This window comes from Erpetoichthys calabaricus, chromosome 1 (genome assembly GCF_900747795.2).
Source record: "Erpetoichthys calabaricus chromosome 1, fErpCal1.3, whole genome shotgun sequence".
In the NCBI taxonomy this organism is placed as follows: Eukaryota; Metazoa; Chordata; class Cladistia; order Polypteriformes; family Polypteridae; genus Erpetoichthys; species Erpetoichthys calabaricus.
Window position 1 is genome coordinate 331,363,695 of NC_041394.2, and position 126,071 is coordinate 331,489,765.

Genomic DNA, 126,071 nt, shown 5'->3' on the forward strand with positions numbered 1-126,071 from the left:
ACCAGGCTGTCAAATAAATGAACTACACACTGTTGTGCAATGTAAAAAGGCTCTGATGCTGACATCTGAGGTTCGATCCCCAAAAGGGGTGCATTGAGTGTGTAAGCCTGATGAGCCCAAATAAGGGCGAAACACATGTCGCATACTCTTTGCATTAAATGACAGTAAACTATGCAACATATATAGATATATCCTACGGTGGCCAAGAAGGGCAAAAGATAGATAGATACTTTATTAATCTCCAAGGGGAAATTCACAGTTACACCTATGCTACAACCTAGCATGTTGCACCTCCTTTGACTTTCAGCACATCATCGATTCTACAGGATGTTTGCAAATGTTTTAAATTATTGATGTACCATGTGCAAAGTATTGTATTGTGTGGTTGCTACAAAGTGGATGGCTGCACAGTCTTGCTGTAAACAGCTCTTTCCACACCATCCCAAAGATGCTGTGTCAACCACCTAAGTAATAAAAACTCGTTGCCATACTTTGGAACCATTCAGTGACAATACCTACCTTAATGACATGTTGCATTATCATGCTGAAAATTTCCATCCCGTGTTTGGATAAACTGTAAACATGAAGTGATGAGCTTGGTCACCAACAATGTGGGCATACAATTTGCCATCCGGACATTCTACAGTTGGTATCAGGTGCTGCAATCAGAACATTTAATATGTCACTGTCCTCTGTACAAATATATTTTATAAATCTACTTTTCTTTCTACTCACATGCACACAGCCAGATTTAGCACAGGGGCTCATCATATAGAACTGCTAGGCAAGCATTAGAAGACAAGAAAGGGACAACTGTGAAATGGGCATTGTACTATTTTTGTGTGTCAGAGTCATCACGAAACTGTATCCTCTTTTGCCTTGTATGAAATGACATGATTCACCTAAGTGGGGGCCTGCACATGAAGAAAGAGTACAAAGCCTTGGAACATTGCCCGGCACATCTTTGAAGCCGACAGACGGATGTGAGATTCCATTATCTGATCCTGAAAATCATTCCAATGCAGCGGCGAAAATGGCAGACTCTACACATTGGGCCCCAACTCCCAAACTGGGTTCTTGCCATTGGCTTCCTTCTACTGTTATGCAGTGTAAGCTGTCATTAAAGAATTTTCTCTTACGTGATTTCTTACCGCCGTATGACTAAGGGAGGGGTATCGCCTTTTAATATCATATCTATATAGATTCGGGTTATGTAACACACCACAATTACAAAAGACTCATTCTAACAGGGGAGCTAATGCCCCCTGCTGGATACACGTGGCCTAATGTGTGTCACACTAATACACTGTCACCATTCTGGCCTGTACTGTTGACACCAGGCAGAACGGCTTATGTTGCTTGGGCCGAACCCTGATCCTTCCATTAATATGACATGAAAGGTACTTGTAGCTGGTCTGACTAAGCAACTTTTTCTGCTGCTCAGTGTTCCAGTTTTCAGGCTTCTGTACCCACTAGAGACACACATGCTTGTTTTTCATTGACATCTAACAATTTATCCCACCTGAGACAGAGTTCAATAAATGGTGTGTTCTAATGTTTAATTTGTATGTGATTTACTTATTTTGCTTATACACTTCTCCCTGTTCCTCTTAAACCCCTCTGGACCATAAGCTTTTTTTGTCCACAGACCAACTAACACTGGAAGCATTTCAGTTTTCTCTGTAAACCCTTGAAATGGTTCTGTGTGAAAAGCTCACAATGACAGACATTTGAACCGATACGCCTAGCGTCAATTATCATGTCACTGTCCAAGTCACTAAGGTCACTCCTTTCGTACCTTCCATTGACTGATGCTATAAACAATCAGCTGTCCAGTTTATGTATATTTTTTCTAGTAAAAGCTGTAAGGAAAAATAGCACAAAGTATATGAAATAAATACATCAGCATGATTTTATTCAGTTTTTGCATGACTGTAAATGTATGTTTTACTTTAACTAGGTTGAAATTTATATATTTAAACAGAATGTCAACCTTTGGAAAAAGTACTTTGTGAAAACATTGTTATTGAGCATGTTAATGTTGTTAAAGAACACAGTGAGTATATCTTTAATAACTATGTATTTTTAAAAGACATCCCAAAAGGTTGTGGAGGTCAGACTGGTCTGGCCTAATAACACAGGGGAACTATAGAAGAAATGGCAGAGCAGACACTGTTTCCTTAGGAGACCTTTAACATGCGTAGTGACATCTGTGGTGATTATGGTATATTATTACAGTTATTTCTAAAAGCTAAGACATTTTTATGTCAGGTTAATCAAAAGGCATGCATGAGACACACACTGGTCTTAAGATCAACTTTCTGGACTCTTAGACACAAGCTCATTTTGAAAAGGTCACAAGCTGGAACCCTTGTATTACAAGGCCCACTTCTGAACAGCTGCAGGAGGAGGGGTCTTGCAAAAACCACAAGCAATCTGAGGCGTAGAGTTAGCAGACACAGGTAGTGGCAAAAGCAGAAGAGGGAGATCTGCAGAAGGTCAGAGAGTGGGTGGGACATAGACCCTCGAGAGAGGGGGAGGCAGACAGATACAAGGTTAGTCACCTGAGAGAGCGGAAGAGAGACTGAAATCACCGGTTATGATGGACTGATGCTCCTAATATCACAGTACCATGGGAGCTCAGGTTGTGTAACATAATTTGTCACACTCATTTGCTTCCGCTTTGTTATAATACTGTATACGCTATGTTTGGACAAATAACTTAAAAACATCTGCTTTTCTGTCCTACGTATTGCTTTATCCATCAGGGAAGAAGGGTTTAGGGGCAGATGTCCATTATGAGATGCAGGATCACTTGATCTCAGTCAATTAGGTGTAAGCTCATAGTTCCAGAAGTAGGGTGTATTACTGCCATGAGTCAAGTGGCCCCCTACCACAGAGAAGGAATCCAGTAGCAGTAAGAAGAGAATCACAGTAGCAGCCTTAGGACTGGCCATCAGACCCAGGAAGAACGCTAACAGGTTCAGGTTGTGACAATTCGGGCTCTATTCCAGAGGAACAGGGCTGTGTACAGTAGGCAGTAAGGGACATAAGGGTGGAGTATCCATAAAAAGAACCTTCTTGCACGGAGAAGGGGATAATCTTTTAGGAGGAAGGGCACCTCCCATCTTTCACAACAAAACAACATCCTATACATGGTCTACAAGATTGTGATAGCCACTGTGTATGGAAGAATATTTCAGAAAAAATAAATATGCAAATAAAAAGTACTGTGAAATGTGACAATAAATAATAACAACAGGAGTATAAATAATAAAATGTGTCACAAAATATATATTTTTGTTGCTCTTCATATATTTATTTAATTATCCATCTTAATTAATTTATTTCAATGATATCGCACACAACATGACATAAGCCCCAAAATGAAAACCGTCACTTTCGCGTGTCATAGTTGAGAGGTTGGGCTGTGGAAAATACTACTTTTTTTTGATTGGTAAATCGTCTGCAGAGTGGACAAATGTGGTTTATTTGACTTAAGAATCCTGTGGCTCATGCGCACGCTCAGAGTTATCACTGTACATGTCGGACACAAGAACAAAAAATGTTGCCCAGAATTACTGTGTGAAGCAGCTACTTTAATTCAAGTAACTCATCATTAAGAGTCTGCATCTAAAGTGTCTGTGCTAAAATGAGGTACATGATGTCCTAGGTTTATGTCCACTGTACAGCTGATTCACCAATCAAAAAAAAAAAAAACTTGCTAGAACCTTTCATCTCAGCTTTAACAAGTGAAAGTGACAGTTTTCATTTCGGTGTATCTTGTTGCATGCGTGTCACCGAAATAAATGAAGGAATAATTAAGGTAAATACCAACAAAAAATAAATAAAAAATATATATATATTGTGTGACACATTTAATTGTACATGCTCACATGTCATATTATTATTTGTTCATTGTTACATTTCACAGTACTTTTATTTATCGTTGTACAGTATTTATTTATTTAATTTTGTTCAAAATATTCCTCATTAATTGTGATGTGCATGGAATCACATCACTTCAAGAGTTGCTCATCAAATCAGCCAGTGAATTAATAGGGCAGGTTTAGAGGCTCAGCTATACTCTGGAACCTCTTGAAGGTTGTAGTGGAGTAGAGAATGAAGACAAAACTGAGTGCCATCATGAATAATGCTGCTTATCCTCTCTGACACACCAATACAGAGGACTTTCAGCCAATTAATTATTCAGCAGAAGTGTGTCAAGAAACACAATGGGGCTCCTACATACATATGGTAGTATGCATTTAAATGCCTCACTGTCACTGCTCTATTATCATTAGCCAGTTCAGATTTTTTTCTTTTTTTGCAAGTGTTGTGTGTTTTTGAGGTTATTGCTATTTGTTATAATATTTCTCAAACTTCTGTAAAAGCATAATTTCTCCTTGGGACAAATAAAGCAAAACATGTTTTAAATTAGCCTTCTATGCAGGTTTGAAGCTTTGTTTAACGATATGTGAATAAAAGCATTAATAGAAAAAAAATTGCAATATTTTTAGATCCCGTCTGTCACTGTACTGGATTAATCAGTTAAAAATGAAAGACTGGGTTTTATTAATTTGCTGGTCTAAATGTTTAGTCTCATGTCAATAAAATACTTGAAAAAGCGAACACGAATCATCATTTAAAACAGGGGTTCTCAACATTGGTCCTGGGGACCCCCTGTGCTGCAGGTTTTTGTTCCAACCCGCTTCTGTTTTTAATTGGACTCCTTGGCTAATTAAGTGATGTGTTATTTCCCCAAGTTCTGTGTTTTGAGAACAATATAGAAATTAGAAAACTAAGTTTGGTAAAAAAAAAAAAAAGTAAAATAAAAAAATAAAATGTACTAAGCAGTTATATGGGAATAATGTTTTTTTTTCTTTTTAACAATATTTTCATCTTGAGGTTTATTCTACTCTTCCAGGTGCTCTAATTGTTAATTAATCCAATGTTTTCTAATTATTGGGTCTGACACTAAAGTAGTTGCAGCCTTTCATGATTCAGTGTTGTTTGCCTGGGTGTCTGATCCGTTTGTTTTTAATTGTCATTATTAAGATGCAATGAAGGGGGAATACTGCACAGAGAAAGGGCAAAACATAATGAAATCAACAAAAGTTGGTATCAGGTGCTGCAATCAGAACATTATTTAATATGTCACTGTCCTCTGTACAAATATATTTTATAAATCTACTTTTCTTTCTACTCGCATGCACAGAGCCAGATTTAGCACAGGGGCTCATCATATAGACTGCTAGGCAAGCATTAGAAGACAAGAAAGGGACAACTGTGAAATGGGCATTGTAGTATTTCTGTGTGTCAGAGTCATTATATACATACACACTCTCACTGGTCATGTTGTCTGTTCACAGCAAAATCTTCCACATGCAAGCACCACACCTCAAATCAACTCCAGGCCTTTTATCTGCTTAATTGATAATGACATAACGATGGACTTGCCCACACCTGCCCATGAAATAACCTTTGAGTCAAATGTCCAATTACTTTTGAGATCCTGAAATTAAGGGATTGTGTTAAAAAATGCTTTAGTTGCCTCACATTTTTATGCAATCGTTTTGTTCACGCCACTGAATTAAAGCTGAAAGTCTGCACTTCAACTGCATCTGAGTTGTTTCATTTAAAATTCATTGTGGTAATGTACAGAACCAAAATTAGAAAACAGTTGTCTCTGTCTAAATATTTATGGACCTAACTGTATACTGTATATATATATATGTATGGAAGAGAAGGTCTGTGATACGGTTTGCATATTTGGAGTTGGAGATCCACAAAGGGAGAAAAAACGAATCACGTATCATAAAATAGTTTTATTCCTGAGCTTTCAACCCCTATCAGGGGTCTTCATCAGAGGATAATGCTTAGACTTACAAGAATCAAAGGCAATATATAGCAGCACATTCAGGGGGGGGTGGGTGGAGGTGACTAAGTCCGTATGATCAAAAAGGGGGGGGGGGGGGTTATCGTTAAATTAAAGTGCATATGTCTTTCTTAAGTTGGCATATGCTGGGTTTATGTCCAAGTGTCTGTTGATGGCATTTTCATCTGATAGCCAAGACTCGGCCAACTCTCTGGCGCTTTTTGTACTGGCCTTAAATTTTACTTTCACGTTGTCCTAGCTGAATGTGTGTCCTGTCGATTTAGTATGTGCATATATCAAAGATAGTGCGTCCTTTCTTCTGACAGCGTTGCGATGTTCCTGTACACGTGTTGAAATTCTTTTTGACGTTTGTCCTATGTATACAGCTGAGCAAGAATTGCATGGAATACTATAAACTGCGTTTCGTGTTTCGGCTGTCGATTTCTTGTTTTTAGCATTAACCAGGACCATGCGCAGATTGTTGGTGGGTTTATGTGCTATTTTGATGCCCCACTTGGTCAGGGTGCGTGCCGTGCCTTCTGACACATTATGGTAGTATGGGAGTGAATGCCAGGTGGAGTGGGGGTTCTGATGTACGTCGCTTGTATGCTGATTCCTTTGGCGCCTGCTGTGTAGACTCCGATTAATGAATGATTTTGAGTATCCGTTCAAGGTGAAAAGTTGAAACAGATAGCGTCTCTCATTAATTTTTGTTTCCTTGGTATTACAATGCGTGTGGACTCGTTTAAATAGGGTTTTCACGCAGCTCCGTTTATGAGATACCGGGTGATTGCTGGCAAAGTGTAGAATCTTGTCTGCGTGGCATTGTTTGCGGTAAACACTTGTGGTCAGGGTGGCGTCACTATTTCTTTTGATGTAAATGTCCAGGAAATTGATGTGTCGATTATTTTCTTTTTCCATTGTGAACTGGATTGCAGGGAATATTGTGTTAATATGATTGAAGAATTCATTCAGCTGGCTCTTTCTTAATATGACGAATGTGTCGTCTACATAGCGTATCCAAATTTTGGGTGTAATCTGGGATAAAGCTATGTTTTCAAATCGTTGCATTACCAGTTCAGCTAGGAGTCCCGATAACGGTGATCCCATCGGCATGCCTTCTTTCTGTGTGTAATACTTGCCGTTGGACCATCATACAACTTGTCAAAAAGACTTTTCCAACTACTTAAACATTTAACGGACGACTCGGATTATTCTGTCAACAGCGCGGAGTCGGCATTACAGCGCTTGAATGACGTATCCATCGCCGAGGACGAGATCATGGTCTCGTTTGATGTTATATCGCTATACACCATGATCCCGACCCAACTGGCCACAGAAACATTATTAATGAAACTGGATAGTGACCCCACCATAGAGACAAGAACCAAACTGTCCATCAAAGACTTAATGCACCTAATATCACTTTGCCAAAAAACGCACTTTCATTTCAACGGCAAGTATTACACACAGAAAGAAGGCATGCCGATGGGATCACCGTTATCGGGACTCCTAGCTGAACTGGTAATGCAATGATTTGAAAACATAGCTTTATCCCAGATTACACCCAAAATTTGGATACGCTATGTAGACGACACATTCGTCATATTAAGAAAGAGCCAGCTGAATGAATTCTTCAATCATATTAACACAATATTCCCTGCAATCCAGTTCACAATGGAAAAAGAAAATAATCGACACATCAATTTCCTGGACATTTACATCAAAAGAAATAGTGACGCCACCCTGACCACAAGTGTTTACCGCAAACAATGCCACGCAGACAAGATTCTACACTTTGCCAGCAATCACCCGGTATCTCATAAACGGAGCTGCGTGAAAACCCTATTTAAACGAGTCCACACGCATTGTAATACCAAGGAAACAAAAATTAATGAGAGACGCTATCTGTTTCAACTTTTCACCTCGAACGGATACTCAAAATCATTCATTAATCGGAGTCTACACAGCAGGCGCCAAAGGAATCAGCATACAAGCGACGTACATCAGAACCCCCACTCCACCTGGCATTCACTCCCATACCACCATAATGTGTCAGAAGGCACGGCACGCACCCTGACCAAGTGGGGCATCAAAATAGCACATAAACCCACCAACAATCTGCGCATGGTCCTGGTTAATGCTAAAAACAAGAAATCGACAGCCGAAACACGAAACGCAGTTTATAGTATTCCATGCAATTCTTGCTCAGCTGTATACATAGGACAAACGTCAAAAAGAATTTCAACACGTGTACAGGAACATCGCAACGCTGTCAGAAGAAAGGACGCACTATCTTTGATATATGCACATACTAAATCGACAGGACACACATTCAACTGGGACAACGTGAAAGTAAAATTTAAGGCCAGTACAAAAAGCGCCAGAGAGTTGGCCGAGTCTTAGCTATCAGATGAAAATGCCATCAACAGACACTTGGACATAAACCCAGCATATGCCAACTTAAGAAGGACATATGCACTTTAATTTAACGATAACCCCCCCCCCCTTTTTGATCATACGGACTTAGTCACCTCCACCCACCCCCCCCCCCTGAATGTGCTGCTATATATTGCCTTTGATTCTTGTAAGTCTAAGCATTATCCTCTGATGAAGACCCCTGATAGGGGTTGAAAGCTCAGGAATAAAACTATTTTATGATACGTGATTCGTTTTTTCTCCCTTTGTGGATCTCCAACTGCAAATATATATATATATATATATACATATATATATATATACATATATATATATATATATACACAAACATACTGTATATACATATATATTATATATATACATATATAAATACATAATTTTATTTTTCTTCAGCTGGAGGGCACGTCTTCCTCGTGAACCCCCCAGCCACAACACAGTCCCAAAAAAGCACTTAGCTCCAAACAACAAACACGCTTCCTTTGGCACCACCACTCCTCCAAGGTGACCTCGTCCTCTTCCTCCCGATTCTGGTTCCTGAATGGTGGATGCTGGCCCTTTCTATAGCCCACCCGGAAGTGCTCCAGGTGCTTGATCAGCTGTTTCTAATTGCACTTCCAGGCGGGGCTGTATATTTGCCCGGGCCGCCTCAGGGACCCATGCAGCAACCCCTGGCGGCCACCCCAAATTGCAACATGGGTTTGTAGAGAACTCCATCTCCCACGGAGCCTTGCGGGAAACTGAGCCATTAACGTCAGCCAGGAAGGCTGCCACCAATCATCCCAGGGGAGGTACTGAGAAGCCCATGGTTGCTCCCCCAGAATATATGTAGAAGGGGCATCCCGGCCGGGCATGGGCCGCGCCCCCCCACCACAATATAAATATATAAAACACACACACATACAAAGTTGGTAGCTAAGCAAGGTACACGCCCCGAGGCTGGCGCATGAGTGAAGAGGGCCCCGTCCCCCTTGGCCTGCTGCATCTTTCTCATTTGCACAAATAAAATCGGTACCACACGCGAACTATGATACTTAGTGCGATGAGAGAAGTCGCAAAATCAACCAGAATGTTCAAGCAAATTGTCGAAAAAACTCCAATCTAAATCTGTTAAGTAGTTCTCTCATGACAAGCGGACAGACATACAGAGAGACATTGGATTTTATATATACAGCGATATCCAGGAGCCAAAGAGGAGCCATTGGAGCAGTACAATCATTATCCAGTTCTTCAGTGGGGAATGCTGATTATTGTATGTGCGGTTTAGGAAAGTGAAGAAGGTTTTCTTCTTTTGCAGATGGCTTCTGGCATCTAGAAGGTAACTCACCATTATAAACACTCACCCATTGTACATATTGAGTGAGCTTTTTATGAAACTTTCCGGGTGGGCTACAGTATGTTATATAGGGACTGTGCTCTTCCAAGACCCAAATAGCAATTTTTGCCTATCTGTGCACAGTGCACCTGTTCTAATCACTCATAGCATCTGCCTGAAAGTGACGGGTCAGACCCCCCCATGTGCATTCAGGCCAATCAGGGTGTTAGGTGTGGTCATTGGTGTAGACAGAGAAAAGGAGAGGAGACGGAACACAGCCCCAAGAGCACTGTCTGTCATCCGTTTCTTAGAAAATCTGAGATCCAGGGACATGCAGCACAGTCCACATTTCTACAGAGCATACTGTATAACCCCCATTTTCTTAATACCTCAATATTATCATTTACAGGTATTAATGTAAAAATGCAATTACATTCATTTGCACAGTATGAGTCTGCTGAATTGGCACATTTACAATATTATTTTTTTAGAAAATGTGCTATAATTCTGTGTTCCATTTCAACTGTCGATTTTCTTGTGAAATCGTCATATTTGAAAATGATCATTTGAGTAGCAAAGTTAGTCCAGACTTCACTGAGGCTTTTATTTTGATACATTTCTTTCTTTCTATTTTTTTTTTACCTCAAGAACTCCTGAAGAGGGCGATGACGTTAGCCAGTGCGACTGAAACAGATGTGTGATGGTGGCGCGTGTCCTTACGGCGCGACCGTTCAACTCTCTCAGACTGAGGGCGTTCGGGAGGCTCGTGAGGAGAAGCTGATCTGCGGAAAGTAAAGGTATATACCCCCCCAGCCCTCCCATAGAATGTGAAGAACGGAAATGACACAACAGCGGCACCGGAATTCGCTGAAATCTGGCACACGGTTTGTAGTTACCGAGCAACAACGCTAAGGTTTCTTCTTGTGTTTATTGTATCTTGCAGGCTCTGCTGAAGTCTCAAAGGGGTGGCCCTTTAGGTTGACAGGTTCTTGCCGATTATATCCACAACTCACTTAAAATAGCAAACTGTCGTATTTACTTTTAGATGTAGTCCCCCACACCAATAATTAATTCCAATGTTTTCAATATTTTCTGAATGCTTCACTAGCTGCGGAGTTCTAAACCGAACATGTTTATTGATTTCTAATTTTCTTTGTCTTTCGTGCTCAGATGGCCGCGGCTTAGCTGTTCACTGTTTTCCGCACCTCAGTGAAGGGAAACGTCGTGTGTAGCTTTAAATTGGAATTACTTGAGAATAATCCAGCGGCACGTAAAGGCTGACCCCGATTTTTTTTAATATGCACTGAGCAAGTGTAAACCAAGTAACCCCATGGGCTACTTTGTCCCTAAAGGTTATGTCAAGTGTCAATTATATTTTAAAGGATCCCGACAGCCGCCGTTGTGCATTAATTTTCATTCCCCGCCTCCACAGTCAATCAAGTGTCTTTTTGGCATCGCAAACAAGAGGGTCTCCTCATGAAAATACAAGATTAATAAAACGACGTGTCGAGTCCTGGTCATCTCAACTGAACAGATTTTCATGTTAACGGCGGATTTGATGAACACAATTTGTTACACGTTTAATTCAAATCATGGAGATGATGACTGGGTTTTGGTACTGGAGCGAAAGATGCCCACTTTGTAATCGTTAATACTATGGCGACGTATGTATTAGTGATATAAATAAGAAATGTTTAAAAATTAATATAAATGAGAAATGTTTAAAAATAAATATATGGTGTAGGCCTGAAGTGTATAGGGAATTAAATTCATTTACTAAAGCATTGTTTAATGAATGAATTGTGTCATCCGTGTTTATGTGTGAAGAGCTTCCAGTTCCAAAGTACCAGGGCTCAATTTTGTAATGCTAAAAAGTTACACTTTTTAAGAATTCTACTGGAGCTACAGCATATTCCAAAGGTATTCCGTTTTTGAAGAGTGGGACAGTGAGTTTTATAACTAAGTTTTACTTGTTTAGTTTTGGACTCACAAATTTAACTAACGCTACATTCACCTGCTGGTGGAGAGATTGAACTTGAAATTTGTAGCACCCTGCCTCTCCCCTGGGGCCTCATGTATAACGCCGTGCATAGAACTCACACTATAACATGGTGTAAGCACAAAAGCGGGAATGTGCGTACGCACAGAAAAATCCAGATGCAAGAATCTGTGCTTACGCAAACTTTCACGTTCTTCCACTACATAAATCCCGATCAGCGTGAAAAGTAACGCACGTGCACGCGCCTTCAGTCCCGCCCCAATTCCTCCCAGAATTACGCCTCTTTGAATATGCAAATCAATATAAATAGCCTTCTGTGAAAAGACAATGGGAAAAGCATGGGGGAAAATATAAGAATTTCAGCGAATACCAAGTGGAGGCAAAGGAAAAACGTACTATTTTTTGGTTTAAACAGTGGTATAATCAACAAAAGCAAGTTGATCGAGTGACATAGCGTGTCGGAGAAACTCAAAAGCTCAAGTTCACAAAGTCGCACAGTGCCCGAAATAAAAAAGAAGTCACATATCAAAGTCGGCGTGAAAAGGCGAGTCGTAGCCCACCGTCTGAGTGTCATATGAAAGCTTATTAGGGTACAGACAAAAAAAATAGGCACACAGTGGGAAAAAAAGCACGAAATGTCAACTTTAATCACGAAATTTCCACTTTAATCACGTAGTTTATTTTGCCATTAAAGTAGAACATCATACACTTCATCTTAAAATCGTTTAATTTACTAGTTTCTCAAATCCCATTGTAACTAAAGTAGCACGTTAAATGCTTTGTTCTGTATTTGATCTTCTTTGTGCTCTGTGTGTGTGAATCACTACCTGCTTCTTAAACAGGCTTTCTCTTTCTCCGACAGGACACATAATCCATTACATTTGTGATATTACAGCTCTCTGAATAATTAAAATACTGAGATGTATACGTGATATCTTTTTCATGATGATAGGAATGAAAGCATGTTCTTAAACATGGGAACACGGTGGCGCAGTGAATGGTCGTGTCTCACGCAAGAGGCTTGCTGCGTCATGCGCGACCTTCGATGAAATAATTTATTACAGAAGTACTGTCTCTTTCAAACGTACTAACCTCCAATTCCTGCCCTTCCTTTTCTTTCTCCAAATACCCAGTTGCCACACAATCAGCTCTGTAATAGACGTTAAGCCATCTGTAAGCTTAGAACGCCGATTCTTCAAAACTTTTAAGGAACATTGAAATATCTTCGTAGTACATGTTTAATTATTCTATCCGTCTATCCTTCCAGTGTTGCGTCAGCACCAGCAAGAATACAACGCAATGCAGGAACAATCCCTGAACTAGCTAGCGCTGCGGCACCGTGTCCTCACATGTTTAATTATTAACAATATAGATTATTTAAATGAAGTTAAAGTTTTATCTGTATAATATAATCAACATATTTTGCTGCATTTCATCTTAAAAATGATATCGTCATCATATGTAAATACGCGCTTTATAAAGTGGCGCAGGTTGTGCAATATTATAACTGTAGTGCAAGTTTACAGTGAGGTGATTGTACTTATAAGTACAAACAGTTCTACAAGGAGCACTTGATGGACTGATGTGCGTTTAGAGTTCTTGGGATGAAACCGCAAAGTCCGTACAGGAAAGTCTCTGAAGCATTTTGCCATGGCTGAGGCAGCATCTGCTTCATGCTGTATACCGATAATTCTCTTTCCAATCAGCTGCTGCTGTGATTCCCCACTCAGATACAGTGATATAAATACTCCAAGTGGTGCAGTGAGAGTAATATGGAAAAAGATGATCTGCTGTGGCAACCCTTAACGGGAGCAGCTGAAAGAAGATGCAGTGAGAGTAACAACGCTAAAGCAGTTATGGTATTTGGAATACTATGGCTATTCCCTGGACCATTATATTGCTGCAGGTTAATTACAATCAGATTTATACTAATAAACAATATGCAGTTAGTTTGTGTATTTATAAAGCCACGTCAGGAATGTGGATCTAAGAAAGAAAGGGTGACCACACAGGAACAGTAGCACTGCTTTGACGCTGGGTGCTGCCAGTCTGCAAAACCGAGCGGAGAAATTGCGTACGCCAGGGTATGAGGTACCGTGGAAATGTACGTGGCTTTACGCCAAGTTTAGGTTTTATACATCGCGATTTGAGTGTGGAAACGTTCGTACACAACATTTCTGTGTGGTACGCACCATTTATACATGAGGCCTCTGGTGTGTGATTAATGCTAGAATCGGGTTTGGCATTTATTTACATCAGTGTCCTTGCTGAAACTTATAAAATTATACACCTGTCTTTAAAAGCTGATGGGATTCATCAATGTTTTTTTAGTTTTCAAAGTAGGAACGTTATGAAGGTTTGAAACAATAAATTCATTTTATTTTGGTCAGTGGTGTAACAATGGATTGTGCAGATTGTGCAAAGTACAAGGGCCCACTTGGGACTGTATAGATTTTTTTTTTTTTATTCTTAATAACTAAAACGGGGGTTTCACAGTCTCGATGCAGTGGCTTCAACATTCAGTGCCTTGTTACCATCAACTCTGACCTCGATGGCTGATGACGATTGCATGGCTTAAATGTTACTGCTGACTATACCAGTGACTGCTGTGTGAACCCGCTGTGGCAACCCCTAATGGGAGCACCCGAAAGAAGAAGAAGTGATATTTTAAGTAATATGATTTGTGACTTGCCAATCAGTTCCATTTCTGTAAGCTTTAACAGTTTAGCATATCTGTAATCCATTTTGTGTGGCTTACTGTGCATTAGTGTCACTACTGTGAGGATTTGTGAGCGTGACCACTTTATGATGTCCATTTTCTCAGAACCTGTGTAAAACAGGTCGATTGTGTAGTAGTATCCTATTAGCCAGTGTTGTTGTTTTAATTTGTTACAAATTGAAATGGTTTCATTTTATAGCACAGAACAGTTTCTACTTTCTAGCTTATGTTACATTTTAATCATCTTCTTTCACAAAGTAGTCTTGGAAAAGTAAGCGGGTTCACATTTTACATATTTATGTACTAGTACTACTACCCACACCTCCCACATGCCATTCTCACAATTTATTTTATTTTTGCTAAATTACAGCTGGTGTAATAATAAAGCGATTTAAAAAGTTATTACAAATTTCCGGTTTCTTTGTCACCAGTGTGATGCCAATGCCCAGCCAGCCCCTAGGATTTAGTTGCAAATAAATGACTAAGTTATGCTAGACGGGAGGGCCCACCTGAGGGCGCTGCACAGGGGCCTTCACCAAGCTAGCTACGCCAGTGATTTTGGTGTTAGCAAATGGAGCAGCTCATTTAATTGCTGGTGTAGACAAGCCCACTTTAACTGAAACTTGCTCATTTTTTTTTTACTTGTTGTTAGCACTATCAGTGTCCAGTTTCCTCCCACATCACGCAGTCTTAAGATGCATAATTATGGATGCGAATGAGGTTCCCCTCACAACACCGAACTGTATATGCCGGTTAGAAAATGAATGGATACCTGGAAGGCCATTTGTAGATTACAATTAGGGAATAAATGCAAAGACGCAGTTTCATTATTGGGATAGTGTAAGCCTCTGTTTTAAAAAGGAATTAATCTTGTCGTAATTTCATCTCCTTGTATGAATTTGTGATACTGCAAGTTAAATGTTTAGAACTCCTTACTTCATTGTGCCCTTAAAGGATGCAGAAATCGATTTCTGAACTAACTCCACAATGAGATAAATGTGGCAATAACAAACGTCTGTATGTGTTTATTTTTTTAATGTATTAATAATAAGCACAATTCCTTCAATCGCGCATTGAAGTTCTCCAGCCTTGAATTCCAAATAGCTTTCTGCTATTTTTGTTTTTTAAACTTCACTTGAAATGGTGCTGTATCATCACTGCTGTCAGCCCTGTAGTTTTTACTCAAGCTTTTCTCCAAGTGTTTTTGTGGCTTACAACGTTATTTGGCTCCCTCCAGGTACAGACGAGTATTGTAATGGCATTCATTTAATACTGGGGAAAAAAAAAAAAAGAAAAAAGTTGTATCACTATTTATTCAGAATTGTTGTGTCAACTTGGATCCGGAGTACTGGGTCTGGTGGCATCTGCATTTAAGGGTCTGCATTAGTCGACTGCACTGTTTGAAAACCATATTTTTAAATCTCTCTATTACATAAAAAAAATCGAGACGTTTTCAGAGAGATAATTTCACGTCCCGCGAGACGAGACTTTGTGCCAAGAGATGAATTGAAAGCCTAACAGGTTCAAGAGAGAGTGGAAATAAAGACAAACAGTAGAAGAATAAAAGACAAAGAGTAGAAAACAAAGTAGAATGCCATAAAGAGGTTCAAAAACGTTGGCGTGATACACATACAGAACAGGTTAGAGATTACGAAAGTACTAAAATTCGAAAGTTTCAAAAAACTAATCGCATTAGCGCTAACAAACAGAAATTATTACTCGGTGAAATAACAGAACAGTGAAAAGTGATCAAATATATGGACGAAAGTGATATGACAGAGGTACTACAAGTTTAATTTCAAAGAAATCACAATTTGGTCAGGTTTATATTTATGATCACTGAGAAGCAATACAACATAGAATCGAAAGAGTTAAACAATTGGACACATTAGAAATTCTACAGCCAATAATGGATACAAATCCATGTCTAAAGGTATCTATCGCACTTTACACAAAATGCATCTGCAAAACACGGACAAAAGTTTTCTTGGATTTCTATATGAATCCGAAAGATTACGCTTGCATGTATAATAAACCAACATGTGACGAATTGTCAGCAATAATAGTTTCGAAAGACGGAGATATCAAAGACAGAGTTGATATTCGTGTTTATCCAAAAGCGCAGCAAGATTCATTGTAAGCGGCAGATCCGGGAAATGACTAGTGCGTAGGGCTCGCACAGGGGTTAGCGAGCTAAGCGAGCAGGAGGCAGAGCCCCCTAGTATGGATTAAAGATATTTTTAATGCTGCCCTCTAGAATTTGTCTTAAAAGTGACTGTTTAGCCACATGTCCCAATGTGCTGTATCAGCGCCTGCTCCTAACCTAACCTTGGGTTCTACCCCTCACCAAATTGAATTGAGGGAGTCTGTGAATGTTATATTAACATTTCAGGTCTTGACTGATTTGACTAATAGCATACAGCTAATTCGCCATATTTTAAACAGCTGGACTAGGAGCTCTCTTGTATGAATTCTGTCTTTATCGCTATTACGAAAGTCTTCATCCACACTGCCTGTGTGTTCATTTGAGGACTGTACAACTAGAGTGCCAGCTTATGATGCCAGAACAAATCCTCTCTTTTGACAGTGTTTTCATTCGGACTCCTGGTATCACTTTAATTAGAGTTTTATGAGAGGCGAGTCTGAATTTTTGTTTGCATAAGTACATGAATATGTGCATGCATTATGGATTGGCAGAAAGTTCATGGGGTCTTTTTGATCTGGTGACTGCCTGCTGTACACATTTTCTTCTAAGTACACTTGTCACATTGCATTTGGACATTTCTGCTTTTTTGTTAGATCATGCTTACAGGTGGCACAGAATCTGCAGAGGTTTCAGGTATGCATTCATGTCTGTAATGGTTGTCCTGTTGTGTGACTCAGAGGTTAACTAAGCCTGGAATAGCCATGGGATGCTGCTGCTTTTTGTTGTGATATTTTATATGGAAGTAAATGACCTTTTTGGGGGTGTGGGGGTAGGATTGTCCCATTAAAAGAATACTCCACCCAAAAATATTTTTTTAATATTTATCCTATGTGATTTGAAGTGGTGGCCGAGAAAAACTTATAATCTCATGTTTTCATTAAGGATGGAGATAACAATATTCCTGATACAGTGGACTTCAGTGGGGGTCCTACATTGAGAAAGAGTAAACAATATCAAAACAGCCATTTAGGAAATCTCAGATTACTCCAGTTGCATAATTATATGTCACATATTCAGTCATATGCCCCTAACACCCCTAAGACATGTATTTTGGCTAAAATATCATCAAATAAACCACTACCGAAATATATAATTTGCTGTTGTTCAGCTTTGGTCACATACCCATTATATCATTGTGCACAACAGTGAATTTTGTTCACTCAGGGTCAAGCTTTTAAATTTAAGTCCCATCTCCCCCTCATTCCTTGGTCCTCAAGATATTACTTTTGCAGTACTTTTTTATTCTTCATGACAACACAAGATTAAAAGTTTTCCTTGTTCACCGTTCCAAACAACGTGGTGAGAGTAACAGATTTAAAAAATTATCTTTGTGTTTATTCCTTTATCATTCAGGAAAATTTAATTATGAAGTGCTTCATGTAGAAGATGAGCCTCTTAGTGAGGAGATTTGGGTATGAATAAATAGAGGCCAGACCTTCAGTGTTTTTCCACAGACTCTCATACAGTAAATAGTGTCAGTAAATTGGATGAATAACTGAATATGAAAGAAAAAGTCACTTTAAAAACAACTCCAAGTGAAATAACTCCAGTATTAACTACAGAACTTCATGTTGTTATTGATACAAAAGTCATTTCTAAAAGTTCTTTCAGTGGTTTCTTTCATTTCTTTCTCCAGACAAATAAATTAGTGTGTGAAGTGACAATTCTTAATCTGCTGTGTGCAAGTGGGCACTGTGGTGGACTGGTTCTCTGTTAAGGCCTGTTTCCTTCCTTGTGACCAGTACTGCCAGGATAGTTTCTAGTCCAGGCCCATGAACTACATTCAACAGGTCTAAGAATAATATGGTATGGTAGTTATTAAAGGCAATGTATGTCCCACCGTTATCGGGGGGTTTGGGTGATGCTTGGATGTTTTAAGAACAAATATATTTAGCAATTGTTTAAACTTTAGATGACACTGAATAGGGAAGATTACAGCCTCCAGGGTATCTGTTAAAATCTCTTCAGATGGATATGGACAAAATTCTGATTTTGATTGGTACTGTTCAGATAAATTTAAATGTGAAGTCTTACCTTTTGAAATTCCAGAAGTTTTAAAATCTAGTTACACAATGATGGGTTTAAGGCTTTTAAAGCTTTCACCTTGTTAGGTAGAATCTATACAGTGTTCAGATGTAGCTGAAATGTTAGCTTGCATAGCAACCATGCTGTGGGAAGTACAAACCAACAAGAGGTTTTGAAAAAGGTAGCATCTGGAAATGTGTGTGCAGTTTGGTTCTCCATATTATGCAGAGTGACTAGGAAAACTCCAGAAAGAGCAACTGCTACGAAGAATGGCTGAAGGCATTAACTAAAGTGTGTTCTGTGCTTTTTTTAATTCAGTTTTGAGTTTATTCTGTTGTGTTCTGCTTACAGGTTGGTAAAAGGAGGCTGGCTTAACACATGAACAAATGGAGCAGATGTGCCCAGCTGTCAAGGAGACTGCAGAGATGAGCCATAAATGTGATGAGGTGACTTTTAAAGAACACAGAAATGATGAGAAAAAGGAAAATCTCTTGCTACACAGGGACCTCATTTTCGCTGTTACCACAGATCAAAGAAGTGTGGACATTAAGAAAGAAGATTGTGAATGGGAATCCATTCACCTGGAGAGTCATGGAATTAAGGAGGAGGAGGAGAATAGTGAGTGGGTGTCAGTAAGCATTAAAGAAGAATCCGAGCCAAGATCGATTAGCTCAGACATGCTGGAAAATGAAATTGTAAGCAGCATAAAGGAAGAAGTCATCAAATCAGAGCCTTTCTTTCAGTATGTGTGTCCAGGTGAAGAGGTGCCTCAAATAGGCTTTACATCAAGCAGTCACCATACCCTAGAGTATCAATCTGTTCATCTGAAGTCCGAATCTTTGGAGCCGGACATAAAGATTGAGGAAGCATCATGTTCTAGTCATTCTAGAGAAGGTAGGTTCTAAAATAAAAATGTTAGGCTTGGAGCCGATATTGTATAACATTAACTGAAAAATACCCTTTTGATCTTTAATCAAACTTATAAATGCAAGATTGTTATTTATAAAATTTGTGCTGGAAATTAAGATTTTTAGAATTGCTGAACAATATTTGCATTTTTTTAATTCAACAAGTCATTTCTCTCTTCTGAAATGAGGATGTTAAGTGATTGAAGAGGCAATACAGGTTAGTCAGAAATGCACTCCACTCAGAAGGTCATTCTACCCTCTATGTTGCCCCCTTTTTAAATTTAAAATCTTGCATATAGACTTGCATTTATAGTTTTCTTATTAACTAGCCATTCCCCCACCCACCTTGAGACAGGTGTACATTGTACATTTTGTTGAGATAAAACGGAGTAAAACAAATGAAGTATTTTGTCAATCTTATAAAACTTAAAAAAAAATTATATAGTTAGTAACAAAAAATATAATACTGCAGTATATAGATTTTCCTTACCTCTTGTGGATGGTTAAAGGACTGGATGACAATGGTGAGTAAGACCCAAGACCAAAAGGCAAGTTTATTCCTAAAACTTCATGCAGTACTTCTGATGAGGACTTGCCAGGACATTACAAAGCTTAAACATAACCTCCTTTGGCTTTACATTTCCAATTCTGGGACACAGTGCACCTTTACCTAGCACCTATGCGTCCAACTGTGTCCCACCTGTCTTTACTTCTTTGGTCTGGAGTTACCTCCTGTGCCACATTAGGGGTGCTTTCCACATTGAACACCTATGCCAGGTCTGCTAATTGTCTATTACAACTTAGGCCAGGCATCTGCTCCTCCAGTTCAGGGACCCTGAGCTTGATGTGCTTGATTAGCTGTCATCTTCTGCAGGCATAGCCTTCAAGGAGAGCAGACTTGTCCAAGCCACTCTCCAAAAACTCCAAACACAAAAAGTACTTGGAATTTTTTGGCCTCATTTTTAAAATTTGGTTAGGATTAACAACATGCTTGACCTGTTCTAATTAAAATTAACATTAACCTGCTAGCCCCTGTAATACTCTCACACTTCAACTGCCTACTGTGCATCTTTCTTTGGAGTTACTAAACTTTACATTTCCCTTCTTTACTTCTTTAGCTGATTGTTTTCTTAACTGTATGCCTCTCATGTTGCTTCTTTATTTTCAAGCTCTGTGTCCCTGCCTACACTGCTTGTACATAAATAGCATCCCTTTCTATTAATGAGCACTTATGCCCTTGCCCTCTAGCTACCAATATCTTTCTCTGATGTGAATCTTTGTAGTGCATTTTATACCCCAATTCCTTTTTGCTAAAAACACTTGCTTTCTGAATACTCGCCACCAGTACAATGCTGGTTATTTTCTTATTCATTTGCTGGTTTCTACCTCTGCTTGCTCTGTTCCCTGGTCTCTCACTAGATGACCACTTTCCTAATGTGAAGCCCCTCTTTTACTTTCTGTATATTAAAGTCCGACTTATCATCTATGCTATTATTAAAATAAATTACTTTCTTCCTTATACTCTCACTCTCTACTATTACTAACCCTTAGCAGTATAAGCGCTACATACTGCTCTCTCCAGTTACTCTTTTTACACCTTGTTTTCTTCTAAAATGCTGGTTATTACTTACTATCTTGTTGGCTTCTATAGCCACTTTTGGTTTTCTACTCCTCACCCACACTAAAAGTTTAAACACAAGTGCCTTTTCAAATACTCGGCTACCTTTGCTACTGTACAGGCACAAAAAAAAAAAAAAAAAAATACTGTTTTAAATCTTAAGTCACTCTACTGTCCTTCCTTGACTTTTCCAAATTGCTGCACTGCAGATGTCACTGCTGTTGTAACAGATAACATAATTGATTACATTTTTCTTTCTTTTCTTACACAAAAGACTGTCAGTAGCAATGCCATTGATTGTTGGAACTCAAGTTTTAATCACCGTCTTCCTCGCTTCTGGCATGTACTTGATAGCATTTGCTTATTCATTAGACACGTAACGAAGAAAAAATTAAAATCTGAAAATTGTCAGTGTTCTAGTTATTTCAGTTGGGTAAAAAACAGCTATGGACTTGCCCGAAATGGCATTGCAGTGTTTTTAAACACACTGTATCAACTTATAAAGTCTTTAGTCAACATGGATTTGATGTGGGAAACAGAGAATATGTGAAGTGACACATAGTGGACAGTCAATGTGTCTGTTAGTGAAAAGAGCTGTGGTGAATGGCAGCTCACTCACAAAGCTTTCAGGCAATGTGGACTGACAATGAATGCAAATGAAAGAATAAATGGTGGTTTTTCATGTAATAATGGAAAGACTGATGCAACATGTTACTTGACCGTAAATGAGGCACCTTTTACATTGATTTCAGAACACCAGTATTGAAATGTTGGTGCACGTATTGAATTACAGTTCACACAATTGCAAGTACTGTGGTTGGAGGATTCTTCCTTTTTGGGATTATTTTGATAGGCATAAACTGTTGTACACTAACTGATTGACTTATCTGCTCACCATCTAAACTTGTATTTACATAAAATTCTGCATTTGCATGTATTTCTGCAGATTTACAGGGGAGTGGCTTTGCCTCACCATCGTCAGTTATTCAGAACTCTCTTCAGCGCAAACCACAGCAGATAGTGCATGATGGAAATATGAAGATACTGAAGTCTGGATCAGAAATTTTAATTATAGACACATTACAGGATAACTCTACCCCCATTGTAAAACTAATAAGGTCTGATACAACAAACATTAAAGAACAGGTGCAAAATTCAAATGGAGAAGATTTGCATGTCTGTGAATATTTGAGGGAAACTATTAAATGCAGAGATGAATGTAAAGATGATCAGAAGAGTTGTAAAAGTCGGGAGTCATATTGCTGTTCTGTTTGTGGAAAACAATTCTTCAAGAATTGCCATCTTCAGACCCACATAAGAATTCACACTGGCGAGAAACCGTACTGCTGTTCTGAATGTGGAAAACAATTTTCAGTGAATAGCCATCTGCAGACTCACAAAAGAATTCACAGTGGAGAGAAGCCATATTGCTGTTCTGAATGTGGAAAGCAATTCTCCAGCAGCACCAATCTTCAGATCCACAGAAGGATTCATACTGGAGAGAAGCCATATTGTTGTCCTGAGTGTGGCAAACAATATTTGCAAAAAGGCCATCTTCAGCACCATTTAAGAATTCACACTGGTGAAAAGCCGTATTGTTGTTCTGAATGTGGTAAACGATTCACCAGGAATAGCAGTCTTCAAATTCATCAAAGAAACCACAATGGTGAGAGTCCATATTGTTGTTCTGAATGTGGCAAGCGATTCACCACCAACAGCAATCTTAAAACCCATACAAGAATCCATACGAAGGAGAAGCCACATCAGTGTTCTGAATGTGGGAAACAATTTTGTAGCAGTAGTAATCTCAAGATCCACACAAGAAATCATACTGGGGAGAAGCCGTATTGCTGTTCTCAGTGTGGAAAACGATTTGCCAGAAATAGCCGTCTTCATATGCATGAAAAAAGGCACAATGGTGAGAACCCGTATTGCTGTTCAGATTGTGGCAAACGATTCAGCACCAATGGAAATCTACAGGTACACAAAAGAATTCACACAGGAGAGAAACCATACTGCTGTGATGACTGTGGCAAGCAATTCATCACTAGTAGTCATCTTCAGAGGCACAGAAGAGTTCACACTGGAGAGAAGCAAAACATCACTTCAAAAAACCACTTCATGACTCAAGAGTGAAGTTCACTGCTGTATTAAAAGTATGCAAACTAAACCATTGTTGAGAAATTAACCCCAATATGCATCAGATGTGGAATAAAACAGTTGAAATTGTGCCAGTGTTGCACAACAGGTCTTTTCCAAAAACAAACAAAAAAAAATGTTTTAAGGTTCATCTGGATGCCCTACTAATTATTACCACATACAAACTACAGCAGGAAGCACTATTACAGACCACAGAAGTACTACATTGAGCCCTTTCTGCAAATTGTATGGGAGTAACAGCATGAGCAATAGAACATTACTCCTGTTTGGAAAGGTAGAAAATAACTGGGGAAAAATATCCCCAAGCAGTTTTCCTATTCTGTGGACAAAAATGCACAATTAGTAGCAGTCTTCAGTGCAGGTGTTACACCGATCCCTCGCTGCAAATTTAAGGTGCTGAGGTACAGTAGTACTACAGAAACATTATGACTAAAGAGTAACTTTCACTCCTGTCTTGTAAGCACACCACAAAAATTTGGAGAAATTAACTACAATATACAGTAAAGCATATTGCTGAGATGACTGTTGGAAACGATGCTCTGGAAGAAGCAGCTTTCAAACACAAAAAAATGAACACTAGAAAGACACAAATCCACCTCTATTATGAAGTTTGGTCAGATGTTTTGTAAAACTTCCAAATCTTGTGCACAGATAGAGGCAGTAGAGTTTGCTAGGAATGAAGGCTTGCATATTGTAATCTTTTTAGTTAGCCAATAAAAGGTGTCATTTTGCTTGGCTTTTCTCTACATTCATAATGGCTAACACGGTACAACACCCTAGTACTAGGAATGAAGAAAATGGACCACTAAAAAGACAGAAAAAAAAAACAACTTGCAAGGATACAAATATTGTGGTAAATATGCTGATTTCCTGCTCTAAGCCCATGCAGATAAGGTAAAGATTGCTTACTACAGACAAATGATCAAAAGAGGTTTCCTAATCATAGCTGTACAAGATAGTTCAATGCATCAACAGAAAAAAAAATGGAGAAATGGATAAGAAAGTTAGAGAAATTAACTTACTTGGTTGTGGGGTTCTGGTGAATGAGGGCAATGAAGTTGCCAGTCTGAGAGCTCTACAAGAAACAGATTACTGCACTCACTAGACCACCACTCGATAGACGCTGAGCACACATCCTAAACAAAATAATGAAAAAATAACGTGCTGCTAGTAATGGGGAAAACACAGTCCATCTAAGAGAAAAATTGATGCCAGGAAATCAAACCTTAACCTTGGATGAAGAATTTTCAGTCCCAGGAGACTACTAATTTCTGAGAATGGAGAGGCAAAAAAAAAACAAAAAAACACTGGACTTGAATTTCACTTGCGATAGAGTGGTTTGGGAGAGGACTGTACTGATCTTCGGTTTATGAAGAACTGTATGATCATCATGAATTATGTTGTTCATCTTACCATGTGCACATACTGAATTTCACAAACATTTTCTCTCCAGTAAGTGAAACTATGAGGGACATTCAAAACGTTTCTGCACTTTTATATTTCCGATGGAAATGGTGAAGGCGGGAGGAGTAGTAACTGGGCATTAAAAAGTTGGTACTTCGCTGGGAAAATTGCATTACAAATGAAGGTGACTATCTAGAAAAATGATGTAATTTGTATTGGAAATTCTTATTAAATAGAGTTTAAAAAGTGCGGAAGCTTTTTGAACGTCACTCTTACATACTGCTTAAAATCGATTCCCAAAATAAAAATTCAAATATTGTTATATTATTGTCACATGAATTACTGAATACCAAGACAATTCAGAATTCAAGAGGTTTAATTTTACACAAGCTTTTCACATTTACACATATGCTTTTCATGCTACATTTGGTTGAAAAATCACTTTGTCAGGTTTGTAATGTCCTGTTGTGAAATTTATGTTTACCTCTGTATATAGAGAAGATATTAAGTAGTTAATAACACTTGTGAAGTCAAATTCATTCAAATGTGATATATTACACACCTGATGCTTCAATTTCCTTCCTTTTTAGATTTGTCTTAATTTTAAGGCTACTTTTCAAAAAATCAGACTTGTCAATTTAAGATTATAATTTCAGAGATCATATTAAACAAACAGTCTTTGTTCTCGTGTTTTCAAGTTGCCTTGATCAGAATTTACTATTGCTTATGCCTATGTGTTAAAGCAGAATTAGCCTTTAAATTTAACTGACTGCAAGTGTAGAAATTAGTCGCAAATGGAGACCACTTTTACTCCAGTGCCATTCAAATATGTGCTTTAGTCAAATTTTAGTTATTATACTAACACACATTGCTTTGGAATTAGTTTCAATTGAACCACTAATTATATCTTTGAAATGATGCACTTTTTCTTACTATAATGTATGTCATGTGATTAGAAAGAAATGCCTTATGTTTCAAAACAAGGCAATTTTTAAATGATGTTTGGTTAATGAGTGAGGTGCACTGCTGTCTTGGGTTTACACACAACAAACCGTTCTGGAGAAATTAAATATCGAATGAAGCCATATTACCTTTCTGAATGTGGCAAACAACTCGCCCATGTTGGCAATATTCAGACCCTCCTTTTCTAAATGGATCATCATAATACTAAGAACACTGAAATCTCTGTTTTAAGATTGATTGTTAATTTACAAAACCCATTGCAGAATAAGACGTAAAACTCCAAACTTGAGGCAGCAAGTCAGTTCATAGTGCAAATTTCTGTGAAGCAAGCTAGGATGGATCCTGCAACTCGTTGGTCTACTTTGAGGCTATCTTGTATTGGCCAACTGAAACCAACTGTTTCTAGGCATGCTCTGCAGGCTTGTAAAGCTTTTAAAGATGTGAGGTTAGGGGTTTTTAAACTAAAGGGAACAGCATGTTTGTGTGAAGGGGTATAGGTGCAGGACATGTTGTGGGCTAACTTGGGATAGCAGCTGTGTACAGAGACTTAGGGAGGAGCAAGAGCAAAACCCTTGGGCACATTTTGGAAATATAAAGTCTATACTAAAACAATTTCTTGGACAATAATGTAATTGTCTGTGTATCTGGTAATTCTGGTTTTTATAGTAGCCATTCTTTGGAATGAATATTATTGAGCTACCGCAAAAATGTTCATACTAAACAGTTTATTCTTACTTTTCAAGGCATCAAAAGGTAACTTTTTTTAATCTAAAAAGCTGGTCTCTAACTAAAAAGAAATAAAAACTGTATAATAATAAATATATAAGCTTACAAAATGTAAAGCAAATTGTTACATACCCTACAGAATAGTATGCAAAGGAAATAACATTTCTTTTTGTTTTATGTTCATTGTTTAAGCAGTTTCTTGATTTAAAACAAAATTCTACTCGTAAACGTGTGTTTGACTATGTCAATAACTTTAGATTTATGTATGACAGGGGTGGCCAACTCTGATCCTGGGGAGCCGCGGTGGATGCAGGTTTTTGTTCCAACCCAGTTGCTTAATTAGAAGGCAATCTTCACCAAGAACAGATCTTCTTCAATGTCATGGCTTGTGTGGTAGAAGCGCTTGGTTGGTGGCGAACCGACACAGACAGGCACCGGAGGCACAGGTGAAAAATCAACAAAAATATTTATTTGTTCTTCGTCTGTGGCATACGCCTTCCTTGTACCCACAGACACAACAGAAAACCTAAAAACAAGGCAAAAATCACTCCACTCCTCCCAGGCCGCTTTGTCCATGCCTCCCGACTCTGACGCCCTGAGTAGTGGCCGCAGGCTCCCTTTATAGCCCACCTGGAAGTGCTTCAGGTGGCAATTAACCTAAATTAGGCTGCACTTCCAGGTGTGGCTGCGTTGCCGCCCACACGGGCTCATGAAGCCTTGCAACTCCCCCTGGTGGTGGCCACGGAGCCCAACAGGGATGAGCTCCAGTGTTCCAGGATAGTGGCCCTAATGCAGCCCAGGGGGGCTGCCACCAAGTGTTCCGGGGGACGTAGCGTGGATCCCATGGCTGCTCCCCCAGATCTAGTGTCAAAAGGGCATCCTGGCCGGACATGGGTCTTGGCCGTCCACCATACTTGTTAATATTTTAACTCTACCAAGTTAGTTCATTCTAAAAATCATAGATTGTTTTTCTTTTGTAATGATACATGTATTATCCAAGTAATTTGATTTTCTAAAATGGATGAGTAATTTTCAGTTCTTCACTTCCTCTTCATTTTCCTTCTGCATACTTAATTAAACCAAATATTAAATGATGAATACACACGAGTGGAAATGGAGACAAACTAGAAGGAGAACTGCTGCTTCCTTTGTCATTTGCATCTTACTGCTAATAAGGAGCAGTTAAAACAATGAATACAACTGTTTAAAGACTACATTAAGCAATTAAGGGTTTAAAATCATAATAAGTGACGCAGCTAAATGAAGCAGAAAAATGTCACACTTCAGCAATAAGTGCTTCACCAGCAATGAATGATTTCTCGTGAAGCAGTTTGGTTGGAACAAAAACCTGAAGCCACTGTTGCCCTACAAGACGGACATTGCTCAGCCCTGATTTAAAGAATCTGAATCTTAAATAGCCATGAAGTTAATTAGTAGCAAAAGCTAGTCACTACTTAAGAAAACAGAATGAAAGCTTATAGCCACTGTGGCTCTCCAGGATCGGAGTTGGCCACCCCGGTCTATGATAAGGTCTTTGTCAGTAGATAGAAAGAGGAAGATTGTCAGAAAGCCTCTCCTCAACAAAGCTATTGCGCAGTTTTGATTTCACCAATTTCAGGATTTAAAATGAGTCCTGACTGAGGCTGTTTTGACAGGCACTGTTCCATCAGTTTTAATACTCAAACAGGGAAAGACCACTTCAACATCATTGTACTTTAAAGTTATCAGCAGGGTTTGTCCATTATTCTTGGATAAGGCAAATGAGAAGTGGAACACTCTGAGCTCAGCCAGTAATCACTCCTCATCTATACTGTGGAAATCAGTCTTATGGCTGTCTGGATTTACTTGGTCCAGTTTCAAAACACAGTGAGTGCATGTCAGTTATTATGATGTACAGAGGGGTTGTTTTTAGTGATTAAGGTGTGTTTATTTAGTTTGATGAAGATAATTTGAACTTTGTGGTGTTGCAAGGTTTTCCTTTCTGTTGAGCACTTGGTTACTTTAATTATTTTCACCTGGTTTTGTAATTCTTGGTCTATTTAACTGAGTAGATGTTTTTCATGTGTTCTGTGTAATTGTTTGCACTATTTAACTGGGTGGGGATTGGACTAAGCCATACAGTCAAGGAAACAACCCTAACCCTTGAAGCAGATTGGTGAGTGAAAGGTTGCTGGAGCTAGTTTGAGTAAAAAGACAATAAATGGTCGTAGGATGCGATGAAAGAATCTGGAGTGGCTACAGGAGAACTAACAATGTGAACTTGACTTCCATAGATTTGTACCGGGACCACAAGCTGCAGTCAGTGTTGTTTTTTTTCTATGAAGCTAAGTTTTATTGAAGCTAGGGGCTGAGAAACTGATAGCCGTAAATTGGCACCTCACTCGAATGGGTAATTGATGGCCTTAATTTAGCTGTTTAGATGCCTCCTGTTATTTTTGTGTTGCAGCTTTCATCTTTGCAAAGATGACGTTCCAAAATGAACTAACTGCATTTAACTTGAAATCTTAACCTTTATCCTCCCTCTCGTCGCTTGACTTACTGTGGATGTTCTGCAGTTAATGATAAAGATCTTTAAGGTGCTTTTTGGAGGTCTTTTAATTATTCTTTCCTTTCTTGGCATCCTGTTGAAAAGGACTAACCTGCAATTAATGCCAACTTTTTATTTTTCCTTTTTCTGCTTGAAGGTTGTGACCATCGGTGCAAGTGAATTTATGCTGTAAACATGAAACAGAAGTAACAATTTGGTGTGAAAGTAGTAAAGCTTCCTCTTTATTAGCCACAGTTAATGAAATCTATTCTTGCTGTACACTTAGAAAACGGTAGCTACGGGTTCATAGAGTTTTAGAAATTTAATAGTCAAACTGTTGTTCTGCTTTTAGCATTTTTCACTACTTTCATGAGAAGTATTAAGACCATCATAAAGCAATAGTTTTTGGGTTATTTAGTTTATTACATTTCTCTAAATACATGTCTTAAAAGTAGTTAAAAGTATGGATTGTATTTGCTGAAAATAAGTTATTTAATGTAAACGGTTAACTTTGCACTAGAAACACCTGAATAATTCTTTTTACCTTCTCCTGTTCAAAATCTGTCTCTGTTAATAAGTACCTTTTATCAAATTGATTAAATTCAGTGTTGTCAGGATGCACGTATTACCCGCACCATCCAATCAAATTCAGTCCATTGGTGCGGAAACTGTCCTAATCTAACAATATTCACGTATTATTGGTTTAGCTGTGTGTGCACTGTCTGGCCCTTATCCTTCCTTTCTTTTACAAAATTGACAGAAGTAATGAAGTTGCAATAACACAAGATAAAAATAATCTGCACGGTCAGCAGTAAAATAGGAAAATATCTCTCTAGTATAATAAAAAAATCTTGGGTCGATACGTGATCTTCTCGGAAGACACTTTAATGTCCCACGAGAGACACTTCAACATCACGCGAGACAAGGCAGTGTGAGAAAAGGACAGCTGCTGCACAGGCTTTTAAATGATCAACGCACAGTGCAACAAGCAGAACACGCAGCTCAGCAGCAGCAGAAAGCCAGCAGCTGATCCGTCCACATCTCCTTAGTGTGCGTTCAGCCTCTCCCCTTCACAACGCGAGCGGCAGAGACACAAAGTGGCTGGATGTATTTATGTATGTATGTATTTATTTATTTATGTATTAAATAAACTACAGTATATTATTTAACTATAATTGTGTATAAAAAACAAAAGTCTCACAGATCACAACAACACATTGACAAGAAGTCATTTGTATGTCTCTGAGCACAAGTCTACATATTTAAGATGTCTGATGCCTTTTTTTTTTTCTTTCTAAAACGCTCCTCTTTTTTTGGGTTTTGCTTTCCTGCTGGTTACCTGTTGGTAACATGGACTTCATTTTGTTTTTTTTTTTCCTTTTAAAGAAGGTACATGAGCCTTGTCTGGGGTGCGTGTCAGAATGTCTATTGTCCTGGGATAAGCAAAGGTAAAATGCCCAGAGGATGGATTTATAAAGCTTGTGTGAAAACAAAGTGATGCCTGAGATAGTTGTACATAACATTCCGTACAACTGTAGCGATTTATGAAAGAAAACTTGACAGGAGAGCTTGTGTATCTTTACGGCAACTCTGACCCATCCATACTCAACATTTCAAATAAACTGGGAAATGACAACACCCTTGATCAAGTAAGGAAATGCAGCCTAACCAGATAAATAACAGCTTGCATGTGTAATTAATTATTCATATCCCTAAGCCATTATTATAACGTGTGTTGACGTGACAAACATTAAACCTCAAAAGTGATGAATGACGTACAGATACTATAGTGGTTGCCTTTTAAAGCGGCCTATGGTTCATATTTGTACTGAACAGCTTACTTAGGTTTTCTGTCCTTTTATAATGGCTACCTGTTGTCACTTCTAAGGATTAGAAATCAATCACTTGTTGTAAGTATCTGCATTAAGTAAAAAGATAGCTTTCTGTATGTGGGGAGGAAATCACACCTATAAAGCTCATGCCCTACAGACCTACAGTATTTATAGCCTAATAGTTTAACACAACATGGCCTATTTGACACTACTTGATAAGTATGCGAATGGTCAAAGGACCTATTCTGTCTATGATGATGACTGGCTTATGAACCAATTTAGGCTCCCATGAGCTATTCTCTTATAGAATATGTGCTGCATTGCCTGCAGTATTAGAAAGATAGACTGCCTGAAATCAGGCTACATCTGTTCATATGCAAGTTTTAACATCAGTTGGCTTTCTGGCAACAGAAAGTGGATGCGAATGGGTCAGGAATATCTAAGCGAAGCTTTAGCTCCATCTTGCCTGCTGTGCTGGAGGCCAGTTTTCTTATAGTGTGGGTGTACAGGAAAGTGAAAACTGTATGCAACACTGTATGGTTTTCCTAGCATAATCAGGGAAATGACTGTATGGTTTTCCTAGCATAATCAGGGAAATGACTGCACTTATATTGAAATAAGGGTACCTAGCAAGAAAGAAGCTGCTTTTGTTAATCATAGGCAGTTTCATCCCAGTAACATACAAGTTATCAGACTGACAAATGATGGGACTACTTTGGCATAACGCTGTATTTATTGGCATCTCGGATTACAGAGGCCATTTGCAGATCAGAATCGGAGAGCATATATACTCAAGACAAGTGATCTGCTTCATCGCCTAAGGTGGGACTTTTTTTAAAATTATTATTTCAGACATGGTGCAGCTGCTAGATTTGACCATATTTATGGCAGCAATAACATCTTGGTATTCAATATATTTGTGCTTGTTGGTGACACCCCCATTTAGGCCACCAAATAAAGGTTAGTTGCTCTAATTTGAGACAAGAATGTTTATCTCAAACTACTTGATGTGTCCGGTAAGAGGCTGCTCTACCAGCCAATCAATGACTGCAGCATTGTGACTGCATTTGTATGAGGTTGATTAGCATATTCTATATGTGATTGTTTCAATGTTGCAGCTGCATAGGGTTCAAGGCACATTTATGTACACACATTTACAAGGTGATTGTGTTTTTATAAAGGGTTAATTTTTCAGAAATACGGGCATGCAGGGTTTTATAAAGATTTTTTTTTTTTTTTTGGGACATACACATTTTCTTGTTTTTTGGTGTACGCATACTTTCGGGTTTGAATCCACGCAAATTTTCAAAACTGAGACCCCACCTGACTTATTGAGACCCTGCCACATGCATTCAAGAGTTACCTTACCAACAAATCATCCATTACGTACAGCACCATTGTGTGTGCCAAAGCTACTTTGTCTCAAATAAATAAAACATAGTTTGACCCAGGCCACTGAGCCATATTGTTTGTCAGTCTCATTTTGACATCACAGGTGACTTGTACATTAATGGAATGTAACTGCTTATGGTTAAAAAAGGCACCTTCATTTTTGCTAGGTGCCCTTATTGCAAAATAACTGCAGTAAAGAATGATTACAGTAGAAGAACTGGACACCACTGCAAATTACCTTTTTATGTTGGAGCAAAAAAAAGAAATTGTGTATGTATTCTCTCAGTATACGGAAACTGGTTATAGCGCCTCTTTGGTTGTAGTGAAGCTTAGCTTAGATATTCCTGACCTGATGCTCAGGTTCCTGGTAAATATAAACTGATGGAAAGTCAGAAAAGTCTTCAGTGTAAATATGCAGCTCTTGACCTATAAAAGGGAACTAAAGTAGAGTTCGTACATCATATTTAACACTTTTGAGGTGTAACATTTGTCATGTCAACACACGTTACAGCAACGGCTCGATGATACGATTTATTATGCACGAGAGTCATCATTTTGCTGGTTTGGCTGAATTTCACTATTTGATCAAGGATGTCATTATATCCCAGTTTCTGTAAAAATGTTGTATACGGATAGGTTAAAATTGCCATACATATATGCATGTGCCCCATTCAAGTTTTCTTTTATAAATCCCAGTGTTTGTGAGGAAAGCCACATATGCACATTGTAAGAGAGTGAACATCAGTGCCACTTCTTTACCCAACAGACAGATGTTCTGGACACAGGTTAAAACACTAAGAAGTTGTTTAATTTTCTACTTCCTTTTTGTTAGAGTGTCCAGAGCACCTCCACCACAATAAACAAACAGACAATAAATCAATAATACTAAAATCAATCACAATTATAAACACTATTCTCTCCTCCACTTCTCCCAGCAAGCTCTGTCCTACACCTCCCGACTCTGGCTTGCTTGCTGGGTCTCCAGCAGTCCTTTATATAGTCCTCGACCCGGATGTGCTTCTCCTCTTCTGTTCAAGTGACTTGCTAGCACTTCCGGGTCAGATGGAGAACTCAATTCTTTGATCAGCCCGGAAGTATGGCTCCCCAGGTTCTTTCACAGCTCCCCCTGGCGGCACCTAACAGGGCGGAGAAACCGGACTCCAAGCCACAGGATGCCCTGCGGGAATCCTGGGCACCGCTACACCCCAAGGAGCTGCCATCTAGCATTTTGGGGAAGGCAGTGTCCTGGAAAAGCTGCCATCCCCCATCCTTCCATCTCATGGGTGTCCTTGCAGGGTTGAGCTGCCGGCCATCCACAACAACATTTTGAGTCACTTTTGTGCCTACCTGTTTTAAAAGTCTGACTCCAGATCTGTAAAAGTCTAGCACTGGCGACAGACAGACCCATTGTGAGAAGGTAAAGAAAAGTGACAGTTCTAGTTGGCATGCCAGTAAATATGTAATGCTGCCTCCAAACACATTCCTGATCCCAGATTGTCTGCTGGCTGAAAGGTCTGGTAAATAGGGAATTATCATAGTGGGCTAGGAAAACTGGCTCCCCAAAAGGTTTAAAAATAAAAGTTACAAGACACTCCAAGAATAAACCTTAGGTCTTGGATTAAAATTTAGATCAATCTCATCACCATGGACAAATTTGTTGATACCCTTACAGCTCATTGAAAAAGTGCTGTATGCCTCCTTAAAAGTGATTAAATGAAAAGAAGTTATCTCCTATATCCCTGCCTGCCTTTGACACATCATCAAGGAAAGCAAAGCAAGTGTGAAAAGAGATTAAGTATTCCTTATTCTACAACGATATTTGGCCCGGTCACATTGTTGGTACCCCTAGAAAAGATCATAAATGCTGTAATTGGATTAGAATGATTTTTCATTGTGGTGCAGTTGTTCAGCCTTTTTAAATGGAGAACAACAGTTACTCTGCTGTTTGGCATCATCGTGTTTCCCACACTGAATATGGGCCAGTGAAAATCAATGGAGAGAGAGTTGTCTGGGGACAATAGAAAAAAAATTGCAGTCAAGCATGTTAAAGACAAAGGTTAGTAGACCATCTCCCAGCAGCTTGATGTTCATGTGACAACAGTTGTAAATATTAAGAAGTTTAAGGTCCATGGGACTGTAGCCAATCTCCCTGGATGCAGCCGCAAGAGGAAAATCAATAATGGACAGAACAAGAGAGAATGCCAGGCAAATAGCCATGGACATCTTCCAAAGAGATGCAAGCTGAACTTCAACATTAAGGTCCACCAGTGTCCGATTGCACCATCCATTGCTTTTTGAGTGACAGTGGGCTCAATGAAAGAAGACCTATGAGGATTCCACTGCTGAAAGAAAAATAAAGAAACTAGACTGGAATTTGCTAAAATGAATATTGACATGCCACAATGCTTCTGGGAAAATGTCCTTTGGACAGATGAGACAAGTCACATCAGCTGTGTCAGGTCAGGTTGGGGAGCATTCACTGATACAGCGAGTTACCACACCCACCACACAACAAAACAGCTCTGGATCCTAGCTGGCAACCTCCCAGGTAGAAAAGCGGTCCAGTCCCACCTTCTGGAAATGACCATCTATCTGCTGCAGCCAGGTGTTACATGAGCGTCCACTTGCACTGGCCCAGCCACTCAGGTCCTCAACAGTGAGGATCCTGTGAGCCAGATCACCTTCGAGGAATCGCGCTACATGGCTGTAGTGGTTTAACTGACACTCCCTCACAATGCAGGTAATGTGCCTCATTCGGGACTCCGTGAGTAACCGCTCATTCGACACAAAGTCAAACTAGCGGTACCGAAGGATTTTTTGAATAGGCATAGTACTGAAGGAGTCCAGTCTTCATCTCAGGTCACTGGATAATGTCCATGTGTCGCAACCATATAACAAGCTGTATGTCCACAGACAAAAAATTAAGCTTTCAAAGAAAACACCACCATACCTACTGTGAAAGATGGAAGAGGCTTAGTGATGTTTTAGGGCTGCTTTGCTGTATCTGGCATGAGGTGCCTTGGGTCTGTGCAGGGAACAGTGAAATCTATCACTATCACTGATAGTGAAGACTATCAGACATTCTGAATTGAAATGTGCTGCCCAATGTCAGAAAGCTCGTCGTCAGTTACAGATCATGGGTCCTCCAACAGAATAATGACCCAGAAGCACTCAAGAATGGCTAAGAACAAAACCTTGGACTATTCTGAAGTGACCTATGAGCCCTGATTTGAATCCTATCAAACATCTATGGAAAGAACTGAAATATGCAATAAGGAAAAGGCATCCTTCAAACCCAACACTGTTAGAGCAGTTTGCTCAGTAAGAGTCAGCCAAACTTCTTGTTGACAGATGCAGATGTCTCATTGAGAGCTGCAGAAATCACTTGTTTGCAGTGATTGCTTCTAAAGGTTGTACAACAAAATATTATGTTAAGGGTCCCATTATCTTTGTTCATGCTATTTTCTTTTGTGTTATTATTTGAAATATTCTGTTGAATCAAAACTCTAAAGCAAAGTTTGAGTTTTGTTAAATATGGAATAAACAGTGATGGGTGCCAAATACCTTTGTTAATTTCAAGTTATTTCAGAAACAATTGTGGGTTGTTTCTTGTTCAGTGGAAGGGTACCAACAAATTTGCCCATATCTGTAAGCACAGTCTGCTTCTCTCAGGCTAGAAATGACTAGGTTGTTGTTATGAAAAAAAGTAAAATCTTTGAAAGTGTCTAGAATACTGGACCCAAAGTCATCAAGCTGGATAAATATCAGATCTATCTGGGGCAGAAAGTTAATTGCCTTTAAAAAATTTTATAAGTCAACTAATGAAAAGTGGTTCCCTAGGTGCAGAGGTGGGTAGAGTAGCCAAAAATTGTACTCAAGTAAGAGTAGCATTACTTCAAAATAATATTACTCAAGTAGAAGTAAAAAGTAGTCATCCAAAAAATTACTCAAGTACTGAGTAACTGTTTGATCACAATAAATTACTTATTTTTTTTAGAAATGTTATAATAAGACAGACAAAAATATAAAATAATGTGCAAATTCTGCTGTTTCCAAATAATAAAATAAAAAATGATTAAAAATAAATAACATCTTTACAAAATAAAGATGCACAAATAACACAAAGTTCCAAATCTCAGTTTTTCACAACAAAGCTTTTGAAGCCAATACCTACAGTAGGTAACGTGTGTTTGAACAGTGCAAACTACTTACTGTGACAAGATATGCTTTACACTGACCGTATAATACTGCATATTCACTTGCCCGCCAAATAGCACAGCTGATAGAAAATAACATTAGAACAAGGCAGCTTGTGCACGTACAAGAAGTCTCACTTTACCTTGACTGTCTGTGTCTGTGCATGTTTGGTTAAAACGTGCTTGTTCTTCACTCAGTGAAGTGATGGTTAAGCTTCAGCAGGAGTTGGCTCTCATTTTTCATGTACAGTGGAACCTTGGATTGCGAGTAACTTGGTTTGCGAGTGTTTTGCAAGATGAGCTAAAATTTTTAAATAAATTTTGACTTGATAAACGAGCGAGGTCTTGCAATATGAGTAGTCCTTATACGTTTTGTCTGCCGAGCGTCACGTGATCACAACTGAGCTGATGGTTCTTCTCTCTCTCGCTGCGAGATTGTGGGCAATTGTCAGTCGGCGTGCCTCACTCATATAGTCATCATCCGTACGAGCATATATGGTTTACTACAGCATTGTGACCACGTGTGTGCTGTGACGTGAGTCCCCGTCTTACACCCCAAAACACGAAGCTGAGTCTCAATACTTTAACGACACCATCTTTATTCAGCTTGAAACAGGAACAAAGCAGTTATTTGTGCAGTTATTTGGGATCTGCCACTCTCCTATACACAGACACAGCAGACAGGCAGGGTCATACCCAAGTTAGTGGACAAGTAATACTGTGCCCTGCGCATTTATAATGTTCCTTGCCTCACCCATCAACAGCAGGTGCTTATAGCATGACCGCAATCTTTTCAGATTCGCTTTTACGGCGAACTGCTACAGCGCTGGGTGCCTGCAGATGTTTCGGGACGCTCTTCCGCATGTCATCCCGTTGGGTGAAATCCCACAAGAGTTTAGAAACTCACTCACACCAGCCATGATTCTTTTCAAAGGCTAATTTGTTTTATATATTTTTACTTCATATTTTGTATTAATAATTTTTATATGAATAGTTTTGGGTTGTGGAACAAATCATCTGAGTTTCCATTATTTCTTATGGGGAAATTCGCTTTGATATACGAGTGCTTTGGATTGCGAGCACGTTTCCGGAATGAATTACAGTGGTGTGAAAAACTATTTGCCCCCTTCCTGATTTCTTATTCTTTTGCATGTTTGTCACACAAAATGTTTCTGATCATCAAACACATTTAACCATTAGTCAAATATAACACAAGTAAACACAAAATGCAGTTTGTAAATGATGGTTTTTATTATTTAGGGAGAAAAAAAATCCAAACCTACATGGCCCTGTGTGAAAAAGTAATTGCCCCCTTGTTAAAAAATAACCTAACTGTGGTGTATCACACCTGAGTTCAATTTCCGTAGCCACCCCCAGGCCTGATTACTGCCACACCTGTTTCAATCAAGAAATCACTTAAATAGGAGCTGCCTGACACAGAGAAGTAGACCAAAAGCACCTCAAAAGCTAGACATCATGCCAAGATCCAAAGAAATTCAGGAACAAATGAGAACAGAAGTAATTGAGATCTATCAGTCTGGTAAAGGTTATAAAGCCATTTCTAAAGCTTTGGGACTCCAGCGAACCACAGTGAGAGCCATTATCCACAAATGGCAAAAACATGGAACAGTGGTGAACCTTCCCAGGAGTGGCCGGCCGACCAAAATTACCCCAAGAGCGCAGAGACGACTCATCCGAGAGGTCACAAAAGACCCCAGGACAACGTCTAAAGAACTGCAGGCCTCACTTGCCTCAATTAAGGTCAGTGTTCACGACTCCACCATAAGAAAGAGACTGGGCAAAAACGGCCTGCATGGCAGATTTCCAAGACGCAAACCACTGTTAAGCAAAAAGAACATTAGGGCTCGTCTCAATTTTGCTAAGAAACATCTCAATGATTGCCAAGACTTTTGGGAAAATACCTTGTGGACTGATGAGACAAAAGTTGAACTTTTTGGAAGGCAAATGTCCCATTACATCTGGCGTAAAAGGAACACAGCATTTCAGAAAAAGAACATCATACCAACAGTAAAATATGGTGGTGGTAGTGTGATGGTCTGGGGTTGTTTTGCTGCTTCAGGACCTGGAAGGCTTGCTGTGATAGATGGAACCATGAATTCTACTGTCTACCAAAAAATCCTGAAGGAGAATGTCCGGCCATCTGTTCGTCAACTCAAGCTGAAGCGATCTTGGGTGCTGCAACAGGACAATGACCCAAAACACACCAGCAAATCCACCTCTGAATGGCTGAAGAAAAACAAAATGAAGACTTTGGAGTGGCCTAGTCAAAGTCCTGACCTGAATCCAATTGAGATGCTATGGCATGACCTTAAAAAGGCGGTTCATGCTAGAAAACCCTCAAATAAAGCTGAATTACAACAATTTTGCAAAGATGAGTGGGCCAAAATTCCTCCAGAGCGCTGTAAAAGACTCATTGCAAGTTATCGCAAACGCTTGATTGCAGTTATTGCTGCTAAGGGTGGCCCAACCAGTTATTAGGTTCAGGGGGCAATTACTTTTTCACACAGGGCCATGTAGGTTTGGATTTTTTTTTCTCCCTAAATAATAAAAACCACCATTTACAAACTGCATTTTGTGTTTACTTGTGTTATATTTGACTAATGGTTAAATGTGTTTGATGATCAGAAACATTTTGTGTGACAAACATGCAAAAGAATAAGAAATCAGGAAGGGGGCAAATAGTTTTTCACACCACTGTATGCTCGCAAACCGAGGTTCCACTTGTATTCTTTCTTTCCCTGTCCGCCATCTATGAGGAGTTTGTTCCGCTATGCCGCCACAGTTTGTGTGTGGTCTTGTGACTGCATAGCTACGTCTGATTTGTGAAATGGAGCCATGTGATTAATATTGCTACGTCTGATTGGTGAAACAGTCATGCAGTAGATCCCCTGGCGGCTTCTCTCTGGCAAAAATATAGCGTGTCTAATGGGGAAAAAAGTAACGATTTGAGTGTTGCCCAATGTAGCAGAGTAAGAGTAGCGTTTCTTCTTCACAAATGTACTCAAGTAAAAGTAAAAAGTATGGTGCAGTAAAACTACTCTTTGAAGTACAATTTTTTTTAAAAAAGTTACTCAAGTAAATGTAACGGAGTAAATGTAACTCGTTACTACTCGCCTCTGCCTAGGTGGGTTATCAAATTGCAAGCAATGGGTTTTTTTGAAATAGAATAAATTAACTGAAAGGCATGAGCACAGTGTCAAAGCAAGTGGGGAAGCACAGGGGCAAAGTCAAAAGGTACAAAGATATGTCAAAACAGGTGACACAACAATGTGTGCATTCTAACTAAATGGAAGGATGCAACAATGTCTGAGCACAGTTCGGATGTTGACAATTTTATTCCATTTTCATCATCCGTTTTTGCAGAACATCCTCTATTGGTGTACCCATGATCTAGGGAAAGTCAACAAGAGGGACACTTGTCCTCTCCAGTCTTGATTCCTATTGCCCCGCCCCACCCCTCCTTGAGGTGACCGTTCCTGACAAAGGAGGTATAGAAGATATTTAAAAAAAAAAAAAAAGTGAAACCGGGTCAAATTGGTACCAGACTTTTTTTATGCTATATGTGATAACGTTTGGGATGAATATCGTAGGTGATGCAATATGCAATAACTTGGAGGCAATTAACGAACAATTTTATTTATTTATTTATTTATTTATTTTTAAATCAAGACTTGGCTTGACAAATCGTTATACTCTTATAGTACACATACACCTGTCCTGGAAATCAATATTGAGATAGGCCTGCTGTAAGATGGACATTGTTCACTGTTTTCAGCAATATCTTCAGTAAAAGTCCTGGGACGGGACCTCCTCTGTAAATGGGGTGTCAACTGTAGTGTACCCCCAAAGGAGTAATTCTCTAAGCATCTAAGGGCCAGATCTTCATGGTTCATTTTGCTCTAGTTTTTTTTTAGGAATGATTACTTACCATATATACTCGTGTGTAAGTTCTCCTGCAGATAAGTCGTGGCTTGATTTTATAGTATAATTTATGGTATTTTATAATGTCAGTCGTATAAGTCGAATGCAGAAAACTCACACTATTGGTCCAAGAGATTATGATATGCTAATGCCCACCTAAGATAGTAATCATGCAGCACACTGCCCCCCCCCCATATATTGTGCGCATGTGACCACAAGGTAATACCCGAACTATTCCGCAAGCGACAATTGCACTTATTTGTGTTTTTCGTATCTCACACCCTCATACACCTTTATCGTAAGAGCATCCCTTATCTACAATGGAGCATTTTATCAGAAAATATGAAGCTGGATTTAAATTAAAAGCCATTGAAATGGCGAAAGAAATTGGTAACTGCGCTTCTGAAACAAAATTTGATGCGTCTGAGAAACTGGTGCGAGATTGGAGGAAGCAAGAAGATGTAAAATAAATAAATAAATAAATAAAATTAAGTGTCGTATTTTTGAAGGGGCGTATAAGTTGGGGTCTGATTTTATGATAGATTTTTTGGGTTTCAAGACCAGACTTATATGTGAGTATAATACAGTAAGTGTGAGATATTTTCTGTTGAGCAATGTGATGCACTAGATGGCATTTTTTTCCTACCTTTCTCACAACCACACTGAGCGGAGGGCATTACCAAAGTCACATGTCACTGCCAATATGTGTATTTGGTCATTTGACCCTTGCCCAGTTTCTGTGTATATGCTGCTGCTTATTCAGCCTTTCTAGTCTGACCAGACTTTTACTCTTTCACACCCAACAACATTTCCAGTGCCTCACTCTGTAGTTGCCCTTTACATTCGCTATACCACTCAGCATTTCAATGTGTTACACTGGTCCATATACGAAATTATCCTTTTAAGGGCTCTCTCTCTCTCTCTCTATTCAATATCAACCATCAGTCAGCCCCACCATTGTGAACAGTTTATTTCAACCATACAACCTCCCTGTTCAGTGACTTCTTCTCTCACTTGGATTTAGATGATGAACTTCTCCCTAACCAGATCTTGCATTTATGGTGGATGGTTCCTCCCTTTCCACTGGGGCCATATCAGCTGGCTATCCCATCTGTACTTCATTTTTTTCTTGCCTAGACGTTGCTTCTCCACCTTCTGCCCAAGCTGCTGAATTATATGCTGCCACCCAAACTGGTATATGCGCTGACTGTCATGCCACTATATAGTTAGTGTAAGTCTGCATCTGCAAAGGAAAAAAGGATTAAAGGTAATTTCAATGCTGAAATGAAAGAAGGTAAAAGATGTTGGCTGTGCAAGCTGTTTATCTTTTTATTACCATGACAAAAACTCTGGTCTACCTTCACTATGTCGGTCACTTTATCTGGTCTGGCTGTCACCCCCTTCTAAACACACTCACCTCGATCGGCTTCAACTGGCTTCATTTTACTTTTATTTGGATGATGTATTTAAACTGTTGTATTTCCTGATGGCCACAAGGAAATACCCTCAGTCTCTTCTGCCATGACATCCATTACTACCCTTGGAAGGTGCCATGTTTCTCACGCAGGAATGTCAATGTTTGCTTTATTCAGTCAATCAACATTGTTTACACCAGGGCTCATCACAACAGTTTTGTTAACTAGATACAATATTTTTAAAACAAGTGCCTGCCACTGCTTTTCCTAAACCAGGGGGATTATCTGTATACGTGAAAATAGATTTTGACAAAGTACTTAACCAAATGCAGTAGTACTGTCAGTGTGAGTATGTCCTGTGGATTGTAAGCATACAGAAACTACCAATGTTTTGTGACCCCTTGTACACGAACTAAGGAACCAAGGTACATTTAGTAAAATCTTTCAGGGTGTGTGCAAGGGACTACAAATCTATAACCTTCACTATGCCCAATACTGGTATGGTAGAATAAACAAGGAGGGGGGTCAAAAACAAATTCTCCAATGAAACAGGACAGGATAACAACTACCTGAAAGACCAGGATATCACCTCATAAGACTCTGGTGGAGTGACGAAATGGCGCAACCACACTCAGCCCTATTTATGGGAATGATGTATGAGAGTCTGCGCTTACAGAAAACAGCTCACTGGATGCCTTTTTGACTATGCAAAGGCACCTGCTTCTGGTCAGTGTACACAACTTAACATAACTGCGATGTGACTTTTTTTTTTCTTCTTCAGACTAACAACATGAACATTAAGTTTTAAACCTCTTATAATGTATATCTGTGTATTTTAGGTCAGGGACTTAATTCATATACAACGCACGATAAAACGTTTAAAGCAATGCCAAAATAAATAGTAAGGTTCATTTATTAGATTACAACTAAATTACCTGTTTTATTCTAAGGTCCACTTGATTGTGATTATTGACTCAAAAGGGTGTGCTACAAAACATTAGGTTTGACATCTTAAAGGCAACGTGTCTGCCCTGTGGAATATGTAATAAAGAATATTAATTACTAGTTACTTGTCAGTTTCAACTTAATTCATGGAAAAAAGATTAGGTTATCAAAAGTTGAAAAATAAATTTACAGGTGCATCTCAATAAATTAGAATATGATCGAAAAGTTAATTTATTTCAGTAATTCAATTCAAAAAGTTTCACACAGTGATATATTTCAAGCGTTTCTTTTCATTTTTTCTGATCATGGCTTACAGGTAACACAAAATTCAGTATCTCAGCAAATGAGATTGCATAAGACCAAAAAAAAATTATTTTTAATACAGAAATATTGGCCTACTGAAAAGTTTGTCTATGTACACACTCAATACTTGGTCAGGGCTCCTTTTGCATGAATTACTGCATCAATGTGGTGTGGCATGGAGGCAATCAGCCTGTGGCACTGCTGAGGTGTTATGGAAGCCCAGGATGCTTTGACAGCGACGTTCAGCTCGGCTGCATTGTTGGGCCTGGTGTCTCATCTTCCTCTTCACAATATCCCAAAGATTCTCTATGGGGTTTAGGTCATGCGAGTTTGCTGGCCAATCAAGCGCAGTGATACCATGGTCATTAAATCAGGTATTGGTAGTTTTGGCAGTGTGGGCAGCTGCCAAGTCCTGCTGGAAAATTAAATCAGCATCTCCATAAAGCTTGTCAGCAGAGGGAAGCATGAAGTGCTCTAAAATTTCCTGGTAGACGTCTGTGCTGACTTTGGTCTTGATAAAACACAGTGGAGCAACACCAGCAGATGACATAGCTTCCTAAATCATCACTGACTGTGGAAACGTCACACTGGACCTCAAGCAACTTGGATTCTGTGCCTCTCCACTCTTCCTCTGGACTCTGGGACCTCAATTTCCAAATGAAATGCAAAATTTACTTTCATCTGAAAAGAGGACTTTGGACCACTGAGCAACAGTCCAGTCAGTTTTCTCCTTAGCCCAGGTAAGACGCTTCTGACATCGTCTCTGGTTCAGGAGTGGCTTGACAAGGAATGTGACAGTTGTAGCCCACGTCCCAGATACACATGTCTGTGTGTGGTGGCTCTTGAAGCACTGACTCAAGCCGCAGTCCACTCCTTGGGAATCTCCCCCAAATTCTCAAATGGGCTGTGTTTCACAATCCTCTCAAGGCTGCCGTTATCCCTGTTGCTTGTGCACCTTTTTCTGCTGTCACATTTTTTCTTTCCATTAATATGCTTGGATACAAAACTCTGAATAGCCAGCTTCTTTAACAATGACCTTTTGTGACTTACCCTCCTTGTGTGGCCTACTGAGTCAGACTGAGAGACCATTTCAAGGCTCAGGACACGTTTGCCGGTGTTTTGGGTTAATTAGCTGAGTGGAATGGGACACCAGGAGTCTATAAAATTGAACTTTTTCACAATATTCTAATTTTCCGAGATACTGAATTTTGGGTTTTCATTAGCTTTAAGCCATAATCAGGAAAATGAAAAGAAATAAAACGCTTGAAATATATCACTCTGTGTGTAACGAATCTATATGAGTTTCACTTTTTGAATTGAGTTACTAAAATAAATTAACTTTGATGATATTTTCATTTATTGAGATGCAATAATTTTCAGGGTTATACAAAAAGGCATTTTTCAGGGAGCAATTAATGTATTAACAACTTAGAGTCTGTTTAAACCTTTTACTTAACCTGCTGGGCCAGAATAGTGTTGCCACACCCTCTGAAGGATTATTTATTGGACATTGAACTGTATATTACTGTGGTAATGGCAATAAAAAGGAAGCCATGCAGACCACTATACCCTTAAAATTGGAGTTCTTTCTTTTATAGAATCTGCAAAGAAAACCAAGGTGTCAGTGAGTACAACTTCCTGCACCATTAAAAAGGAAAATGGAAACTGGAGGAGACTGAGAGGAACAGGTCTGGAAGACCTAAAGCCACAACAGAATTTAAAAGACAAGTTTCCGAGAGTGAACAACTTGCATGATCAGCACCTCACAGGACAAGTAAAATAAGTAAAATTTATTTATAAAGCGCCTTATAAAGTGCTGTACAACAACAAAACTTTAAAAAGTGAATCAGCAAAGAACAAAAACTTAAGCACTGCTTAACAGCTCTGCAGTATCCATATGTCCAATTGTTTATTTGTTTTATTCTTTAATTTCAGAGTACATTGAGACTCGTGGCAGTTCTTGGCCCAGGCAAGCCTCTTTTGTTCTTATTTTGCAATTTCAGCAAAGTCTTTCTTACTGCCACTTGACCTGTCAAAACTGCAGCTCATAGTCTTCTCTTCACCGTTGAAGGTGTTATGTGCTTACTTCAAGCACTGTTACGCTGTGAGGTGCTGATCACACAAGCTGTTGACTTTCAGAACCTTGTCTTCTGATTTTTTGGTGATGTTGGGTCTGCCAGACCTGTTCCTCTTTGTTCTTTTTGATGGTGTAGAAAGTTATATATTCACCGACACCTTGGTTTTCTAGCAAGGAGAAAGTAAGGACAGCTATGAAGAGGATGAAAAATGGAAAGGCCGTTGGTCCAGATGACATACCAATGGAAGGATGGAGGTGTTTAGGAGAGATGGCAGTGGAGTTTTTAACCAGATTGTTTAATGGAATCTTGGAAAGTGAGAGAATGCCTGAGGAGTGTAAAAGTGTACTGGTACCGATTTTTAAGAATAAGGGGAATGTGCAGGACTGTAATAACTACAAGGGGATAAAATTGATGAGCCACAGCATGAAGTTATGATAAAGAGTAGTGGAAGCTCGGTTAAGAAGTGAAGTGATGATTAGTGAGCAGCAGTATGGTTTCATGCCAGGAAAGAGCACCACAGATGTGATGTTTGCTCTGAGGATGTTGATGGAGAAGTTTAGAGAAGGCCAGAAGGAGTTACATTGCATCTCTGTGGACCTGGAGAAAGCATATGACAGGGTACCTCGAGAAGAGCTGTGGTATTGTATACGGAAATCGGGAGTGGCAGAGAAGTATGTAAGAGTTGTACAGGACATGTACGAGGGAATTGTGACAGTGGTGAGGTCTGTGGTAGGAGTGACAGATGCATTCAACGTGGAGGTGGGATTACATCAGGGATCGACTCTGAGCCCTTTCTTATTTGCAATGGTAATGGACAGGTTGACAGACGAGATTAGACAGGAGTCTCCGTGGACTATGATGTTTGCTGATGACATTGTGATCTTTAGCGATAGTAGAGAGCAGGTTGAGGAGACCCTGGAGAGGTGGAGATATGCTCTAGAGAGGAGAGGAATGAAGGTCAGTAGGAACAAGACAGAATACATGTGTGTAAATGAGAGGGAGGTCAGTGGAATGGTGAGGATGCAGGGAGTTAAGTCAGCTGCACAGACTTACAGTGGTTAGAAGGACTGTCAAAATACCACAAATTCAAACTTCAATATGATACTAGGAAAAGTATTAAAACTCAATACCGTACATACTATAACTCATTAAAATGTATTTATATAAATTGTAGTTCTGCATGCATTAAAATCTTAATATTGATGGAACAAATATGAATTTTAGTCATTAAATGCAAATACTTCAAGTAGTGGAGTCTTTTTGTAAAAGGTAAGAGTAAAATTTTGTAAACAGTAAAAAGTAAAGAAGTTTAACTTTGGTCAATAGTTTTTTCCCCCCATTGAAGTAAACAAATGAAGTTACTGAGGTAGTACAATGAAATGTTATAAATGTCATTAAATGTTAATTAAATAAGTACTGCAATCTTTTGTAATTGAATAAGTATTTTAATCTTTTTGTAATTAGTGCACATATTAATAAACGTTAAATAAACATTCAAGTATAAAGAACTTTAATGTGGTCTTCTGTAAACAATTATTCAGAAAAGCAATACAGAGTAAAAAGAGTGGAAGGCAGCCATGCATAGAATTCACTTGAGCTCCATATGAGCAAAGCATTCATTTATTCAACTTAAAATCTTTTATTGGGCACATCTATCTCGTTTTAACAATGTCCAAAATGTTTCCAGGGCAAGATCCAACCTGTGAACGTTGCAGTCGAGCTCCAGCTTCACTGGGCCATATTTTTGGAGTGTACCAAATTAACATAATTTTGGACAAAATTTTTTTAAACGCCTACAAAGACAGCCTTGGTGTTCCAGTCCCTCCTAATCCACTAACAGCTGTGTTTGGTGTACCTCCAGAAGGGCTTAAAGTGGAGAAGGACAAACAAACTAATTGCCTTTACTACTCAATTGGAAGAATCCCAGCCCACTTCTTTTAAATCAGAGGGTAACTGATGTTATATACTAATTGCAATTGGAAAAATATTCTCACTTAGGGGATCTGTTCAAAACTTTTTTTTTTTTTTTTTTTTAATCTGGCAGGATCTAACCAGTATTTTAGAATAAGCTTTTACATTGGGGAGAAGGACTTTTTTTCCCTCTTTATGACTCTCAAAGTTTTACTCTCATTGTTGGCCTTCCTGTCTTTCCAACGTGTTGAGATGAATTTAGTTTTGTTAAGTTTGACTTGATTGTGTGGAACATTACATGCTTTTAATAAATTCAATAAAAGATTAGAAAAAAAAAGCAATACACAACCAGACCCATAACACATTTAAATGCTTTGTATAAATGCAGAGCACATTGCATTTTTGTGTAAATAAACTGCAATGTCTTTTTAACTTCCCAAGTTTTTTCAAGACTAGCATATCAATCTACTTTTCCACGAGGCTGCTGCTTACTTCTGTTGATCTACAAATGAGCCTTGACATGCTAAATACACATTCTGAAACACAGCTGGAAGTATATGAGCACATGGAGTAGTGATACGGTTGATGCAGCCGAGTACTGAAAAGCTATAGTGCCTTAAATTACTTTAGTAAACATGATGAAATATAATTTTAGAATCGTGTGTAATGAAGTAAAGTATCATGCTACAGTAGCAGACTTCACGATGAGGGTTTAAGCGCAATCAGCCCCAATGCCCAACTTGCCGCTGAATGAACCTCACAGAATAAAAATGGCCTGCAGGTAAAAATAATTAAAGACCACTATCTGGATGTGTTAAATATTTAACTGGTTCCAACCTCTTTTAACCTGTATATTAAAAAAAAAAAAAAAAAAAAAAAAAAAAAAACCACAAATGTCACATCCTTACTTCAAACTAACCAGTTTACAGGTTAATGCTTATTAATGTTTCTGTAATGTAGAAATAAAGAGTACAGTCTAAATTTTTTTGTATTGACCCTCTTGCAATTCTTGGATACAGGCTTGCATGTGTCTTGTGGTATTCCATCCCCTTTTGCCACAAAGCCAGAGTATTTCCAGATGTCAGTTTGGTTGCCCCCTCTGTCAGTTAAGTTTGCTGGTGAAGGCTCTGAAGTTACCATCTTATTAACACCTGTGTGTGGATGGAAAAGGTGCTGCAACTCGAGCCACAGTGAATTGGAATTGCATTAATGTAGGCTGTAAAATCGACACCATGAAAAATGAGCACTGAATTATTTTTAAAATGTAAAAATCAATACTTACTAACATTTTGATAATTTTGGCAACCCTTAGTGATTAGATAGACAGATAGCAGTTTATACACACACAGTATATATGACCTTGCCAGCAATATCCATTCAAATACCAGGGGAGGAATCAGTAAATAAAGAAGTTGTCCTAACTCTTGCAATTCCCTTGTGCATTCCTAACCCATCTTACAGTTACATAAGCACAATCGCAATCGGCATCAGCGACACATTTAATGTTTCCCCTGCATCTTTAACAATCATGCTGCTCAAAACAGGTAACTGCTGTAACTTTTCATTAATTTTAATTAAATAGCAGCATTGAAAATAAAAAAGGAATATTTGAGAAGAGACTGAGCATCATGATGAGGGTGATGTCTCACATTGCTACACCACTTACTGCATTAGTAACATATTAAGAATTTTGTCAAAATGGCAAGATATAACCTTTTTCAAACAATTTATGCAGGTTAAAACATTTAAAAATTAAAAATATAATATCAAATTGGGCATTGTTTAAATTATTGTAGAGACAAGGGGTGGGCACCTTAAAATCCCGGAAGATTTAGAAGCCACTCTGGATTTTCTTTTTTGAAACAATATCACATTAAGAAAGAAGTCTGCATAAACACTACTTGATAGAATTTACACAAGAAAGTCCATTATATAAAAACTAATAACCAGTTAGCATAGTTACGCACCACACATACTTCACTTCTTCTCTCAGGATTCATTTCTCAAGAACAGTACGTGTGCACTTACTATCAGGACAGTGAACATCGTGCTCAAGTCATGAAGTTGTTTTGTACTGCTACTGTTGATAGCCTCATAAATTTACTGCCAGAGCTCAACATAGCACCTGCATTGTTCTTCATAGTACTTTTTGTAAGTCATACAGTGATTGGCAGGGTGTTTGGGTGATCTGGTGATGCCGCAGCTAGTGTTCATGCCTGGAAGTTTTTAATGAGTCATGTTGATCCCAGCACCACTAGCACTACTTCAGTGGTTTTGTTGGGTTTGGGTTATTTCCAATTGCATTTGTTGATAAGTATTTTTGTCTGCTCCTTTTTAGGTATTTACAAGTTTCTTCTGGTTTTAGATCTCTGGTGACACATTGTTCATCAAGAATGACATTTGCACTAGATGTCCATTTTCTGTTGATGAAGATTGCTTTGTCATGCTTATCATGTCCAAATGTTCTCACTTGTCTCTGGTGTGAATTTTTGTGTGTTTCCGAAGACTGCGGTTGTTAGTGAATCGCTTACCGCATTCAGAACAGCAGTATGGCTTCTCCCCTCTGTGAGCTCTTGTGTGTAAATGAAAGTTTGAACTATCGGAAAATTGTTTACCACAGTAAGAACAGCTATATGGCTTCTCTCCACTGTGAATTCTTGTGTGCTTGTGAAGACTGCTGCTAGTGGAGAATTGTTTGCCACATTCGGTACAGCAATATGGCTTCTCTCCAGTGTGCACTCTTCTGTGGTACTGAAGACTGCCACTGGTAGCAAATTGCTTACTACAGTCAGTGCAGCAATACGGTTTCTCTCCAGTGTGAACTCTTATGTGAATTTGAAGTTGGGTAGCTGTGGGGAATTGCTTGCCACAATCTTCACAGCAATAGGGTTTCTCTCCAGTGTGAATTCTTGTGTGGATTTTCAGGTGTGCATTTGTGGAGAATCCTTTGCCACATTCAGAACAACAATATGGTTTCTCTCCAGTGTGAACCCTTGAATGGACCAGAAGATTGCTGCTGGTGTAGAATTGCTTGCCACAGTGAGAACAACAATACCGTTTCTCTCCACTGTGAATTCTTGTGTGTTTGCAAAATTTGCTGCTAGTAGAAAATGTTTTGCCACATTGAGAACAGCAATATGTCCTCTGTGTCATTGGACTCCACTTACATTTTTGTTTAGATTTACGTTTAAAATATTTTTCCCTCTCTTGGCAGTCCTTCAAAATCATTGAATTTGCATTGTCCACCTGTTCTCTATTCATTTTGTTTCTCTTTTTTAATGTCACAACAGGCTGGGAACAATACTGTAAAGTGTCCAGTATCAAAACCCCTGATCCAGACGTTATCTTCATATTTTCAATCTCCTGAAGTTCGTACTGACAAATTGAAGACAAAGAGGCATTGATGCTCTCTTCTACATCTGCAGAAATACATAAATGTACAATTTTATATAAACACAATTTTGTAAGATATTTACAAAAGGAAATGTATTACTGTAGGATATTCTTGCTTAACATGCCGTTTAGATTGCTACCCAAACATGCCAAAGAAAAGTTGAACTTTCAAAACATTAAAACACAGACGCTTTAATGTCACTCAAAAAAAAAAAAAAAACTACTGTATTTCACAAAAGTTTTGCTTTTTTTTTTTTTTTTTTTTTTTTTTTTTCATTTTCCCACAAGCTATTGCCTGGTGTGGTCAGTATCCTCATGCACATGCATGTTCCAGAAGTCCTATGACATTTAGCAAGGGACAGGTTAAGGATGTGCATATGTGCAATCAAATCACAAGAACTGAACAAAAGACATAGGTGTACATTTAATCATGCATGTCCTCAGAGCTAAATTTGCTCCACAGTTTAGGGAGTGTAAGGTGGAAGCAAGTGCCTGCTGCCTGTAACATTGTGCATGTGTATAGAGAGAGAGGTGATGAAAGCACATAGCTTGCAATCAAATAATACCTGAGCAAAAGTTACTTATATTTAATTTTAAACATATTAAAGTTTACCAAGGATTTTTTTTTTTTTTTTTTTTTTTTTTTTTTTTTTTTTAAACAGAGGCATAGTGGTAGTGCAGCGCAAGCATTCCAAACTCATGCCACCAATCTGCATGGGTGTAAGGCAAGAAACAAATGTGGTGAATGATACACCTGTTATTTACACGGCACAATCTCACAGTTAAGCAGAAAGTATGTGCTGTGTGCAATCCACCAACAACAACTTATAAATAAAATCAGTGAGGTTTTCAAAGTGGATTTCGCAGCACTTATTAATGCCATGAAGGAGAGGACACTGGCTGCATTAAACTTAATTTCAAGTCCCTTACCTCTGGCTAGAGGATCAGAGGAATACTACAATCATATGTTGGCATTAAACAACTGGTTGAAAGGCTTCTGTAAGGGACAAAACATCAGGTTCGTGGACAACTGGAATCTCTTCTGGGAGAGGCCATGTTTCTTCAGGTGAAATATCTCAATCCTAATAGATTTGGTACCCGGTTTTCTCTGAAAATGTCTGCAAGGTAATTTGTCTCTCCTGACTATAGTATAATTCTCATCCAAATTCTTTTCATAATGCCTTGGTAGGATATGACAACTTTGTAGCGAACTCTTCTTCAAATGTACACTGCATTAACACTACGTATAATAACCAACATCAGTCCAAGTAAAAAAACCTGGACAATGCAGCATAAATGCAAATAATGTTATTACCATTTCAGCTCTAGCTCTAGAAAACTATAACAGTTTACAGATTAAATAAGAATATGCACAAAGCAGCATCAACACGAATAACTTAATTACCATTTCGAGCAGCAGTAACACTCTGCCAGTTCAGCACTGTTCTTCTAAATATGGCCTTATTAAATGCTAGGAGTGTTAGCCAACAAGACATTTTTACATCAACGATCTTACTAGTGATAGGAAAACTGATTTTCTTACATTAAGTGAAACGTGGCTCACCTCTGATGGTGCGGCTGTTTTAATTGAATCTGCACGTTTGAATTACAACTTATTCATGCAGGTCATCAAATATTTATTCGAGCCAGTCAGATGTCAGCTATGGTACATTCACGTCTTTTGAGTATCTTGCTGTCGTTATTCAAGGAGTTTCTCAGTCTCTAGTATTGTCCTTGTATAGACCTAGAATTCTCAGGAGTTCTCAGACTTGGTGTCAATTATAATAACTAACTATGACAGGTTCCGATTTGTTGGCGACTTTAATTTTCATATCGATGAACAGTGTGTCCCGAAAGCAAACGAATTCATGAACCTCCTGCACTCTTTTGATCGGAACCAGCACATTAGCAAACCCACACATAAGTGAGGTCATACACTGGATTTAGTGATTACTAAAGGATTAAAAGTTGATGTGAGGCAGATCGTGGATATCGTTTTACCCGACCATTTTTTCATATTATTTAATGTAGAAATATGGATAGCTACAGCTAATGAGAAGCATATTGTTAAAACACAGTATTTTGATACATCTGCAGCTTCAAATTTTGCTAACATTCTAAACAACCATTGTAGTGCTTACTACAAAAGTGATAATAATGTAAATAGTAATGTGGAAAATTTGAATGCTAAAATGATAGTTGCCACTGACATAGTCGTTCCTGAAAAGATAGTGTTGGAGGGTTTTTTTTTTTTTGTTTTTTTTTTTTTAAACTATTATACCACGGAAGACCTAAAGAGAATCTGACTTAAAGTAAACATGCAGGAGAGCTGAACTTAAAATGGAGAAAAACTAAATTGATAGTTCACTATGAAATATTGAAGGCTAAAATAACGGAATATAACATAGTCCATCTGGAGAGGTGGTAATACTTCTCTAAAATTATAAATAATAATGCTGGTAATCCAAAAGTCTTATTCTCTATTATTGATTGTTTGGAATTCCTCCAAAAACCTACCAGTGAAAGCTGAGGCTTTTGCTGTATTTTTTAAAAACAAAAATTATATTAGAAATAATTCAGTACATACCCCCAAAGCTGATCCTATTAAATCCCGGTGTTCCTTTATAAGCAAACTAAATTTGTTCACCAGGATAGATTCACTCGATCTATGAAGAAAAATCTCTCAACTGAAGCCCTCCACTTGCATCCTTGACCCAATACCAACAAGCTTTTTCAAAGAAGTATCTGATGTGCTAATTGATAGTGTGCTTAACATAGTAAACTTTTCATTAGATACAGGGATCTTCCTAGACTGTGTTAAGTCGGCTGTTGTTAAACCCCTGCTCAACAAAAATAATCTTGACTCTTTTGTTTTTGACTATTTTAGACCAACTTCTAACCTGCCTTTCTTAAGTAAAATTCTAGGGAAGGCAGTCATTATGCAGCTAAATAATCACTTGAATAAAAATGCTATTCTTGACAAGTTGCAGTCAGGTTTTTGTACAAATCACAGTACAGAAACTGCACTGGTAAAAGTAGTGAATGACTTGTAGGTAAATGCGGACAGAGGCCGTTTATCTGTTCTCATCCTTTTAGATCAGAGTGTAGCATTTGATACCATTGATCACAATATTCTTACAAATCACCTTAGTCAGTGGGTGGGCCTCTCTATCTCTCTCTGTCTCTGTGTCTTAAATTGGTTTGAGTCTTACTTAACATGTAGAAAATTCTTTGTTAGCTGTGGTAATTATACTTCGAAGACACAGGATATTCTATATGGTGTTCCACAAGGATCTATGTTGAGTCCACTGCTCTTTTTGATCCCCATGCTCCCATTACATCAGATTATCTCAAGGCATAGCGTGAGCTACCACTGCTATGCTCATGATATACAACTATATTTCTCAATAGAGCCTGAAGACCCAAACTCTCTTCTTTGTGTTTCTGAATGGATAAGTAGTAACTTTCTCAAACTAAATAAGGAGAAAACAGAAATATTAATTATTGGAAAAAACAGATATAGTGAGGGTATTAGAAATAAACTTGATCCATTAGGCTTAAAAGCCAAGATGGAGGTAAAGAATTTAGTGGTAATTAATTTTTAAAATCACATATTAATCTGATTACCAGGACAGCATTTTTTTCACTTAAGGAATATACATACACCTGTTGCTACTATGATAGGTTCTACCCTCTAACCCCATTCCTGAACAACAGTAAGGTGGTTCAATAGTTGATTAAAGAATGCTGTTCGAATTAAACTAATTATATCAGAATATAAGCAAGCATAAAAACCTTCACTGTACTGACAAAATGAGATTGAGGACAGTGAACTTTTGAGAAATGTCAGGTCCCAACATCACCCTTCACTTGTGCAGACATTGCCATCTTTATGATGTATCTGGCTTAGACTTAATCCTGCCATACTTCAAAAATATGATTCTCTATCCAACAGGAGGCACATGTTCCCTGAGAATGTGTTCTATTAGAATTGCTGCTCATAACTGAACCTATACAATTCCTTCCCAGTAACTATGATGAGAGATGTTAAGGCAATAGAAACAGGATGCAAAAAGAAAGGACATACAATGCCCCCCATAATGTTTAGGACAAAGACACATTTTTCCTTGATCTACCCCTCTGCTCCACAGTTTAAAATTATAAATCAAACAATTCAGACGTGATTAACGTGCACATTGCAGACTTTAACTTAAGGCTATTTGCATACATTTTGGTCACACCATGTAAAAATTACAACACTTTTCTACCTGGTCCCCCTTCTATTTCAGGGCACCACAATGTTTGAGACAACTGGCATTAAAGGTGTTTGATTACTCAGGTGTGTTTCATTGTTTCATTAGTGCAGTAATAAGATACCTAGGCTTGGTTCTACCCTTTATTGTCTGTAGTTGTCACTGTTCATGAAGGGCACTGCATTTAACATGCAGCTTTCACTCCTACCATGCATTGCAATATTTGCACGTATATACAGTACATACAATCAAACTCAAAGTATTTGAACAATAAAATTGTCCAACAGTTTGTGAGTAGGGTCTCTGACAATTAAATGCCCATCTTTGAAGATGACTTAAGCATTTTCTTAGGCACAGATTTCTTTCATCTCTACAAGGGGATTCCTGCGTCAATGAAGCTATGACAGTGCATCCGGAAAGTATTCATAGCGCATCACTTTTTCCACATTTTGTTATGTTACAGCCTTATTCCAAAATGGATTAAATTCATTTACTTGAGGTTTTTGCAAATTTATTAAAAATAAAAAAATTGAGAAAGCACATGTACATAAGTATTCACAGCCTTTGCCGTGAAGCTCGAAATTGAGCTCAGGTGCATCCTGTTTCCCCTGATCATCCTTGAGATGCTTCTGCAGCTTAATTGGAGTCCACCTGTGGTATATTCAGTTGACTGGACATGATTTGGAAAGGCACACACCTGTCTATATAAGGTCCCACAGTTGACAGTTCATGTCAGAGCACAAACCAAGCATGAAGTCAAAGGAATTGTCTGTAGACCTCCGAGACAGGATTGTCTCGAGTCACAAATCTGGGGAAGGTTACAGAAATATTTCTGCTTCTTTGAAGGTCCCAATGAGCACAGTGGCCTCCATCATCCGTAAGTGGAAGAAGGTCAAAACCACCAGGACTCTTCCTAGAGCTGGCCGGCCATCTAAACTGAGCGATCGGGGGAGAAGGGCCTTAGTCAGGGAGGTGACCAAGAACCTGATGGTCACTCTGTCAGAGCTCCAGAGGTCCTCTGTGGAGAGAGGAGAACCTTCCAGAAGGACAACCATCTCTGCAGCAATCCACCAATCAGGCCTGTATGGTACAGTGGCCAGACGGAAGCCACTCCTTGGTAAAAGGCACATGGCAGCCCGCCTGGAGTTTGCCAAAAGGCACCTGAAGGACTCTCAGACCATGAGAAAGAAAATTCTCTGGTCTGATGAGACAAAGATTGAACTCTTTGGTGTGAATGCCAGGCATCACGTTTGGAGGAAACCTGGCACAATCCCTACAGTGAAGCATGGTGGTGGCAGCATCATGCTGTGGGGATGTTTTTCAGCGGCAGGAACTGGGAGACTAGTCAGGATAAAGGGAAAGATGACTGCAGCAATGTACAGAGACATCCTGAATGAAAACCTGCTCCAGAGCGCTCTTGACCTCAGACTGGGGCGACAGTTCATCTTTCAGCAGGACAACGACCCTAAGTACACAGCCAAGATATCAAAGGAGTGGCTTCAGGACAACTCTGTGAATGTCCTTGAGTGGCCCAGCCAAAGCCCAGACTTGAAGCCGATTGAACATCTCTGGAGAGATCTTAAAATGGCTGTGCACTGACGCTTCCCATCCAACCTGATGGAGCTTGAGAGGTGCTGCAAAGAGGAATGGGCGAAACTGGCCAAGGATAGGTGTGCCAAGCTTGTGGCATCATATTCAAAAAGACTTGAGGCTGTAATTGCTGCCAAAGATGCATCGACAAAGTATTGAGGAAAGGCTGTGAATACTTATGTACATGTGATTTCTCAGTTTTTTTATTTTTAATAAATTTGCAAAAACCTCAAGTAAACTTTTTTCACGTTGTCATTATGGGGTGTTGTGTGCGGAATTCTGAGGAAAAAAATGAATTTAATCCATTTTGGAATAAGGCTGTAACATAACAAAATGTGGAAAAAGTGATGCGCTATGAATACTTTCTGGATGCACTGTATATGCTCATGGCACTCCTTGGTCCTAAAATAGCTTTTTAACCGTCTCACTTTCAGCAGGCAGACCACCCTGGTGTTGCTCTCTCAATATACTCACAACTATGTCAGAAGACTGTCAGGATCAATAACAGTAATTGGTCTCATTACCTACAGAAATGACAGCTTACTGAGAAGAGGTTCAACTTCTTACGAAATGGTATGACAACAGCAGTATGTCCCTCTGGGTCAATAAAACAAACTAGATGACTGTGTATTTCAGCAGGCTTGGAGGGTGTTTTATTTTGAAAAAAAAAAGTGTTTACAAAAAACAGTTCAACCTATAAGGTTCTTTTTATATTGGTGGACAAGTTAATACTGGAAATGCTTAAATTGTTACCCTCAATTCAGATGTATGTGCTACAATACTTGTCTTATCTTAACATAATCAGCACAGACAACCTTAAATACAAAGCAAAAATACCTTGACAGCTTTGACGCCTTACCAGGCGCATAGAAGCGTCTCACTCACTAGGAATCGCTACTGCGATTCGCAGACATGTCAGTCTGTCTTCCAATTGCTTCTCCTGAAAGACTTACACTCCAGAATACCCTAGAAAAAAAACAAGAGCTGCCCCAAAGGCTGCTCTTGCAGACTTTTTCGCTCTGAGATAGACTGTGTAGCCAGATTCAAATCACTACTTCTGAAAGAACTTACCATCAACAAACACAGCTTTATGTTAACACTCATCAGTTACTGGTAAGTGTTAGTAAACATTCAGACAACATCAGTGAATCAACACCCAGACTTTTATTCTAATCATGTCTATATTTATATATAAAAAAGTCAATGCATGTGTGTGTGTGTGTGTGTGTGTGTGTGTGTGTGTGTATATACAGTATGTATGTTACAGCATCACGTCTGAATGGCTGGTACGATTTTCATGAAACTTGCTACATGTTTCTCATTGGCTGACTAAGAATACTGTAGGGTGAACTCAACCCTAACCCACCCCCTTCTGGGTAGGGTGGGGGGTAATCTTGCAGTCTTGTATGCATGTGATCATCAAGTTGACACTCAGAACGACCACCAGAGGGCGAACTGGAGGTAACTACCAGCATTCTTTATGTCTGAGTACCACAGCGCCCCTGTTGCTTTTGAAATAAAACAGAGTTGGCTGGTTCCAAGCGTCAGCTGGACAATAACATACATACAAGACCGCAAGACAAGCATGTTAGTGAGTCTTCATTGTTTATTTATTTTTAAAGTTGTGGTTTTTTTAAATTATATTTTTCTCAAACAATTTAAAAAAAAAAAAAAAAAAAAAAAAAAAACACTTTATTTTCCTCCCGGGCAACACCGGGTATTTCAGCTAATTACTTATATTTGTAGAAAAACCAGGCATAAATGTTAGATATGAAGACAAACAAATTAAATATTACAAGTCATATTTAGCATACTATAATTTTCCAACAGCATTATAGAGGGGATATTATGCACATATTAACATCAATGCTGTAGCTGTGGAAAACTAACAGATTTTGGTAAATGGGGATACACATCAGCGGGGATCTCCAATGGTCCCACAACACCTTTCGACATTTGAAAACACTTTGTAATATCAGATGGTCCTCTTGGATCCCACAGATACATCATTGTAAACATATTAACCAGCTGAGTAACTGCTTGGTATGGTATCAGTGCTGTCACAGGCTCCAAGGCCGGTTACAATGACCCAGTTTATTACTTTAAAGTCCACAATGGAAAGGAGTGCCATCAATGACGAGAGATGCTTGAAGATAACACTTTCTGCCACCTCAGACTGTTTTTATCATTGTGCCTTTACACTTTCAACTTGCATACATTCATCTGTCTGACATGTTAACACCTGCTCTACCAGTCACAAGACTGTTCTGTAAGTTGATCACTTGAATTGTCAACCTATTACTTGCTCCGTTTGATCCGTGTTGTACATTTATATCCAATATTTACAGCTGATACACCTGCAGATTTACTGTTTGCAGTTACTGGCATCACTTTGCTTACCGAGTCTGCTTTACTCTGTTGATGCATCAGTTACTGCACGGTCACTACATTTCATCCATTTATGTATGAAGCAGAATAGCAACAGTTTCTCATTATTGTACTGGAGGATTTAATAATTCTAGCACACTAAATTAAATGTACATTGTTCTCAAGAAGAAAGGGAAGTCAGAAAAAGGCATTATAAGAAAGAAAAAACCTGCATTTTAAAACAAATTCATATATGTAAATACAGACATTAACTCAGGAAATAATGGAAAAGGCAGTATCAGTGGACTACCACAAAATGTCTTGTGATACACTTTATGGCAATATATTACCTACATGACTTATCAGACCTGGATTGTTATAGGTTCCTTGAAAACTATAACAATCCATATATATTTCACCAGTGGATCACTGATGAAATCAATAATTTAATGAATTTGCAATACTGCATTTTAAAATGACATGGAAATGTACTAGAAATGCAGATACAAACAAGGAAAAGCAAATCAGTCTTGTTAAATGTCGGTACGGGAGTGAGCTAAAGACAGAATTTTAGAGCTATGACAAATCAGGCAGACTTGGCTAGAGATTAGGGATATTAAATGACCACAATGTAAAATTAAATCCAATCACATCTGCACTTTCTCTCCCTGATATACTTATTGCCTTCTGTGCTTGCTTTTATTATAACAAACTGCTGCTATTAGATTGCCTGAAGCAACACATACTTCATTATGTCATGTATAGAAACGGAAGAAAGAGGACTTTTAAATGAGTTAAAGTTCTTTATGTATGAAACAGAAGAAAGCAAAATCTGTTGTGAACAAACCACAAACTGCTGGCTTTCAGTTACAGATTGGATTACATGCTTGTACGTCTTACTTCTAGTTAGAATCATATGTCGCAGTTTGAATTGTTGGGTAGCCACCAAATGATACGCATAGGTTACGGTTACCCCTGAAAATGAAGAAATTCTATGGGCTCGCTCTTAAATAAAAATTGACTCACAAACTGGGATCTATAAAACCTGAAATTAACGTGAAAACCTTCTTACATGTATGCACGTCTACAAACATTACTTTGTATGTGTGCACCAGTAGGCTTCTGGTCTCTCATGCTTCCACCCCAACGAATACTGGCCACCATTATAACCAAGTAATATTTTTTGATTTACTGTGGCTCCAGCAATCAGAGTACCAAAATAATTGCTCTGACCTCCACCTGTGTTCATTCTATCAAGGATTTTAAGTCTTGTGACCTTGCCTTTAACATTCCTACCAAAAAAGTGAGTGATGTGATATTTCCCAAAGGATATCATAAGTGTTTAAACAGCCTGCAGTGAGTGGATGAACTCTACATTACAAGAGTGAAACAGAAGGAAAGAATAAGTCTGCAAGTGGAGTGCATTTTGTGAATAGTTCATTTTAACCCTCACACATTACCCCCTGACAACAGATTATTCCATTGGTAATACTGAAGTGCCCTTCATTTCCACTTAGATGACTGTAGCTAAGATCAATCTATCTTTGTATATCACATTCTTGCATGAACAACTTCCTTTTGGTAGCTATTAAAATCCCAATTAGACCTCAGTCTTGGCATTTTAACTAGGTATATACAGGTAAAAGGAACTTTATTTACAGTTTACTGAAATAAACATTTATGTCAGGACTAGCTGTGTGTGGTCTTCGGGACAAAAAACAACCTCAAGACTCCCTAGCAGTTTTATTATATTTGTGAACTTGCAGAGGCATCAGCTAAGTGGCCCATGACAGGTCATATCTTGTCCAAGACAGACATATAGTCAAGTGCAAGTGTGGCACACATTGAGTTGCAAACTCAACTCATGCAAACGTATTGTGGCTCATTGTGTGAATGTACAACATGCATATACCACAAAACTAAGTTTGTCTGCTTGGGATGAATGAGAAAAAAAATTTAAAATGCATGCATGCGCCATCTCATCAAGTGCAAATCACACTTGTACAAGCTTCTACATCTTCCATGGAATTCACACCAAATCCCATGGCTGTGGTTGAGCATGGGCAGCGTGGACTGCTTTATATACACACACACACACGCACACACACGTCTTTCAGAGTGAGAACTGAAGTACATCCATTTTGTCATCTAGTGGCTGTGGTTGAGTGTGAGCAAAGCAGAGAGCTCCATCCACACACTCACACATACGTCTTTCATTTATATGTCTAATACATGACTTGTAAAACTTCTACAAAACTTATGCTTATGCTTGAAAATGTTTTAATTTTTCAATAGAAAACTTCTAGACTAAAACATTCTGCACTCTAAAGCAAAGAAAACCAAAAGTTTTCTTCAAGTAAATCATGTCAGCCCTAAGCCATACTATTTACTTTAGTACCTACCTTTTCCACTGTGGCTCAGACATGTTGCTTTCTCAGACCTCTTTATGTCACACTCCAAAGATTCCAACTTCACATGGAGAGAATCATTCTGGTGGGGGCTCTGTCTACTATGTGTGACACCTAATCTAGGTCCATCTCCATGTGCACAGAAATTCTGAGATGCACTCTCCAATTTAATATTTTCTTCCTTGATACAATTGATAATTTCACTTTTCTGCATGCCACTGCTATCAGATGTTGGTTCAGGGTATTCTTTCATGCTTTTTGTTGCAGATTCACAATCCTCCTTTATTTTAGATGCATTCCACTGATGCTGCAACCATTCCCACTCACACTTCTCTTCCTTAATGTCCACACTTTTCTCCATAGCATTTAATAAATGTAGATCCTAGTGTAGTGAAGGATTCTCCCGTTCTTTATTACTGCTCATCTCTTACAATCCCTATTTACAATAATGTCCTATCCATTTCAGTTCCAGATCAGCACGGTATCTCTCTCCATTGGAGTTAGTAATAGGCTGCATCGGCATGGACCTGCAAAGGGAGGGAGGAGGTAAAGGTTATTCCCACACTGAAAAGAAAGAGACACAACATTAACTGTATTGAGTCGATTAGACTATATTATAATCTCCCCACTGTCTCGCATTTTTGGAAACAGCATCACCACAAAAACCAACCCCTCTTAAAGGAGTTGAAAGCTTTCAAAAATTAACCAAACATTGGTGGACATATTTATGTCAGCTCTTTCAATGTTTCTTCTTAGCTCATTGCCTTCTGCCCTTTAGATAGTTTAGTTGCCATTTTATGGACTTTCCCCATGGGGCAATTGTGCTACTTCAAATATAAAGACAAAAACAGCATAAACCATTTCTAGGAGTGGCTTAACATGTGTACTACACAACTTAAACAAATCCTCTCTGGACTTGCAGTCTATCAAAGTCATTAGGCTTTGTATTACTTCTGTAGAAGATCTAAAGTCCTTAAGGACCCATTGTTATCCACAATCAAATTCCATTTTATAATATTACTTTTACAGCTTCAAAATTCCAGTTGTAAGCTTATATTGTATGCTTTTGCTTCCTTTGTGTGAAACCACCTCACACTCCACCTGCTACATACTGTATCGGCCTTACACTTCAATTTTGGGGATTTTACCAACTTTAGGGGACATGTTCATAAAACTAAATTAAGTGCCACATGTATAATTTAACTAAGCTGTTAGGGGTGTATTGTAATTTATTTTAACATAGAAAGTGAAAACAAAGTACTCCACACAATCCACCTCAATTAACCAAGGAATATTTTTCCCCACTCCTAGAAATCTTTTTTGTGCTAAACTATTTCAACGCCCTATTCACTACACCCATTAAAATAATTTTAATTATTGAGCTAAATAACATTGTACACTCTTCAATAACTACATTTTTTCCTGATGAAACTGAAATTAATAATGTGGAAACTCCACACCTAAAGTCATTTTTCAACACAACAGCTTTAAGTCTTCTATAACTCTGCCATTACTTAACTTCAGCATTTATTAATCTAAAAGGCCTAGACTTCCATAACAGCATGGCATTTCCCAGCTGCACTCATTATCCATTTGTGTACATCTTGCCTGAAGAAGGGGTCTGAGTTGCCTCCAAAGCTTGCATATTGTAATCTTTTTAATTAGCCAATAAAAGTTGTCATTTTGCTTGGCTTTTCGTTCCATTTGTGTAGCGATTTTTTGAAATACACAAACAGTATTACTAAATTTCCTGCATCCTACAAAAGTTTTCAGAACCTTCAAATTATCAACGTTCAAACAATGCTTAATTTATCTTCTTTATTTTTTTATTGTAAGCTAAAATGTTCAGTTGTAGCATGGTAATAAGCTCAGAACTGTATACATTGACAGCATTTCTTTCTTTTTTGGGCATTATGGTTTCTCTCTCCTACTTTCTTTCATTTGTTTTATGAATAAAAAGACCAAAATAACTGCTTAGGGTTGATTATTGAAGCAATGATATGCCTTACAATCAATGATCTGAAATTTCTTATTAAAATTCTTTATGGAATCTTTACTTTTTTTTATTAATTAATTTTATTGTAATCATTCCATACAAATAGATCAATTTTTACAAAGGATAGGATTGAAAACAAGTCGCCCCCCAACCCTGTGAGACACAGCATGGCCAGCAGAGTAAAACTTAAGGCTTGTAGAGTTTAATAGGGCAATAGAGATAAATCGGAGAAGAAAAAGAAATGTGGAGATTATTGCTTCCTCTGTGAATTAAGAGCTTATTCTAAGACTAGGGGGCTCCGCCCCCTGCTCGCTTCGCTCGCCAACCCCTGGCGTTGGGGCATGACAAAGAGTGAGATGTATGAATTAGATATAGAATAGTGTGCAGGTTTGGATGATGCCTATATAAATACAAAATAGAGTGTTTGGCATAGAGTAATGTTTTATTGGAATATTTCTCTGTATACAACATTAGTAGTAAAGATGGTGTCTTGTCTTTGAATGAGTCTTCCTTGGCATGGATCATTTTTAATTTTAACTTTAATGTGAGATGAACGTCGAACACATGAGAAGGCAAAATAAAGTTGTCCATGTCCAAAAACGGGTTCAGAGAGGTAGATGCCAACCTTGTCCATGGTTTGTCCTTGTGATTTGTTGCTGGTCATGGCAAATGCAGGTTTAATGGGGAACTGTCGGTGTTTCAATGTAAAAGGTAATTCTAGGTTAGAACTCGTAAGGTCAATTCCAAGAATGAGAACAGTATTGTTAGCATGTGAATCTGAAAGAACTGTTGCTTGAATAACATCGTGTTGTTATGGTGTTGACGACTAACCGTGTGCCATTGCATAAACCCTGTTTAGTGTTAAGGTTTCTTAATAGCATGATTATTGTTCCGTTTTTAAGGGTAAGGTTGTGTTGTGGTCATTCGTCCGGGTTAATAGTGTTCAAATATTCTAATGGGAAATTCAGATGTTCATTGTCGTCATCAGAGTCAACTTTGTCAGAGCTTAGAAAGAGCCATGTCTCTCCAGGAAGTAATGAAATGACCTGGTTAATAATGTGATTAACATTAATATTTTTTGGACATAATATAGTGCGTTGTGTTAACCACATATGCGAAAGCAGTATGGGCCATTGCCTTTTGGTGGCCTGATATGTACACCGGTAGATGCAAAAGCAAATGAACTATTGTAGGATCTAATGCAGTTCATAAAGTTTTTACTTTCAGGCACATCCTTAGTTAGAAGCTTCTGTAGATATTCAGGATATGAATGTAAAGGAGGCAGTCTAATCTGCCCCTTTTGACAACAACGTGTAAATTCATTATTTGTATTGCCAGTTGTTTCTTCTGTGAAGTTAAGTGAATGACAATGATTGCAAATGACATTCATTAATCCCAATGAATTTTCATCAATAGTGGACTCATTATTGAAAGCGTTGTCAGCCAACTGGCGTAAGCGTTTAGCAGACGTCTGGTGTTGATGTCTGCGACGGGCATGTTTTGCTTGTGGTGTTTGAGTGCCGCGTTGTTGCATGTCCATTATTTGTGACGCGCTATTTTTGAGTTTTAATTGATCCGCCTCCGCTTTGCGCAAAGTCCGTTTCACTCTACGTCGTGCATTGTTTGTATCGTGCCTTGTCCGTTTTTGTATGTCGGTCAGTTGAGCTTTCTGCTTTTTGAGTCCTGCTTGCTTGTTTTCTGGCCGGTCATATGCGCGTTGCTTTGCTCCCTTTTTTGTATGTCTGAGACGCAAGCTCTTTCTTTTGAAATCGTGCTTGTTTTGATGCAGCACTTTGAGACGCGCGCTGTATGCATCTACGTTCAATGTGTCTGTTCATTTGGGCACGTCTCTGTAACGGGGTTACTTGAGCTTTGCGTTTTTTGATCCGAGACATTTTTTCTCACGTATTTTCCGAAGCGCATTGTATGCGCCGCCGTGTATTCTTTTTGTTTCATTCGTGTTCGTGTGTTTGGTTCCGTTATCCGATCCGAATCGTTTTGTACCCGTGACCGTGTATGCATGACTTGTTTGTTCCTCAGCGTGCGAAATATGTATAAGTATTAAGGAGGATCGCACTCACTGTTAATATGGAGCCTTTACTCCAGTTGAACGGTTAATAGTGCTTTATTTTAATGAGATCCACCTATGCTGCCTAGTGTGAAGGTTTTGAGATGACGTATGTTTAATATGGACGTTTCCTTTAGATATGTGGCTTTGGGTGTCACTTCTTATTGATTGGGGGGGGGGGGGGGGTGTGTGGGTGAGGATTGTTGTTGAGCGAGCGTCTTCTTTCGTTTTGTGTTCCAGGGGCTTGTTGAATCCCCCTCTTTGTGTGTGTCCCGTCCGTTGCTTGTAGGGTGTGTGGGGTGGTTTTGTGTTCTTTTTTTTTTGTGTTCCAGGGGCTTGTTAAATCCCCCTCTTGGTGTGTATCCCGTCCGCCCTTTCTTGCGCCTGCGCAGTACGTCTTTTTGCAGCTACGGCCCATGGCCGGATGTGCCTGCGTCCATCATCCGGTTTAGCATTCTCGGTTAGTAATATGGATATTACTGATTAGATCCTGCCAAGTTTTGAAAAAATTCTGTACAGATACTCTAACTGAATATTTGATTTTTTCCAATTTCAAATAGTATAAAACATCGGTTTCCCACCGACTTAAAAGAGGAGAGTTAGGATTCTTCCCGTTTAGCAAAATAAGTCAACGTGCCAATAGTATAGTAAAGGCAATCACAGTTTGTTTGTCCTTCTCCACTTTAAGCCCCTCTGTGAGCCCACCAAACACAGCTGTTAGTGGATTAGGAGGAATTGTGACACCAAGGCTGTCTGAAAGGCACTTAAAAATTTTGATCCAAAATGATGTTAATTTCGTGCAGGCCCAGAACATGTGACACAGTGAGGCTGGAACTTGATTGCAGCATTTGCAGGTTGGATCTTGCCCTGGAAACATTTTGGACAGTTTTAGGCGAGACAGATGTACTCGATATATAATTTTGAGTTGAATAATTGTATGCTTTGCGCATATGGAGCTCGAGTGAAGTCTCTGCACTGCTGTTTTCCGCTCCTTTTCTGATATATTGATTAAGAGATCTTTTTCCCATTGTCCTCTTGGATCTTTAATAGGGAGGGACTGCAAGATAATTTTATATATTGCAGAGATGGTGTCTAAGTCCTTGAAATTGAGCAATATTTTTTCCGGTATGGAGGAGGGTGCAAGAGGAGGAAAATCGGACAGGTTCTGTTTAACAGAGTCCATAATTTGAAGATAGTGAAAGAAATGTGTGGCTGGAAAGTTAAATTTGGAGTGTAATTGTTCATAGGATGCAAAGATGTTGTCTATATAAAGATCTCTAAGCAATTTAATCCCAGTTTTTTTCCCCAGATATTAACAACTGCATATGTTTACGAGGGTTGAAAGAGGTGGTTCTCTTGCAGAGGTGCCACAGAGAAAAGTTTCTCCATCTTAAAATGCTTTCTACATTGGTTCCATATTCTGAGTGAGTGAAGCACAATTGGGTTATTAGTATATTGCCGATAACTTGCATTTATTGGGGCACAAAGTAGGGAATATAAAGAAGTACTGCAGGATTTTACTTCCATTGCGGACCAAGCCAGTGGAATCTATCCTAAAGTGCGTATTTTAAAATTAAATCTGCAGGCTGTGGCTACTCAACTATCACGTGATAGGTCTAGACCAGGGGACTCTGCCTTTTTTTTCTGGTGTACCATGTCACAAGCCCAGTATGGAGCAGATAACCTGCTGGTAGTCGGAACCAACCAAACCAAAGGTAAAGTGAGAGACAGGAAAGAGATGGCACAGTAGTGGTAGCTGATGTTAAAATGAAGAAGGTTGATTTTATTCACCAAAACATTTCAGTTATAAAATGACATTTCATGAAATGCAAATTGTTTTTTGCCAAAAATGCAGTTCAGTTCAAAACACATACTCAAGTGGGTTTGCACAAAATCACTGTGTCACTCTCATAAATAATGAAAAAAGAAAAATGTTCCTATGTACGATGGCCCTTACCTGGATAAACCACAAAAAATGTTAAGAAAGTCCCTTCACCAAAAAATAAAATAATAATCAGGAGCCTAGCCTGGCTTATACGAGTACAGTATATCTACAACTCTTACCTTACAGCCGAACACGGAGCAAGTGCACTGCTCTTCAGCTGGCTAGACCTTCAACAACGAAATACACTCAACTCTGCCTTTCCTTTTATCTTAAATTTGCAAATACTGAACTCCCACTAGGCACAACTAAAGATGAAGTTTCTTAACAAGGGAATATTGATAATTTTTTTTTTTTGTGTGTGGGTCTGTTTTTAATTTTCCATATATATGCAAAAATAATTTTCAATTAACTACTTTTAATGTAAAAACTGTAGTGTGATTTGATATGAAACATAAAAGGGACTTTCAATACTTTACACTTATAAAAAGTATACAGTTACATTTGAATCCAAATCAAAAGTGGAAGTAACCTACTGGTTACATATAAAATATGGTCAAAAATAGAAAAGTAACTCAGCTACCGCTTTTAGGTGCAGTATGTTCCTGTAATTATTTTTTAAAGAAGGACAATTACAGACTCCATAACAAAAGCTTTCCACTTTTGATTAATATTCTGTTAATAACACTAAAATTAAATGTTAGATACGTGAATTTTATTATTAATTGTCAACATTCATCTGTCTTCCTCAATGTGCATTCTGAACTTGTCCATCAATTTCTAAAACTTCTGAAACTTAAGATGCAGCAAACAAGTTTGCCAAAACTAAAAATACTGTTAACACTAGTGCAATGGACTAAGATAGATAGATAGATAGATAGATAGATAGATAGATAGATAGATAGATAGATAGATAGATAGATAGATAGATAGATAGATAGATAGATAGATAGATAGATAGATAGATAGATAGATAGATAGATAGATAGATAGATAGATAGATAGATAGATAGATAGATAGATAGATAGATAGATAGATAGATAGATAGATAGATAGATAGAAAGAAAGAAATGGGAAATTCACATTCTTCAGCAGCAGCATACTGATACAATAAATAATATTAAATTAAAAAATAGAAAAATAAAAGTAGAAAAGTACACATACATATACAGTCATACACGAGGGGGTGAAAGAAGTAATTTGCAGTCTACTTCTGTCGGGGCAATGTTAACAGGCAACCTGTTACAACGCACTCTTCTGCAAATATCCGTCAGTCTTGGCATGTCATTCAGGGGCAGTCTCCATCCTGAAATGGGAAGACTCAAAAAGGTGGGACCTAGACAGAGTTTTGACCTCTGACCACATGGGCAAGAATTAGCACCGTTGACAGACACGGAATAGGAAAAGGAGGTCAGATGGGAGAGACAGGAATACTAGGAGACAGAGAAATGGAACTAAACTATAGCCTAGCATAATATGGAGACTCTGGTTCTGCTGCTGTGTAACTAACAGTCCATCATAAGACCCTCTACCAAGCACCCCTTCTTTTTTTCTGGTCTGGTGTTACCTCATATCATCTGACAGCGACTCACATATTAGATAAGACTACAAGACTACATTCATTCGACTAAGGAACATTTTCAGCTATATTTAACCTAAACTACACAAGGCAATTTAAACATAACTTTCAAAACCAGAATGGACACTTTTTTTTTTTTTTTTTTTTTTTTTTTAATACTGTCAACCTTGCCAGGAATGCAGCCCCCAGTGTGAAAATCTCTGATGTTGAGGACACTACTAAATATATTTACTGAATTTTGAATACTTCAATTCATAATTCCCAATTAGTACATTGAAAGTAACACAGAGCTTAAAGTAAAGGGAACTATACATCTCAGAAATAATGAATACTAAACATTTGAATTCAAACAATTCTACTGACCAATTAAAATAGAGGCTCAATTATAAATTAAACACACAACCAGATGTTATAAATAGGCATTACTCCCAAATTGGAGATGTTAGATTTCAAAGTTGACAAAAAAAAAAGCATCACTGTAAATATATTTACAAAATACTGAATACTTCAATGCATAATCCTCAAAAATGTGCACTCAATTAATGCAGAACTTGCAATAACTATTTTCTATTCTACAACTACTGACAACACGTTGAAATAACTGACTTAACTTATTGTATGAAGGAAGCTATAAATTTAATAATTTATAAATACTGAACACTTGAAATCAGATTTATACACTGCAAATGAAAATAAACGCTGTGTTATAAATTAAAACTGTGTCCATTATGTTGTACATGAGCACTAACCCAACACTGGACATGGCAAGGTATTAAAAATGCATTAGTTACATATACCTTGCTTCTCAAACTGAAATTTAAACCCTCCACCCCTCCATGTTGCAATGCACCAGGTGACTCACAAATAAAGGCATGATAAAAAAGTTGCATTTCCTAGTAAAGAAGGTTAAAAATATTACTTACAAACCAGGGCTGTGGAGTCGGAGACAATTTTGGGTACCTGGGGTTGGAGTTGACAAAACTGTACCGACTCCGACTCCTAATAAATTTAAATTGTAATGAAAAAAAAATACAGCAAATTCAAATGACAGACAGACAGACAGACAGATAGGATACTTTATTAATCCCAAGGGGAAATTCACATAGTCATAATTAAGTACTTCTCCGGTGTAAGAATAAAGCCCAGTGCATAGTTGGGTTACTACTAGTGTGAAGTTCAGCTGAGCTATTATACAACCTGACATTCACATATTGTAATCTGGATTATGGTACACTACAAAAAGTGTTTTCATTTTATTTCAGATATAATGTGTCTAACAAGTTTATTTGAGTGTAAACAAGTGTAATGATGTAGGTGGTGGTGTGTGCTACGGCCTGATGTGTGTTCAGGAGTTCATGTCTTTTGCTTAAACTGGCCAATAGGTAGACTGTCAGCTTCCTAGCCAGTAGTTCTGTGGTAAAATGACATGAATGTTGCCTTCCTTCAATCAACATGGAAAATACATTAGCATATTAAATACAAAGGAGTCGGAGTTGAAGTATCTACCGACTCCACAGCCCTGCTTACAACATAATTTAAAGCATAATCTGTGTTGTGACCAGGGCAAGAGCCAGACAGACAGACATTTCTTACAAAGATTGTAATTTGGAATATAAGATTTGAGTGGTGTGAGGTTACTAGATCTCTAAAAAGAAAACATACACTCGAAATTGTCGAAATTTATAGGTCTGCACCCTCTGCACACAGTCACCTCTGATGATCACGGGGTCCATGAGGTGCCTGGGCCTCCTAAAATCCACCACCAGGGGGGGATTTTTCGTACGTGGATTACTTGTTTAGCCGGATGTAATTGTTGACGATTTGGCCTGATCTTGGATCTGTCGGTTTTTCAAAACTCTTCCTGGATGTGTTGTCATAGCAACACATCCAAATCTTCAAACCTGCTCGGAGTAGGTTTGTTCTATGTAAAGAAGGATTAGCTCACACACGTAATCAGTGTCCGTACATGGAATTCATTCAGTCATGGCTTCACCGTTCATGAATGAGCGACCAAATGATATTGGTGCGCAAATTATAAGAAGAGAATTTCATATAGAGGGTTTACGCGATCGGCAAGATCCTTTATTGCTCCCGGAGGAAATTCTTTTCGAAAGATACCACTTTAGCCAAGGGGGAATATTGTACCTCATAGATTTATTAGCAACTTATATTCGAAGTCAGACTAGGCAAAGTCAGGCTCTCACAACCACACAGACAGTATGCATTGCTTTGAGGTTTTTTGCAAGCGGCACTTTTATTTATACACTGTAGGCGATGCGGAAAATCTATCTAAAAGTGCAGTTTGCCAGGCAATTCGTAAAGTCTGTTTGGCTCTGAAATATTTCCTTTGGGTTTTCAGAGTGTTTCCTGGACACCTGCGTGTGCAGACAATAAAAGAGGCGTTTCATGCCATTGCAGGTAGGCAACACAGGAAAAAACACCCGCAGTTCCATGATGAATCTCACAATCAGCCTAATATTCTCATTACCCAGGATTTCCAAATGTGATTGGGGCACTGGATTGTTCGCAGATCTGAATAATCAGACACCATGTCTTCATCATATATTTGACCTTTGTCAATATCTCGTTGGTAAGACACAGGTTCAGGGGATATGACATTCCCTGCAACTAACCCAACAAAAAAAGAGGGCTATATGGAACATACCTATGGCACACATTGAGGACAAATGTATGTAATGACCATCCTTTACCGGAAATGAAATGACCACTGCATCCTGCCACTGGTTCTGAGGAGGAGCTTCCCCCTGTAATGCCCTTAGAAACAGGGCGATGGGCATTTTGCTGGAGAGTCAACTCTTCTGCAGGGGTTAGGTCTGGACCGCATGGACCGCCACCTGTTTTTTGCTTGTCTGCCTTCTTATTAGCTTTAAAATTAATGTTTTTTTTTTTATATTATATATGATTCTTTATGTCAACAATTCTTTAAAATAGATATATACCAATATTTACCAGTTTGAAGTATATTCTTGTACTTCACTTTAACCTGTTCCCATGTTCTCCTTGTGCTCACGTTTGATCTGGAATTATGACATATTAAATAATAATTAATCTGACACATAGGAAATGAAACACTGCATTCAGTAAGTACAATGCACACTACTTAGTGTTTAATTTGTCGGCCACTTTTTGCCAGCCGTCTTTTCTGGTTTGAGCTGCTTTTGCAGTGTTACCCCTTTTGCATATTAAATCTTGAAATTCTTCATGTCCTTCAAATAAAAAGTCTTGTTCCGCTAGTGTGAAGAACAAAAAAAAAAAAAAAAAAAAAAAAATGCTCCCGTTCTTTCATCATTTTGTTATAGCCTATCAAGGACTTGCTGATCATGTTTTCTAGACTCAATATATATGGGCTTTTCACTCAGTGCGGGCGCGCGCATTCATCTCGGAGGATTAGATCCAGCTAAACTAATCTACTACATGGCTGCATTTGAAAAACCGACTTATCCCGAATGAGTTTCACCGGCATTAACTCATCCAAAGTGAGGCATCTGATCTTGGATGATTTAAGCGACGTACAGAAAATACCCCCAGCTCCTTGGTTTTGCTGGTGTTCAGGTGTACGTGGTTTGAGTCACACCATTTAACAAAGTCCTTGATTAAGTTCCTGTACTCCTCCTCCTGCCCACTCCTGATGCAGCCCACGATAGCAGTGTCATCAGTGAACGTTTGCACGTGGCAGGACTCCGAGTTGTATTGGAAGTCCGATGTACAGTATATAGGCTGAACAGGACCGGAGAAAGTACAGTCCCCGGCGGCGCTCCTGTGTTTCTGACCACAATATCAGACCTGCAGTTCCCGAGACGCACATACTGAGGTCTCTCTTTAAGATAGTCCACGATCCATGCTACCAGGTATGAAACTACTCCCATCTCTGTCAGCTTGACCCTAAGGAGCAGAGGTTGGATGGTGTTGAAGGCGCTAGAGAAGTCTAGAAACACAATTCTTACAGCACCACTGCCTCTGTCCAAGTGGGACAGGGATCAGTGTAGCATATAGATGATGGCATCCTCCGCTCCCATCTTCTCCTGGTATGCGAACTGCAGAGGGTCGAGGGCATGGTGGACCTATGGCCTCAGGTGGTGAAGCAGCAGCTGCTCCATGGTCTTCATTACATGTGACGTCAGGGCGACAGGCCAGAAGTCATTCAGCTCATCTGAATGTGATACCTTTGGGACTGGGGTGATGCAAGATGTTTTTCAAAGCCTTGGGACTCTTCCCTGTTCCAGGCTCAGGTTGAAGATGTGCTGTAGAGGACTCCCCAGCTCCAACGCACAGGCTTTCAGCAGTCGTGGCGATACTCCATCTGGACCCGCTGCTTTGCTGGCACAAAGTCTCCTCAGCTCTCTGCTTACCTGGGCTGCTGTAATTGTGGGTTGGGGTAAACTCTCACCTATGCTGGTATCAGCAGAAGGATGGGTGGAGGGTGCAGTACTCCGAGGTGAGAGTGGGTTAGGGTGGTCAAACCTGTTAAAAAAGTTGTTCATCTGGTTTGCTCTCTCCACGTCTCTCTCGATGGTGGCACCCCGCTTCAAGCTGCAGCCAGTGATGATCTTCATCCCATCCCACACTTCCTTCATGCTGTTATTCTGCAACTTCTGCTCCAGCTTTCTCCTGTACTGCTCCTTCACCGCCCTGAGCTGGACTCGGAGTTCCTTCTGCATGTGCTTGAGCTCATACTGATCACTGCCTTTAAAAGCCCTTTTTTCTGGTTCAAAAGGCCCTTGATGTCGCTTGTAATCCATGGCTTGTTGTTAGCATAGCAGCATACTGTTCTTACTGGAACTACAATGTCCATACAGAAGTTGATATAGTCAGTAGTGCAGTCAACAACCACCTCAATGTTCTCACTATATGATCTCTGCAGGATATCCCAGTCCGTAGTTCCAAAGCAGTCTCTCAGAGCCTGCTCTGCCTCAGGGGACCACTTCCTGAATGAGATATATATATATATATATCTAAATGAATAAATAACAGTCTAGCAAAGTCTGCGCAGAAAGAATCAGAGATGAGATCATTTAATAAAGATTATGTCCAGTGTCCTGCAAGTACCTTTTTAAAGAAAATCAAACAGTGGAAACAATTGAGGATTCTGCTTAAATTAAAAAATTAATTTAAACAAATTGTCTAAAACAGTAAAGAAAAAAAAAATTATCTTTAGGAATACATGTTCAGAGTTGTTTCACATTTAGTAAAGTAAGCATGCCAGGCTTGTGCTGAACCCTTTTGATTGGCTTTTGCTCTGTACATGACCCACCACTTTTGGATGGAGCTCCCTTGTGAGACCGCTCTCCGAGTCAATTGGGTATTGAGTGCAGGGTTTCATTGACCGTCTTCATGTCACAGTAACGTATCTACAACGTACTGTTTTATTAGATTGCGTTTTGCCAATCACATTTTCATCAAAAAATACAAATGGCATACTTTTCAAAATGATTGTAGCCCTTGACCTCAGTTCACATAAATTTGGGGAAAACTCACCCTAGTAGACACTATGATATATTACATATACATATATAATAACCACTTTAAACCTTCTCAAGCCTACTCCGTATTTAATGTATGTGAAACAGTATGGATTAAGACACTGTGAGAGCTTTATATAGGCAACGTATTTGCATCTTATGAACACTGATGCTCCAAATTTATCTTTCTAGCTCCACTCTTTTTCCTACATGCAATTCAGGGTTTTTTTTTTTTGGTTTTTTTTTTTTTAATGAAATATATATGCCTTTCCACAATTCACAGCCTTATCAATTGCAGAGGCCATAGTAGTTACTCTTGATGAAGACTCAGACAGCATTTTAACAAAAAATATAAATGTCAAAAAGTCCTCCCTTCAAAAGATCCCAGGAAACAGTGGGAAATGGACCTTCAAATTTGAATCTCCGAAAAGGAGTGGAACTCAGCGATACATTGAATACATCCCAGTTCTGTGCCAAGAATTCCATAATTCAAGTAAACACCTTTCAATGACCATATTCATCTTGTTTAAAATTGTCCAAGATGTGGCAGGATCCAACTTACAAGCCCAGCCATACAGATCCAGCATCACATGTTTTGGGATGGCACTAAAATAAATTTTTAGAACGTTAACATTATACAATGTTATTAACTGTTATACCTGCCTCGCTCTCTCCACCTTGCTCTGTGTTTTTGTCAGTATGCTGCTGCTGGAGTATGTGAATTTCCCCTTGGGGATTAATAAAGTATCTATCTAATTGTTCTATTTCAAAAAGTCAAATGAGATTTTCTTGCTCACATCTCTGTCTCTCTCTCTTTTACTTGGAAGGGTTTTGAATCTTTTTTTTTTTCTCCCCTTTGTATTTCTATTTTTTTCTTTCTCTGCGTTAACTTTAAGGTAAAATGGTTGTATCCACTATGTCAATATTTGACTGATTGAGTAGCATACCATTGCAACGTTCCGGTATTTCAAAAGTTAAATATAATTTTAAAAGATTTCATATATAAACAACTACAGCTGTGTGAAAATGACAAACCACTTTCTTTTAATGCTTTTTATATTTTCTGTATCAGGAATTAACAGTTCCATTCTCTCCATGCCTTAAAATTAGAGAAATCAAACATTAGGTGACAAACTCTGTGCATCAGATTGTGATTATATTTATCAACAAAACATAGTGTTGTGTGGGATTTATCATCATGTAATTCCACTTGACACAGCTGTATTTTGTAAGGTTTTTATTAGTCACTTCCACTGTACTGATTAATGTTGGCCCATTTGCCTTAACTCTTTCAGGGCTGATGTCGACTTTTGTCAAAAGGAGGAGTTGACGATGGTAATCAACTGTAAACTGTGACAAAACCAACTGTTATCTTTTAGTTGGACTCTCATTGCTAGAAGGAAAGTTAGCTTCATTGGTTTGACCAAGATTTCCTGGGCTTGTGTGAGTAGCAAGGCGAAAACAACAGCAAAAATGGCACTGACATCTAGCGAGAGATCAAAGTGAATGCATAAAGCAAACTACTGCGTGGATGACGTTTGGCATATTATCTCTGAACTGGACTATGACTTGTTGGACTCTGATTTTGATACAAGTGATCGAAAACGAATGTGAGGTTCCAGCTTCAATTGACTGGTCCCCAGCTAATCATGGTGCTGAACGGGTTCATGTAGCTGATACGCCTACGGCAATGTTCGCCAGGGAGGAGTGCCACTTAACAATGATAAGAGGTAGAAACCGTGATCCCTGCTGCCTCAGCCATGTGAAGACAGCTTGGCAGCAAGACTGCCGCACATTCTTGTCAAACTGGCTGGCAACATTTTATGTTGATTTCTGTGTGAAACCATTGCTTTTCAGAAACTATTTTTTGGAAAAAACATTCAGCCCTCAGACAGTTAATATCACTGCTTCAGTTCATTCTTGTTTGAAGCCATTTATTAATGCACAAGTCTTTTAGTCTGGCAATTAGAAAAAAAATCTTGATTTGTTTTCTGGACATTAATTTGCCAGTGTGCTTATTGTCAGTGTCCTGATGAATAACCCTTCAGTTCTTTGGAATGATCTCAGCTCGTTGCATTTAGCAAAGTAGCACAGTTTGTTTTGAATTGCATCACAAGAATGACAAAACTGTTACTTGCATTTGCCCTCAGTAAAGCAAGCAAACACAAGATAATGAGCTACTAATACAGTATTTATAAATAGAACAACAATTGTTTTACAACAGCAGCACATCATCAATGACTCACTACAGGAGTGAATAAAAAAAATATATTAGTCAGCAATCCATCAGTACTAACTTGGAAATTATAGGTGGTAGGAGACCACTAGCTCACAGATAACAATAACAAGTTCAGTTCTCTAATTCAGCCAGAATTCAAACATTTCAGTCTATATGCGCATTTCAGTTCTGCAAGTTTAACACAGAACTTACTGTAAAATATTAAAGGTGGGAAAAACAAAAACCATTTTGAAACAGTCAACTCTTCTGTTTAAATTTTATTAGAATAACCAGTGTTGGACCTACCACAATAATAGGATCAGAACTTTGAAGCACGCCAAACTGCCTCCTTATACTGCTATGATCTCTGTAGAGAAATCAGTATCTTCCCCTTGCATCAAAATAGCAAAGTCCATATTGCTTGTATTATTGTTACATATTATTTGTCTCACTCACTTTAACCAAGGCTTACAACATTCGAGATCAAATTAGTTAAATCTTTCCATGTGTAGCATAGGGGGGTGAAATACTTTGCTAATGGTGACACTTCTTTTTAAATAGTGTGGACACTTTTTCAAAATCATAGATTATAAATAAAAAGTTAATTAAAAAAAATAGTGGCGAGACTAATGTTATACACAAATTTGTGAATCCAAAAACAAGGCATTATTACTATTATTCAATGACCTGTCTCTAGTGTGTGTGTGTGTGTGTGTGTGTGTGTGTGTGTGTGTCCCATGCGGTGGGCTGGCGCAATGCCCTGTGTTGGCTGGGATTGGCTCCAGCAGACCCCCGTGAACCTATAGTTAGGATATTGCGGTTTGGACAATGACTGACTGACTGTACATTCATAATTCTTAATACGGATTTACGTTCTACTTCAAATGCATTCGAATGCAATACAATTCTACACCACAGTCTATCACAGCAGCGATTGTTAACCACGCTTTTCATTGTACATTCCAAAGACTAGTAAATAAAACGTCATCTTTATTTTGAACCGTATACAACTGAAATATCGTGTTTTGCCAAAAATCTAACATTACATTAACACAAATGTTATGACATTGGGACACGCCTTTATTTTTCCTTGCTATCAGATTTATTTTATTGCATGAAGAAAAAGGTGCTATATTCTGTATACTATCTTCAACTTGTATCAGTAGCAAATAAGGTGTAATCACATACGCGTGGAGCTCTAATTCCAAATCCCAATTATCGCCTGCATGACTTGGACTAAATCTCCATTAAATTCTTGAAAATCTCAGTGGACAAGGCACCGCATGTTAAATTGAAACGCCGACAAATAAAAACACGGTTTTTATGGGGGAATGAATATCCGTCCGAGAAAAAAAAATCACAGCGGCAAAGACAGTGACAACATGCAGCAGAACAGCTCTGGTATAAAACGAGACTCTCCAAGACTGGGCTCACTTGATCTCCTATTTAAAAACACATGATTTTTAAAAGGCGCAGACGAGTTTACACAAAATGACTACCAGGACATCAAAATAGTCAACTATTTAAAACAGGCTTCGCAGGTCTAACCGAGGTAAATACGTACAGGAAAAACGGCCATTCATGAATAGCGCAGAACGAGTCTTTGTGCCTTTACGTACAAATAATATCAAGCGGTGTCAAAATGCCCCAGCTACGGACATCAGACACATTCCTCTGGGTCGCTACAACACACAAAACAGAGCCTAGGAGAAGCAGTAGGGTGACACTCAGTGATCAAAACCTGTGTGTCTGACGGTAATGAAATCGGTCGCTCTGTTGTTATTATTATTTTCTTTTCGCTTTTGAATATTTTAAATGTACACACCTTTTGTTGCTCGGGGTCACGGTTTTCCAGCTAAATCCTCACGCACTGCGAAACCTTCACCCACTCAATTTGAAGCTCGAGCCAAACAGGCACGTGGCGTCATCCCACTTCCGTTTCCGTCGCTCGAATTGAAGTTACCATCTTCATTGTCTTCTTTCTTATTTAATGGCGGTTGACAACATAGACATAGAATTACTAGATGCTTCATGACCAGCAGCATCGTACGTCAACGTCGCCGCCATATTGCGAGTGGCACTGCTATGGAGTGGAGTAATGGATAAAGACGCCTCACGCATGTGCTGCTTGGGATTGTACAAACCGCTGTACGCTCCAAACCAGATCACAGGGATTACATTTCATAGGTAAAGCTGAACAATTGTTTTGGTTATATTCGGCCATTAGAAAATCCCGTTTTATAATCTTAACTTTAGCTACGCCAGGCTAAGCTAGCAAAGCTATGCATTTATGTGTTCAAGTGAGCCTCCAAGCAACGTTTTGGCTAAATGCATTAAGTCATTAACTATATAGATTGTTGTTAGCTGTTAACATTTCTCAAACTTTGAAAGTTTCCCAAAGAAATCCACCTCAGAAAGTAGTGGGAGGTAGCCTTTAAACGGGATTTTGAGAAAGCTCTCCTGTGATGTGTGCCGTGCTAGTTTGGTAACAGATGCTGTACCAGCATCACATGATCAAAGCTACCACTTGCTCACATTAAAAAAACAAAGGAGGTGTGAGGATTCCTTCTGAGGGTCCAGTCAAGGTGGTCAAAGTAGCTGAGCATGTTATCCGACAGTCAACATTAGGACAAGCTGTCAGTGTATCTTTGATCAATCAGTTTGTTCGGGCTGATATTGGTTCAGATGATACGTTTTTTCTCAAGGAGCACATTGAGGAAACACAGTTTGAAATTGACAACCATCATTTTATGCTCATGTCTTTAGTTGTGTCTGTCTTCCACAAACTAAGGCTGCACCATATTGCCAGACTGAATACTCTCAAATTACTGAGTGGCAACACACGGAAAAAGCTATGTAAGACAGTTCTGTTTCATGGATTTTAGATCCTATCCTGTATATATTTAAGTAACCACATTGTGTGTGTGTGTGTGTGTGTGTGTGTGTGTGTGTGTGTGTGAGAGAGAGAGAGAGAGAGGGATTGAGAGAGAAATGAGTGAAATGTTTTCAGAAATTATTAAGCCAATTTGTATACAATAAAATTGTTTATTTTTGTCATTAAGTGTATCATTTCACAAAGATAACTGGCAGTAACAGTGCAAAATTCACAATTGGTATGCCAGTTTGAAAAGGTAAGTTCTGAGGGCAGTTTTAAAATGTGTTATTGAATCGAGCTGACGTATATAAGAGTTGAGGAGCACAATGAGAGACGCTCGAGCTCTCATAGAACTGAGTTTGATGTGCGGTACAGAAAGTCGAGCTGCAGATGAGGATCTGAGTGAGTGAGAGGAGTGTAAGTGTGTAGGAGATCAGTGAGGTTGTGGAGAGCTTTAAATGTTAAGAGCAGTATTGTGTATTGTATTCTGTAGTTAATAGGGAGCCAGTGAAGTTGAGAAAGAATAGGTGTAATATGTTCAGTGGATTTAGAACAGCAGGTTATAATCCTGGCAGCAGAATTTTGAAGAAGTTGTAAGTGATGGATAAGTTTTTGTGGGATGCCAGATAGAATAGTATTACAGTAATCTATACGTAATGTGACTAGGGCATTAACCAACACTTCAGTACTGTGTTGCATAAGAACAGGACAAAGTCTAGAAAAGTTTTGGAGATGGAAGAAGGCAGTCCGAGAAATGTTACTTATATGGGAGGAATTATTTAATAATAATAATTATTATTTAATAATTGTCATTATTAGTATATAAATGGATATAAATAATTGCATTTAAATGATTCGCCAAAATCTGTTGTATGTAAATGATATTGTTTTAAACATTGTTTTTTCATCAGAAAACCCAGTTTCCACGTTTACCTGTATTAGTTTAAATAGCACTTTTGCCACTCACAATATGGCATATGCTCTGACGTATCGTGTCGACTGGGCAACACAGTGAATGCGGCGTCTATCTATATATGTCTATGGTTGACAAGAGAACACTCTGTTGGTTGACAAGCCAACTTAAGGTGCATTACCGCCACCAACTGGACTGGAATGTGACGCAGGAAGGGGCGGAGGGGACTATCCCTAGAAATACCTATACAGTATCTTCCAATTAAATGCTCTCTAATATACCTATAGTTTTTAAATAACAGAATATGGATCTACATATAAATTTAAACTCCTCTCCATGCCTTAATAATTGTTGCAATGTCAAGTTACCCATTCCCAGGGATAAATAATAATGATAAAATAATAATAATAATAAAATATGCTCATTGCCCAGAGGGGGCTGAGCGGTCTCATGGTCTGGAATCTGTGCAGATTTTATTTTTTTTTTCTCCAGCCGTCTGAAGTTTTTTTGTTTTTTCTGTCCTCCCTGGCCATCGGACCTTACTCTTATTCGATGTTAATTAGTGTTGTCTTATTTTAATTCTTACTTTGTCTTTTTTTTTCTCTTTTCTTCATCATGTAAAGCACTTTGAGCTACATTATTTGTATGAAAATGTGCTATATAAATAAATGTTGTTGTTGTTATCTGTCTCTAATTCATTACAAGATCTTACATACTCAAGACAGATGCTGTCCTGTCTAGCATAATGTATAATTTAATCTAGTGTGCCGAATTCTGATGCATGTTAATATAATTTCTTCCCTTCTCATAATAATAATAATAATACATTTTATTTATACAGCACCTTTGCCATGCTCAAGGCACTTAAATTGTTTCCTTTTCTCATGGATTCGACTCTGCTTTGTATTCTATACCTATGTCTTCCCTTACCATCAGTGTCCCTCATTTTTTGCCACGTCAAATCAATTTTCAGTCTCATTTTTCAGTCTTTTAATTTTTGATTAACTAAATGTCACCTGTAAATCTATAAAAGTTTTTTCAGTGGCTTTTTTTAGCCAAATCATCAACTATTTCATTTCCATTGATCTTTTATGTGCTAGAAACTATAAAAAAGTAACATACAAACCCAAATTCTGTAATTGATACAATGGTTGAGTCACTTCCAGTAATAAATCTGGTATTGATGAAGAATTACCTGTTCTAATAACCTATAAGACAGCAAAGGAATCAGAACAGATATGTACTCTGTTTGGTGAAAGTTGCTCAATCTATTGTAGACCCAAAGTAGTGGTTATCAGCTCAGTTGTAAATACTGACACATAATCAGACAGACTTTTGTTTATATACACTTCTAATTTTGGGACACAAAAAGCTGATGCTGTAAGGCACATTGTGAGGGATGGCTGGGATCATTACGAGGCCGAGACGCCTCCTTAATGAATGAACAGAGGGAGATGGCTTATGAAGAGCGTTATCTCCCCGAGCTGCTATTTGGCAGCCCCCGCTGGGTTGCAACGGTGCCTCAGATTCCCACAGGGTTGTGTGGGAATTGGTATTTGTTGGTTCAGCCCTGATGGGTTCGAGATGTGCTTCTGGGGGGTGCTGCAGGGACTGCTGAGCCCTTTAATATAGGGCTCCTGCCTTACCCAGAAGTGCTCCCAGGCCACAATTATGCAACACTGGAAGTACTCCCGGGATCTTGAATATAAGGAACTGCCTCATCAGGGAACAGAGTCAGGAGGAGCAGGACAATGCTTGCCAGGAGGAGTGAAGGCAAAAGGGAGAGAGAGAGAGAGAGAGAGAGATGAAAAAGGAAGACACTGTTGTTTGCTACTTTTTGGTACTTATTGTAACTGTGGTGAGGTGGTGGGAACACAAAGGAAAATCATTTCCCACGCCTTAAAAAAGACTTCTGTGTTGATGGGCTTGTGTCTGGTGTCCGTTGTGTTGGGTTTTGGGGAGGTGGAGCGCCCCCTGGTGGTCACAGCGTCAAAATACCTTTGGATCCATCCATAAACATCCTTAATATTCCATAATAATTTTGAGTAATATATATGTTTATTATAATCTTTTCATACACACCTTGACTATTATGTTACCATATTCTCACAATCAGTTTATTTCAGCAGTTTTTTTATTGTACATTACTTAGTTATGCAAAAAGATTATATTTTACACAGTATTGAATATATGAGTGTAACACTATATAAATGTAATGAATTATTATTATTATTATTATTATTATTACTGTATATATAAGTGTGACTACAATCAAACTGGTTCAGTCCAGTTCAGAATCATGGAAGTTTTCAGCTGAGTTCACTTTATTTTATATAGCTCTCTTCACAGTGTACTAATTCACAGCTTGTGCTAAACTTACAGCTATGAATCATTGACAATATATTGCAACATTTACAGACAAAAGCATCACTGTATTGCGATATCAGTTTCAAATAATAATAAATATTAATAATAATACATAATAAATGAGTAAACTACAAATAAAAGACTTGTAGTAGTGCTACAAGGGAGAAAAAAAATCATTAAACTCCTCACTCCTTGAAGACTTACCACATCTACAACTAGTGGCATTACCAGTTCTAATCCCCTAATAATGGCTAAAGTTAGTGAAACCCCAGATCTTAAGTGAAATCAATACGAAAAACATAGACCGCCATGCCTCGCTGATTTATTGAAATCTATTTAATTACAAGAACTCCCAAGTAAACTGTTATAACTAATGGGGTCAGCACAGTGTCTTGATTCTTGGGCTCACAAAACCCAAGCTGAGGCTTTGCCTCCAGGAGAAGGATAAAAAGCTCCAATATGACCTATAATCAAAATCAGCATGGCCCCAAAATAAAGAAGCAGGCTTTCAGCCTCCACAAGACCAACAAGAAAAAGTGTTAAAGGATTTTATCACAACAGCAGCACCATTTATTTCTATAGCACAATTTCATACTCAGAATGGAGCTCAAAGTACTTTACACAATGTCAGAGGAAAAAAATTAGATAAGAATAATAATAATGAACAAATGACATACAAAAAATAAATCAATATGCTGTTTTTCATACAATACATATAGAATTAGTAGAAAAGGTAGAGTCCACATCTATTGTATATGTAAGAACCAACCTTAGAAAGTTAATGCTTCAAGTTAAATTAGTGTTTGCTTAGTCCAGCATTTCTCAACCTTTAAGTATTTGCGACCCGAGTTTTCATAACAGTTTTAATCGCGCCCCCCTAACATTTTTTTGAAAGGAGCTCACTAATACCAATTTGTTCTTCTTTAATTAATGATATATCATAGATGCATATTTTATTATACCTACTTAACTTTTATCGACATTTATCTAACTCTATATTTATTTTTCTATTGCCAAAATGTAGTTTAAGTTAATTTGTTTTGGTTTCAATAGATGTATTTTTCATATTTTTGATTCTTGTTTTCTTTTTTTCACATCTTCGTGCCCCCCTTTTTGTTACTTCGTGCCCCCCTAGGGGGGCCTGCCCCACAGTTTGAGAACCACAGTCATAGACAATGGTATAGCCTTTTACCCCCTGTAAGTTAATAGAAGATAGAACTTTCTTCCTATAACTAAGATAAAGTGTGTTATTTGAGTCAGTTGTTGTTGTTTAGAATAGGTCCCAGTGCTAGCAGGGACTAAAAGACCCATTTACAATATGAAAACGGGATAAGCATACAGTTTTCTGACTATCAGACATGGTTTAGAAATGGTTCAACTGTATAAGCAAATTAAAGAAATGAAACAAGATTTTTAAGCTTTAAACAGAACTTTTTTTAAAGAAAAATGTTTCTTTTCTTTGCTGTATCCATTTTTTCTCTATTTTTGTGTGAACTGTTCTACTTTGAATTTTTTACAAAAGTTTTTAAAACAAAGATATTTTGTCTGTGGAATAATTTTAATGTGTCAGGCTTTTGTCAGAATCCCATTTTGCATACTAGAGCTGCTGAACTTTGGTTAATTTTGGGAAAACGCAGCTACAGTATAGTTTTTTTTTTTAAGTCTATAAAGTTGAGTTGGATGATAAGGTCAGATAGCTGGGGAGGACTGAAAATAATAATAATAATAAATAACTTCAGATAAGATGGGGGGAAAAAAGACTAAAAGCCAAAAGACCACCCAGTCCCTACTGGGTATTCTACCTAAAATAAATGTTCTTAAGTCATTCCTTATTGTTTTTAGTCTGCACCTTAGAGGACTGCTGCAATGGGTCACATGGCAGTTATAGTATCCACTTTCATTCAAACATTACAAGTGGATGCTCAGGACTTTGATTAGATGGTTATGAAGCAGAACAACAGCACTGGAAAACAAAGCAGAGAAAAGTAGAGGTTGGTAACTTGGCAGGTTACAGCTGGGAATGTAAGGGGACAAGCACTTAAAGATATAAAGATTTTTTAAAACTTTAAATACCATTTAAAGTCAGTTCTAAAGGACACAGATAACCAATGTAATGATGTTAAAACTGGTGTGATGTACTAAGATTTTCTTTTTCTAGTTAAGGTTCTTGCTACGTGGTTCTTAACTAACTGCTACCAAATGATATCTTTCTTAGGTAGTCCAATTAGGAAACCTTAAAACCATTTTGTTCAAAATAGCCAAACAACATTTTTTGAACAGTTTATTTTTATTTTTTTTATTTTCTATTATAAGTTCAACGTAATTAGTTATCTAGAGAAATATTGCTTCTTATAGTCTGTGAAATTGTCTTTGTGCTGAGTACTGCAGGCCTGTTTCTGGCTGAGTAGCTGGACTAATTGGTTCTGCAGTGTCCTCTATACCTTTGGATGTGTGCGCACGTGCAACTTGAACTTTCCAGTTTAGTGATGGAGCTTGAAGTTCATCGCCCACATTTAAATGAGTATTGCCTTTTTTTTCTATAATTGCATGTTTGTGCTTCCAGTTCAAATTTTTCCAAGTCTTGGCCATGTAGCACACATCAGTAGGTGTAAAAAAAAGTGGAATACCATTTTCTCCCTTAAAGGTAATCACTTTAATTAAAGTAAAAATTTAAAATAGAGAACATCTATATGAGGAATGGATCCTTCATAAGACATTAGGCCACATACTGATTGTCACTTACCACTGACCAGAAGCATGAAAAATTAGGAAAAGGCACCAAGGAAGCCTGCATATACTGCTTTGTGATATTTCTAATACTTATAAACAGAGAGGGTGATGAAATGAAATATCAAGAATTCCCATTTGTAAACTTCTCAACTAAAGTTCAGATGGCTGTAGTTTATTCAGTCTTTGGCTTCAAAGCAGACCTGTACATAAGAGGCAATGTCTCTACAATCTGCGGGAGATTTCAAGACTGACTTACCCATTGTGGTTCAATTCAGTCCCCGTTACTTGGTCAAGTCAAATCGATGAGTGACTATTTAGATTACATAGATAGATAGATAGATAGATAGATAGATAGATAGATAGATAGATAGATAGATACTTTATTAATCCCAAGGGGAAATTCACATACTCCATCAGCAGCATACTGATAAAGAACAATATTAAATTAAAGAGTGATAACAATGCAGGTATACAGACAGACAATAACTTTGTATAATTTTAATATTTACCCCCTATCACCCCATCCCCCCGGGGGTGGAATTGTAGAGTCGCATTGTGTGGGGGAGGAACAATCATTTAATTCTTATTAATTAATTGCATGGAGCAAAAAAGGCAAAAAACACGAAAAGCTCTGTCAGAAGTAAGAGCTGAAAATTAAACAGATTTCAATAACTCAGTCTGGATTTGAATTCTCCCAAGGTTAATCTGTAAATTGTGCAGGGACCTCCATTTTTGGTTCTGATGTATAAAGTTATCCAGTTTTAACACTGAAGCTTTTAGGACTGCACATCTGTGCTTTTCATAAAACATCTTGCCACACAAATCATCCATCCATCCATCCATTTTCTAACCCGCTGAATCCAAACACAGGGTCACGGGGGTCTGCTGGAGCCAATCCCAGCCAACACAGGGCACAAGGCAGGAACCAATCCTGGGCAAGGTGCCAACCCACCACAGGACACACACAAACACACCCACACACCAAGCACACACCAAGGCCAATTTAGAATCGCCAATCCACCTAACCTGCATGTCTTTGGACTGTGGGAGGAAACCGGAGCGCCCGGAGGAAACCCACGCAGACACGGGGAGAACATGCAAACTCCACGCAGGGAGGACCCGGGAAGCGAACCCAGGTCCCCAGATCACCCAACTGCGAGGCAGCAGCGCTACCCAAATATAAAGTGCAATATAAATAAAATTTATTATTATTATTATTATTTATTACCCACTGCGCCACCGTGCCGCCCCACACAAATCATCTTTCTGGAAAACCAGTATTCTGTATGAAAAGGAAACCTTGTTTTAAATAAGCAGATAATCAGTATTGTTTTTACTTCTGTTTAATTTGACAGTGCTGTGACTGTTGTAACACATTGTTCGTTTCTGTTGTATTTTGGTTGACCTCAAATGTTGCTATTGTTTGGTTGACTTATCCTGAGTTGGTTTTAAGTGTTCAATGAGATTCTTCTGAATCTTTTATATCAAATATGCAAGTAGATACTAATTGGAAGTTTTATCAATCACAGCCTGAAGTGTGACATGTACTGCTCTGTTTCTAGGAAATTTTAGAAATGACTGTTGGAATTACACAAATACAGTATATATTGTTTATATATGTATATTGTTTAGATAGTACGTGGTAATTATACTATTTTAATAATTGAAATATTATTAGGAAAATATTTTAGAGACATAAATTATTTTAGCGTTTAATTAATTGTTCCTTGCAGAATGCATGAAGGCTTTATAAGCATTTCGAAGTGAATGGAATTTTCACCTTTGTAGCACTGCTGTCTTTTTTTAGTATTTTAGTTATTATATTTGAAGTTGCTATTTTACTGTGCATGTAACCGAGTTTGCATGTTCTTCCTAGTAAATATTGCTGAATGCAGTATTTCTTTGTTAATGAATTACAGCTGTAAATTTGTGCAAAGCGCTGTTCTAATACGCGGCTACAGTGGAAGATGATTGACAGTTACCACTCCCACTTTCCCCACCTACCACAGTCCAGTCTGCAGCATTACCCTTCCTCACCCTCGGATTGACATAACAGCCTACTTTCGATCAGTGTGTTTTAACCACTAAGAGATAAAAGGTATGTACTTGTAAAACATATAGAGCAGAGTTGGAAAAAACGACATAGCAGCGGATTGCACTGTCGTTGGAGGCGCTGGTTTTAATCACCGAACGACACACGAAAGCTTATCCTACTCTCTATTGTTTGTGTTGTACCGACTCTGTGAAATGTATGGATGACACTTTAAAGCGCAAACGTTTGTATATTCAAAGTGATAAGTCAATTTTAAATCGCTGAACATTTTGATCTCAAGGTGACGGCGGCCATGTCGTGTTAACTGGTGTGAGCCCTTTAAAAGGCGAGATTAAAGGCTGTATAGCCTCACGCTCTCGCTACTTAAGTGTTGTAACAGTGGTGAGGTAGTGTCTGCTTTCAATCACTTCTCTGGTCAGCCCTTTGGCCTCTGTGATTTCATAGGTATGTTTATGGTGTATGTCCACGACTCGCTTCACGTTTGTTGTCAATTTTTACTCCCGTTTAAAAGCGCTGCACGTTAATTTTAATTGTAGTCCTTCTTTGACGGCCTGAGATCGCGCAAGCCGGGATTTCTTCCTGAATGGAAATTCTCAATAAAAACCGTGCACTGATTTGGGGACATTTCAATTTAGTCCGCGTCGTTTGGTGCACCGTAGTTTTCAAGAATTTCGTTCATGATTAATCCAAGCCATGCAGATGATAATTGGGATTTGGAATTAGAATTACAAGATGTGATGTTATGTGGGGACTGAATATATGTAATAGGCTGAAGACGTTAAAAACAAAACAGTATATAGAATACGACAATATTAACCTGGTATTGGAGGAGGAGAGTGAACTCGCGTCACACGGCATATTTTGATGACAAAATATAATTTAAGTTAATATTAAAAGAGTTATAATTTATCCAGAGGACGATGCTTTAGTTGTATACGATTAAAAATGAAGACAACATTATATTTCCTGCTAGTTTTTTGAATCTACAGTGAACAAAAGGTAAGTGTGTTTAACACGTGCTGACGTGACGGATTGTGGAGGCATTGCACTTCACAGGAATACTTCCGAAATGGAACAGACATCAGTGGTAAGATTTATAAAAGGAGACGTCATTGAATAATAGCAGTTATTAAGAATGCTTGTTTTTGGATTCGCAAGTTACTGTGTAATAGTTTCTGCACTAAAAGTTTTTGAACTGTAGTCTTTTTTTTAAATATATATATTTTTAAATATATATATATGACCTATAATTCTCTCTCGCGGGAAGATGGTATTGGAAACATGTCATTTAAAAACAGCTTTTACGACAGAGATCACAGCTCTTAGCCACTATAGATAGATAGATAGATAGATACTTTATTAAGTAGGCAGTGTGGCAATTTACACAGTCCTGATAGAAGGAGGTTAGAGGTTGGGTATTATAAGAACATTAAAGATTAAGATTAGAGTCACAGCCTCCTGTTCAGGTAAGCAATTCGCATTATGATATTTTTAAAACGACTCCTTTCTTGTGTGCTGGTTGTCTTTGCTTCTTTAATTTCCAATTAGCCCAGAAAAGTAACAACAACCAATAGCAAACGTTTTGCATCGTTGAACTAGGTACGTTGATTACAATTCAATGTTTAATGACGGTAAGGCACATTGTCTGGTGGAGAAGTAGTTTCCTTTTGTGGTGTATGGGGTGCTACAGATGTGCCAGCGTATCGAATAAAACCCACCGTAAATCAGCTTCCATAACCTCAAAAAACCTTCAGGACTTGGAGGGGAAAAATAAATCTGCTAACTTTAAAGTTTTTTCCCCTACTGTGCAAAGGTATGCGGTTCACCAGGAACAAAATGGGGTGTTTATGCAAATATTTAACTTCAGTGTTACTGAAACAGAACTTTACCGTTTTACATTTTACAGTTGTTTACCTTCGCTATTTAATAGTTTTACACTGTAAAATTAACAGCGATTTTTTTCAGTATAACCGTAATATATCAGTAAAGGGTATGAAGCCTGAAGGTAGAAAAATATCGATTTTACAGAACTTGACTGTAAAAAATAATGGTAATGAAATGTACTGTTTAAAATGTACAGGTAATTTTCAGTAGAACATAAGGTCACTTTCCTTTTTTTTTTTTTTTTCAGAAAAAGTATTTTACTTTCACCATTCGCATTATTTTTACCGTTAAATTTACTGTCATTTTTTACAGTGTTGACATACATACACGTGGTAGTAGCGCTGCTGTTTTGAGGTAAGGAGATCAGGTCTTGGATCCTCCCTGCGTGGAGTTTGCATGTTCTCCCCATGTCTCCTCCGGGTGCTCTGTTTTCCTTCTACAGTCCAAATACATGATGGTTAGGTGGATTGGCGATCCTAAATTGGACCGTGTGTGTGTGTTCGTGCTGCAATGGACTGGCACCCTGGCCAGGGTTTGTTCCTGCCTTGTGGCCTCTGCTGTCTGGGATAGGCCACAACAGACTGTTACAACCTTGTTTAGGACTAAGCTGGTTAGAAAATGACTGACTGACAGACATTTGAACTGAATGAGTTGCACCTTTTTCAAATAGAACACCTGCTTGGCTTTACTCACAAAATGTAATTTTTTTCATTTAGAATTCTGTCCTTTTTGAGTAACCATTTAGCTCATCGATTTCTATGAATTCTGTCTGATTCAAAGAAATATGCACGATATTAATATTATAGACAGTGCTGAAGAATTGCTGACTAAATATTTTATTCAGGGCTGTAGTGAGTCATTTATGTTGTACGGCTGTTGTAAAATGTGTGCTATTATATGCTGCTAGATACTACACATGGACTGGCAACCCAGCTAGGATTGAACAAGGATTCTTACCTGGCCGGGAGGCCAGTGCAACAGAAGGACTGGGGGAGATGAGCAAAGTTCAATATGTTCTCCTCCAATATGCTAGGTGTCAGTCTCCCTGGGTTAGGATGCCCACGTGGATGTCTGTGGGGCATGCTGGAACCTGTAGTTCTGTAGGGCAGCCCTGTTGGAAGTGCTGTCAGAGAAGAATTATATTTGGTTTATGTCACTTTTAGTGCCTTTGTCCAAGGTAATCTTGTTAGTAAACCTTTTATTTATACTGGGGCTTGTGTCTGTAAGATTGTGTGAATGGATACGTATTACTAACTCTTACAATAGGTTGTGTTGTGAGGCAAATGCAAGTTTTGTTGTCCTTGTAATTAAAAACAATAAACTACTGTTACAATAGAGCTGTACATAAATGAATGGCCTCAAACATGAATTACCCAAACAGAGTGATGTAAAGGTGAATGGGCTGAAACTGGACAGTATGCTGGAAGAGACTAATAAAAACATACAGAATACCACTACTTCAAGTGAAATTAGAAACTAAGAAATCATGACATTTTTCCTTGCACATTAGTTTTCTGTGCTAGGCATATTTTTTATTGAATACATAACAACAAAATAAAATGTTACATGGAGTTTCTTACCTAATGTTTAATACAGTATGTTCAAATTTTAGGACTTGATGAGAATGAGATACCAAAGACCATAGTATTAAACGAAAGTGGTTTTTCTTCTTCACACAAATATCACGATGTATGTGATATTTCATAATGTCAGCCAGAGTGTAGTTTTCCTACTATAAAGGCAGTCTTGACTTCAAATTCAGAATACAGCAATTGTAAAATGGTTGTTATTTATTGCTGGTGTAATAATGTGTGTCCAGCTGGGAGCATTAGCTCCACCAAAGGACCAGATTTAATATTGGGAAATGCACTACAAAAAAGGTAGTGTCACTTAAATTGCTGCGTCAAAGACACAACAATGATAAAATGAAAGAAAGAATTATCAGTCATGACACAATTTTACACTTAACTTGAATTTAAGAATCATTTAATATACAATCCATGTCCGGCTTTGCCAAAGAAATCCATTTGGAATGTGGAAGAATGAGAGCAATTGCAGCAGTTAATAGACAAGCTCTCCCTCTGTTATGGTTGTCTTCTATGGCTGAAGATGCCATCAGAGTATGCAGAAGTTTGGAAGGTTATAGAGGGCTGAAATTCGAAAGTCCCATAGTTGGACCATTTGAGCAGGTCAAACAAGTCGGCTGTTGTAGTATTTCAATGTTTCCAAGGTCCATTGGCAAATGCCAGGGTGTGGTCACTTTTTTTTTTTTTTATAATTTTAAGGTGACTAGGGGGCTATGCCCCCTGCTTGCTTTACTCACCCACTCCCAGCTTTGGTTAACCAGATATACAATTTTAAGTGATTGTTATTTCCATGGGAATTGTTACATATGCATTGTTTTCACTTTTACTTTAAAACTTTAGTAAAAACAATCTTTGGAATTAACTTCTTCAAGGTCACATTAAATTAGGGTTCCTTGTTTGGACATACATTGTGACAATGCAACGTATAACTGCCTGCGAGTGAATATCATTTCTTTCTCTCTAATAAATAAAACTACTTTTTCGAATGTTTGTCCATGCTCTTTCTTCTTTGCTTGGTCGTTGACGCATCATCTAGAACGTATAAAATTTATAAGAGCTGAGAGCGTAGAAAGTGTGTCTGCCAAAAGCATTCCCACGACTGAGGTTAGATGACTGTGGTCTTGTTTGAAAATAGTTGTAAGTAGGGCGTGATTTGAAAGAATCTCATGTTAAAAGTCTCTGTTTCACGGGACTTCATACCACGCCAATGTTTTTGGAATCTTCTAATTCTCTCCGGCAACACAAATTAGGTGATCTACAAGTCTCCAACTTAAAGTTTAAACCCAAACAATATATTCAATCTCTTTTTGCTGTTCCGTTATTTCACTGAGTAATAATTTCCGTTTGCGCTAATTTGATCTTTCCTATCCTTTTTGCGATTTTCTAGTTTTTGTACTTCCATTATCTCTAACCTGCTCTCCATGTGTACCATACCATCTTTTTTTAATTCTTTACGGTGTTCTAGTTTGTCATCTACTCTTTGTACTTTATTTCCGGCCCTGGGCGTGGACTCGTCTCATGGGACATATAAGTGTGTCTCCGAGAAAATCACATCTTGTCTCCTTCCAAGATTTTTTTTTTTATTAGAGAGAGATATTGGAGGCTGAGTCTTACATCAGCTAAGGATGACCTCATCATTGGATCAGCAGCAGTATGACCTTTCATTCCATCTTTGTGAATTTCCCATTGGGATTAATAAAGTATCTATCTATCTATCCTGTAATCGAGCCTATAAAAAGGACAAGCTTGCCAGTGATAAATGGGTAAATGAGCCATATGTCTAAGTTGCCAAGCTACCTAAAAATGCTGCGAAATGGAAAAGAATTAATTGGGTCTTAGCAATTAAGCACCTTGTGTTTTTGAACGTTAAACCAGTCAGTATTTAGCTGGGAATTTTGATACAAATCACTGGAAATAAAGAACTTTCTCACAGACAGATCCAGCATCACAGTGAGAACAACAAGCAAGAATGTAACCATTAATATAATTGGAAGAAGTATAAATAAATATTTTATATGAAGGAATAGTACATCATAAACAGTTATGTATAAGTGCAAAACTATTGAATACATAGTAACCTATTGATTAAAATTCCATTACTTCCTACGGCAAAATAACTTTTTTTACAGCGGTTTGGATGACTAAATCTCCAAAAAGTAATCATTCTTAACATTTATCTGGAAGATCATCCACTTTCATTGCATTTCATAGTTTAATGAATCATTATGTGGGCACACACATTCTATAATTTTTATTTTCAGAAAAAAAAAATTTCTTCAGAAAAAATGTACGTATTGCTAGCAATGCAAAAATCAACTCTAAGAAGTTCTTTTGGTCTTTAAACTATAAAACATACACAAGCATTCCAAAGTTTGGAACCATCCAGAAATGTTTGATATATATTTATACTTTTTTTCAAGGTTCCTTTAAATTGATTTAAAAGTACAGCCAGCTTTATGTTGCTAATGGCCATTACTGCTTGAAATGAGTGATTTTGAATCTATTATTCATGTATGGCTACAAAACCCGATTTTTAGCAGCCATTACTAAAGTTTATTGTTTTCTCTCCAGGATGCCGTTGTATGAAATCAGTTTCTTGACAGTCTGTCACATTGAGTAACCATCATTTTGTGAAACAGAAACAACAGATGGACATGTTTCTTGAAAAAAAAGTATTTCACTTTGGCCATTTCTGAATGCAGAACTGAACTTTAGGAATGTCTGTAAATTGAAACCTGAGGAAAAAAAATGACTTTTTTTTACTTGAACAGAATGGTGGTTATCAGCTGAGCTGAGCTGATCAGCGGAGTAACATTAACATGTTACTATTGGACATTTAAGCTTGCAATACAATTAAAGAATGAAGCAAGATAACTAAACATTTGGAAACTGATAATGTAGAAGGTTCTGACCACTTTCATAATATACTGTGCATGTAACACAATAATAACCAAATAGCATTTAAACCTGATTAATTAAGGATGTGTTAAGGGAGGTTACCATTTGAACGCTGAAGTAATGGCTTCTGAAAATGGGGTTTTACAGTCATAAGTGAATAGTAAATTTAAAATTGGTCATTTCAACACTAGTAATGTTTTGGCTGTATTTGTAAACCACTTCAGCTTTTCCTTGATTTTAAAAAAGTATCAATTTATCAAACGTGAAAATTTCTGGGTTATTCCGAACCTTTAAATTATAGTGTAAATCAAGGGAAAACTGAGGTGTATTTAAATTAATAAAGAAGAAACCTCAAGCGCAAATGCTTTCAACTCACACTATCCATCCATCCATTTTCCAACCCGCTGAATCCAAACACAGGGTCACGGGGGTCTGCTGGAGCCAATCCCAACCAGCACAGGGCACAAGGCAGGAACAAATCCCGGGCAGGGCACCAACTCACTGCAGCAACTCACACTATCTATCTGAGCTCATTAACATGCTACTGTTGGACATTTAAGCTTGCAATAAAAGAATGAAGCAAGATAACTAAGCGACATTTAGAAACTGAAAACGTAGAAGGTTCAGAACACTTTTGTAATACACTGTGCATGTATTAATATGCACATTTTAAAAATCACTACATGTAGAGATAATGAGTGAGGATAGAAAACATCAACCTGTCTTGAAGTCCAGGCCAGTTAGCTAACAAATTCTGAAGTTAAATAATGGCAGGAGTTCTACAAGGCAAGACTGCTTTTCCATTAATGTTGTGTTGACAGACGATTAAAATGAGTTTAGCTGTGGAGATTTTGTGTTGCTAACTGGAGTTTTATGAGGATGCAATGTATTTAATTACTGTGGAATTGTAATATTCCAATAACCAGTCACTCCCATCCTTGTCGCCAGTGTAATATTCCAATAACCAGTCAGAATAATTCCTCAGTTGTGAGTTTATTTCAAACTTGGTGGAAATAACAGGTGGTACATAAAGTCACTCCTACAACTCCTGAGTTGACTTAACAGCCCAGAACTTTCCTGCAACAACCCACCAGGTCCCTTGCTGCTTGGTCTGCCTGTTTAACTACCTGATCAATAATCCAACAGGAATGTACAATGCTATTTATCTAAACTATCAAAAATATTTCAATGTCACACACCATAAGCATACAGTATAGTGGAGTGGAGGGTGCTGCAATAGTTTTTGCACAGAAAACATGATTTGATATGAAATGTGAGGGTACTTTGATATTTTCATGTATGTATAAAATGTTTTGTGTATAAATGGACCAAACAACTTTAGTTAAATTTTACCGGTGACACTTAACTAGGTGAATGAACATGTCCGTCAAAGTCAGTCAAATCTCTACAGATGGATTTGGGCAAAATTCCATTTAAGGCTGATATATGGTAGGTAAGTGAAAGGTTGTTTTTCATAGTGGAATGAAAAGTGAACAATATAAGTGTACAATAAGAAGTGTGAACTTGTAAATATTATATCATGAGGGGAAATTAGAAGTCCTAAAGGACTCGCTGTTCTCCACAATTAGATATTGTAGGCAAGAGATGCAAAACCTAATGAGTTTTCAGACTTCATGTCCAGAGAGTTTTTGGTGCATAGCACACGTTAGGCTACTACTAGAGTGTTTTTATAATGCTTTTGTCTTCATATTATAAGTATCAGAATAACCCCCTGAAGAAATTCCAGGAAGCAGCAGGTAGGCTTCCTAAGTGTTAAGAAAAACTGGAAGAGTTAACTTAATGTGTTCAGTTGCTTTTGCTGTAGTTCTGAAAGGTTTCTGCTCTGTTTAAGCAAAAGGGGGAAAAGAATGCTGCCATTTCCAGAAACAGAAGATGGTGGAGATGTTTAGCCTGATAAATACTCAACAGCCAAAATGTTGGGTCTTATCTTTACTTTTAGCGTTTTGAATAACCTTCACTTTTTGAATCCCCCTTTTGCAGATGCATACAGATGCAGCTCTTCAATAACACCAGATGAACAAAGCAACCCAGCTAAACAGAGATTTTAAAATAGATGAGCAGTGATGAATCCTTCACTCCATCAGGGTCTAAATTGCATGAATGCCATGGAGAAAAGAAGCGTGGACATCAAGAAAGAGGACTGTGAATGGGACAGATCCAGTGTAAAGGAGGAGGATTGTGAATATGTGGTAATAAAGATTCAAGAATACCCTAAACTAACGTCTGATAGCGATGGCACAGAGAGAAATGAAATTGTAGATGGTATCAAGGAAGAAAAAATTAAATCGGAGATTGCATCTTGGCATTTATGTACACATGTAGATGAATCTGGATTGGGCATTAAACCAAGCAGACAGATCCCCCAACAAAATGATCCTGTCCATGTGAAGGTGGAATCTTTAGAGTGTGACATAAAGAGGCCTGAGAAAACATCCTGTCTGAGTCACACTGGGAAAGGTAGGTGCCAAAATAAATACATTACTCTAAGGCTATGTCCACATTACTGTGTTTTCATTTAAAAGCAGTACTTTTAAACAAAATGATCTCTCTACGCACTGGAGTTTTCGCATTATTTACAAAAGTATATGTGCCATAATATAATGCCCAAAAATATGACATCCAAACTGTACAAAAAAGAATTTCGATGAATACAGGTAAGAAGATCAACAAGCAGCATGGAAATTAGCTCTTCTATGGCAACTTTATCAGGGCATGTTTTTCTTCTGTGAACAGTGACTGATCAGTGAATGAGGTGAGGTAATGAGCAGGATCCAGTCAGGGAAGGGCCATCTAATAGGCATCAGTCAACCAGAGCATGATGGTGTCCGTGTTTACAAAAACATTATTATTCACTCATCCACACTGAAACACCGTGTCATTGTTTTCAGAAGTCTATGGCTCAGAAGAGAATTTTTACAGGTATCCATTTTCGGGTTTAAAATCTCCAAGGTAGTGTAGATGAATGGTGAAAACATTGAGAAATGTCTTTGTTTTTTAAATGAAAACAGTGTTGTGGACAGGGCCTAAGAATTAGGAATGACATGATTTATTTGAAGAGTCTTGGTTTTCTCTTGGCTTGTAAGTGCATGGTTTTTTTTTTGGTCTAGGAGACCAAAAACTCATGCACCTGGAGTGCTTTCTATCAATCCTCAGGGACCTCTACAGGGCTGCATTTCCAGACTCTATATCCCAAGCACCCATCTGGGCATCCTGACTGGGTTCCCAAGCGAAGACCACTGCCACCTGGCATATAGGGGATGGAACTGCTCCCAATTCCTGGCTATTGCTGGTCCATCCATCATTTGATACTGGTCTGATACAAATCTATTTTCTTGTCCCATCAGCCAACCCCTTTGTCCTTCTTCTCTGTCCTCCCATGTGGATATGAAGACATCCTCTTTCCTGGCCAGAATACCAGTTCTTCCTCTCTGGAAGTTGCATACATACATACACAGTATATATTGTGTGTATGTGTATGTATATATATATATAATATAAAAAAATAATAGCTTGAAATCAACAAAGGGAGGAAAACAATCACATACTGTATCTTAAAATAGTCTTTAACACCTTTCAGGTGTCATTATCAGAGGAAAATGAGACATACAGGAATCAAAGGCAATATATAATAAATGAGGAATGGGAGGTAGGTGGGTGTGAGAAGGGTGGATTAGTAAGGTGGGGTTTGGAGGGTGTTGGTTTTAAAGTCTTTTATTATTTGAATATTCTTCTTTTTAAGCCTGTATTCGCTGGGTTTATGTTCAAGTGTCTGATAATGGCATTTTTGTTTGATAGCCATGATTCAGTAAGTTCTCTGGCACTGTTTGTTTTTGCCCTGAATCTTACTTGCCCCGTGTCCCAGTTAAACGTTCAGTTGTCCGGTGGATTGTTTTCTTAGGCACATACTCTCTGCACATATTTTGATAAATCCTGGAATTTTTATCCAGATCTGAGGACAATTCTAATAGTTGATATGTTGCCATAAAGTATGGGCCTATTTGCCGACCTTTGTGATATTCATATGAAATTGTTGTTTCCTTTTGTTATGATTGATTTGAGTTTCTGTCTTTACATATGTATACATACATGTTTTAAAAATAGTGATGAGTAGGTGGAGATTTTATGCAGGATGGTGGAAGATTGCAAGGCCTTAGGGGAAAAAAAGCAGAGTGTGGGCTGATAGTGACGACGTACAAAGGATTCAGATACAATTCAGACTGTTTCACTTTCTGCACACTTTATTGTGTTGTACTGTAGATTAAATTTTAAAGGATACATTTGCCATTTCTGCTCATCAATCTACACTCAATAACCCATAACAACAAAGTGAAAACATGTTTTCAGAAAAGTTAGAAATGTATTAAAAATCAAAAACTGAAATCTCTCATTCATATAAATATTCAGACCCCATTGTTCAGTAATTTGTAGTTTTACTGTAGGGATAGTATTAGCCAGATGAAGAGCAGTACCTGGTCTTGCTTGGAGTTCTGCACAAGTTTTGTCTTATCAGAGCTGAAAACCTTTTTGCACATGCTCTCAGAGTCCTTTAAATGCTGTTTGGCAAACTCTACCATAAGCCATCTGATTGATGAAGTGCTGCTGAGATGGCCATCGTTTGGACAGGTTCTTCCATTTATGCAGAGGACATCACTTTACTGACCAAGTACCACCTTTCCAGGGTACTCAGTTTGCCTGGATGGTGAACTCTAAGAAGAGTACTGATGGTTCAATTTCAGCATGTTCTTGGGAACACTCAAAGCTTTAGAAATGCCTTTATACCCTTACACAGATCTATGCTTCACCACAGTTTGATCATAGAGGTCTACAGAAGGTTCCTTGAACTTCATGGTTTGGTTTTTGTCTGGACAATGTGAATTGTGAGACCTTATATCCTCAAGTGTGTGCCTTTGTAAATAATGATAAGGATAAATAATACATTGTATTTATATAGCGCCTTTCCCATGCTTAAGGCGCTTATTTAAACCGCAGTATATATGCAACATTGGGTACAAATATTTCTAAATAGAACACTAAACAGATAAAAACAGGGAATACAAAGTATTAAATAGAATAAAAGACAATAAACCAGGGTAAACTACTAAATTCAATAATAAAAGAAAAGCCTAAACAAATATCATTTGTGATATAACACACACAGACACAAATTATTCTGAGCATCTGGACAGAGAGAGAAACTGAAAGAAGCACCAGAATTTCAGGTTAAGTTAGATGCCTTCCTAAACAGATGAGTTTTCAGTCGTTTTTAAAAGAATGAATGGAGTCAGCTGATCACTTTGATTTTGGGAGATCATTCCAAAGTCTGGCCGCTACGTGGGTGACACGACCGTCAACTGTAGAGTGCAGGTTAGTGTGGAGCACAACAAGATTGCTAGAATCAGAGGACCTTAGTATGTGAACAGGAGCCTAGTGATGGAGAAGGTCACTGATGTAGTCTGGTGTCAGGCCATTTAAAGCTTTGTAAGTTAATAATAGAATTTTATTTTCAATCCAGAAAGCCAGTGGAGGCGAAACATGATGAGTTTTATGTGCTTGCTGTTGCTGGTCCATGTCAAGACTCTTGCAGCAGTGTTTTGAATCAGCTGGAGCTGTGATATAAGATTAGAAGGGACACCTGCCAGTAGGTAGTTACAATAATTGATGCAGGATGTGATAAAAACAGGGCAAGTTTCTCAGCATGGGAAAAGGAGAGGAATGAGCAAACACAGGATATGTTATGGAGGTGAAATTAAGAAAGTTTCTAAATGTGGTTTATGTGGGTGGAATAAGAAAGTGAGGAATCAAAGATGACACCAAGATTCCATGCATTAGAAGAATGTCTGAGATCACCATCAAGAGTGACTGAGAAGGAGCTTGTTTTCTTAAGTTGCGCTTTAGTGCAAATTTGCTGGAGTTCAGTTTTGTTGCAGTTTAATTTTCAAGAGTTCTGCTCCATCCAGGTTTTAATTTCACTGAGGCAAGTTGTGAGCTGAGAAAGCTCTGATGAAGTTTCACTTTTAACATTGAAATAGAATTGAGTATCATCTGAATAAAAACGATAACCCAGTCCAGAGCTATGAATGATATGGCCAAGGGGAAGCAGAGGGCTGAGGACAGAGCCTTGAGGAACTCCTTGTGTGACTGGCACTGAGCTGGACCTGCTATTACCAAGATTATCAAACTCTAGGCTCTTAGTCAGACAGAACTTAAACCACTGGAGGGCAGTGCCACAGACACCCAGAAAGTTCTCTATTCTGGACAATAGAATGTCATATCTAATGGTGTCAAATGCTGCACTAAGATCTAACAAAATTTAATATGCTGATTTGTCCAGAGTCGGTTGCCATAAGCAAATCATTAGTTTCTCAAAGCAAAGCAGCTTCACAGCTGTGCTGTGCTCTGAAACCAGACTGAAAGGGTTCCATCAAATTATTAGACACACTCAAGAACTTTTGACAGAAAAGGTAAGTGAGAAATAGGCTGACATTTTTTATGATTGTCATCAAGACCAGACTTTTTCACACTGGGGTTTCAGAAGCAATTTTAAAGTGGCTGGCACAAAGCCAGTGTTAAGAGATGTGTTTATTATTGTTGTAACAGTTGAGATTATGGTATGAATTTAAGAAGTATGGTGGGGATGGGGTCCAGTACACAAGTAGCTGGCCTCATCTTACAAAGCAGGTCGTTAACAAATGTAGATGTGACTGATGAACATTTAGAACAGGAGCTGGATGGATTGGGAAGACAAGAAAAGATATAAACAGATGATGGATTTATATTAGTTGAATTATTTAGATCTTTAATTTTATTACAGAAAAAGTGGAGGAATTTTTCAGACTTCATTAGAGGAGGTAATTGGGTCAGATGCAGGTTGAAGTAGTTTATTAAATACAGAGAACAAAACCCTTGGGTTATTATGGCCACTTTCTATTATTCTGCCATAATGTGTGTTCTTGGCTGCAGTTAGTGGGTCTCTATAAGCCCTTTGATGGTCAGAGAAAGCCTGGATATGCACAATGATGCCAGTCTTGCGTGACATTCTCTCAAGTCATCAGCCAGCTGCTTTCATAGACCATGATTCTGAATTGTACCATGGAGATAAATACATTCTTCTGTTTTAAAGGAGCTGTTTTATCTAGTGCTGAATGAAGGGCTAAGGTATAATAGTCAACATGACTTTCTAATGTTGATGGAATAGGGTAAAGACAGAAAAAGATCAGAAATGGATCCAGCAACGATAGAGGGACAGATATTTTTAATATTCTGAAAGAAACTTGACATTTACAGGTAAGAGGAGGGAGAGGTAATGAGACAGTGAAAAGTACTGCTTTATAATCAGAGAGTCCCAAATCACTGCTGTAAGTGTTGCCAACAGATAAGCCAGATGTGCAGATCAGGTCCAATATATGACCACCAGAGTGAGTAGGAAAATCAACATGTTGCGCCAAGGACAGGAATTCATTTGGAGTGTCAATATGGATGTTGAAGTTGCTCAGAAGAATGAATTTCTGAGAAAGCAAAATTAAGTGGGTTAAAAGTTCAGTCAGATCAGTTAAGAAAGACCCATTGAATTTTGGGGGACGATAGACAACAATAAGTAGGACAGCACCAGATTTTGTAATTAGTTTAAGAGCCAGACACTCAAAAGATAATGGGGCGGTCAATTGGGGTTCTTTTAATGTTTAACTCCGATCTAACAATTACTGCAACTCCTCCGCCTTGTCTTGTGCTGCGAGCCTCTGAGAAGTGAATATATCCAGGTGGTGTTGCTTCTGTGAGAGACATAAATTAATTCGGATTTTGCTAGGTTTCTCTTAAGCACACGTAAAGGTTGGAATCTGTAATGAATTCTGATATCAGCAATGCTTTACCATTAAGAGATCTTGGATTAAACAATGGAGTATTAGCTGATGAGTGTTCGTTGTGCACAGATCCGTAGTAAGAGGTTATTTTAGCATATTGAGAATTTGGCACGGGAGGCACAGTGGCGCAGTGGGTAGCGCTGCAGCCTCGCAGTTAGGAGATCTGTGTTCGCTTCCCGGATCCTCCCTTCGTGGAGTTTGCATGTTCTTCCCATGTCTGCATGGGTTTCCTCCCGCAGTCCAAAGACATGCAGGTTAGGTGCATTGGCGATTCTAGTGGCACCCTGCCTGAGGTTTGTTTCCTGCCTTGTGCCCTGTGTTGGCTGGGATTGGCAGACCCCCATGACCCTGGAGTTGGGATATAGCGGGTTGGATAATGGATGGATGGATGGAGAATTTGGCACACTGGCACTCTTATTTCCAAAGCCATGAGTAGGACGGCATATTCCTGAACAGATGCTGATGGTGAACTTCTCATTCACAGCCCAGCGGTGGCGTTGACCTGACCTGCGATGTCGATGTTTCAGACACCACACAATGCAAGTGTCTTTTATAACATTCCAGTATCACCACTTGCTCTGAACAAACTGTTTAATGTGATGGAGTTTATCATGAGAATATTTTAGCATAGTTTAGAGCAATACTTATCTGATAGTTGTTAAGGAGTAGCTCAGCACAGTGGAAAAGTGAGATGGGTGGGGTGGAGTGGTGCAGATGAGCAATGACAACAAAGCAGCAGCAAAAAAAAAAAAAAAATCCAGAAGAGGCAGAGTAAGAGATATTACAAGATACATATGAAAGGTAGCTACCAGAATTCAGAGGATCCAGCATATGAGCACATACATACATACATGGAATGGCCAAATGGGGGACGCAGCTTGATGGATAAGGTCTCCAGGACTCTAATTATATCCAAATCTTACTGTTAAATTCTGCTCCGTACTTCTAAAATTTTTTATTTTTATACTGTATTGAGGATTTGTTCTGTTTTGTGTATTGTATTGTATTGACCCCCTTCTTATTGACACCCACTGCACGCCCAGCCTACCTGGAAAGGGATCTGTCTTTGAACTGCCTTTCCTAAGGTTTCTCCCATTTTTCCCTACGAGAGTTTTTTGGGAGTTTTACCCTGACTTCTTAGAGAGTCAAGGCTGGGGGGCTGTCAAGAGGCAGGGCCTGTTAAAGCCCATTGCGGCATTTCTTGTGTGATTTTGGGCTATACAAAAATAAATTGTATTGTATTGTATACATATACTGCTGGGTATTACAGGCGTGATTGCCCCAGAGCTGCAAGCCATGTGCCTGCAAACATCAGATCACCTCTCGGTCATTCCCAGTCGAAGCACATATAGAAGAAATCAAGAGCAATCCAGTATGTCCATTATAATCAAGTAGACTGAACATCCTCAGCTGATAGATCTCCACGGTGTTAAAAAAAAAAAAAAAAAAAAAAAAAAAAAAAAGATTTTGTAGATCGGACATCAGGCAGTCTCCTCCAGTGAACCACAGAAACATTGTTATCCCTGAGGCTGTGAACCCAGTCAAGGCAAAGTCCGTAAAAATGGATCCAAAATCAATTCAATTCAAATTGATTGCATCCATGAACTATACATTCAATAAAAGAAATGAAGAAGTGCAAAAAGTGGAAGGTTAATGCAAACTTTAACGAAAGTGTTATTAACGGGGAGGAGCGGCAACATGAGTGCGTCAGCGTCCCCTCACCTGAAGCCATGATAAATAAATAAATGATATCCAATCAATAAAATTTGTCATAGGTGGACGCCAATCAACTTCTAGACACATCGCAAGGAGAATTAAAGTAAACAGGAAGTACCTCACCACAACTTGGAGTGCAACCACAAAGGGTTTGAATACTTAAATGAATGAGAGATTTCAGTTTTCAATTTTTAATACATTTTAAACTCTTTCTGAAAACATGCTTTCACTTTGTCATTATGGGTTATTGAGTGTAGGCTGATGCGAAAAATGCACATTTATCCTCTCTAATAAAACCCCTGTGTGCATCCAGTGTCCGTGTGTGTGTGTATTCTGGTGAAATGCGCAGGGCACGGTGCGATGCTTCAAAGGCCGCCTGACGCGTCACACAAGACAGAGAGGGCGGGACCTATAAAATATCGCGTGGCAGATCCAATCAGATTTCGGTAAATGAGGTAAGACCTAAAACAGAAAACACAAAAAATCCAATCGGGTACTGAGATACGGAGACCAACTTCCCCATTACTGTGCAAGTGTTCACTCTGAGGATGTCAGATTTGCGATTAAGAAGCTTGGCCCGGTAAAGTGTCAGTCGTTGAAGGGTTTTTCCTAAATATACGAATTTTCATGATATTATAATACAATGACTTTTAAAAGTAGATTTATTTTCGCGCACATTACATCAGTTGCTGGGGAGAATCTGCTGATTGCCCGCTGTTGTGACAGAAAATTAAACGCATATTATGGACAGCAAAGCCAGTATTACTGTCAGAGAAAATTACAGGCATTTTACGGAAAAAATTTAATGAGATAAAAGGTTCCTTGCCATTTAATATAGACTGTTCCTACTACTGTTTATGGACTACTGTTCTAGCGCCCGTTATTGTAACGGTCTTAATGACTAGTCTGTGTATAATTACATCCATAGCACAATAAAGTGTGTAGAAAGTGAAGGGATCTGAATATTTTCTGATTCTAATAAACCATAGGGCAAAATGGGGAGGGGGTGGGGTGTTTGTTGGGCGGTCTGCTGCTTATTTTCTGCCTAACGAAGAAACAAAAATGTAGTGACAATACAATACAGTAGTTAGAATGTCCTCTTAGTAGGCACTTTCATTCCTGCAGATTGTCAGCCCTATCAAACATATGTCATTGGCACTAATTGTTCTCTGACACAGTTGTTTGTCTATTGAGAAAGCTGCATTTGGGTGGTCTGGTGTTTAGGGCGAGTCTGTTAGAATTATTTTCTCCATGTCTGGGAAGTTAAAGTCTGTGCCAGAGAAAAAACCTCAATCTGTGAAAGCCTATATTTTCCTTCATATGACGATCAAAAATATCCCACCTGGACGAGAAAACTGCATACCTGGCAACACCAAGCAGCATTAACCACTGCATCAACTTTCTACCCATCTAAACCAGTGTTTATTATAAATCTGTAAATGAAGCAAAGTAACATTGGGTTGGTTCACAATTGAAACTCCTTGTTTTTTCATCTTTTGATTTCACTGTCTTTAGTGTCTCAAAGTTTTTTAAAGTTAATCTTTCATTTGACGGTTTGGGTAGAAATCAAAAGAGCCTGCTAAGCACAAAAAACTGAATCTGTCTGCAGCAAGGTGAATGTAGAAGGTTTGACGTTGATTTGAACAGGAGTTATGCATCCCTACAGTACAGAATTGTCTTTTGTAAGATTTATTTGTGCATTTACATTAAATTGTGCATTTATGTATTTCTACAGATACAGAAGAGAGTGCCACCATCTCTTTGCCTTCATTTTGCCAGTACAGATCTCAGCAGACTGAAAATATGAAGAGAATAACATCTGACTCAGATGTTTTTGTACCATCCATTTTGCATTGCAGTTCTCTTCCTGTTGTGAGAAACATAATGAATACTCAACATCTGGTGGAAAATACACATTCATTGGTTTTAAATGGCTGTCAAGAGTGGGAAGAACCTCTTAACCATAAATCTAAACACAGATGTAAAAGGAGTGCAGTGACACAAAGGACATATTGCTGTTCTCACTGCGGCAAAAATTTTTCCACTAGCAGCAAATTTAAGAAACACACAAGAATTCACACTGGACAGAAACCATATTGCTGTACTGACTGTGGCAAGCAGTTCTACACCAGCGGCAATCTTCTGGTTCATTCAAGGGTTCACACTGGAGAGAAACCATACTGCTGTTCTGAATGTGGTAAAGGATTCTCCACAAATGCACATCTGAAGATCCACACAAGAATTCATACTGGAGAGAAACCCTATTGCTGTTCTGAATGTGGAAGAGGATTCTCCACAGCTACCCAGCTTCAGATCCACACAAGAGTTCACACTGGAGAGAAGCCATTTTGCTGCTCTGACTGTGGCAAGCAATTCTCTACCAGTGGCAGTCTTCAGTACCACAGAAGAGTGCACACCGGAGAGAAACCATATTCCTGTGCTGAATGTGGAAAACAATTCTCCACCAGCAGCAGTCTTCACAAACACACAAGAATTCACAGTGGAGAGAAGCCATATAGCTGTTCTTACTGTGGCAAACAATTCTCTAATAGTTCAAACCTTCAGTTCCACAAAAGAGTTCACACAGGAGAGAAGCCATATTGCTGTTCTAAATGTGATAAACGATTCACCAACAACCGCAGTCTTCAAAACCATGCAAAAATTCACACTGAAGACAAGTGAGAACATTTGGACTCAATAAGCATTCAAGAGCAACTAGACAGCTAGTGAGGACATCAGTGTTAATGAAGAATGTGTCATTAGAGACTTAAATCCAGAAAAAAAATGTAAAATCCTGGAAAAAAAATGAAGGTTCAGACATGAACCACAAGGCACTATAAAGCAGTACATCAGCAAAGAATACATCTGGTGGCAAAGATGAACCTCAGGGATTCCATTACAGTGCGCAATAAAATTCAGGACATAAATGAACTGGCCATTCCCATCTTGTCATACAGCTTTGGTATTATAGGCTGTTGGGCATAAAAACACTACACACATGCCAAGTAGTCTCTGAGAATTAATGCATTCTAACACAGTGCATTCATAGATCCAAATGATGCATGGGCCTGATTGAAACTGACTACATGGACAGAGCAGTGGCCTGCAGGTGTACCTGACGTATTTGTTAAAACCAACATGTACGGAACACATTTAAACACAAAGCAAAATATATCTCTATATATTCATAGGTCTGAATTGCAATCTGATTATCTGGGTGGTTACCTACCAGGTAATGCTTGTGGTTGGACGGCCAGTTGGCAAACATCCACCATGTCCACTCAGTTGTGAGAATCCGATCATACATGTGTTATACAGTACCTGCCAAATAATACAAAGAGTACACAACACATGTTTTACCCTAATTGGGGCTCATCAGGTGTGCATACTTTTTGCATCCCCTTACCGGGATCAAATTTTGAACGTAAGCACCTGAGGCCAAGCCTCCGCCACGGTGGCAGGTTTTCTTACTTGACAGGGTGAAGATCAGAGCATTACATTCGTAGGTCTGAATTGCAGTCTGATTATTTAGGTGGTTACCTAGCAGGTAATGCTTATGGTTGGTTGGCCAGTCGGCAGACATCTCAGTTGTGAGAAGCAGATCATAGATATGTTATATGGTACCTGCCGAATAATACAAAGAGTACACAACTCCAATCTTCACCCTGTCAAGTAAGTGAACCAGCCGCCTTGGCACAACATAAGGGGATGCAAAAAGTGTGTACACCTGATAAGACTCAATTACAGCGTGTACTCTTTGTATTACACTAATCCCTCCTCCATCGCGGGGGTTGCGTTCCAGAGCCACCTGCGAAATAAGAAAATCTGCGAAGTAGAAACCATATGTTTATATGGTTATTTTTATATTGTCATGCTTGGGTCACAGATTTGCGCAGAAACACAGGAGGTTGTAGAGAGACAGGAACGTTATTCAAACACTGCAAACAAACATTTGTCTCTTTTTCAAAAGTTTAAACTGTGCTCCATAACAAGACAGAGATGACAGTTCTGTCTCACAATTAAAAGAATGCAAACATATCTTCCTCTTCAAAGGAAACAGAGAGTAAAGCAAACAAATCAATAGGGCTGTTTGGCTCTTAAGTATGCGAAGCACCGCCGGTACAAAGCTGTTGAAGGTGGCAGCTCACACCCCCTCCGTCAGGAGCAGAGAGAGAGAGAGAGAGAGAAACAAAGTCAAAAATCAATACGTGCCCTTCGAGCTTTTAAGTATGCGAAGCACCGTGCAGCATACTTAAAAGCTGCACACAGAAGGTAGCAACGTGAAGATAATCTTTCAGCATTTTTAGATGAGCGTCCGTATCGTCTAGATTTGCGAACAGCCCCCCTGCTCACACCCCCTACGTCAGGATCACAGATAGTCAGCGCAAGAGAGAGAGAAAGAAAAGTAAGTTGGGTAGCTTCTCAGCCATCTGCCAATAGCGTCGCTTGTATGAAATCAACTGGGCAAACCAACTGAGGAAGCATGTACCAGAAATTAAAAGACCCATTGTCCTCAGAAATCCACGAACCAGCAAAAAATCCGCGATATATATTTAAATATGCTTACATATAAAATCCGCGATAGAGTGAATCCGCGAAAGGCGAAGCGCGATATAGCGAGGGATCACTGTATTTGGCAGGTACTGTATAACACATCTATGAGCTGCTTCTCGCAACTGAGAGAACATGGCACATGTACATATATAAGCTTGGTAAAACATGCTGAAGAAACTAAGGCATGGTAGGAACTCCCTCCACCATATGTGAAGGCAGCAGCAGTACAATTGGCTTGGCAGCATCAACAGGACTTCAAAGTTAACTAAAAGATAGGGTTAAACAACTGGCATGATTCCAGACTAATTGGAAAGTGTATGGACCTCCTCCTCCAATCTCAAGTGGATATGCAGTTCATGGATGGCTTCAGAAAGGCAAACTGAGACCAAGGTACGACAGCCTAATCATGGCCACATAGGATAGCAGGCTATACATGAGGTGATTCAAGACAACAACATAAAAAATGGCAAAATGTATAGGTGCTAATTCAACCAGTCAGAGCTGGAAACAGTAAACCTATTGGACTGCAGGTTCTGAGGTGCCACTGGCTGAAGGATTATGTACACAAACTTGTCAGATCATTGCATTTGAAAATATTCAGAAAAGACAACTGGCCACTGCCATAGTGATACTGGAACCAAACACTAGGCAGAATCAAAGAAAATGAGGAGGCATTAGTCACTTGGCACATGTCAATTCCAACTGACAGAAAAAAAATAAACAGGAAACTGGACATTGTTATTTAAAAAAAGCAGACCTCTGGTAAAGCCTGGATAATTGATGCATCATTCCCAAAGCAACTATTCTGTGCTTAGACGGTATAGATAGATAATTAAACAAACAAAACACCTTGTGGAAACTAGAGGGCATTGTTGCTCCTCAAACCCAACACAACAGACACAGAGTACAAGTTAAAAGCACAAAGATCTTATTTATTAAGAGGAAAACTCATCCCAATCATTTCCCACCACCACAGCCACAAGTAAACAACAGGCTCAGCACACAACTATTCTTCTTTTTCTGTTTCTTTCTCCTTCACTCCTCCCAGCAAGCTTCATCTACCTTCTGCCTGACTCTGGCTCGTCCCTGTGACATCAGTCATGTTCTCTTATATTGGCCAACCCAGATGAGCTTCTCCTCTTTTGCCCATGTGGTCTGCAAGCATTTCTGGGTTGGGACAGAAACCTCATGCCATATGGCTTGTTGACTTCCGCAGCACATCCTGGCGGCACCCATGGTATCCAACAGGGCTGAGATATAGAACACCAAGTCCCATGGTGCCCTGCACCGCTGCAATTCAGGGGAGTTGCCATCTAGCATTCTAGGGGAGGCAGTGCCCTAAACAAGCGGCCTTCCCCAATCCTTCCATCTCTTGGGTGTTCTGGCTGACTTGGGCTGCCAGCCATCCCTTACAACCTAAAAACCAAGAAATGCAATTAGAAATAACCCAAATGTGGAACAAACCAGCAAAATAGTGTCAGTGGTGTTGGGATCAACAGGACTCATTAAAGAATTCCAGACCCACCTGGACATGCTACCAATCACATAAACCCGATATGGTCTACAAAAAGAAACATTATTAGCAATAGCAAAGACGCTATGCTGATCCTTGGTGACCAATTAAAAAGAATAACAGTAGCGGTACAAAATCACTTTGAGACTCAAGAGTGACTGTCCTGATTGCAAGCATATGCCTGGCCATTCTTGGGGAAGTTAACGCTGAGAGAAGCAGTGAAAGTATGTGTGGTGTGTTACTTTCCTAACTACTCTGCTCTTTCTTATTTCTTTTGATATCTCCTTTCAGAATATGAAACGCATCCATAAAAGGAAACTTGGAGTAGCCTGCAAATCTTCCAAAATATAAAGGTGACCACCCCTTGCCTCAACAATAGTTTTAAACACAATGTCCAATGTAGTCTCCAACCAAATTGATAGTGTTGCTGCCCCCACCACAATGATAGGAACAAGACTACCTAAATATACCTTAAGCAAGAACTTGTGAGAACTAGGTACAGTCTGTAATCATTTGAAGATATAATCCTGTATCGATAGTTACAGAATATGCAGCAAATTTTGACTTTCCAACTAAAGAATATGCCTGGAGAGGTCATACAAAGCTGTAATCCAGAACAGTAAAACAGATACCCAAGCTAAATAAAATAAAGAAAGAAAATAAATGAATCAACAGAGTTTACTATGTCTTGAAAAAAGAACATAGGAAGAGAGCATAATAAAAATATGGAAGCTGTAAGACCTGAAAGGGGAAAGATCTGGAATGGTGGGATGAGGAGGATGCCATGTGACGTAGAATTTGTGCAAATGTTCAAACGCATAAAGCCAGCCACCTTTGAAATAATGAAATGCTAACAGTAAATATAGTTGGTTTCAAAGAGATAACAATAAGGACAGGACAGTGAAATTGACAATTAAAATGAACTTGTCTAACCAAAGCCAAAAAATCAAAATATGTTGTAAATACGCTGATTAAATGCATTTGTTAACCAGCATAATTAATTGACTTAAAATGGAAACTGATACAGCAATTGCTGAACTGCAAAATTCTGTGATTTGTTTATACATACATACAAAAAAAAATCAATATTTTGGTTGGTTTGAATGTCACCTGCTTCATTTTTATTACAAAAAGCACAAATTGAATGAAACTTCAAAATTGGCAATAAATGTGAAGGTGAAAACAGGTGAAGTTATTGCACCTTCATTTTAAGGCAGCAGTGTTCAAGCTAGGCTGGAGCCTGAAGACAAATTTAGAACAAGAAATTACAACATAGTTTTTTTCCAGCTATACAAAAGCTCAGAATGACTTTCAAGCAACAAAACAGCATAAAGGTATAAGTGGGACTTTTTATGTTAGAAGTAATGGAGAATGTCAAGCAGGAGTGAGAACCACTACTTTTCCACCTTAATGCCACTTTTTATCTTAAAAATGAAAGGTTTTACGATGCATTGCACCAGTAGATTAACACAGTTAGTAAATAAATACATACCAGTATGTTCAAACTCTTAAGTGTTCATTTAATTGATAGCAGTAAATAGCAGTTTTCTTACCTTGAGAAGATGTCAATTCTTCTTTGTTGGGGCTCAAGGCTTTTAAGGTGGCCTGTATTTTAAGTATAAGAAAGGAGAATTTTCAGAATTTTCATCATCTCCACCAAAAAGCAACTTCAAACCTGTCTCGCAGAGCTTCACCAGTAGCTAAGTGTGAGAAGCTGGGTGTAAAGTTTGACACACATGCAACATTAGCCACATGCAAATCGTTCAGTCAGTCTTTGTAAACTTTTTAAATTTTACTATACATTCTAGCGCAAATCTCATTCACTTATTTCCTTTTTTATTATGGTTATTAGCATACAGATAGGATATAGTGGGTTGGATAATGGATGGATGGATGAATCTTAGGGTTTACATTTTCTGTCCCATCTTCCACTTTTTCCTTTTATGTTATAAGGTCTTGTAGTATTCCTCTGTCTTCTCTGCTCTGCTCTCAAACTCCTTCATCATTTTCTCATTCTTCTTCCTCTAAGATGAAATCTGCATACACAAGGCTGTATCCTGGGGCACTGTACAATGGCTGACCCTGCACTCTGACCTCCAAAGGTCATGCAAAAAGACAATTTCCCCTCAGGCATTAATAAGGTACATTAAATCCAAGCTCTTGCTCACTCAGTCAGGGCAGGAATGGAATCTATCACTGTCTATTAATGTTGATTGGAATTGGATTTTAAACAATACTACTTTTGCATCTAAAAATGGCAATCATTAACATACTCAACTCAAATTTGTGTATCGCGTGTATTTCACTGGCCAGTAAAGGTTTTGCTATCAGTCTTTCTAATGATTCCCTTTGTTTTATTTGTTCTCCTATACCAGTGTTTCCCAACCTCGGTCCTGCTGCAGGTTTTTGTTCCAACCAAATTTCTAATCAGTGACAACACCTGATAGCACTGATCTCATTTAATTAACTGGGATTATTTTTCTTTTATTCTACATTCAGAAAAGCACAACAGCATGTTTTTTACATTTATAAGACATTTAGAAATATTTCTGCTTTTGCTATAGATTTAAATGCTTAACTCTGTTTTGCTGATTTCTTTATATTTTGCCCTCTCTCTGTGCAGTTTTTCCCCCTTCGTTGTATCTTATTAATGACAATTAAAAATGAGCAGAGCAGACACCCAGGCAAACAACACTGAATAATCAAAGGCTGCAACTACTTTAGTCAGACCCACTAATTAGTAAATAATGGATTAATTTAACAATTAGAACATCTGGAAAAGTAGAATGAAAATCAAGATGAAAAATATTGTTAAAAAGGAAAAAATACATTATTCCCATATAACTGCTCGGTACATTTTAATAAATAAAAATATATATATAATAAATATATATATATGTTTGTGTGTGTGTGTGTGTATATGTGTGTGTGTGTATATATATATATATATATATATATATATATATATATATATATATATATAATGGTTGAAATAGTTTACTGTCAAATAAATGCAAAGAGTACACGACATGTGTTTCGCCCTCATTCTGGGCTCATCAGGTGTACACACTCCACTGCACTCCCTCTCGGGAATCGAACCTCGGACGTCCGCGTCAGAGGCGATGCCCCTAACATTGCACCACGCCGTGTGGTTAGCAGATTGCTGGCCAATCACAAGCGTTACCTGGTAGGTAACCACCCATACAATCAGATTGTGACACAGACTACGAATGCCGTGAATATATATAATTTACCAAACTTAGTTTTCTAATTTCTATATTGTTCCCAAAACACAGAACTTGGGAAATAACACATCACTTAATTAGCCCAGGAGTCCAATTAAAAACAGAAGTGGGTTAGAACAAAAACCTTCAACGACAGGGGGCGGGGGGCAACGGACCCATCCATCCATCCATTATCCAACCCACTTTATCCTAACTACAGTGTCACGGTGGTCTGCTGGAGCCAATCCCAGCCAACACAGGGCACAAGGCAGGAATCAAACCCTGGGCAGGGTGCCAGCCCACCACAGGGCACACACACACACACCATGGCCAATTTAGAATCGCCAATGCACCTAACCTGCATGCCTTTGGACTGTGGGAGGAAACTGGAGCACCCGGAGGAAACCCACGCAGACACGGGGAGAACATGCAAACTCCGCGCAGGGAGAACCCAGGAAGCGAACCCGGGTCTCCTAACTGTGAGGCAGCAGTGCTACCCACTGTGCCACCGGGGCCACAGCACTAACATTGGGAAACACTGTCCTATACCCTCAGGTACTTTTTTTGCATAGATACTGGGAATACTCTAAAGTTTTAGCCTTTCAGCAAGCCATGTCATGGTTTCTTTCTTGTGCCCTCTCCTGTAATATCCCTTTTAGCTTTGAGCTGGAAATCTCCTGACTTTCTATCGTATTATCTTTGGAAGTTCTCTTTCTTCAATCTTATGCTACCTGAACTATCAGCTATTACTATTAATGGTGTGACGGCTCCAGTGCTTCTAAGTGTCAATCCTATGTGTAACTTGTTTGAAATCGCATCAATGGGAGCTGTGACTTGATATCCAGCTGTTTTGTGCAGCTGTGCCTTCTCTTCTCTGTGATTATCTTATGTTATTACTTGGGGCTGGTGGGTGATTTTATTTATTGAAGACTATGCTTGTGTTTTATTTGCACTAATCTGTATCTATTAAAAAAGTTTAAAAACAAAAACATAGACAGACAAATGTACAATATCTGCATTTGTGTTTTTTTCATTTTTGATGCTTTTATCAATTGTTGTTTTGTTTCATTCAAAGAACACAACTATAGTAAAATGAAGACTCTTACCAATACTTGCAGAAACTGACAATTTAAGAATAAGTATCTACATAACAAGGTATTCTTTTTTTAATACTGAAACTTTTGACGATTTCAATGTGAAAAAACTTTTAGCTATGTTGTAATTCCATGACCTTAAACTGCAAACTTTAATCCGCCATAAGAACAGGAACATTTTAAGTGTGTAAAATAACTGGATACAGACTTCATTATGTAACTGTTTCACTGAGAAAAAACTGCACTTGACTTTGCCTGCTTTCCACTCCATGTGCTCTAAATATGAGGGGCTCATATTCTATGAAATGTCTGTCTTCAGTGTGATTTATTATTGTGCCTTTTAGTCAACAAAGTGAAGTGTTAAGTTTAATGTTTATTTGTTGCAGCTCAAATTTCAATCTCAATATAATATTTTAACCAAATCATACAGCCTTACCTACAGATTGACTTAACACAGGTGAACTGACATAGAGTGATGAAAGCAAACGAGATTAATGCAAGTTTCTGTCAATAAGATTAAGAAATCATCACAGGTCTGTTTGCACAGCCCAAGAGTTTGAAAGCAGAGAGTTTGCACAACAATATAGCCAGACTTCTCCATTGAAATTATCCCAAAAAGTTGGGAACTTAACTAGACAATTTCTGGAAATCTCAGGAAAACAAGAAACGTTCTTGACATTTCTCCTGACAAAACCCAAGAAATGCTTTCCCACAGATTTGTATGGCATAACAATGAAAACAAAGGCAAGTAATCCATAGCAAAAAAGAAAAAGTACTTTAACAGGGATACTAACAAGAAGAAATAATATAATACTGTGTATATGTTGTACAAAAGTAATTCTTACGCGAGACAAAATAAAAGTTAGGGAATTGTCCCTGTATAATGTCTTCAAACAAAAAGTTGTAGGAAATTGTGATCAAAAGCATAATAATTTATGATACGTGACAGTTGAAGGTGAGTATTTATAGAAAATTGGAACCGGAAAGAAGTAGTGATGGAAATTACGTCACCTGGGTGCGATCGGAAGTGGCATCACCAGAAGTGTTGTAGATGGAAGTGAGGTCATCTGCTAGGACCGGAAGTAGTGTCATCAAGGAGCCCGGAAAAGTGACATTGTCCTTGGGAATCGGAGGCAGAAATGATGAATCGGACGAGGAGCCATTTTGGGAATCCATGAGAGTCGGTGAGTGAGTTTGTTTATTTTTTTCCTTTGTTAATTCTGGTAAAGAAAGGGGAGAGGCAGTAATACCCAATTTTACCCCTTTGTGTAGCGATCTTTCACTCACCTCTGGGCTTGTTGGCTGCCTCTTAAACACACGTGTGTGACAGTGTATATAAATATACACTGTATAGTTTATATGATAGGATAATATTTCAATGCATAGCTTATTAAATGCACAGATTACGGTGACACACTGAAGTGAATATTATTGATCTTCACTGCTGCCTACAATGCCTAAAATAGCAAAAGCTGGAAAACACCATGCGACCCTACCCATCTGCATTAAGAACAGATTGGCTTAACAGAGCTGAACTGACAGAGTGATGAAATCAAACAAGAAATAAATGAAGGTTTCCATCAAAAAGAATGTGAAACTTATGTGAAGTACTTATAGAGGTAATAGTTTCAAATGCTCACACAGATACCACTCCATATTGTTCTAAAACATTTTACATTCATCTTGAAGAAATTTGAGAAATACCTTTAAGACCTGTGTGACCACTATGGGGGGGGGGGCATTACAGCACCCCAAACCCAAGACATAACCTCACTAACACAAGTTCTGGGTGCAAATACGTGTTTTATTTATACAATTACCAACTCAAGAGTACTTCTGGTGTTATCGCACTGCATCCAGGAAGAAGATGCATGCCCCTGAGAAGCAGTCTCCCTATGTCCATCTATTATAACATCATCCTGACTAAGAAAGGTACCACTAACCAACCTGGTCAGGATGCCTGCCCACCCACAACCCTCCAGTAAAAAGGCCTCCCGGCCAGGTAAGAAGCCATCCATCCCGGCTAGGATGCCAGCCAACCCATGTTGTCTATTATACCTGGAAGATTTCAGATTGAGGAATGACCATAAAGTATTAGTTCCTTGTCATGGACATGTGTACTGTATAACACAAGCTAGACAAAGCTTCTTTATACAATGACAAAAACTACTGATATTTCAGCTAACAAAAGAACACGCTCCAGGGCAAACTCTCATTGTGGCAGACATAATGTCATGTAGGCCTCTGAGGTGTTCTGACACACAGAAGAGGTGGAGTGCAGTGCGACAGGCCTTTAAAGCAGTGTTTGTCAGGCTTTTTTAAAGAAACACCCCACCTTCTTGGGGTTAAATACTCTGAAGCCTGTGAAAATATTTGTAATTCTTGGCCACCTTAATTTTACTTGCCCCTCCTCATCACTGTTTTAATTGCGCAACAACAACGCCTTTGTTTTGCAAATGTGTCAATCCGCCACAGGCAGGCTGCCTGCTATCTCATCCCCCACAAAATTCTCACAGCTGAAGTCTGTTTATCTGGGAATGAGATGTCTGGAATTGTAAAAGAAAATAATATATCATTATTTGAAATGCATACATTTCATGTGTGTTCCGTGTCAACAATGATTGGTGTAAATGTAGGATGACATTACTTGTAAGGTGAGAAAAGTTGAACACATAACTAAAATGGAATTGTTGTCAACAAAATGTTGACATGAAGTGTGAAATGTGTGAAGACTGAAGTCAAAATGTCAAATAAACACTTTCACATTGGGTATAACAAAACAAGTGTGCCATTATTCGAAAATAAAACTGAAGAAAAGAGAAATTGTACAATTTACATGTTGCTGCCAATGTGTGAAAACTGAAACACAAATGTCAATCGATACAAAGTAAAGACGTTTGCATGCATGTGTGTGCTTGCATGTTTCACAAGTATGCTTTTATTCAAGAATAAAACTGAAGTAAAACAGAATAAAAAATTGCACATAAAAGCACACTGGTTTCGTTATCCATCCATCTAGCCGTCCATTTTCCAACCCATTGAATCTGAACACAGGGTTCACGGGGGTCTGCTGTAGCCAATCCCAGCTAACACAGGGTGCAAGGCAGGAACCAATCCCCTGCAGGGCGCCAACCCATCGCAGTGGCTTCGTTATACCACGTCTTTATATGAAAACTAACAATGTCAGATTGGGGGAAGCGTGAACGTGATTGAGAGAATAAAACTGAATTAAAAAAAAATGCTAACTTTTACAAGTACCATACATTTATACTGGCTGTTACAGACTCAAATCCAATGTATGTTTTATTATATTATTAGAGGGGAGTCAAGCTAAAGTTAGAAAATGGGATTTATCAGAAAACAGAATGAATCTTAACACAAATGATCACGTAACTTCTCAATGTTGTCTCCACCCTTCTCAATGCACTTGTGCCACCAGCCTGGAAGTACCTGGATTCCAGCAGAATGAGAGGTTTTGTCTTGTCCTAGCCACCACTCGTGCACCGCTTCTTCATGTCATTACCTGCCTTGAATTGACGACCACCCAGATGTTTTCTTAGAGATCCAAAAAGGTGGAAATCACAGGGTGCCAAATCTGGCGAATAAGGAGGATGTGGCAATCCCTCAAACTTCAGTTTCTCCAGACACACCTTGGTGCTCTTAGCAATGTGTGTCATTGTCTTACAGTAATGGGACTCCTTGAGACAGCAGTCCCTGCCGCTTGAATTGAACAGTAGGCTTAACATTGGTCTCCAGCAAGTCACAGTAACTTGTGCTAGTGACTGGTGTACCCCTCAGAATGTAGTGTTTGACAATAACTCTGGTGCACGAGTGGTTGCAAGGGCAACTCTGCCTGAACTGCACCATGCAGCCCGCTGCACACCAGCTACATTTTTAAACTCTTGTACACTTGCTGCATCCGCTGTATGCAAATTTGGATGACTCTGCCTTTCTTACACTCTCTATCTATCTATCTGTTTTTTTTTTCTCCTGACAGTTTTATATCTTCTATTATGCAGTGCCTCCATCCATCCATCCATCCATCCATCCATTTTCCAACCCTCTGAATCCGAACACAGGGTCACGGGGGTCTGCTGGAGCCAATCCCAGCCAACACAGGGCGCAAGGCAGGAACCAATCCTGGGCAGGGCGCCAGCCCACCGCAGGACTATACAGTGCCTTCCCAGTTTATCTATCTAGTAACTTCTCTGTGCATTATTCAGTGATCTGTCTGACAGTGTATGTCTTACAGAACTTAAAAATAAGAACAGTTATAAGGACACCTGTTCATGTTAATTGCAGTCTCAGTTTTTAATTTTTTTTAAAAAGAGCATCCCACATCTATTATACAGTGACTTTCCTATTTATCTATCTATTGCCTTTCAGATCTATATGTACTCTAACGGCCTTCTTGCTTTCCTGCAGTATGTGTTGAATAATAAACAGACTGAATTATTTTTCATTTATTTTATTGACATAAATCTCTCTCTCTCACACACACACACACACACACACGCATACTGTGTGTGTGTGTGTGTGTGTATCTATATATATATATATATATATATATATAATCCACTAAGCCAGGAGACAAGTAGCCGACCATGGAAAGCACGCCGGTAGGGGCGTGGATTCACTAAACCGCCAACAAGTAAGACGCCAATGGCACACGCAGGAAGGAGCCACGCCCACCAACTCTTAGACCATTGGATACGACGAAAAAATCAGTCACGCCCACCAACTCGGACGCGACGCCTCGAAAAACATGCCGTCATTTCTGTTTGTCTGTGCCACATTCCACTTGCAGCTCTGAGCTACGTTTACTTTTCATTAGTCAACCTCAGTGGAATCTTGGTTCACACAGAGGCAGCGCGAGAGACAGAGCCGCGCGCACACACACACACACACACACACACACACAGAGGCAAGCCACAGAGAGACAGAAGCATACACAGGCAGCGCGTGAGAGAGAGCCACGCACACACACAGAGGCAACGCCACAGAGAGACAGAGGCACACACAGGCAGTGCAAGAGAGAGCCGCGCAATCCTTTAAAACTGAAGTTAAAACACAATGAAGGAAGCAGTCTTTAAAAATCAATAAGCCCTGTGCCTCTTTTTCATTAGCGTCTCACCTGCTTCAGGCCCTGCAACAGTCGAGACGCTCTCTCTGCAGCTGACCTTCTCTGTGCCTGACTCCACTACTGTCAGTCGCCTGATTAAAAATGGCCTTTTCAATGTGAGCTATGGACCCGCTATACCACAGGAACACATTGCCTTCGAGCCTGCTCTCGCTCACTCTAACGTACCAGCTTTCTCTCTCGCTCTCCTCACTCACTCACACACTGCACAGGGGAGAAATGCCCGAAGCACGAGTCTACACTGTGAGTGCGATGATTATTTATTTAAAAATGGGCTTTTGAAGGGGAGCAGTGGACCCGCTATACCACAGGATCACCTGTGACATTGCCTTCACATTGTTTTCCTTTTATTTATAATCCTGTTGAGCAGATCAGACACCCAGGCAAACAACACTGAATAATCAATAGCTCCAACTACTTTGCCCGCCCCCACTCCTCACCTGAGTCGGTTTCGTCTCTGTTCAGCAGTATTTGCCAAACTCGGTCCTGGTGAACCCCTGTGGCTGCAGGGTTTTGTTCCAACCAGATTCCTAATCATTAATGCCGGTGAAACTCATCCGGGATAAATCGGTTTTTCAAACGCAGCCGTGTACCAGATTAGTCTAGCAAGATGTAATAATCCGAGATGAATGCGCGCCCTCGCGCTGAGTGAAAAGCCAATATATATTGAGTCTACAAAACATGATCAGCAAGTCTTTGATAGGCTACAACAAAATGATGAAAGAACAGGGCGCATTTTTTTCACACAAGCTGAGTGAGTGGGTGTTAGTTAGTTAATTAGCAACTCGAAGTATTAAAAAACATTGAAAAAGCAGCACAGATTGGTTTGCAGTGTGTAAAACAGTTTGTTTGTCGCGGATAATTTGCTATCCACACAGGGACGAACCGGGAAGTGAACCCACAATCTTCCACTGTCTCCTTACTGCAAAGCAGCCGTACTACTACACCGCCACAAGGCAGTTAAACAATGCACCGGGACACATGTTCATTTTTTCCCCTGTGCTTAAAAGACATTAAAAAACTGTTTCTCAACTGTGACTCCCGAACAACTCAGTACGCGAAAAGCGGCCAGAATCGCAAACAATAATTAAAACTCTACGTGACTCACAGGTAGTGATGGGCCGTTCTATACTAAGGTTTCGACACAATGTCGAGCTTTCAAAGCACTGCAGATTTTATTACTTGATCGAATAATGACATTTGTGATTTAAGGATTTCACATTTTCTTTCTCAAATGTGCTTACCTATATCATGGCAAAGTACAGGGATAAACCTTTATTTTCTGTCTACTCCGTTTTAATTAAGACAGACCAAGCAAAACATTTAAGGCTATTAAATGTGATCTCAAGAAAAGATCAGGGTTAATTATAATACTAATAACAGGAGCGATTATAATGATACAGTGCAAAAGTAAATACTAATTGAAAGAGCCGGGAATGTATGAATTGAGGCGTCTTATTTTGTTTAACTCTTGCTATCGTATAGTGCATTAGTTATATTTATATTTTTTAGACATCAGACACTAGAAGCTACTGACGAACCCTTCTCTTCATTGTCAGTCTGCAGCTACGAAAAAATAAAAGCAATACGACTTTTAACAGACGTCATTGAAGTGTATCATAAGTTTCTGTAACATTAATGAAAATGGCCAGAAGGTGTCACGTGACAGGTGAGTGTCAAATGCTTCGAAGCTTCTATACGATTTCCGACACAATTGCTTCAAATGTGTTGATGCTTCTCAAGGCTTCACCCCGCCCATCACTACTCACAACTTACTGAACGACAAATCAGCAGACTAGCATGACGAATGGGGCGTAATGGGCGTCCTTCCCCTCTCCTCCGGATTTTTCAAATGTTAATTTTTTCCCTGTGCTTAAAAATCATTAAAAAAGTGGCCTGATTATGCGGCGTATGGTACGCCGCGGGTTGGCTAGTATATATATAATAAAACTAATATATTGCTAATGCTGATATCTATCTGTCTAGTGCTTTCTCTGTCTGTTTTCTTATATAGTGCCTTCGTTGTCTACCTATTATACAGTGAATTCCATGTCTATCTGTCTATGTAGTAATAATAGTATTATTACTTTTTGGTTTCCCTTTCTGCCTAGTGTATACAGTAATCCCTCGCTATATCGCGCTTCGACTTTTGCGGCTTCACTCTATCACGGATTTTATATGTAAGCATATTTAAATATATATCGCAGATTTTTTGCTGGTTCGTGGGTTTCAGTGGACAATGAGTCTTTTAATTTCTGGCACATGCTTCCTCAGTTGGTTTGCCCAGTTGATTTCACACAAGGGACGCTATTGGCAGGTGACTGAGAAGCTACACAATCAGAGCACATATTACGTATTAAATAAAACTCCTCAAATATATTGTGAGCACGGGGGCTGTTCACACCCCTAGAGGATACGGCTGCTCCTCAAAAAACGCTGAAGGACTACCTTCACATTGCTCCTTTCCTTGCTGGGCTTACTTGTGGTTGCTTTGTTGCGCGATATGCTTCCCGCACGGTGCTTCACATACTTAAAAGCTCAGACAGCACCTATTGATTTTTGATTGTTTACTTTTCTTTCGTCTCTCTCTTGCTCTGACATTCTCTGCTCCTGACGGAGGGGGTGTGAGCAGGGGGGCTGTTTGCACCCCTAGAGGATATGGACGCTCGTCTAAAAAATGCTGAAAGACTACCTTCACATTGCTCCCTTCCTTGCAGCTGCTTTGTCAAGCGACATGCTTCCCGCACGGTGCTTCACATACTTAAAAGCTCGAACAGCACATATTGGTTTTTGATTGTTTGCTTTTCTCTCTCTCTCTGTCTGTGACATTCTCTGATCCTGATGTGCACTCCTTTGAAGAGGAAGATATGTTTGCATTCTTTTAATTGTGAGACGAAACTGTCATCTCTGTCTTGTCATGGAGCACAGTTTAAACTTTTGAAAAACAGACAAATGTTTGTTTGCAGTGTTTGAATAAAGTTCCTGTCTATCTACAACCTCCTGTATTTCTGTGCAAATCTGTGAACCAAGCGTGACAATATAAAAATAACCATATAAACATATGGTTTCTACTTTGCGGATTTTCACCTTTTGCGGGGGGTTCTGGAACGCAACCCCTGCGATCGAGGAGGGATCACTGTAGTGCCTTTCCTATCTATCTGTCTTAGACAGACATGAAAGGCATTATATATCTATTTATCTCCCTATCTAGTAGCTTCTCTGCCTGTATATTATTTACTGTATACCATGTTTTTTTCTGACAGTTTTGTATCTGTTCTACAGTGCCTTCCATATCTGTCTGTCTGTCTAGTGCTTTTCACATCTACGTGTACTCTCACTATCTGCTTGCCTTCCTAAAGTATCTGTTGATTAATAAAAAGGCTGTACCATTTTTCATTTTCATGCCTTCCCTGTTTATTTATATATCTAGTGACTTCTCTGTCTGTCTGTCTGTCTATTACGCAGTGCTCTCTCTGTGTGTTATGGATCTTAAAAATAATGCATGTCTTTTGGATCTTAAAAATAACAGTTATAAGGACACTTGTTCATGTTAATTGCAGTCTCAATTGTTAAAAAATATTTTAAAATGAGCATCCCACATGAAAATATAACAATCTCATTAACTGACAGTGCATACCAATTTATAAATTTTATGTCCGTTTGAGGTTAAAACAAAAAAAAAAAAAAAACACTTTCTCCCCAGCGGGGAATCAAACTTGCGTCTCTTAGGCACGGCAGGCCTGCTGCGCTCTGATTGGCTGAGCAGTCAGTGTCAACTATCCGCGACTGGCCCCCATGTACAAGTCAGCAAATTTTACTGCTACGCCACGGAAGCTGTGTTTTATCCTTAAAGCTTTTGTGAAAGTGTTTATTTTATCTTTGGACTTCAGACTTCACACATTATATAGTTTATGCCAAAATTTTGTCATTTATTACTAAAATATGAAAACCGTTTCTGTATTAGAAAAGTGCTTACACACATTATTGTAGAAACGAAACACACATGAAATGCATGTGTTCCAAATAATGAGCTATTATTTCCACTCTAAAACTCCAGCACTTCACTCCCAGATAATCAATCAAGGCATGAGCTGGAAGCACGAGCGTAGCAGCGAGCGGAAGCACCGAGCAGAAGCACAGAGCAGCGGCGTCTCCCACAGGCACGTAACCCTTCGCAAACACCCGAGCAAGTTCATCGGAAGTAAAGCCGGCAGCTGACCAGAAGAAATAACCGGCAGTGAGAAACTTGAAGCCGACGGTCTCTGAAGCAGAAAGCACTTAAGTAAACTACAGAAAACGGAGAAGATGACATCAATACTAAACGTAAGTTCTATCTGCTCTCTGCCCGTTGAGGGCACGTTTATATGTTGTATGTCCTGCAGCATGTACAGTTCAGGTTTTCCGGCCGACATTGTAGACAGCTTCACCTGCCAAAAGTGTTTAGTTAATTTAGAGTTGGTCGGGAAAATATGCGAATTGGAGGACCGCGTTAGGAATCTGATAGCGATTAGGCAAACCGAAAATTGGATCAACTCGGTTTGTTTAGACAATTCGGCTACTTCTGATTCGGCTTCAGTCTCTCCAGGCCCCACTGTAGTCAGTGCACGGCCAAAGTCAGCAGCACCAATTCAGCCACAGGGCGAGTGGGTAACAGTAAGACGGGGGTCTAAGAATCCAAAATGTAGTCCCCCGGCACCCAGGTCACCAATTCGGACCCAGAACAGATTCTCAGCACTCCGCAGCGCGCCTGTGGAAACTGAGAATAAGAAAGTGCTCATAATTGGTGATTCCATAGTGCGGAATGTTAGAATTCCAAACTATGTTAAACCAGCAGTTCATGTTAAGTGCCTCGCAGGGGCCAAGATTTCTGGCATAGAGGCCGCATTGGACTGTGTCGCCGACGATGAAGTATCTACCTTATTGCTGCATGTCGGCACTAATGATATTTATTCACAGCAATCTGAGGTATTAAAGAGGAACTTCATCTCTCTTTGCATCAAAGCTAAAAGAAAATGTCGGAATTTAGTTGTATCTGGCCCCTTACCAAGATTATATAGAGGGGATGTGATTTATAGCAGATTGCATTCCCTTCACTGCTGGCTAGAAACCTGGTGTGCAAATAAAAGCATAGCGTTTGTGAACAATTGGGATGATTTTTGGGAAAGGCCTGGATTTTTCAGAAGAGATGGTCTTCATCCTAACTGGAAGGGATCTTATGTATTATCCCAAAATATGGTAGCAAAACTGCCTGGTTGACTGATTAGAGCACCATCCAGGCCGCAGTCATGTGATCTTAAATCACAGGCTGTTGTTTATTCCACCTGTTACTTTCCTGAAGCTGTTACCCATAATCCTTGTCTTGGGGCATCCAGTAAATTTAGTCTTGATACAAACCTTAAATTAATTGATAACCAAAAAATAAGGTGTATAATTAGGCCAAGGGATAAAACCAGACCCTCCACCAGGGGCATCTGTAATAGAAATTTACTACAAATTAAAACAAAAAGTATATCACCAATTCAGAAAGAAGCATACAGTTTTAAATTCTGCTTATTGAACATTCGCTCTCTTGGCACTAAAGCTGTTTTGGTAAATGATATTATATTAAGTACAAAATCTGATCTGTGTCTTCTCACCGAAACCTGGCTTAGTAAATGTGACGCTGTCCCCCTAGCTGAGGCGTCACCAGATGGATACTCGTTCCTTCATAAGTCTAGAGATTCAGGTCGAGGAGGAGGCCTTGGAATAATTCATTGTAACAAAATGCAAATCACTTCTAAAAAATTAGACAACTTTACATCCGAATTTAGCAACCTTTTATCTGACTTGGCTATAAATTATGATCATGTAGTACTGATGGGAGATTTTAATGTACACATTGATGTGGAAACTGACACTTTTAGCAAATGTTTTACTTATTTGTTAAATTCAGTAGGATTTTGTCAGAATGTCAGAGGTCCAACTCATAATCATAACCACACATTAGATTTAATTATAACTTACAAAGTTGAAATTCAAAATGTAATTATTACTCCATTAAATGAAGTTATTTCCGATCATTACTTAATTACATTTGATTTAGTCCTGCCCTTGCCAACACACTCCCAGATTAAAACAAAGACAGTGCGACATCTAGATTGTAATTCTGCTTCAAAATTTATAGATACTTTGAGTAAGTCGAGTGTAATTGTGGAAAACCATTTAGATCAGTTAACATCAAATGTAAACGCGGAAAACAATTTAGATCAGCTAACATCACATTATAATGTGACCTTGAGAGATGCTCTGGACACAGTGGCTCCCCTTAAAACAAAAGTGATCAAAGCACATAGAAACTCTCCCTGGTTTAATGAAAACACTCGTGCTCTTAAATTAGAGTGTCGAAAACTGGGGCGCAGATGGAGAACAACAAAGCTATATGTCTTTCAAATTGCATGGACAGAGAGTGTTAATAAATATAAAAAAGCCCTCTTTAAAGCTCGGTCAGAATACTATTCTACATTAATAGATAACAATAATAAAAATCCTCGGGTACTGTTTAGAACAGTGGCTAAATTAACAAATGGAAATTCAGATCAACAGTGCAAAATACCAACAGACATTAGCAGTACAGACTTTATGAACTTCTTCAATGAGAAAATTAAAAATATAAGATTCCAGATCTCTGCATCACAGTACAAACCAAATACTAGCTTAGCAGACCCTGTCTCACATTGCACTCAGCACCTTAGTAATTTTAATCCTGTAACTGAGCAGGAAGTATTAAGTTTAATTTCTAAAATGAAGCCCACTACTTGTTCCCTAGATCCAGTGCCAAAAAAACTAGTAAAAAGTGCAATGGATGTTCTTGCAGCGCCTATTCTAAACATTATCAATAGTTCATTATTGCATGGCACAGTACCTGATACACTAAAAGTGTCAGTCATTAAACCATTACTTAAAAAGTCAGACCTTGACCCACATATACTAAATAATTATAGGCCTATTTCAAATTTACCGTTTCTCTCTGAAATACTAGAAAAAGTAGTCGCCAGTCAGCTTCAGACACACCTTACGCATTATAATTTATTTGAGAAATTCCAGTCTGGTTTTCGCACTGGTCATAGTACAGAAACGGCACTAACACGGGTTGTAAATGACATTCTGATATCCTCTGATGAAGGAAACTCCACTGTAATTATGTTGTTGGACTTAAGTGCAGCATTTGACACCATCGACCATTCTATTTTACTGCACAGGCTAGAAAATGATGTTGGGCTTACAGGCACCGTGCTCGCTTGGTTTAGTTCTTACTTATCAAATCGATTCCAATATGTACAGAAATGTGCTGACAGTACTCCATCATTATACACAGAAGTTCAATATGGTGTCCCGCAGGGCTCAGTACTGGGACCTTTACTGTTTTCACTTTACATGCTTCCACTGGGATCTCTCATTAGGAAACATAATGTTAATTTTCACTTGTATGCAGATGACACCCAGTTATACCTTTCATTTAAATCAGATGAAGT

At 38.7% G+C, this 126,071-nt stretch overlaps 3 protein-coding genes across 4 annotated transcripts; 2 read left to right on the forward strand and 1 right to left on the reverse strand.

The window, feature by feature from the left end:
* The first annotated feature begins 10,293 nt into the window (after positions 1–10,293).
* Positions 10,294–24,139, forward strand: LOC114666276 (zinc finger protein ZFP2-like). Its single transcript, XM_051925721.1, has 5 exons — positions 10,294–10,426; positions 17,160–17,186; positions 18,930–19,472; positions 22,051–23,957; positions 24,082–24,139. The coding sequence occupies exons 3-4, from the start codon at positions 18,965–18,967 to the stop codon at positions 23,238–23,240; spliced, it is 1,698 nt and encodes a 565-aa protein (XP_051781681.1). The 5' UTR covers positions 10,294–10,426; positions 17,160–17,186; positions 18,930–18,964; the 3' UTR covers positions 23,241–23,957; positions 24,082–24,139.
* Positions 24,140–48,657: 24,518 nt separating this feature from the next.
* Positions 48,658–78,092, reverse strand: LOC114666536 (zinc finger protein 664-like). Its single transcript, XM_028821438.2, has 3 exons — positions 77,959–78,092; positions 60,904–61,436; positions 48,658–50,317 (listed from the first exon to the last, which is right to left on the reverse strand). Exons 2-3 carry the CDS (start codon positions 61,268–61,270, stop codon positions 49,365–49,367), a joined length of 1,320 nt encoding a protein of 439 aa, XP_028677271.1. The 5' UTR covers positions 61,271–61,436; positions 77,959–78,092; the 3' UTR covers positions 48,658–49,364.
* Positions 78,093–87,018: 8,926 nt separating this feature from the next.
* On the forward strand, positions 87,019–106,931 carry LOC114666514 (zinc finger protein 664-like). 2 transcript variants are annotated; one of them, XM_028821413.2, is made up of 3 exons: positions 87,019–87,116; positions 95,441–95,917; positions 104,771–106,931. In XM_028821413.2, exons 2-3 carry the CDS (start codon positions 95,524–95,526, stop codon positions 105,715–105,717), a joined length of 1,341 nt encoding a protein of 446 aa, XP_028677246.1. In that variant the 5' UTR covers positions 87,019–87,116; positions 95,441–95,523; the 3' UTR covers positions 105,718–106,931. The 2 variants fall into 2 exon arrangements, with proteins under 2 accessions (XP_028677246.1, XP_028677261.1); XM_028821428.2 differs by lacking the exon at positions 87,019–87,116 and adding an exon at positions 87,972–88,158.
* The last annotated feature ends 19,140 nt before the right edge of the window (positions 106,932–126,071 follow it).

Excerpts from the sequence above, each read along its gene's own strand:
- LOC114666514 (XM_028821413.2), top strand. The coding sequence starts at position 95,524 with ATGAATCCTTCACTCCATCAGGGTCTAAATTGCATGAATGCCATGGAG. Across the intron at positions 95,918-104,770 it reads TCTGAGTCACACTGGGAAAG|ATACAGAAGAGAGTGCCACC; the intron begins GTAGGTGCCAAA and ends GTATTTCTACAG.
- LOC114666536 (XM_028821438.2), bottom strand. The coding sequence starts at position 61,270 with ATGGAGAAAAGTGTGGACATTAAGGAAGAGAAGTGTGAGTGGGAATGG. Across the intron at positions 50,318-60,903 it reads TCTGAGCCACAGTGGAAAAG|ATGTAGAAGAGAGCATCAAT; the intron begins GTAGGTACTAAA and ends GTATTTCTGCAG.
- LOC114666276 (XM_051925721.1), top strand. The coding sequence starts at position 18,965 with ATGGAGCAGATGTGCCCAGCTGTCAAGGAGACTGCAGAGATGAGCCAT. Across the intron at positions 19,473-22,050 it reads TTCTAGTCATTCTAGAGAAG|ATTTACAGGGGAGTGGCTTT; the intron begins GTAGGTTCTAAA and ends GTATTTCTGCAG.